Source organism: Eleutherodactylus coqui, chromosome 5, assembly GCF_035609145.1.
Source record: "Eleutherodactylus coqui strain aEleCoq1 chromosome 5, aEleCoq1.hap1, whole genome shotgun sequence".
Lineage (NCBI taxonomy): Eukaryota > Metazoa > Chordata > Amphibia > Anura > Eleutherodactylidae > Eleutherodactylus > Eleutherodactylus coqui.
Genome location: NC_089841.1, coordinates 261,331,963 through 261,476,141, shown reverse-complemented (window position 1 = coordinate 261,476,141; position 144,179 = coordinate 261,331,963).

The window sequence follows — 144,179 nt, the reverse complement described above, 5'->3', positions numbered from 1 at the left end:
CATAATGGAATTTTGCATTATGACATCATAATGAAATTTTGCATTATGACATCATAATGAAATTTTGCATTATGACATCATAATAGAATTTTACATTATGACATCATAATAGAATTTTACATTATGACATAATAATGGAATTTTGCATTAAGACATCATAATGGAATTTTGCATTATGACATCATAATGGAATTTTGCATTATGACATCATAATGGAATTTTACATTATGACATCATAATGGAATTTTGCATTATGACATCATAATGGAATTTTACATTATGACATCATAATGGAATTTTGCATTATGACATCATAATGGAGTTTTACATTATGACATCATAATGGCATTTTGCATTATGACATCATAATGGAATTTTACATTATGACATCATAATGGAATTTTGCATTATGTCATCATAATGGAATTTTGCATTATGACATCATAATGGAATTTTGCATTATGACATCATAATGGAATTTTGCATTATGACATCATAATGGAATTTTGCATTTTGACATCATAATGGAATGTTACGTTATGACATCATAATGGAATTTTGCATTATGACATCATAATGGAATGTTACGTTATGACATCATAATGGAATTTTACATTATGACATCTTAATATAATTTTGCATTATGACATCATAATGGAATGTTACATTATGATATCATAATAGAATTTTGCATTATGACATCATAATGGAGTTTTACATTATGACATCATAATGTAATTTTACATTATGACATCATAATGGAATTTTACATTATGACATCATAATGTAATTTTACATTATGACATCATAATGTAATTTTACATTATGACATCATAATGGAATTTTACATTATGACATCATAATGGAATTTTACATTATGACATCATAATGGAATTTTGCATTATGACATCATAATGGAATTTTCCATTATGACATCATAATGCAGTTTTACATTATGACATCATAATGGAATTTTACATTATGACATCATAATGGAATTTTGCATTATGACATCATAATGGAATTTTGCATTATGACATCATAATGGAATTTTGCATTATGACATCATAATGGAATTTTACATTATGACATCATAATGGAATGTTACATTATGACATCATAATGGAATTTTACATTATAACATCATAATGGAATGTTACATTATGACATCTAATGGAATGTTACATTTTTCATCATAATGGAATTTTGCATTATGACATCATAAAGGAATCTTACATTATGACATCATAATGGAATTTTGCATTATGACATCATAATGGAATGTTACATTATGACATCATAATGGAATTTGCAATATGACATCATAATGGAATGTTACACTATGACATCATAATGGAATTTTGCATTAAGACATCAAAATGGAATGTTACATTATGACATCATAATGGAATTTTGCATTATGACATCATAATGGAATGCTACAGTATGACATCATAATGGAATTTTGCATTATGACATCATAATGGGATTTTACATTATGACATCATAATGGAATGTTACATTATGACATCATAATGGAATTTTACATTTTGACATCATAATGGAATTTTGCATTATGACATCATAATGAAATTTTGCATTATAACATCATAATGGAATTTTGCATTATGACATCATAATGGAATTTTACATTATGACATCCTAATGGAATTTTGCATTATGACATCAAAATGGAATTTTGCATTATGACATCATAATGGAATTTTACATTATGACATCATAATGGAATTTTGCATTATGACATCATAATGGAATTTTACATTATGACATCATAATGGAATTTTACATTATGACATCATAATGGAATTTTGCATTATGACATCATAATAGAATTTTACATTATGACATGATAATGGAATTTTGCATTATGACATCATAATGGAATTTTACATTATGACATGATAATGGAATTTTGCATTATGACATCATAATGGAATTTTACATTATGACATAATAATGGAATTTTGCATTAAGACATCATAATGGAATTTTGCAATATGACATCATAATGCAATTTTACATTATGACATCATAATGGAATGTTACATTATGACATCATAATGGAATTTTGCATTATGACATCATAATGGAATGTTGCATTATGACATCATAATGGAATTTTTACATTATGACATCATAATGGAATGTTGCATTATGACATCATAATGGAATTTTTACATTATGACATCATAATGGAATTTTGCATTATGACATCATAATGGAATTTTGCATTATGACATCATAATGGAATGTTGCATTATGACATCATAATGGAATTTTGCATTATGACATCATAATGGAATTTTACATTATGACATCATAATGCAGTTTTACATTATGACATCATAATGGAATTTTGCATTATGACATCATAATGGAATTTTGCATTATGACATCATAATGGAATTTTTACATTATGACATCATAATTGAATTTTGCATTATGACATCATAATGGAATGTTACATTATGACATCATAATGGAATTTTACATTATAACATCATAATGGAATGTTACATTATGACATCATAATGGAATTTTACATTATGACATCATAATGGAATGTTACATTATGGCATCATAATGGAATTTTACATAATGACATCATAATGGAATGTTACATTATGACATCTAATGGAATGTTACATTTTGACATCATAATGGAATTTTGCATTATGACATCATAAAGGAATGTTACATTATGACATCATAATGGAATTTTGCATTATGACATTATAATGGAATGTTACATTATGACATCATAATAGAATTTTACATTATGACATCATAATGGAATTTTCCATTATGACGTCATAATATAATTTTGCATTATGACATCATAATGAAATTTTGCATTATGACATCATAATAGAATTTTACATTATGACATCATAATAGAATTTTGCATTATGACATCATAATGGAATTTTACATTATGACATCATAATGGAATTTTGCATTATGACATCATAATGAAATTTTGCATTATGACATCATAATAGAATTCTACATTATGACATCATAATGGAATTTTGCATTATGACATCAAAATGGAATGTTACATTATGACATCATAATGGAATTTTGCATTATGACATCATAATGGAATGTTACAGTATGACATCATAATGGAATTTTGCATTATGACATCATAATGGGATTTTACATTATGACATCATAATGGAATGTTACATTATGACATCATAATGGAATTTTACATTTTGACATCATAATGGAATTTTGCATTATGACATCATAATGAAATTTTGCATTATAACATCATAATGGAATTTTACATTATGACATCATAATGGAATTTTGCATTATGACATCATAATGGAATGTTACATTATGACATCATAATGGAATTTTACATTATGACATCCTAATGGAATTTTGCATTATGACATCATAATGGAATTTTGCATTATGACATCATAATGGAATTTTACATTATGACATCATAATGGAATTTTGCATTATGACATCATAATGGAATGTTACATTATGACATCATAATGGAGTTTTACATTATGAAATCATAATGGAATTTTACATTATGACATCATAATGGAATCTTACATTATGACATCATAATGGAATTTTACATTATGACATCATAATGTAATGTTACATTTGACATCATAATGGAATTTTGCATTATGACATCATAAAGGAATCTTACATTATGACATCATAATGGAATTTTGCATTATGACATCATAATGGAATTTGCATTATGACATCATAATGGAATGTTACACTATGACATCATAATGGAATTTTACATTTTGACATCATAATGGAATTTTGCATTATAACATCATAATGGAATTTTACATTATGACATCATAATGGAATTTTACATTATGACATCCTAATGGAATTTTGCATTATGACATCATAATGGAATTTTGCATTATGACATCATTATGGAATTTTACATTATGACATCATAATGGAATTTTGCATTATGACATCATAATGGAATTTTACATTATGACATCATAATGGAATTTTGCATTAAGACATCATAATGGAATTTTGCATTATGACATCATAATGGAATTTTGCATTATGACATCATAATGGAATTTTACATTATGACATCATAATGGAATTTTGCATTATGACATCATAATGGAATGTTACATTATGACATCATAACGGAATTTTGAATTATGACATCATAATGGAATTTTGCATTATGACATCATAATGGAATTTTGCATTATGACATCATAATGCAATTTTACATTATGACATCATAATGGAATTTTGCATTATGACATCATAATGGAATTTTACATTATGACATCATAATGGAATTTTACATTATGACATCATAATGGAATTTTACATTATGACATCATAATGGAATTTTGCATTATGACATCATAATGGAATTTTACATTATGACATCATAATGGAATTTTGCATTATGTCATCATAATGGAATTTTGCATTATGACATCATAATGGAATTTTGCATTATGACATCATAATGGAATTTTGCATTATGACATCATAATGGAATTTTGCATTTTGACATCATAATGGAATGTTACATTATGACATCATAATGGAATTTTGCATTATGACATCATAATGGAATGTTACGTTATGACATCATAATGGAATTTTGCATTATGACATCCTAATGGAATGTTACGTTATGACATCATAATGGAATTTTACATTATGACATCTTAATATAATTTTGCATTATGACATCATAATGGAATGTTACATTATGATATCATAATAGAATTTTGCATTATGACATCATAATGGAGTTTTACATTATGACATCATAATGGAGTTTTACATTATGACATCATAATAGAATTTTACATTATGACATCATAATGGAATTTTCCATTATGACATCATAATATAAATTTGCATTATGACATCATAATGGAATGTTACATTATATCATCATAATAGAATTTTGCATTATGACATCATAATGGAATTTTACATTATGACATCATAATGGAATTTTACATTATGACATCATAATGGAATTTTGCATTATGACATCATAACGGAATTTTACATTATGACATCATAATGCAGTTTTACATTATGACATCATAATGGAATTTTACATTATGACATCATAATGGAATTTTGCATTATGACATCATAATGGATTTTTGCATTATGACATCATAAGGGAATTTTGCATTATGACATCATAATGGAATTTTTCATTATGACATCATAATGGAATGTTACATTATGACATCATAATGGAATGTTACATTATGACATCTAATGGAATGTTACATTTTGACATCATAATGGAATTTTGCATTATGACATCATAAAGGAATGTTACATTATGACATCATAATGGAATTTTGCATTATGACATCATAATAGAATTTTACATTATGACATCATAATGGAATTTTCCATTATGACATCATAATATAAATTTGCATTATGACATCATAATGAAATGTTACATTATGACATCATAATAGAATTTTGCATTATGACATCATAATGGAATTTTACATTATGACATCATAATGGAATTTTGCATTATGACATCATAATGAAATTTTGCATTATGACATCATAATAGAATTTTACATCATGACATGATAATGGAATTTTACATTATGACATAATAATGGAATTTTGCATTAAGACATCATAATGGAATTTTGCATTATGACATCATAATGGAATTTTACATTATGACATCATAATGGAATGTTACATTATGACATCATAATGGAATTTTGCATTATGACATCATAATGGAATTTTACATTATAACATCATAATGGAATGTTACATTATGACATCTAATGGAATGTTACATTTGACATCATAATGGAATTTTGCATTATGACATCATAAAGGAATCTTACATTATGACATCATAATGGAATTTTGCATTATGACATCATATTGGAATGTTACATTATGACATCATAATGGAATTTGCATTATGACATCATAATGGAATGTTACAATATGACATCATAATGGAATTTTGCATTATGACATCAAAATGGAATGTTACATTATGACATCATAATGGAATTTTGCATTATGACATCATAATGGAATGTTACAGTATGACATCATAATGGAATTTTGCATTATGACATCATAATGGGATTTTACATTATGACATCATAATGGAATGTTACATTATGACATCATAATGAAATTTTGCATTATAACATCATAATGGAATTTTACATTATGACATCATAATGGAATTTTACATTATGACATCCTAAAAGAATTTTGCATTATGACATCATAATGGAATTTTGCATTATGACATCATAATGGAATTTTACATTATGACATCATAATGGAATTTTGCATTATGACATCATAATGGAATTTTACATTATGACATCATAATGGAATTTTGCATTAAGACATCATAATGGAATTTTGCATTATGACATCATAATGGAATTTTGCATTATGACATCATAATGGAATTTTAAATTATGACATCATAATGAAATTTTGCATTATGACATCATAATGGAATGTTACATTATGACATCATAACAGAATTTTGCATTATGACATCATAATGGAATGTTACATTATGACATCATAATGGAATTTTGCATTATGACATCATAATGGGATGTAACATTATGACATCATAATGGAATTTTGCATTATGACATCATAATGGGATGTTACATTATGACATCATAATGGAATTTTGCATTATGACATCATAATGGAGTTTTACATTATGACATCATAATAGAATTTTCCATTATGACATCATAATATAAATTTGCATTATGACATCATAATGGAATGTTACATTATATCATCATAATAGAATTTTGCATTATGACATCATAATGGAATGTTACATTATATCATCATAATAGAATTTTGCATTATGACATCATAATGGAATTTTACATTATGACATCATAATGGAATTTTACATTATGACATCATAATGGAATTTTGCATTATGACATCATAATGGAATTTTACATTATGACATCATAATGGAATTTAACATTATGACATCATAATGGAATTTTACATTATGACATCATAATGGAATTTTACATTATGACATCATAATGGAATGTTACATTATGGCATCATAATGGAATTTTACATAATGACATCATAATGGAATGTTACATTATGACATCTAATGGAATGTTACATTATGACATCTAATGGAATGTTACATTATGACATCATAATGGAATTTTGCATTATGACATCATAATGGAATGTTACATTATGACATCATAATAGAATTTTACATTATGACATCATAATGGAATTTTCCATTATGACGTCATAATATAATTTTGCATTATGACATCATAATGGAATGTTACATTATGACATCATAATAGAATTTCGCATTATGACATCATAATGGAAATTTTTATTATGACATCATAATGGAATTTTGCATTATGACATCATAATGAAATTTTGCATTATGACATCATAATAGAATTTTACATTATGACATCATAATAGAATTTTACATTATGACATAATAATGGAATTTTGCATTAAGACATCATAATGGAATTTTGCATTATGACATCATAATGGAATTTTGCATTATGACATCATAATGGAATTTTACATTATGACATCATAATGGAATTTTGCATTATGACATCATAATGGAATTTTACATTATGACATCATAATGGAATTTTGCATTATGACATCATAATGGAGTTTTACATTATGACATCATAATGGCATTTTGCATTATGACATCATAATGGAATTTTACATTATGACATCATAATGGAATTTTACATTATGACATCATAATGGAATGTTGCATTATGACATCATAACGGAATTTTACATTATGACATCATAATGCAGTTTTACATTATGACATCATAATGGAATTTTACATTATGACATCATAATGGAATTTTGCATTATGACATCATAATGGATTTTTGCATTATGACATCATAAGGGAATTTTGCATTATGACATCATAATGCAGTTTTACATTATGACATCATAATGGAATTTTACATTATGACATCATAATGGAATTTTGCATTATGACATCATAATGGATTTTTGCATTATGACATCATAATGGAATTTTACATTATGACATCATAATGGAATTTAACATTATGACATCATAATGGAATTTTGCATTATGACATCATAATGGAATTTTACATTATGACATCATAATGGAATTTAACATTATGACATCATAATGGAATTTTACATTATGACATCATAATGGAATTTTACATTATGACATCATAATGGAATGTTACATTATGGCATCATAATGGAATTTTACATAATGACATCATAATGGAATGTTACATTATGACATCTAATGGAATGTTACATTATGACATCTAATGGAATGTTACATTATGACATCATAATGGAATTTTGCATTATGACATCATAATGGAATGTTACATTATGACATCATAATAGAATTTTACATTATGACATCATAATGGAATTTTCCATTATGACGTCATAATATAATTTTGCATTATGACATCATAATGGAATGTTACATTATGACATCATAATAGAATTTCGCATTATGACATCATAATGGAAATTTTTATTATGACATCATAATGGAATTTTGCATTATGACATCATAATGAAATTTTGCATTATGACATCATAATAGAATTTTACATTATGACATCATAATAGAATTTTACATTATGACATAATAATGGAATTTTGCATTAAGACATCATAATGGAATTTTGCATTATGACATCATAATGGAATTTTGCATTATGACATCATAATGGAATTTTACATTATGACATCATAATGGAATTTTGCATTATGACATCATAATGGAATTTTACATTATGACATCATAATGGAATTTTGCATTATGACATCATAATGGAGTTTTACATTATGACATCATAATGGCATTTTGCATTATGACATCATAATGGAATTTTACATTATGACATCATAATGGAATTTTACATTATGACATCATAATGGAATGTTGCATTATGACATCATAACGGAATTTTACATTATGACATCATAATGCAGTTTTACATTATGACATCATAATGGAATTTTACATTATGACATCATAATGGAATTTTGCATTATGACATCATAATGGATTTTTGCATTATGACATCATAAGGGAATTTTGCATTATGACATCATAATGCAGTTTTACATTATGACATCATAATGGAATTTTACATTATGACATCATAATGGAATTTTGCATTATGACATCATAATGGATTTTTGCATTATGACATCATAAGGGAATTTTGCATTATGACATCATAATGGAATTTTTCATTATGACATCATAAAGGAATCTTACATTATGACATCATAATGGAATTTTGCATTATGACATCATATTGGAATGTTACATTATGACATCATAATGGAATTTGCATTATGACATCATAATGGAATGTTACACTATGACATCATAATGGAATTTTGCATTATGACATCAAAATGGAATGTTACATTATGACATCATAATGGAATTTTGCATTATGACATCATAATGGAATGTTACAGTATGACATCATAATGGAATTTTGCATTATGACATCATAATGGGATTTTACATTATGACATCATAATGGAATGTTACATTATGACATCATAATGGAATTTTACATTTTGACATCATAATGGAATTTTGCATTATGACATCATAATGAAATTTTGCATTATAACATCATAATGGAATTTTACATTATGACATCATAATGGAATTTTACATTATGACATCCTAAAAGAATTTTGCATTATGACATCATAATGGAATTTTGCATTATGACATCATAATGGAATTTTACATTATGACATCATAATGGAATTTTGCATTATGACATCATAATGGAATTTTACATTATGACATCATAATGGAATTTTGCATTAAGACATCATAATGGAATTTTGCATTATGACATCATAATGGAATTTTGCATTATGACATCATAATGGAATTTTAAATTATGACATCATAATGAAATTTTGCATTATGACATCATAATGGAATGTTACATTATGACATCATAACAGAATTTTGCATTATGACATCATAATGGAATGTTACATTATGACATCATAATGGAATTTTGCATTATGACATCATAATGGGATGTAACATTATGACATCATAATGGAATTTTGCATTATGACATCATAATGGGATGTTACATTATGACATCATAATGGAATTTTGCATTATGACATCATAATGGAGTTTTACATTATGACATCATAATAGAATTTTCCATTATGACATCATAATATAAATTTGCATTATGACATCATAATGGAATGTTACATTATATCATCATAATAGAATTTTGCATTATGACATCATAATGGAATGTTACATTATATCATCATAATAGAATTTTGCATTATGACATCATAATGGAATTTTACATTATGACATCATAATGGAATTTTACATTATGACATCATAATGGAATTTTGCATTATGACATCATAATGGAATTTTACATTATGACATCATAATGGAATTTAACATTATGACATCATAATGGAATTTTACATTATGACATCATAATGGAATTTTACATTATGACATCATAATGGAATGTTACATTATGGCATCATAATGGAATTTTACATAATGACATCATAATGGAATGTTACATTATGACATCTAATGGAATGTTACATTATGACATCTAATGGAATGTTACATTATGACATCATAATAGAATTTTGCATTATGACATCATAATGGAATGTTACATTATGACATCATAATAGAATTTTACATTATGACATCATAATGGAATTTTCCATTATGACGTCATAATATAATTTTGCATTATGACATCATAATGGAATGTTACATTATGACATCATAATAGAATTTCGCATTATGACATCATAATGGAAATTTTTATTATGACATCATAATGGAATTTTGCATTATGACATCATAATGAAATTTTGCATTATGACATCATAATAGAATTTTACATTATGACATCATAATAGAATTTTACATTATGACATAATAATGGAATTTTGCATTAAGACATCATAATGGAATTTTGCATTATGACATCATAATGGAATTTTGCATTATGACATCATAATGGAATTTTACATTATGACATCATAATGGAATTTTGCATTATGACATCATAATGGAATTTTACATTATGACATCATAATGGAATTTTGCATTATGACATCATAATGGAGTTTTACATTATGACATCATAATGGCATTTTGCATTATGACATCATAATGGAATTTTACATTATGACATCATAATGGAATTTTACATTATGACATCATAATGGAATGTTGCATTATGACATCATAACGGAATTTTACATTATGACATCATAATGCAGTTTTACATTATGACATCATAATGGAATTTTACATTATGACATCATAATGGAATTTTGCATTATGACATCATAATGGATTTTTGCATTATGACATCATAAGGGAATTTTGCATTATGACATCATAATGCAGTTTTACATTATGACATCATAATGGAATTTTACATTATGACATCATAATGGAATTTTGCATTATGACATCATAATGGATTTTTGCATTATGACATCATAAGGGAATTTTGCATTATGACATCATAATGGAATTTTTCATTATGACATCATAATGGAATGTTACATTATGACATCATAATGGAATGTTACATTATGACATCTAATGGAATGTTACATTTTGACATCATAATGGAATTTTGCATTATGACATCATAAAGGAATGTTACATTATGACATCATAATGGAATTTTGCATTATGACATCATAATAGAATTTTACATTATGACATCATAATGGAATTTTCCATTATGACATCATAATATAAATTTGCATTATGACATCATAATGGAATTTTGCATTATGACATCATAATGGAATTTTGCATTATGACATCATAATGGAATTTTAAATTATGACATCATAATGAAATTTTGCATTATGACATCATAATGGAATGTTACATTATGACATCATAACAGAATTTTGCATTATGACATCATAATGGAATGTTACATTATGACATCATAATGGAATTTTGCATTATGACATCATAATGGGATGTAACATTATGACATCATAATGGAATTTTGCATTATGACATCATAATGGGATGTTACATTATGACATCATAATGGAATTTTGCATTATGACATCATAATGGAGTTTTACATTATGACATCATAATAGAATTTTCCATTATGACATCATAATATAAATTTGCATTATGACATCATAATGGAATGTTACATTATATCATCATAATAGAATTTTGCATTATGACATCATAATGGAATGTTACATTATATCATCATAATAGAATTTTGCATTATGACATCATAATGGAATTTTACATTATGACATCATAATGGAATTTTACATTATGACATCATAATGGAATTTTGCATTATGACATCATAATGGAATTTTACATTATGACATCATAATGGAATTTAACATTATGACATCATAATGGAATTTTACATTATGACATCATAATGGAATTTTACATTATGACATCATAATGGAATGTTACATTATGGCATCATAATGGAATTTTACATAATGACATCATAATGGAATGTTACATTATGACATCTAATGGAATGTTACATTATGACATCTAATGGAATGTTACATTATGACATCATAATAGAATTTTGCATTATGACATCATAATGGAATGTTACATTATGACATCATAATAGAATTTTACATTATGACATCATAATGGAATTTTCCATTATGACGTCATAATATAATTTTGCATTATGACATCATAATGGAATGTTACATTATGACATCATAATAGAATTTCGCATTATGACATCATAATGGAAATTTTTATTATGACATCATAATGGAATTTTGCATTATGACATCATAATGAAATTTTGCATTATGACATCATAATAGAATTTTACATTATGACATCATAATAGAATTTTACATTATGACATAATAATGGAATTTTGCATTAAGACATCATAATGGAATTTTGCATTATGACATCATAATGGAATTTTGCATTATGACATCATAATGGAATTTTACATTATGACATCATAATGGAATTTTGCATTATGACATCATAATGGAATTTTACATTATGACATCATAATGGAATTTTGCATTATGACATCATAATGGAGTTTTACATTATGACATCATAATGGCATTTTGCATTATGACATCATAATGGAATTTTACATTATGACATCATAATGGAATTTTACATTATGACATCATAATGGAATGTTGCATTATGACATCATAACGGAATTTTACATTATGACATCATAATGCAGTTTTACATTATGACATCATAATGGAATTTTACATTATGACATCATAATGGAATTTTGCATTATGACATCATAATGGATTTTTGCATTATGACATCATAAGGGAATTTTGCATTATGACATCATAATGCAGTTTTACATTATGACATCATAATGGAATTTTACATTATGACATCATAATGGAATTTTGCATTATGACATCATAATGGATTTTTGCATTATGACATCATAAGGGAATTTTGCATTATGACATCATAATGGAATTTTTCATTATGACATCATAATGGAATGTTACATTATGACATCATAATGGAATGTTACATTATGACATCTAATGGAATGTTACATTTTGACATCATAATGGAATTTTGCATTATGACATCATAAAGGAATGTTACATTATGACATCATAATGGAATTTTGCATTATGACATCATAATAGAATTTTACATTATGACATCATAATGGAATTTTCCATTATGACATCATAATATAAATTTGCATTATGACATCATAATGGAATGTTACATTATGACATCATAATAGAATTTTGCATTATGACATCATAATGGAATTTTACATTATGACATCATAATGGAATTTTGCATTATGACATCATAATGAAATTTTGCATTATGACATCATAATAGAATTTTACATCATGACATGATAATGGAATTTTGCATTATGACATCATAATGGAATTTTACATTATGACATAATAATGGAATTTTGCATTAAGACATCATAATGGAATTTTGCATTATGACATCATAATGGAATTTTACATTATGACATCATAATGGAATTTTGCATTATGACATCATAATGGAATTTTACATTATGACATCATAATGCAGTTTTACATTATGACATCATAATGGAATTTTGCATTATGACATCATAATTGAATTTTGCATTATGACATCATAATGGAATTTTTACATTATGACATCATAATTGAATTTTGCATTATGACATCATAATGGAATGTTACATTATGACATCATAATGGAATTTTACATTATAACATCATAATGGAATGTTACATTATGACATCATAATGGAATTTGCATTATGACATAATAATGGAATGTTACACTATGACATCATAATGGAATTTTGCATTATGACATCAAAATGGAATGTTACATTATGACATCATAATGGAATTTTGCATTATGACATAATAATGGAATGTTACAGTATGACATCATAATGGAATTTTGCATTATGACATCATAATGGGATTTTACATTATGACATCATAATGGAATGTTACATTATGACATCATAATGGAATTTTACATTTTTACATCATAATGGAATTTTGCATTATGACATCATAATGAAATTTTGCATTATAACATCATAATGGAATTTTACATTATGACATCATAATGGAATTTTACATTATGACATCCTAATGGAATTTTGCATTATGACATCATAATGGAATTTTGCATTATGACATCATAATGGAATTTTACATTATGACATCATAATGGAATTTTGCATTATGACATCATAATGGAATTTTACATTATGACATCATAATGGAATTTTGCATTAAGACATCATAATGGAATTTTGCATTATGACATCATAATGGAATTTTGCATTATGACATCATAATGGAATTTTAAATTATGACATCATAATGGAATTTTGCATTATGACATCATAATGGAATGTTACATTATGACATCATAACGGAATTTTGCATTATGACATCATAATGGAATGTTACATTATGACATCATAATGGAATTTTGCATTATGACATCATAATGGGATGTAACATTATGACATCATAATGGAATTTTGCATTATGACATCATAATGGGATGTTACATTATGACATCATAATGGAATTTTGCATTATGACATCATAATGGAGTTTTACATTATGACATCATAATAGAATTTTACATTATGACATCATAATGGAATTTTCCATTATGACATCATAATATAAATTTGCATTATGACATCATAATGGAATGTTACATTATATCATCATAATAGAATTTTGCATTATGACATCATAATGGAATGTTACATTATATCATCATAATAGAATTTTGCATTATGACATCATAATGGAATTTTTACATTATGACATCATAATGGAATTTTACATTATGACATCATAATGGAATTTAACATTATGACATCATAATGGAATTTTACATTATGACATCATAATGGAATTTTACATTATGACATCATAATGGAATGTTACATTATGGCATCATAATGGAATTTTACATAATGACATCATAATGGAATGTTACATTATGACATCTAATGGAATGTTACATTTTGACATCATAATGGAATTTTGCATCATGACATCATAAAGGAATGTTACATTATGACATCATAATGGAATTTTGCATTATGACATCATAATGGAATGTTACATTATGACATCATAATAGAATTTTACATTATGACATCATAATGGAATTTTCCATTATGACGTCATAATATAATTTTGCATTATGACATCATAATGGAATGTTACATTATGACATCATAATAGAATTTCGCATTATGACATCATAATGGAAATTTTTATTATGACATCATAATGGAATTTTGCATTATGACATCATAATGAAATTTTGCATTATGACATCATAATAGAATTTTACATTATGACATCATAATAGAATTTTACATTATGACATAATAATGGAATTTTGCATTAAGACATCATAATGGAATTTTGCATTATGACATCATAATAGAATTTTACATTATGACATCATAATGGAATTTTCCATTATGACATCATAATATAAATTTGCATTATGACATCATAATGGAATGTTACATTATGACATCATAATAGAATTTTGCATTATGACATCATAATGGAATTTTACATTTTTACATCATAATGGAATTTTGCATTATGACATCATAATGAAATTTTGCATTATAACATCATAATGGAATTTTACATTATGACATCATAATGGAATTTTACATTATGACATCCTAATGGAATTTTGCATTATGACATCATAATGGAATTTTGCATTATGACATCATAATGGAATTTTACATTATGACATCATAATGGAATTTTGCATTATGACATCATAATGGAATTTTACATTATGACATCATAATGGAATTTTGCATTAAGACATCATAATGGAATTTTGCATTATGACATCATAATGGAATTTTGCATTATGACATCATAATGGAATTTTAAATTATGACATCATAATGGAATTTTGCATTATGACATCATAATGGAATGTTACATTATGACATCATAACGGAATTTTGCATTATGACATCATAATGGAATGTTACATTATGACATCATAATGGAATTTTGCATTATGACATCATAATGGGATGTAACATTATGACATCATAATGGAATTTTGCATTATGACATCATAATGGGATGTTACATTATGACATCATAATGGAATTTTGCATTATGACATCATAATGGAGTTTTACATTATGACATCATAATAGAATTTTACATTATGACATCATAATGGAATTTTACATTATGACATCATAATATAAATTTGCATTATGACATCATAATGGAATGTTACATTATATCATCATAATAGAATTTTGCATTATGACATCATAATGGAATGTTACATTATATCATCATAATAGAATTTTGCATTATGACATCATAATGGAATTTTTACATTATGACATCATAATGGAATTTTACATTATGACATCATAATGGAATTTAACATTATGACATCATAATGGAATTTTACATTATGACATCATAATGGAATTTTACATTATGACATCATAATGGAATGTTACATTATGGCATCATAATGGAATTTTACATAATGACATCATAATGGAATGTTACATTATGACATCTAATGGAATGTTACATTTTGACATCATAATGGAATTTTGCATCATGACATCATAAAGGAATGTTACATTATGACATCATAATGGAATTTTGCATTATGACATCATAATGGAATGTTACATTATGACATCATAATAGAATTTTACATTATGACATCATAATGGAATTTTCCATTATGACGTCATAATATAATTTTGCATTATGACATCATAATGGAATGTTACATTATGACATCATAATAGAATTTCGCATTATGACATCATAATGGAAATTTTTATTATGACATCATAATGGAATTTTGCATTATGACATCATAATGAAATTTTGCATTATGACATCATAATAGAATTTTACATTATGACATCATAATAGAATTTTACATTATGACATAATAATGGAATTTTGCATTAAGACATCATAATGGAATTTTGCATTATGACATCATAATAGAATTTTACATTATGACATCATAATGGAATTTTCCATTATGACATCATAATATAAATTTGCATTATGACATCATAATGGAATGTTACATTATGACATCATAATAGAATTTTGCATTATGACATCATAATGGAATTTTACATTATGACATCATAATGGAATTTTGCATTATGACATCATAATGAAATTTTGCATTATGACATCATAATAGAATTTTACATCATGACATGATAATGGAATTTTGCATTATGACATCATAATGGAATTTTACATTATGACATAATAATGGAATTTTGCATTAAGACATCATAATGGAATTTTGCATTATGACATCATAATGGAATTTTACATTATGACATCATAATGGAATGTTACATTATGACATCATAATGGAATTTTGCATTATGACATCATAATGGAATCTTACATTATGACATTATAATGGAATTTTGCATTATGACATCATAATGGGATGTTACATTATGACATCATAATGTAATTTTACAGTATGACATCATAATGGAATTTTACATTTTGACATCATAATGGAATTTTACATTATGACATCATAATGGAATTTTGCATTATGACATCATAATGGAATTTTACATTATGACATCATAATGCAGTTTTACATTATGACATCATAATGGAATTTTGCATTATGACATCATAATGGAATTTTGCATTATGACATCATAATGGAATTTTTACATTATGACATCATAATTGAATTTTGCATTATAACATCATAATGGAATGTTACATTATGACATCATAATGGAATTTTACATTATAACATCATAATGGAATGTTACATTATGACATCTAATGGAATGTTACATTTGACATCATAATGGAATTTTGCATTATGACATCATAAAGGAATCTTACATTATGACATCATAATGGAATTTTGCATTATGACATCATAATGGAATGTTACATTATGACATCATAATGGAATTTGCATTATGACATAATAATGGAATGTTACACTATGACATCATAATGGAATTTTGCATTATGACATCAAAATGGAATGTTACATTATGACATCATAATGGAATTTTGCATTATGACATCATAATGGAATGTTACAGTATGACATCATAATGGAATTTTGCATTATGACATCATAATGGGATTTTACATTATGACATCATAATGGAATGTTACATTATGACATCATAATGGAATTTTACATTTTGACATCATAATGGAATTTTGCATTATGACATCATAATGAAATTTTGCATTATAACATCATAATGGAATTTTACATTATGACATCATAATGGAATTTTACATTATGACATCCTAATGGAATTTTGCATTATGACATCATAATGGAATTTTGCATTATGACATCATAATGGAATTTTACATTATGACATCATAATGGAATTTTGCATTATGACATCATAATGGAATTTTACATTATGACATCATAATTGAATTTTGCATTAAGACATTATAATGGAATTTTGCATTATGACATCATAATGGAATTTTGCATTATGACATCATAATGGAATTTTGCATTATGACATCATAATGGAATTTTACATTATGACATCATAATGGAATTTTGCATTATGACATCATAATGAAATTTTGCATTATGACATCATAATAGAATTTTACATTATGACATGATAATGGAATTTTGCATTATGACATCATAATGGAATTTTACATTATGACATAATAATGGAATTTTGCATTAAGACATCATAATGGAATTTTGCAATATGACATCATAATGGAATTTTACATTATGACATCATAATGGAATGTTACATTATGACATCATAATGGAATTTTGCATTATGACATCATAATGGAATGTTACATTATGACATTATAATGGAATTTTGCATTATGACATCATAATGGGATGTTACATTATGACATCATAATGTAATTTTACATTATGACATCATAATGGAATTTTACATTATGACATCATAATGGAATTTTGCATTATGACATCATAATGAAATTTTGCATTATGACATCATAATAGAATTTTACATTATGACATGATAATGGAATTTTGCATTATGACATCATAATGGAATTTTACATTATGACATAATAATGGAATTTTACATTACCCCATCATAATGGAATTTTGAATTAAGACATCATAATGGAATTTTGCATTATGACATCATAATGGAATTTTGCATTATGACATCATAATGGAATTTTACATTATGACATCATAATGGAATTTTGCATTATGACATCATAATGAAATTTTGCATTATGACATCATAATAGAATTTTACATTATGACATGATAATGGAATTTTGCATTATGACATCATAATGGAATTTTACATTATGACATAATAATGGAATTTTGCATTAAGACATCATAATGGAATTTTGCAATATGACATCATAATGGAATTTTACATTATGACATCATAATGGAATGTTACATTATGACATCATAATGGAATTTTGCATTATGACATCATAATGGAATGTTACATTATGACATTATAATGGAATTTTGCATTATGACATCATAATGGGATGTTACATTATGACATCATAATGGAATTTTACATTATGACATCATAATGGAATTTTACATTATGACATCATAATGGAATTTTACATTATGACATCATAATGGAATTTTGCATTATGACATCATAATGGAATTTTACATTATGACATCATAATGCAGTTTTACATTATGACATCATAATGGAATTTTGCATTATGACATCATAATGGAATTTTGCATTATGACATCATAATGGAATTTTTACATTATGACATCATAATGGAATTTTGCATTATGACATCATAATGGAATGTTGCATTATGACATCATAATGGAATTTGGCATTATGACATCATAATGGAATTTTACATTATAACATCATAATGGAATGTTACATTATGACATCTAATGGAATGTTACATTTGACATCGTAATGGAATTTTGCATTATGACATCATAAAGGAATCTTACATTATGACATCATAATGGAATTTTGCATTATGACATCATAATGGAATGTTACATTATGACATCATAATGGAATTTGCATTATGACATCATAATGGAATATTACACTATGACATCATAATGGAATTTTGCATTATGACATCAAAATGGAATGTTACATTATGACATCATAATGGAATTTTGCATTATGACATCATAATGGAATGTTACAGTATGACATCATAATGGAATTTTGCATTATGACATCATAATGGGATTTTACATTATGACATCATAATGGAATGTTACATTATGACATCATAATGGAACTTTACATTTTGACATCATAATGGAATTTTGCATTATGACATCATAATGAAATTTTGCATTATAACATCATAATGGAATTTTACATTATGACATCATAATGGAATTTTACATTATGACATCCTAATGGAATTTTGCATTATGACATCATAATGGAATTTTGCATTATGACATCATAATGGAATTTTACATTATGACATCATAATGGAATTTTGCATTATGACATCATAATGGAATTTTACATTATGACATCATAATTGAATTTTGCATTAAGACATCATAATGGAATTTTGCATTATGACATCATAATGGAATTTTGCATTATGACATCATAATGGAATTTTACATTATGACATCATAATGGAATTTTGCATTATGACATCATAATGGAATGTTACATTATGACATCATAACGGAATTTTGCATTATGACATCATAATGGAATGTTACATTATGACATCATAATGGAATTTTGCATTATGACATCATAATGGGATGTAACATTATGACATCATAATGGAATTTTGCATTATGACATCATAATGGGATGTTACATTATGACATCATAATGGAATTTTGCATTATGACATCATAAAGGAGTTTTACATTATGACATCATAATAGAATTTTGCATTATGACATCATAATGGAATTTTCCATTATGACATCATAATATAAATTTGCATTATGACATCATAATGGAATGTTACATTATATCATCATAATAGAATTTTGCATTATGACATCATAATGGAATGTTACATTATATCATCATAATAGAATTTTGCATTATGACATCATAATGGAATTTTACATTATGACATCATAATGGAATTTTACATTATGACATCATAATGGAATGTTACATTATGGCATCATAATGGAATTTTACATAATGACATCATAATGGAATGTTACATTATGACATCTAATGGAATGTTACATTTTGACATCATAATGGAATTTTGCATTATGACATCATAAAGGAATGTTACATTATGACATCATAATGGAATTTTGCATTATGACATCATAATGGAATGTTACATTATGACATCATAATAGAATTTTACATTATGACATCATAATGGAATTTTCCATTATGACGTCATAATATAATTTTGCATTATGACATCATAATGGAATGTTACATTATGACATCATAATAGAATTTTGCATTATGACATCATAATGGAATTTTACATTATGACATCATAATGGAATTTTGCATTATGACATCATAATGAAATTTTGCATTATGACATCATAATAGAATTTTACATTATGACATCATAATAGAATTTTACATTATGACATAATAATGGAATTTTGCATTAAGACATCATAATGGAATTTTGCATTATGACATCATAATGGAATTTGGCATTATGACACCATAATGGAATTTTTACATTATGACATCATAATGGAATTTTACATTATGGCATCATAATGGAATGTTACATTATGACATCATAATGGAATGTTACATTATGACATCATAATGGAATTTTGCATTATGACATCATAATGGAATGTTGCATTATGACATCATAATGGAATTTTGCTTTATGACATCATAATGGAATGTTGCATTATGACATCATAATGGAATGTTGCATTATGACATCATAATGGAATTTTGCATTATGACATCATAATGGAATTTTGCATTATGACATCATAATGGAATTTTGCATTATGACATCATAATGGAATTTTTACATTATGACATCATAATGGAATTTTGCATTATGACATCATAATGGAATTTTGCATTATGACATCATAATGGAATTTTGCATTATGACATCATAATGGAATGTTACATTATGACATCATAATGGAATGTTGCATTATGACATCATAATGGAATTTTTACATTATGACATCATAATGGAATTTTACATTATGGCATCATAATGGAATGTTACATTATGACATCATAATGGAATGTTACATTATGACATCATAATGGAATTTTGCATTATGACATCATAATGGAATGTTGCATTATGACATCATAATGGAATTTTGCTTTATGACATCATAATGGAATGTTGCATTATGACATCATAATGGAATGTTGCATTATGACATCATAATGGAATTTTGCATTATGACATCATAATGGAATTTTGCATTATGACATCATAATGGAATTTTGCATTATGACATCATAATGGATTTTTTACTTTATGACATCATAATGGAATTTTGCATTATGACATCATAATGGAATTTTGCATTATGACATCATAATGGAATGTTACATTATGACATCATAATGGAATGTTGCATTATGACATCATAATGGAATTTTTACATTATGACATCATAATGGAATTTTGCATTATGACATCATAATGGAATTTTGCATTATGACATCATAATGGAATGTTACATTATGACATCATAATGGAATGTTGCATTATGACATCATAATGGAATTTTGCATTATGACATCATAATGGAATTTTGTATTATGACATCATAATGGAATTTTGCATTATGACATCATAATGGAATGTTACGTTATGACATCATAATAGAATTTTGCATTATGACATCATAATGGAATGTTACGTTATGACATCATAATGGAATTTTACATTATGACATCTTAATATAATTTTGCATTATGACATCATAATGGAATGTTACATTATGATATCATAATATAATTTTGCATTATGACATCATAATGGAGTTTTACATTATGACGTCATAATGTAATTTTACATTATGACATCATAATGTAATTTTACATTATGACATCATAATGTAATTTTACATTATGACATCATAATGTAATTTTACATTATGACATCATAATGGAATTTTACATTATGACATCATAATGGAATTTTGCATTATGACATCATAATGGAATTTTGCATTATGACATCATAATGGAATTTTACATTAAGACATCATAATGGAATGTTACATTATGACATCATAATGGAATTTTACATTATGACATCATAATGGAATTTTGCATTATGACATCATAATGAAATTTTGCATTATGACATCATAATAGAATTTTACATTATGACATGATAATGGAATTTTGCATTATGACATCATAATGGAATTTTGCATTATGACATCATAATGAAATTTTGCATTATGACATCATAATAGAATTTTACATTATGACATGATAATGGAATTTTGCATTATGACATCATAATGGAATTTTACATTATGACATCATAATGGAATTTTACATTATGACATCATAATGGAATGTTACATTATGACATTATAATGGAATTTTGCATTATGACATCATAATGGGATGTTACATTATGACATCATAATGTAATTTTACATTATGACACCATAATGTAATTTTACATTATGACATCATAATGGAATTTTGCATTATGACATCATAATGGAATTTTGCATTATGACATCATAATGGAATTTTGCATTATGACATCAAAATGGAATGTTACATTATGACATCATAATGGAATTTTGCATTATGACATCATAATGGAATGTTACAGTATGACATCATAATGGAATTTTGCATTATGACATCATAATGGGATTTTACATTATGACATCATAATGGAATGTTACATTATGACATCATAATGGAATTTTACATTTTGACATCATAATGGAATTTTGCATTATGACATCATAATGAAATTTTGCATTATAACATCATAATGGAATTTTACATTATGACATCATAATGGAATTTTACATTATGACATCCTAATGGAATTTTGCATTATGACATCATAATGGAATTTTGCATTATGACATCATAATGGAATTTTACATTATGACATCATAATGGAATTTTGCATTATGACATCATAATGGAATTTTACATTATGACATCATAATTGAATTTTGCATTAAGACATCATAATGGAATTTTGCATTATGACATCATAATGGAATTTTGCATTATGACATCATAATGGAATTTTACATTATGACATCATAATGGAATTTTGCATTATGACATCATAATGGAATGTTACATTATGACATCATAACGGAATTTTGCATTATGACATCATAATGGAATGTTACATTATGACATCATAATGGAATTTTGCATTATGACATCATAATGGGATGTAACATTATGACATCATAATGGAATTTTGCATTATGACATCATAATGGGATGTTACATTATGACATCATAATGGAATTTTGCATTATGACATCATAAAGGAGTTTTACATTATGACATCATAATAGAATTTTACATTATGACATCATAATGGAATTTTCCATTATGACATCATAATATAAATTTGCATTATGACATCATAATGGAATGTTACATTATATCATCATAATAGAATTTTGCATTATGACATCATAATGGAATGTTACATTATATCATCATAATAGAATTTTGCATTATGACATCATAATGGAATTTTACATTATGACATCATAATGGAATTTTACATTATGACATCATAATGGAATGTTACATTATGGCATCATAATGGAATTTTACATAATGACATCATAATGGAATGTTACATTATGACATCTAATGGAATGTTACATTTTGACATCATAATGGAATTTTGCATTATGACATCATAAAGGAATGTTACATTATGACATCATAATGGAATTTTGCATTATGACATCATAATGGAATGTTACATTATGACATCATAATATAAATTTGCATTATGACATCATAATGGAATGTTACATTATATCATCATAATAGAATTTTGCATTATGACATCATAATGGAATGTTACATTATCATCATCATAATAGAATTTTGCATTATGACATCATAATGGAATTTTACATTATGACATCATAATGGAATTTTACATTATGACATCATAATGGAATGTTACATTATGGCATCATAATGGAATTTTACATAATGACATCATAATGGAATGTTACATTATGACATCTAATGGAATGTTACATTTTGACATCATAATGGAATTTTGCATTATGACATCATAAAGGAATGTTACATTATGACATCATAATGGAATTTTGCATTATGACATCATAATGGAATGTTACATTATGACATCATAATAGAATTTTACATTATGACATCATAATGGAATTTTCCATTATGACGTCATAATATAATTTTGCATTATGACATCATAATGGAATGTTACATTATGACATCATAATATAATTTTGCATTATGACATCATAATGGAATTTTACATTATGACATCATAATGGAATTTTGCATTATGACATCATAATGAAATTTTGCATTATGACATCATAATAGAATTTTACATTATGACATCATAATAGAATTTTACATTATGACATAATAATGGAATTTTGCATTAAGACATCATAATGGAATTTTGCATTATGACATCATAATGGAATTTGGCATTATGACACCATAATGGAATTTTTACATTATGACATCATAATGGAATTTTACATTATGGCATCATAATGGAATGTTACATTATGACATCATAATGGAATGTTACATTATGACATCATAATGGAATTTTGCATTATGACATCATAATGGAATGTTGCATTGTGACATCATAATGGAATTTTGCTTTATGACATCATAATGGAATGTTGCATTATGACATCATAATGGAATGTTGCATTATGACATCATAATGGAATTTTGCATTATGACATCATAATTGAATTTTGCATTAAGACATCATAATGGAATTTTGCATTATGACATCATAATGGAATTTTGCATTATGACATCATAATGGAATTTTACATTATGACATCATAATGGAATTTTGCATTATGACATCATAATGGAATGTTACATTATGACATCATAACGGAATTTTGCATTATGACATCATAATGGAATGTTACATTATGACATTATAATGGAATTTTGCATTGTGACATCATAATGGGATGTAACATTATGACATCATAATGGAATTTTGCATTATGACATCATAATGGGATGTTACATTATGACATCATAATGGAATTTTGCATTATGACATCATAAAGGAGTTTTACATTATGACATCATAATAGAATTTTACATTATGACATCATAATGGAATTTTCCATTATGACATCATAATATAAATTTGCATTATGACATCATAATGGAATGTTACATTATATCATCATAATAGAATTTTGCATTATGACATCATAATGGAATGTTACATTATATCATCATAATAGAATTTTGCATTATGACATCATAATGGAATTTTACATTATGACATCATAATGGAATTTTACATTATGACATCATAATGGAATGTTACATTATGGCATCATAATGGAATTTTACATAATGACATCATAATGGAATGTTACATTATGACATCTAATGGAATGTTACATTTTGACATCATAATGGAATTTTGCATTATGACATCATAAAGGAATGTTACATTATGACATCATAATGGAATTTTGCATTATGACATCATAATGGAATGTTACATTATGACATCATAATATAAATTTGCATTATGACATCATAATGGAATGTTACATTATATCATCATAATAGAATTTTGCATTATGACATCATAATGGAATGTTACATTATCATCATCATAATAGAATTTTGCATTATGACATCATAATGGAATTTTACATTATGACATCATAATGGAATTTTACATTATGACATCATAATGGAATGTTACATTATGGCATCATAATGGAATTTTACATAATGACATCATAATGGAATGTTACATTATGACATCTAATGGAATGTTACATTTTGACATCATAATGGAATTTTGCATTATGACATCATAAAGGAATGTTACATTATGACATCATAATGGAATTTTGCATTATGACATCATAATGGAATGTTACATTATGACATCATAATAGAATTTTACATTATGACATCATAATGGAATTTTCCATTATGACGTCATAATATAATTTTGCATTATGACATCATAATGGAATGTTACATTATGACATCATAATATAATTTTGCATTATGACATCATAATGGAATTTTACATTATGACATCATAATGGAATTTTGCATTATGACATCATAATGAAATTTTGCATTATGACATCATAATAGAATTTTACATTATGACATCATAATAGAATTTTACATTATGACATAATAATGGAATTTTGCATTAAGACATCATAATGGAATTTTGCATTATGACATCATAATGGAATTTGGCATTATGACACCATAATGGAATTTTTACATTATGACATCATAATGGAATTTTACATTATGGCATCATAATGGAATGTTACATTATGACATCATAATGGAATGTTACATTATGACATCATAATGGAATTTTGCATTATGACATCATAATGGAATGTTGCATTGTGACATCATAATGGAATTTTGCTTTATGACATCATAATGGAATGTTGCATTATGACATCATAATGGAATGTTGCATTATGACATCATAATGGAATTTTGCATTATGACATCATAATGGAATTTTGCATTATGACATCATAATGGAATTTTGCATTATGACATCATAATGGATTTTTTACTTTATGACATCATAATGGAATTTTGCATTATGACATCATAATGGAATTTTGCATTATGACATCATAATGGAATGTTACATTATGACATCATAATGGAATGTTGCATTATGACATCATAATGGAATTTTTACATTATGACATCATAATGGAATTTTGCATTATGACATCATAATGGAATTTTGCATTAAGACATCATAATGGAATTTTGCATTATGACATCATAATGGAATTTTACATTATGACATCATAATGGAATTTTGCATTATGACATCATAATGGAATGTTACATTATGACATCATAACGGAATTTTGCATTATGACATCATAATGGAATGTTACATTATGACATTATAATGGAATTTTGCATTGTGACATCATAATGGGATGTAACATTATGACATCATAATGGAATTTTGCATTATGACATCATAATGGGATGTTACATTATGACATCATAATGGAATTTTGCATTATGACATCATAAAGGAGTTTTACATTATGACATCATAATAGAATTTTACATTATGACATCATAATGGAATTTTCCATTATGACATCATAATATAAATTTGCATTATGACATCATAATGGAATGTTACATTATATCATCATAATAGAATTTTGCATTATGACATCATAATGGAATGTTACATTATATCATCATAATAGAATTTTGCATTATGACATCATAATGGAATTTTACATTATGACATCATAATGGAATTTTACATTATGACATCATAATGGAATGTTACATTATGGCATCATAATGGAATTTTACATAATGACATCATAATGGAATGTTACATTATGACATCTAATGGAATGTTACATTTTGACATCATAATGGAATTTTGCATTATGACATCATAAAGGAATGTTACATTATGACATCATAATGGAATTTTGCATTATGACATCATAATGGAATGTTACATTATGACATCATAATATAAATTTGCATTATGACATCATAATGGAATGTTACATTATATCATCATAATAGAATTTTGCATTATGACATCATAATGGAATGTTACATTATCATCATCATAATAGAATTTTGCATTATGACATCATAATGGAATTTTACATTATGACATCATAATGGAATTTTACATTATGACATCATAATGGAATGTTACATTATGGCATCATAATGGAATTTTACATAATGACATCATAATGGAATGTTACATTATGACATCTAATGGAATGTTACATTTTGACATCATAATGGAATTTTGCATTATGACATCATAAAGGAATGTTACATTATGACATCATAATGGAATTTTGCATTATGACATCATAATGGAATGTTACATTATGACATCATAATAGAATTTTACATTATGACATCATAATGGAATTTTCCATTATGACGTCATAATATAATTTTGCATTATGACATCATAATGGAATGTTACATTATGACATCATAATATAATTTTGCATTATGACATCATAATGGAATTTTACATTATGACATCATAATGGAATTTTGCATTATGACATCATAATGAAATTTTGCATTATGACATCATAATAGAATTTTACATTATGACATCATAATAGAATTTTACATTATGACATAATAATGGAATTTTGCATTAAGACATCATAATGGAATTTTGCATTATGACATCATAATGGAATTTGGCATTATGACACCATAATGGAATTTTTACATTATGACATCATAATGGAATTTTACATTATGGCATCATAATGGAATGTTACATTATGACATCATAATGGAATGTTACATTATGACATCATAATGGAATTTTGCATTATGACATCATAATGGAATGTTGCATTGTGACATCATAATGGAATTTTGCTTTATGACATCATAATGGAATGTTGCATTATGACATCATAATGGAATGTTGCATTATGACATCATAATGGAATTTTGCATTATGACATCATAATGGAATTTTGCATTATGACATCATAATGGAATTTTGCATTATGACATCATAATGGATTTTTTACTTTATGACATCATAATGGAATTTTGCATTATGACATCATAATGGAATTTTGCATTATGACATCATAATGGAATGTTACATTATGACATCATAATGGAATGTTGCATTATGACATCATAATGGAATTTTTACATTATGACATCATAATGGAATTTTGCATTATGACATCATAATGGAATTTTGCATTAAGACATCATAATGGAATTTTGCATTATGACATCATAATGGAATTTTACATTATGACATCATAATGGAATTTTGCATTATGACATCATAATGGAATGTTACATTATGACATCATAACGGAATTTTGCATTATGACATCATAATGGAATGTTACATTATGACATTATAATGGAATTTTGCATTGTGACATCATAATGGGATGTAACATTATGACATCATAATGGAATTTTGCATTATGACATCATAATGGGATGTTACATTATGACATCATAATGGAATTTTGCATTATGACATCATAAAGGAGTTTTACATTATGACATCATAATAGAATTTTACATTATGACATCATAATGGAATTTTCCATTATGACATCATAATATAAATTTGCATTATGACATCATAATGGAATGTTACATTATATCATCATAATAGAATTTTGCATTATGACATCATAATGGAATGTTACATTATATCATCATAATAGAATTTTGCATTATGACATCATAATGGAATTTTACATTATGACATCATAATGGAATTTTACATTATGACATCATAATGGAATGTTACATTATGGCATCATAATGGAATTTTACATAATGACATCATAATGGAATGTTACATTATGACATCTAATGGAATGTTACATTTTGACATCATAATGGAATTTTGCATTATGACATCATAAAGGAATGTTACATTATGACATCATAATGGAATTTTGCATTATGACATCATAATGGAATGTTACATTATGACATCATAATATAAATTTGCATTATGACATCATAATGGAATGTTACATTATATCATCATAATAGAATTTTGCATTATGACATCATAATGGAATGTTACATTATCATCATCATAATAGAATTTTGCATTATGACATCATAATGGAATTTTACATTATGACATCATAATGGAATTTTACATTATGACATCATAATGGAATGTTACATTATGGCATCATAATGGAATTTTACATAATGAAATCATAATGGAATGTTACATTATGACATCTAATGGAATGTTACATTTTGACATCATAATGGAATTTTGCATTATGACATCATAAAGGAATGTTACATTATGACATCATAATGGAATTTTGCATTATGACATCATAATGGAATGTTACATTATGACATCATAATAGAATTTTACATTATGACATCATAATGGAATTTTCCATTATGACGTCATAATATAATTTTGCATTATGACATCATAATGGAATGTTACATTATGACATCATAATATAATTTTGCATTATGACATCATAATGGAATTTTACATTATGACATCATAATGGAATTTTGCATTATGACATCATAATGAAATTTTGCATTATGACATCATAATAGAATTTTACATTATGACATCATAATAGAATTTTACATTATGACATAATAATGGAATTTTGCATTAAGACATCATAATGGAATTTTGCATTATGACATCATAATGGAATTTGGCATTATGACACCATAATGGAATTTTTACATTATGACATCATAATGGAATTTTACATTATGGCATCATAATGGAATGTTACATTATGACATCATAATGGAATGTTACATTATGACATCATAATGGAATTTTGCATTATGACATCATAATGGAATGTTGCATTGTGACATCATAATGGAATTTTGCTTTATGACATCATAATGGAATGTTGCATTATGACATCATAATGGAATGTTGCATTATGACATCATAATGGAATTTTGCATTATGACATCATAATGGAATTTTGCATTATGACATCATAATGGAATTTTGCATTATGACATCATAATGGATTTTTTACTTTATGACATCATAATGGAATTTTGCATTATGACATCATAATGGAATTTTGCATTATGACATCATAATGGAATGTTACATTATGACATCATAATGGAATGTTGCATTATGACATCATAATGGAATTTTTACATTATGACATCATAATGGAATTTTGCATTATGACATCATAATGGAATTTTGCATTATGACATCATAATGGAATGTTACATTATGACATCATAATGGAATGTTGCATTATGACATCATAATGGAATTTTGCATTATGACATCATAATGGAATTTTGTATTATGACATCATAATGGAATTTTGCATTATGACATCATAATGGAATGTTACGTTATGACATCATAATAGAATTTTGCATTATGACATCATAATAGAATTTTACATTATGACATAATAATGGAATTTTGCATTAAGACATCATAATGGAATTTTGCATTATGACATCATAATGGATTTGGCATTATGACATCATAATGGAATTTTTACATTATGACATCATAATGGAATTTTACATTATGGCATCATAATGGAATGTTACATTATGACATCATAATGGAATGTTACATTATGACATCATAATGGAATTTTGCATTATGACATCATAATGGAATGTTGCATTATGACATCATAATGGAATTTTACATTATGACATCATAATGGAATTTTGCATTATGTCATCATAATGGAATTTTGCATTATGACATCATAATGGAATTTTGCATTATGACATCATAATGGAATTTTGCATTATGACATCATAATGGAATTTTGCATTTTGACATCATAATGGAATGTTGCATTATGACATCATAATGGAATTTTGCATTATGACATCATAATGGAATTTTGCATTATGACATCATAATGGAATTTTGCATTATGACATCATAATGGATTTTTTACTTTATGACATCATAATGGAATTTTGCATTATGACGTCATAATGGAATTTTGCATTATGACATCATAATGGAATGTTACATTATGACATCATAATGGAATGTTGCATTATGACATCATAATGGAATTTTTACATTATGACATCATAATGGAATTTTGCATTATGACATCATAATGGAATTTTGCATTATGACATCATAATGGAATTTTGCATTATGACATCATAATGGAATTTTGCATTTTGACATCATAATGGAATGTTGCATTATGACATCATAATGGAATTTTGCATTATGACATCATAATGGAATTTTGCATTATGACATCATAATGGAATTTTGCATTATGACATCATAATGGAATTTTGCATTATGACATCATAATGGAATTTTGCATTATGACATCATAATGGAATGTTACATTATATCATCATAATAGAATTTTGCATTATGACATCATAATGGAATTTTACATTATGACATCATAATGGAATTTTACATTATGACATCATAATGGAATGTTACATTATGGCATCATAATGGAATTTTACATAATGACATCATAATGGAATGTTACATTATGACATCTAATGGAATGTTACATTTTGACATCATAATGGAATTTTGCATTATGACATCATAAAGGAATGTTACATTATGACATCATAATGGAATTTTGCATTATGACATCATAATGGAATGTTACATTATGACATCATAATAGAATTTTACATTATGACATCATAATGGAATTTTCCATTATGACGTCATAATATAATTTTGCATTATGACATCATAATGGAATGTTACATTATGACATCATAATAGAATTTTGCATTATGACATCATAATGGAATTTTACATTATGACATCATAATGGAATTTTGCATTATGACATCATAATGAAATTTTGCATTATGACATCATAATAGAATTTTACATTATGACATCATAATAGAATTTTACATTATGACATAATAATGGAATTTTGCATTAAGACATCATAATGGAATTTTGCATTATGACATCATAATGGAATTTGGCATTATGACACCATAATGGAATTTTTACATTATGACATCATAATGGAATTTTACATTATGGCATCATAATGGAATGTTACATTATGACATCATAATGGAATGTTACATTATGACATCATAATGGAATTTTGCATTATGACATCATAATGGAATGTTGCATTATGACATCATAATGGAATTTTGCTTTATGACATCATAATGGAATGTTGCATTATGACATCATAATGGAATGTTGCATTATGACATCATAATGGAATTTTGCATTATGACATCATAATGGAATTTTGCATTATGACATCATAATGGAATTTTGCATTATGACATCATAATGGAATTTTTACATTATGACATCATAATGGAATTTTGCATTATGACATCATAATGGAATTTTGCATTATGACATCATAATGGAATTTTGCATTATGACATCATAATGGAATGTTACATTATGACATCATAATGGAATGTTGCATTATGACATCATAATGGAATTTTTACATTATGACATCATAATGGAATTTTACATTATGGCATCATAATGGAATGTTACATTATGACATCATAATGGAATGTTACATTATGACATCATAATGGAATTTTGCATTATGACATCATAATGGAATGTTGCATTATGACATCATAATGGAATTTTGCTTTATGACATCATAATGGAATGTTGCATTATGACATCATAATGGAATGTTGCATTATGACATCATAATGGAATTTTGCATTATGACATCATAATGGAATTTTGCATTATGACATCATAATGGAATTTTGCATTATGACATCATAATGGATTTTTTACTTTATGACATCATAATGGAATTTTGCATTATGACATCATAATGGAATTTTGCATTATGACATCATAATGGAATGTTACATTATGACATCATAATGGAATGTTGCATTATGACATCATAATGGAATTTTTACATTATGACATCATAATGGAATTTTGCATTATGACATCATAATGGAATTTTGCATTATGACATCATAATGGAATGTTACATTATGACATCATAATGGAATGTTGCATTATGACATCATAATGGAATTTTGCATTATGACATCATAATGGAATTTTGTATTATGACATCATAATGGAATTTTGCATTATGACATCATAATGGAATGTTACGTTATGACATCATAATAGAATTTTGCATTATGACATCATAATGGAATGTTACGTTATGACATCATAATGGAATTTTACATTATGACATCTTAATATAATTTTGCATTATGACATCATAATGGAATGTTACATTATGATATCATAATATAATTTTGCATTATGACATCATAATGGAGTTTTACATTATGACGTCATAATGTAATTTTACATTATGACATCATAATGTAATTTTACATTATGACATCATAATGTAATTTTACATTATGACATCATAATGTAATTTTACATTATGACATCATAATGGAATTTTACATTATGACATCATAATGGAATTTTGCATTATGACATCATAATGGAATTTTGCATTATGACATCATAATGGAATTTTACATTAAGACATCATAATGGAATGTTACATTATGACATCATAATGGAATTTTACATTATGACATCATAATGGAATTTTGCATTATGACATCATAATGAAATTTTGCATTATGACATCATAATAGAATTTTACATTATGACATGATAATGGAATTTTGCATTATGACATCATAATGGAATTTTGCATTATGACATCATAATGAAATTTTGCATTATGACATCATAATAGAATTTTACATTATGACATGATAATGGAATTTTGCATTATGACATCATAATGGAATTTTACATTATGACATCATAATGGAATTTTACATTATGACATCATAATGGAATGTTACATTATGACATTATAATGGAATTTTGCATTATGACATCATAATGGGATGTTACATTATGACATCATAATGTAATTTTACATTATGACACCATAATGTAATTTTACATTATGACATCATAATGGAATTTTGCATTATGACATCATAATGGAATTTTGCATTATGACATCATAATGGAATTTTGCATTATGACATCAAAATGGAATGTTACATTATGACATCATAATGGAATTTTGCATTATGACATCATAATGGAATGTTACAGTATGACATCATAATGGAATTTTGCATTATGACATCATAATGGGATTTTACATTATGACATCATAATGGAATGTTACATTATGACATCATAATGGAATTTTACATTTTGACATCATAATGGAATTTTGCATTATGACATCATAATGAAATTTTGCATTATAACATCATAATGGAATTTTACATTATGACATCATAATGGAATTTTACATTATGACATCCTAATGGAATTTTGCATTATGACATCATAATGGAATTTTGCATTATGACATCATAATGGAATTTTACATTATGACATCATAATGGAATTTTGCATTATGACATCATAATGGAATTTTACATTATGACATCATAATTGAATTTTGCATTAAGACATCATAATGGAATTTTGCATTATGACATCATAATGGAATTTTGCATTATGACATCATAATGGAATTTTACATTATGACATCATAATGGAATTTTGCATTATGACATCATAATGGAATGTTACATTATGACATCATAACGGAATTTTGCATTATGACATCATAATGGAATGTTACATTATGACATCATAATGGAATTTTGCATTATGACATCATAATGGGATGTAACATTATGACATCATAATGGAATTTTGCATTATGACATCATAATGGGATGTTACATTATGACATCATAATGGAATTTTGCATTATGACATCATAAAGGCGTTTTACATTATGACATCATAATAGAATTTTACATTATGACATCATAATGGAATTTTCCATTATGACATCATAATATAAATTTGCATTATGACATCATAATGGAATGTTACATTATATCATCATAATAGAATTTTGCATTATGACATCATAATGGAATGTTACATTATATCATCATAATAGAATTTTGCATTATGACATCATAATGGAATTTTACATTATGACATCATAATGGAATTTTACATTATGACATCATAATGGAATGTTACATTATGGCATCATAATGGAATTTTACATAATGACATCATAATGGAATGTTACATTATGACATCTAATGGAATGTTACATTTTGACATCATAATGGAATTTTGCATTATGACATCATAAAGGAATGTTACATTATGACATCATAATGGAATTTTGCATTATGACATCATAATGGAATGTTACATTATGACATCATAATATAAATTTGCATTATGACATCATAATGGAATGTTACATTATATCATCATAATAGAATTTTGCATTATGACATCATAATGGAATGTTACATTATCATCATCATAATAGAATTTTGCATTATGACATCATAATGGAATTTTACATTATGACATCATAATGGAATTTTACATTATGACATCATAATGGAATGTTACATTATGGCATCATAATGGAATTTTACATAATGACATCATAATGGAATGTTACATTATGACATCTAATGGAATGTTACATTTTGACATCATAATGGAATTTTGCATTATGACATCATAAAGGAATGTTACATTATGACATCATAATGGAATTTTGCATTATGACATCATAATGGAATGTTACATTATGACATCATAATAGAATTTTACATTATGACATCATAATGGAATTTTCCATTATGACGTCATAATATAATTTTGCATTATGACATCATAATGGAATGTTACATTATGACATCATAATATAATTTTGCATTATGACATCATAATGGAATTTTACATTATGACATCATAATGGAATTTTGCATTATGACATCATAATGAAATTTTGCATTATGACATCATAATAGAATTTTACATTATGACATCATAATAGAATTTTACATTATGACATAATAATGGAATTTTGCATTAAGACATCATAATGGAATTTTGCATTATGACATCATAATGGAATTTGGCATTATGACACCATAATGGAATTTTTACATTATGACATCATAATGGAATTTTACATTATGGCATCATAATGGAATGTTACATTATGACATCATAATGGAATGTTACATTATGACATCATAATGGAATTTTGCATTATGACATCATAATGGAATGTTGCATTGTGACATCATAATGGAATTTTGCTTTATGACATCATAATGGAATGTTGCATTATGACATCATAATGGAATGTTGCATTATGACATCATAATGGAATTTTGCATTATGACATCATAATTGAATTTTGCATTAAGACATCATAATGGAATTTTGCATTATGACATCATAATGGAATTTTGCATTATGACATCATAATGGAATTTTACATTATGACATCATAATGGAATTTTGCATTATGACATCATAATGGAATGTTACATTATGACATCATAACGGAATTTTGCATTATGACATCATAATGGAATGTTACATTATGACATTATAATGGAATTTTGCATTGTGACATCATAATGGGATGTAACATTATGACATCATAATGGAATTTTGCATTATGACATCATAATGGGATGTTACATTATGACATCATAATGGAATTTTGCATTATGACATCATAAAGGAGTTTTACATTATGACATCATAATAGAATTTTACATTATGACATCATAATGGAATTTTCCATTATGACATCATAATATAAATTTGCATTATGACATCATAATGGAATGTTACATTATATCATCATAATAGAATTTTGCATTATGACATCATAATGGAATGTTACATTATATCATCATAATAGAATTTTGCATTATGACATCATAATGGAATTTTACATTATGACATCATAATGGAATTTTACATTATGACATCATAATGGAATGTTACATTATGGCATCATAATGGAATTTTACATAATGACATCATAATGGAATGTTACATTATGACATCTAATGGAATGTTACATTTTGACATCATAATGGAATTTTGCATTATGACATCATAAAGGAATGTTACATTATGACATCATAATGGAATTTTGCATTATGACATCATAATGGAATGTTACATTATGACATCATAATATAAATTTGCATTATGACATCATAATGGAATGTTACATTATATCATCATAATAGAATTTTGCATTATGACATCATAATGGAATGTTACATTATCATCATCATAATAGAATTTTGCATTATGACATCATAATGGAATTTTACATTATGACATCATAATGGAATTTTACATTATGACATCATAATGGAATGTTACATTATGGCATCATAATGGAATTTTACATAATGACATCATAATGGAATGTTACATTATGACATCTAATGGAATGTTACATTTTGACATCATAATGGAATTTTGCATTATGACATCATAAAGGAATGTTACATTATGACATCATAATGGAATTTTGCATTATGACATCATAATGGAATGTTACATTATGACATCATAATAGAATTTTACATTATGACATCATAATGGAATTTTCCATTATGACGTCATAATATAATTTTGCATTATGACATCATAATGGAATGTTACATTATGACATCATAATATAATTTTGCATTATGACATCATAATGGAATTTTACATTATGACATCATAATGGAATTTTGCATTATGACATCATAATGAAATTTTGCATTATGACATCATAATAGAATTTTACATTATGACATCATAATAGAATTTTACATTATGACATAATAATGGAATTTTGCATTAAGACATCATAATGGAATTTTGCATTATGACATCATAATGGAATTTGGCATTATGACACCATAATGGAATTTTTACATTATGACATCATAATGGAATTTTACATTATGGCATCATAATGGAATGTTACATTATGACATCATAATGGAATGTTACATTATGACATCATAATGGAATTTTGCATTATGACATCATAATGGAATGTTGCATTGTGACATCATAATGGAATTTTGCTTTATGACATCATAATGGAATGTTGCATTATGACATCATAATGGAATGTTGCATTATGACATCATAATGGAATTTTGCATTATGACATCATAATGGAATTTTGCATTATGACATCATAATGGAATTTTGCATTATGACATCATAATGGATTTTTTACTTTATGACATCATAATGGAATTTTGCATTATGACATCATAATGGAATTTTGCATTATGACATCATAATGGAATGTTACATTATGACATCATAATGGAATGTTGCATTATGACATCATAATGGAATTTTTACATTATGACATCATAATGGAATTTTGCATTATGACATCATAATGGAATTTTGCATTAAGACATCATAATGGAATTTTGCATTATGACATCATAATGGAATTTTACATTATGACATCATAATGGAATTTTGCATTATGACATCATAATGGAATGTTACATTATGACATCATAACGGAATTTTGCATTATGACATCATAATGGAATGTTACATTATGACATTATAATGGAATTTTGCATTGTGACATCATAATGGGATGTAACATTATGACATCATAATGGAATTTTGCATTATGACATCATAATGGGATGTTACATTATGACATCATAATGGAATTTTGCATTATGACATCATAAAGGAGTTTTACATTATGACATCATAATAGAATTTTACATTATGACATCATAATGGAATTTTCCATTATGACATCATAATATAAATTTGCATTATGACATCATAATGGAATGTTACATTATATCATCATAATAGAATTTTGCATTATGACATCATAATGGAATGTTACATTATATCATCATAATAGAATTTTGCATTATGACATCATAATGGAATTTTACATTATGACATCATAATGGAATTTTACATTATGACATCATAATGGAATGTTACATTATGGCATCATAATGGAATTTTACATAATGACATCATAATGGAATGTTACATTATGACATCTAATGGAATGTTACATTTTGACATCATAATGGAATTTTGCATTATGACATCATAAAGGAATGTTACATTATGACATCATAATGGAATTTTGCATTATGACATCATAATGGAATGTTACATTATGACATCATAATATAAATTTGCATTATGACATCATAATGGAATGTTACATTATATCATCATAATAGAATTTTGCATTATGACATCATAATGGAATGTTACATTATCATCATCATAATAGAATTTTGCATTATGACATCATAATGGAATTTTACATTATGACATCATAATGGAATTTTACATTATGACATCATAATGGAATGTTACATTATGGCATCATAATGGAATTTTACATAATGACATCATAATGGAATGTTACATTATGACATCTAATGGAATGTTACATTTTGACATCATAATGGAATTTTGCATTATGACATCATAATGGAATGTTACATTATGACATCATAATAGAATTTTACATTATGACATCATAATGGAATTTTCCATTATGACGTCATAATATAATTTTGCATTATGACATCATAATGGAATGTTACATTATGACATCATAATATAATTTTGCATTATGACATCATAATGGAATTTTACATTATGACATCATAATGGAATTTTGCATTATGACATCATAATGAAATTTTGCATTATGACATCATAATAGAATTTTACATTATGACATCATAATAGAATTTTACATTATGACATAATAATGGAATTTTGCATTAAGACATCATAATGGAATTTTGCATTATGACATCATAATGGAATTTGGCATTATGACACCATAATGGAATTTTTACATTATGACATCATAATGGAATTTTACATTATGGCATCATAATGGAATGTTACATTATGACATCATAATGGAATGTTACATTATGACATCATAATGGAATTTTGCATTATGACATCATAATGGAATGTTGCATTGTGACATCATAATGGAATTTTGCTTTATGACATCATAATGGAATGTTGCATTATGACATCATAATGGAATGTTGCATTATGACATCATAATGGAATTTTGCATTATGACATCATAATGGAATTTTGCATTATGACATCATAATGGAATTTTGCATTATGACATCATAATGGATTTTTTACTTTATGACATCATAATGGAATTTTGCATTATGACATCATAATGGAATTTTGCATTATGACATCATAATGGAATGTTACATTATGACATCATAATGGAATGTTGCATTATGACATCATAATGGAATTTTTACATTATGACATCATAATGGAATTTTGCATTATGACATCATAATGGAATTTTGCATTATGACATCATAATGGAATGTTACATTATGACATCATAATGGAATGTTGCATTATGACATCATAATGGAATTTTGCATTATGACATCATAATGGAATTTTGTATTATGACATCATAATGGAATTTTGCATTATGACATCATAATGGAATGTTACGTTATGACATCATAATAGAATTTTGCATTATGACATCATAATAGAATTTTACATTATGACATAATAATGGAATTTTGCATTAAGACATCATAATGGAATTTTGCATTATGACATCATAATGGATTTGGCATTATGACATCATAATGGAATTTTTACATTATGACATCATAATGGAATTTTACATTATGGCATCATAATGGAATGTTACATTATGACATCATAATGGAATGTTACATTATGACATCATAATGGAATTTTGCATTATGACATCATAATGGAATGTTGCATTATGACATCATAATGGAATTTTACATTATGACATCATAATGGAATTTTGCATTATGTCATCATAATGGAATTTTGCATTATGACATCATAATGGAATTTTGCATTATGACATCATAATGGAATTTTGCATTATGACATCATAATGGAATTTTGCATTTTGACATCATAATGGAATGTTGCATTATGACATCATAATGGAATTTTGCATTATGACATCATAATGGAATTTTGCATTATGACATCATAATGGAATTTTGCATTATGACATCATAATGGATTTTTTACTTTATGACATCATAATGGAATTTTGCATTATGACGTCATAATGGAATTTTGCATTATGACATCATAATGGAATGTTACATTATGACATCATAATGGAATGTTGCATTATGACATCATAATGGAATTTTTACATTATGACATCATAATGGAATTTTGCATTATGACATCATAATGGAATTTTGCATTATGACATCATAATGGAATTTTGCATTATGACATCATAATGGAATTTTGCATTTTGACATCATAATGGAATGTTGCATTATGACATCATAATGGAATTTTGCATTATGACATCATAATGGAATTTTGCATTATGACATCATAATGGAATTTTGCATTATGACATCATAATGGAATTTTGCATTATGACGTCATAATGGAATTTTGCATTATGACATCATAATGGAATGTTACATTATGACATCATAATGGAATGTTGCATTATGACATCATAATGGAATTTTTACATTATGACATCATAATGGAATTTTGCATTATGACATCATAATGGAATTTTGCATTATGACATAATGGAATGTTACATTATGACATCATAATGGAATGTTGCATTATGACATCATAATGGAATTTTGCATTATGACATCATAATGGAATTTTGTATTATGACATCATAATGGAATTTTGCATTATGACATCATAATGGAATGTTACGTTATGACATCATAATAGAATTTTGCATTATGACATCATAATGGAATGTTACGTTATGACATCATAATGGAATTTTACATTATGACATCTTAATATAATTTTGCATTATGACATCATAATGGAATGTTACATTATGATATCATAATAGAATTTTGCATTATGACATCATAATGGAGTTTTACATTATGACATCATAATGTAATTTTACATTATGACATCATAATGTAATTTTACATTATGACATCATAATGTAATTTTACATTATGACATCATAATGGAATTTTACATTATGACATCATAATGGAATTTTACATTATGACATCATAATGGAATTTTCCATTATGACATCATAATGGAATTTTGCATTATGACATCATAATGGAATTTTCCACTATGACATCATAATGCAGTTTTACATTATGACATCATAATGGAATTTTACATTATGACATCATAATGGAATTTTGCATTATGACATCATAATGGAATTTTGCATTATGACATCATAATGGAATTTTACATTATGACATCATAATGGAATGTTACATTATGACATCATAATGGAATTTTACATTATGACATCATAATGGAATTTTACATTATGACATCTAATGGAATGTTACATTTTGACATCATAATGGAATTTTGCATTATGACATCATAAAGGAATGTTACATTATGACATCATAATGGAATTTTGCATTATGACATCATAATGGAATGTTACATTATGACATCATAATGGAATTTGCATTATGACATCATAATGGAATGTTACATTATGACATCATAATGGAATTTTGCATTATGACATCAAAATGGAATGTTACATTATGACATCATAATGGAATTTTGCATTATGACATCATAATGGAATGTTACAGTATGATATCATAATGGAATTTTGCATTATGACATCATAATGGGATTTTACATTATGACATCATAATGGAATGTTACATTATGACATCATAATGGAATTTTACATTTTGACATCATAATGGAATTTTGCATTATGACATAATAATGAAATTTTGCATTATAACATCATAATGGAATTTTACATTATGACATCATAATGGAATTTTGCATTATGACATCATAATGGAATGTTACATTATGACATCATAATGGAATTTTACATTATGACATCCTAATGGAATTTTGCATTATGACATCATAATGGAATTTTGCATTATGACATCATAATGGAATTTTACATTATGACATCATAATGGAATTTTACATTATGACATCATAATGGAATTTTGCATTATGACATCATAATGGAGTTTTACATTATGAAATCATAATGGAATTTTACATTATGACATCATAATGGAATCTTACATTATGACATCATAATGGAATTTTGCATTATGACATCATAATGGAATTTTACATTATGACATCATAATGTAATGTTACATTTGACATCATAATGGAATTTTGCATTATGACATCATAAAGGAATCTTACATTATGACATCATAATGGAATTTTGCATTATGACATCATAATGGAATTTGCATTATGACATCATAATGGAATGTTACACTATGACATCATAATGGAATTTTACATTTTGACATCATAATGGAATTTTGCATTATGACATCATAATGAAATTCTGCATTATAACATCATAATGGAATTTTACATTATGACATCATAATGGAATTTTACATTATGACATCCTAATGGAATTTTGCATTATGACATCATAATGGAATTTTGCATTATGACATCATTATGGAATTTTACATTATGACATCATAATGGAATTTTGCATTATGACATCATAATGGAATTTTACATTATGACATCATAATGGAATTTTGCATTAAGACATCATAATGGAATTTTGCATTATGACATCATAATGGAATTTTGCATTATGACATCATAATGGAATTTTACATTATGACATCACAATGGAATTTTGCATTATGACATCATAATGGAATGTTACATTATGACATCATAACGGAATTTTGCATTATGACATCATAATGGAATTTTGCATTATGACATCATAATGGAATTTTGCATTATGACATCATAATGCAATTTTACATTATGACATCATAATGGAATTTTGCATTATGACATCATAATGGAATTTTACATTATGACATCATAATGGAATTTTACATTATGACATCATAATGGAATTTTACATTATGACATCATAATGGAATTTTGCATTATGACATCATAATGGAATTTTACATTATGACATCATAATGGAATTTTGCATTATGTCATCATAATGGAATTTTGCATTATGACATCATAATGGAATTTTGCATTATGACATCATAATGGAATTTTGCATTATGACATCATAATGGAATTTTGCATTTTGACATCATAATGGAATGTTACATTATGACATCATAATGGAATTTTGCATTATGACATCATAATGGAATGTTACGTTATGACATCATAATGGAATTTTGCATTATGACATCATAATGGAATGTTACGTTATGACATCATAATGGAATTTTACATTATGACATCTTAATATAATTTTGCATTATGACATCATAATGGAATGTTACATTATGATATCATAATAGAATTTTGCATTATGACATCATAATGGAGTTTTACATTATGACATCATAATGTAATTTTACATTATGACATCATAATGGAGTTTTACATTATGACATCATAATGTAATTTTACATTATGGCATCATAATGTAATTTTACATTATGACATCATAATGTAATTTTACATTATGACATCATAATGTAATTTTACATTATGACATCATAATGGAATTTTACATTATGACATCATAATGGAATTTTCCATTATGACATCATAATGGAATTTTGCATTATGACATCATAATGGAATTTTCCATTATGACATCATAATGCAGTTTTACATTATGACATCATAATGGAATTTTACATTATGACATCATAATGGAATTTTGCATTATGACATCATAAAGGAATGTTACATTATGACATCATAATGGAATTTTGCATTATGACATCATAATGGAATGTTACATTATGACATCATAATGGAATTTGCATTATGACATCATAATGGAATGTTACATTATGACATCATAATGGAATTTTACATTATGACATCCTAATGGAATTTTGCATTATGACATCATAATGGAATTTTGCATTATGACATCATAATGGAATTTTACATTATGACATCATAATGGAATTTTGCATTATGACATCATAATGGAATGTTACATTATGACATCATAATGGAGTTTTACATTATGAAATCATAATGGAATTTTACATTATGACATCATAATGGAATCTTACATTATGACATCATAATGGAATTTTGCATTATGACATCATAATGGAATTTTACATTATGACATCATAATGTAATGTTACATTTGACATCATAATGGAATTTTGCATTATGACATCATAAAGGAATCTTACATTATGACATCATAATGGAATTTTGCATTATGACATCATAATGGAATTTGCATTATGACATCATAATGGAATGTTACACTATGACATCATAATGGAATTTTACATTTTGACATCATAATGGAATTTTGCATTATGACATCATAATGAAATTCTGCATTATAACATCATAATGGAATTTTACATTATGACATCATAATGGAATTTTACATTATGACATCCTAATGGAATTTTGCATTATGACATCATAATGGAATTTTGCATTATGACATCATTATGGAATTTTACATTATGACATCATAATGGAATTTTGCATTATGACATCATAATGGAATTTTACATTATGACATCATAATGGAATTTTGCATTAAGACATCATAATGGAATTTTGCATTATGACATCATAATGGAATTTTGCATTATGACATCATAATGGAATTTTACATTATGACATCATAATGGAATTTTGCATTATGACATCATAATGGAATGTTACATTATGACATCATAACGGAATTTTGCATTATGACATCATAATGGAATTTTGCATTATGACATCATAATGGAATTTTGCATTATGACATCATAATGCAATTTTACATTATGACATCATAATGGAATTTTGCATTATGACATCATAATGGAATTTTACATTATGACATCATAATGGAATTTTACATTATGACATCATAATGGAATTTTACATTATGACATCATAATGGAATTTTGCATTATGACATCATAATGGAATTTTACATTATGACATCATAATGGAATTTTGCATTATGTCATCATAATGGAATTTTGCATTATGACATCATAATGGAATTTTGCATTATGACATCATAATGGAATTTTGCATTATGACATCATAATGGAATTTTGCATTTTGACATCATAATGGAATGTTACATTATGACATCATAATGGAATTTTGCATTATGACATCATAATGGAATGTTACGTTATGACATCATAATGGAATTTTACATTATGACATCTTAATATAATTTTGCATTATGACATCATAATGGAATGTTACATTATGATATCATAATAGAATTTTGCATTATGACATCATAATGGAGTTTTACATTATGACATCATAATGTAATTTTACATTATGACATCATAATGGAGTTTTACATTATGACATCATAATGTAATTTTACATTATGGCATCATAATGTAATTTTACATTATGACATCATAATGTAATTTTACATTATGACATCATAATGTAATTTTACATTATGACATCATAATGGAATTTTACATTATGACATCATAATGGAATTTTCCATTATGACATCATAATGGAATTTTGCATTATGACATCATAATGGAATTTTCCATTATGACATCATAATGCAGTTTTACATTATGACATCATAATGGAATTTTACATTATGACATCATAATGGAATTTTGCATTATGACATCATAAAGGAATGTTACATTATGACATCATAATGGAATTTTGCATTATGACATCATAATGGAATGTTACATTATGACATCATAATGGAATTTGCATTATGACATCATAATGGAATGTTACATTATGACATCATAATGGAATTTTACATTATGACATCCTAATGGAATTTTGCATTATGACATCATAATGGAATTTTGCATTATGACATCATAATGGAATTTTACATTATGACATCATAATGGAATTTTGCATTATGACATCATAATGGAATGTTACATTATGACATCATAATGGAGTTTTACATTATGAAATCATAATGGAATTTTACATTATGACATCATAATGGAATCTTACATTATGACATCATAATGGAATTTTGCATTATGACATCATAATGGAATTTTACATTATGACATCATAATGTAATGTTACATTTGACATCATAATGGAATTTTGCATTATGACATCATAAAGGAATCTTACATTATGACATCATAATGAAATTCTGCATTATAACATCATAATGGAATTTTACATTATGACATCATAATGGAATTTTACATTATGACATCCTAATGGAATTTTGCATTATGACATCATAATGGAATTTTGCATTATGACATCATTATGGAATTTTACATTATGACATCATAATGGAATTTTGCATTATGACATCATAATGGAATTTTACATTATGACATCATAATGGAATTTTGCATTAAGACATCATAATGGAATTTTGCATTATGACATCATAATGGAATTTTGCATTATGACATCATAATGGAATTTTACATTATGACATCATAATGGAATTTTGCATTATGACATCATAATGGAATGTTACATTATGACATCATAACGGAATTTTGCATTATGACATCATAATGGAATTTTGCATTATGACATCATAATGGAATTTTGCATTATGACATCATAATGCAATTTTACATTATGACATCATAATGGAATTTTGCATTATGACATCATAATGGAATTTTACATTATGACATCATAATGGAATTTTACATTATGACATCATAATGGAATTTTACATTATGACATCATAATGGAATTTTGCATTATGACATCATAATGGAATTTTACATTATGACATCATAATGGAATTTTGCATTATGTCATCATAATGGAATTTTGCATTATGACATCATAATGGAATTTTGCATTATGACATCATAATGGAATTTTGCATTATGACATCATAATGGAATTTTGCATTTTGACATCATAATGGAATGTTACATTATGACATCATAATGGAATTTTGCATTATGACATCATAATGGAATGTTACGTTATGACATCATAATGGAATTTTGCATTATGACATCATAATGGAATGTTACGTTATGACATCATAATGGAATTTTACATTATGACATCTTAACATAATTTTGCATTATGACATCATAATGGAATGTTACATTATGATATCATAATAGAATTTTGCATTATGACATCATAATGGAGTTTTACATTATGACATCATAATGTAATTTTACATTATGACATCATAATGGAGTTTTACATTATGACATCATAATGTAATTTTACATTATGGCATCATAATGTAATTTTACATTATGACATCATAATGTAATTTTACATTATGACATCATAATGTAATTTTACATTATGACATCATAATGGAATTTTACATTATGACATCATAATGGAATTTTCCATTATGACATCATAATGGAATTTTGCATTATGACATCATAATGGAATTTTCCATTATGACATCATAATGCAGTTTTACATTATGACATCATAATGGAATTTTACATTATGACATCATAATGGAATTTTGCATTATGACATCATAAAGGAATGTTACATTATGACATCATAATGGAATTTTGCATTATGACATCATAATGGAATGTTACATTATGACATCATAATGGAATTTGCATTATGACATCATAATGGAATGTTACATTATGACATCATAATGGAATTTTGCATTATGACATCAAAATGGAATGTTACATTATGACATCATAATGGAATTTTGCATTATGACATCATAATGGAATGTTACAGTATGACATCATAATGGAATTTTGCATTATGACATCATAATGGGATTTTACATTATGACATCATAATGGAATGTTACATTATGACATCATAATGGAATTTTACATTTTGACATCATAATGGAATTTTGCATTATGACATCATAATGAAATTTTGCATTATAACATCATAATGGAATTTTGCATTATGACATCATAATGGGATTTTACATTATGACATCATAATGGAATGTTACATTATGACATCATAATGGAATTTTACATTTTGACATCATAATGGAATTTTGCATTATGACATCATAATGAAATTTTGCATTATAACATCATAATGGAATTTTACATTATGACATCATAATGGGATTTTACATTATGACATCATAATGGAATGTTACATTATGACATCATAATGGAATTTTACATTTTGACATCATAATGGAATTTTGCATTAAGACATCATAATGGAATTTTGCATTATGACATCATAATGGAATTTTGCATTATGACATCATAATGGAATTTTACATTATGACATCATAATGGAATTTTGCATTATGACATCATAATGGAATGTTACATTATGACATCATAACGGAATTTTGCATTATGACATCATAATGGAATTTTGCATTATGACATCATAATGGAATTTTGCATTATGACATCATAATGCAATTTTACATTATGACATCATAATGGAATTTTGCATTATGACATCATAATGGAATTTTACATTATGACATCATAATGGAATTTTACATTATGACATCATAATGGAATTTTACATTATGACATCATAATGGAATTTTGCATTATGACATCATAATGGAATTTTACATTATGACATCATAATGGAATTTTGCATTATGTCATCATAATGGAATTTTGCATTATGACATCATAATGGAATTTTGCATTATGACATCATAATGGAATTTTGCATTATGACATCATAATGGAATTTTGCATTTTGACATCATAATGGAATGTTACATTATGACATCATAATGGAATTTTGCATTATGACATCATAATGGAATGTTACGTTATGACATCATAATGGAATTTTACATTATGACATCTTAATATAATTTTGCATTATGACATCATAATGGAATGTTACATTATGATATCATAATAGAATTTTGCATTATGACATCATAATGGAGTTTTACATTATGACATCATAATGTAATTTTACATTATGACATCATAATGGAGTTTTACATTATGACATCATAATGTAATTTTACATTATGGCATCATAATGTAATTTTACATTATGACATCATAATGTAATTTTACATTATGACATCATAATGTAATTTTACATTATGACATCATAATGGAATTTTACATTATGACATCATAATGGAATTTTCCATTATGACATCATAATGGAATTTTGCATTATGACATCATAATGGAATTTTCCATTATGACATCATAATGCAGTTTTACATTATGACATCATAATGGAATTTTACATTATGACATCATAATGGAATTTTGCATTATGACATCATAAAGGAATGTTACATTATGACATCATAATGGAATTTTGCATTATGACATCATAATGGAATGTTACATTATGACATCATAATGGAATTTGCATTATGACATCATAATGGAATGTTACATTATGACATCATAATGGAATTTTACATTATGACATCCTAATGGAATTTTGCATTATGACATCATAATGGAATTTTGCATTATGACATCATAATGGAATTTTACATTATGACATCATAATGGAATTTTGCATTATGACATCATAATGGAATGTTACATTATGACATCATAATGGAGTTTTACATTATGAAATCATAATGGAATTTTACATTATGACATCATAATGGAATCTTACATTATGACATCATAATGGAATTTTGCATTATGACATCATAATGGAATTTTACATTATGACATCATAATGTAATGTTACATTTGACATCATAATGGAATTTTGCATTATGACATCATAAAGGAATCTTACATTATGACATCATAATGAAATTCTGCATTATAACATCATAATGGAATTTTACATTATGACATCATAATGGAATTTTACATTATGACATCCTAATGGAATTTTGCATTATGACATCATAATGGAATTTTGCATTATGACATCATTATGGAATTTTACATTATGACATCATAATGGAATTTTGCATTATGACATCATAATGGAATTTTACATTATGACATCATAATGGAATTTTGCATTAAGACATCATAATGGAATTTTGCATTATGACATCATAATGGAATTTTGCATTATGACATCATAATGGAATTTTACATTATGACATCATAATGGAATTTTGCATTATGACATCATAATGGAATGTTACATTATGACATCATAACGGAATTTTGCATTATGACATCATAATGGAATTTTGCATTATGACATCATAATGGAATTTTGCATTATGACATCATAATGCAATTTTACATTATGACATCATAATGGAATTTTGCATTATGACATCATAATGGAATTTTACATTATGACATCATAATGGAATTTTACATTATGACATCATAATGGAATTTTACATTATGACATCATAATGGAATTTTACATTATGACATCATAATGGAATTTTGCATTATGACATCATAATGGAATTTTACATTATGACATCATAATGGAATTTTGCATTATGTCATCATAATGGAATTTTGCATTATGACATCATAATGGAATTTTGCATTATGACATCATAATGGAATTTTGCATTATGACATCATAATGGAATTTTGCATTTTGACATCATAATGGAATGTTACATTATGACATCATAATGGAATTTTGCATTATGACATCATAATGGAATGTTACGTTATGACATCATAATGGAATTTTGCATTATGACATCATAATGGAATGTTACGTTATGACATCATAATGGAATTTTACATTATGACATCTTAACATAATTTTGCATTATGACATCATAATGGAATGTTACATTATGATATCATAATAGAATTTTGCATTATGACATCATAATGGAGTTTTACATTATGACATCATAATGTAATTTTACATTATGACATCATAATGGAGTTTTACATTATGACATCATAATGTAATTTTACATTATGGCATCATAATGTAATTTTACATTATGACATCATAATGTAATTTTACATTATGACATCATAATGTAATTTTACATTATGACATCATAATGGAATTTTACATTATGACATCATAATGGAATTTTCCATTATGACATCATAATGGAATTTTGCATTATGACATCATAATGGAATTTTCCATTATGACATCATAATGCAGTTTTACATTATGACATCATAATGGAATTTTACATTATGACATCATAATGGAATTTTGCATTATGACATCATAAAGGAATGTTACATTATGACATCATAATGGAATTTTGCATTATGACATCATAATGGAATGTTACATTATGACATCATAATGGAATTTGCATTATGACATCATAATGGAATGTTACATTATGACATCATAATGGAATTTTGCATTATGACATCAAAATGGAATGTTACATTATGACATCATAATGGAATTTTGCATTATGACATCATAATGGAATTTTGCATTATGACATCATAATGGAATTTTGCATTTTGACATCATAATGGAATGTTACATTATGACATCATAATGGAATTTTGCATTATGACATCATAATGGAATGTTACGTTATGACATCATAATGGAATTTTGCATTATGACATCATAATGGAATGTTACGTTATGACATCATAATGGAATTTTACATTATGACATCTTAATATAATTTTGCATTATGACATCATAATGGAATGTTACATTATGATATCATAATAGAATTTTGCATTATGACATCATAATGGAGTTTTACATTATGACATCATAATGTAATTTTACATTATGACATCATAATGGAGTTTTACATTATGACATCATAATGTAATTTTACATTATGGCATCATAATGTAATTTTACATTATGACATCATAATGTAATTTTACATTATGACATCATAATGTAATTTTACATTATGACATCATAATGGAATTTTACATTATGACATCATAATGGAATTTTCCATTATGACATCATAATGGAATTTTGCATTATGACATCATAATGGAATTTTCCATTATGACATCATAATGCAGTTTTACATTATGACATCATAATGGAATTTTACATTATGACATCATAATGGAATTTTGCATTATGACATCATAAAGGAATGTTACATTATGACATCATAATGGAATTTTGCATTATGACATCATAATGGAATGTTACATTATGACATCATAATGGAATTTGCATTATGACATCATAATGGAATGTTACATTATGACATCATAATGGAATTTTACATTATGACATCCTAATGGAATTTTGCATTATGACATCATAATGGAATTTTGCATTATGACATCATAATGGAATTTTACATTATGACATCATAATGGAATTTTGCATTATGACATCATAATGGAATGTTACATTATGACATCATAATGGAGTTTTACATTATGAAATCATAATGGAATTTTACATTATGACATCATAATGGAATCTTACATTATGACATCATAATGGAATTTTGCATTATGACATCATAATGGAATTTTACATTATGACATCATAATGTAATGTTACATTTGACATCATAATGGAATTTTGCATTATGACATCATAAAGGAATCTTACATTATGACATCATAATGGAATTTTGCATTATGACATCATAATGGAATTTGCATTATGACATCATAATGGAATGTTACACTATGACATCATAATGGAATTTTACATTTTGACATCATAATGGAATTTTGCATTATGACATCATAATGAAATTCTGCATTATAACATCATAATGGAATTTTACATTATGACATCATAATGGAATTTTACATTATGACATCCTAATGGAATTTTGCATTATGACATCATAATGGAATTTTGCATTATGACATCATTATGGAATTTTACATTATGACATCATAATGGAATTTTGCATTATGACATCATAATGGAATTTTACATTATGACATCATAATGGAATTTTGCATTAAGACATCATAATGGAATTTTGCATTATGACATCATAATGGAATTTTGCATTATGACATCATAATGGAATTTTACATTATGACATCATAATGGAATTTTGCATTATGACATCATAATGGAATGTTACATTATGACATCATAACGGAATTTTGCATTATGACATCATAATGGAATTTTGCATTATGACATCATAATGGAATTTTGCATTATGACATCATAATGCAATTTTACATTATGACATCATAATGGAATTTTGCATTATGACATCATAATGGAATTTTACATTATGACATCATAATGGAATTTTACATTATGACATCATAATGGAATTTTACATTATGACATCATAATGGAATTTTGCATTATGACATCATAATGGAATTTTACATTATGACATCATAATGGAATTTTGCATTATGTCATCATAATGGAATTTTGCATTATGACATCATAATGGAATTTTGCATTATGACATCATAATGGAATTTTGCATTATGACATCATAATGGAATTTTGCATTTTGACATCATAATGGAATGTTACATTATGACATCATAATGGAATTTTGCATTATGACATCATAATGGAATGTTACGTTATGACATCATAATGGAATTTTACATTATGACATCTTAATATAATTTTGCATTATGACATCATAATGGAATGTTACATTATGATATCATAATAGAATTTTGCATTATGACATCATAATGGAGTTTTACATTATGACATCATAATGTAATTTTACATTATGACATCATAATGGAGTTTTACATTATGACATCATAATGTAATTTTACATTATGGCATCATAATGTAATTTTACATTATGACATCATAATGTAATTTTACATTATGACATCATAATGTAATTTTACATTATGACATCATAATGGAATTTTACATTATGACATCATAATGGAATTTTCCATTATGACATCATAATGGAATTTTGCATTATGACATCATAATGGAATTTTCCATTATGACATCATAATGCAGTTTTACATTATGACATCATAATGGAATTTTACATTATGACATCATAATGGAATTTTGCATTATGACATCATAAAGGAATGTTACATTATGACATCATAATGGAATTTTGCATTATGACATCATAATGGAATGTTACATTATGACATCATAATGGAATTTGCATTATGACATCATAATGGAATGTTACATTATGACATCATAATGGAATTTTACATTATGACATCCTAATGGAATTTTGCATTATGACATCATAATGGAATTTTGCATTATGACATCATAATGGAATTTTACATTATGACATCATAATGGAATTTTGCATTATGACATCATAATGGAATGTTACATTATGACATCATAATGGAGTTTTACATTATGAAATCATAATGGAATTTTACATTATGACATCATAATGGAATCTTACATTATGACATCATAATGGAATTTTGCATTATGACATCATAATGGAATTTTACATTATGACATCATAATGTAATGTTACATTTGACATCATAATGGAATTTTGCATTATGACATCATAAAGGAATCTTACATTATGACATCATAATGAAATTCTGCATTATAACATCATAATGGAATTTTACATTATGACATCATAATGGAATTTTACATTATGACATCCTAATGGAATTTTGCATTATGACATCATAATGGAATTTTGCATTATGACATCATTATGGAATTTTACATTATGACATCATAATGGAATTTTGCATTATGACATCATAATGGAATTTTACATTATGACATCATAATGGAATTTTGCATTAAGACATCATAATGGAATTTTGCATTATGACATCATAATGGAATTTTGCATTATGACATCATAATGGAATTTTACATTATGACATCATAATGGAATTTTGCATTATGACATCATAATGGAATGTTACATTATGACATCATAACGGAATTTTGCATTATGACATCATAATGGAATTTTGCATTATGACATCATAATGGAATTTTGCATTATGACATCATAATGCAATTTTACATTATGACATCATAATGGAATTTTGCATTATGACATCATAATGGAATTTTACATTATGACATCATAATGGAATTTTACATTATGACATCATAATGGAATTTTACATTATGACATCATAATGGAATTTTGCATTATGACATCATAATGGAATTTTACATTATGACATCATAATGGAATTTTGCATTATGTCATCATAATGGAATTTTGCATTATGACATCATAATGGAATTTTGCATTATGACATCATAATGGAATTTTGCATTATGACATCATAATGGAATTTTGCATTTTGACATCATAATGGAATGTTACATTATGACATCATAATGGAATTTTGCATTATGACATCATAATGGAATGTTACGTTATGACATCATAATGGAATTTTGCATTATGACATCATAATGGAATGTTACGTTATGACATCATAATGGAATTTTACATTATGACATCTTAACATAATTTTGCATTATGACATCATAATGGAATGTTACATTATGATATCATAATAGAATTTTGCATTATGACATCATAATGGAGTTTTACATTATGACATCATAATGTAATTTTACATTATGACATCATAATGGAGTTTTACATTATGACATCATAATGTAATTTTACATTATGGCATCATAATGTAATTTTACATTATGACATCATAATGTAATTTTACATTATGACATCATAATGTAATTTTACATTATGACATCATAATGGAATTTTACATTATGACATCATAATGGAATTTTCCATTATGACATCATAATGGAATTTTGCATTATGACATCATAATGGAATTTTCCATTATGACATCATAATGCAGTTTTACATTATGACATCATAATGGAATTTTACATTATGACATCATAATGGAATTTTGCATTATGACATCATAAAGGAATGTTACATTATGACATCATAATGGAATTTTGCATTATGACATCATAATGGAATGTTACATTATGACATCATAATGGAATTTGCATTATGACATCATAATGGAATGTTACATTATGACATCATAATGGAATTTTGCATTATGACATCAAAATGGAATGTTACATTATGACATCATAATGGAATTTTGCATTATGACATCATAATGGAATGTTACAGTATGACATCATAATGGAATTTTGCATTATGACATCATAATGGGATTTTACATTATGACATCATAATGGAATGTTACATTATGACATCATAATGGAATTTTACATTTTGACATCATAATGGAATTTTGCATTATGACATCATAATGAAATTTTGCATTATAACATCATAATGGAATTTTGCATTATGACATCATAATGGGATTTTACATTATGACATCATAATGGAATGTTACATTATGACATCATAATGGAATTTTACATTTTGACATCATAATGGAATTTTGCATTATGACATCATAATGAAATTTTGCATTATAACATCATAATGGAATTTTACATTATGACATCATAATGGGATTTTACATTATGACATCATAATGGAATGTTACATTATGACATCATAATGGAATTTTACATTTTGACATCATAATGGAATTTTGCATTAAGACATCATAATGGAATTTTGCATTATGACATCATAATGGAATTTTGCATTATGACATCATAATGGAATTTTACATTATGACATCATAATGGAATTTTGCATTATGACATCATAATGGAATGTTACATTATGACATCATAACGGAATTTTGCATTATGACATCATAATGGAATTTTGCATTATGACATCATAATGGAATTTTGCATTATGACATCATAATGCAATTTTACATTATGACATCATAATGGAATTTTGCATTATGACATCATAATGGAATTTTACATTATGACATCATAATGGAATTTTACATTATGACATCATAATGGAATTTTACATTATGACATCATAATGGAATTTTGCATTATGACATCATAATGGAATTTTACATTATGACATCATAATGGAATTTTGCATTATGTCATCATAATGGAATTTTGCATTATGACATCATAATGGAATTTTGCATTATGACATCATAATGGAATTTTGCATTATGACATCATAATGGAATTTTGCATTTTGACATCATAATGGAATGTTACATTATGACATCATAATGGAATTTTGCATTATGACATCATAATGGAATGTTACGTTATGACATCATAATGGAATTTTACATTATGACATCTTAATATAATTTTGCATTATGACATCATAATGGAATGTTACATTATGATATCATAATAGAATTTTGCATTATGACATCATAATGGAGTTTTACATTATGACATCATAATGTAATTTTACATTATGACATCATAATGGAGTTTTACATTATGACATCATAATGTAATTTTACATTATGGCATCATAATGTAATTTTACATTATGACATCATAATGTAATTTTACATTATGACATCATAATGTAATTTTACATTATGACATCATAATGGAATTTTACATTATGACATCATAATGGAATTTTCCATTATGACATCATAATGGAATTTTGCATTATGACATCATAATGGAATTTTCCATTATGACATCATAATGCAGTTTTACATTATGACATCATAATGGAATTTTACATTATGACATCATAATGGAATTTTGCATTATGACATCATAAAGGAATGTTACATTATGACATCATAATGGAATTTTGCATTATGACATCATAATGGAATGTTACATTATGACATCATAATGGAATTTGCATTATGACATCATAATGGAATGTTACATTATGACATCATAATGGAATTTTACATTATGACATCCTAATGGAATTTTGCATTATGACATCATAATGGAATTTTGCATTATGACATCATAATGGAATTTTACATTATGACATCATAATGGAATTTTGCATTATGACATCATAATGGAATGTTACATTATGACATCATAATGGAGTTTTACATTATGAAATCATAATGGAATTTTACATTATGACATCATAATGGAATCTTACATTATGACATCATAATGGAATTTTGCATTATGACATCATAATGGAATTTTACATTATGACATCATAATGTAATGTTACATTTGACATCATAATGGAATTTTGCATTATGACATCATAAAGGAATCTTACATTATGACATCATAATGAAATTCTGCATTATAACATCATAATGGAATTTTACATTATGACATCATAATGGAATTTTACATTATGACATCCTAATGGAATTTTGCATTATGACATCATAATGGAATTTTGCATTATGACATCATTATGGAATTTTACATTATGACATCATAATGGAATTTTGCATTATGACATCATAATGGAATTTTACATTATGACATCATAATGGAATTTTGCATTAAGACATCATAATGGAATTTTGCATTATGACATCATAATGGAATTTTGCATTATGACATCATAATGGAATTTTACATTATGACATCATAATGGAATTTTGCATTATGACATCATAATGGAATGTTACATTATGACATCATAACGGAATTTTGCATTATGACATCATAATGGAATTTTGCATTATGACATCATAATGGAATTTTGCATTATGACATCATAATGCAATTTTACATTATGACATCATAATGGAATTTTGCATTATGACATCATAATGGAATTTTACATTATGACATCATAATGGAATTTTACATTATGACATCATAATGGAATTTTACATTATGACATCATAATGGAATTTTGCATTATGACATCATAATGGAATTTTACATTATGACATCATAATGGAATTTTGCATTATGTCATCATAATGGAATTTTGCATTATGACATCATAATGGAATTTTGCATTATGACATCATAATGGAATTTTGCATTATGACATCATAATGGAATTTTGCATTTTGACATCATAATGGAATGTTACATTATGACATCATAATGGAATTTTGCATTATGACATCATAATGGAATGTTACGTTATGACATCATAATGGAATTTTGCATTATGACATCATAATGGAATGTTACGTTATGACATCATAATGGAATTTTACATTATGACATCTTAACATAATTTTGCATTATGACATCATAATGGAATGTTACATTATGATATCATAATAGAATTTTGCATTATGACATCATAATGGAGTTTTACATTATGACATCATAATGTAATTTTACATTATGACATCATAATGGAGTTTTACATTATGACATCATAATGTAATTTTACATTATGGCATCATAATGTAATTTTACATTATGACATCATAATGTAATTTTACATTATGACATCATAATGTAATTTTACATTATGACATCATAATGTAATTTTACATTATGACATCATAATGGAATTTTCCATTATGACATCATAATGGAATTTTGCATTATGACATCATAATGGAATTTTCCATTATGACATCATAATGCAGTTTTACATTATGACATCATAATGGAATTTTACATTATGACATCATAATGGAATTTTGCATTATGACATCATAAAGGAATGTTACATTATGACATCATAATGGAATTTTGCATTATGACATCATAATGGAATGTTACATTATGACATCATAATGGAATTTGCATTATGACATCATAATGGAATGTTACATTATGACATCATAATGGAATTTTGCATTATGACATCAAAATGGAATGTTACATTATGACATCATAATGGAATTTTGCATTATGACATCATAATGGAATGTTACAGTATGACATCATAATGGAATTTTGCATTATGACATCATAATGGGATTTTACATTATGACATCATAATGGAATGTTACATTATGACATCATAATGGAATTTTACATTTTGACATCATAATGGAATTTTGCATTATGACATCATAATGAAATTTTGCATTATAACATCATAATGGAATTTTACATTATGACATCATAATGGAATTTTGCATTATGACATCATAATGGAATGTTACATTATGACATCATAATGGAGTTTTACATTATGAAATCATAATAGAATTTTACATTATGACATCATAATGGAATCTTACATTATGACATCATAATGGAATTTTGCATTATGACATCATAATGGAATTTTACATTATGACATCATAATGTAATTAGAGATGAGCGAACGTGTCCGTTACGGACACATCCGCACCCGGACACCGGCTTTAGCGAACACTGCAGTGTTCGCGCGTAAGTGTCCGGGTGCCGCCGGGGGGCGGGGAGATGCGCGGCGGCGCGGGCGGCAGTAGCGGGGAACAGGGGGGAGCCCTCTCTCTCTCCCTCTCCCCCCCACTCCCCGACGCACCCCCCCGCGCTGCCACGGCGGCCCCCGAACTTTTTCGCCCGAACACCGAGGTGTTCGCAAAGTTCGGTGTTCGGGCGAAAAAGGGGCGGGGCCGAACGTGTTCGCTCATCTCTAAATGTAATGTTACATTTGACATCATAATGGAATTTTGCATTATGACATCATAAAGGAATCTTACATTATGACATCATAATGGAATTTTGCATTATGACATCATAATGGAATTTTTACATTATGACATCATAATGGAATGTTACACTATGACATCATAATGGAATTTTGCATTATGACATCAAAATGGAATGTTACATTATGACATCATAATGGAATTTTGCATTATGACATCATAATGGAATGTTACAGTATGACATCATAATGGAATTTTGCATTATGACATCATAATGGGATTTTACATTATGACATCATAATGGAATGTTACATTATGACATCATAATGGAATTTTACATTTTGACATCATAATGGAATTTTGCATTATGACATCATAATGAAATTTTGCATTATAACATCATAATGGAATTTTACATTATGACATCATAATGGAATTTTACATTATGACATCCTAATGGAATTTTGCATTATGACATCATAATGGAATTTTGCATTATGACATCATAATGGAATTTTACATTATGACATCATAATGGAATTTTGCATTATGACATCATAATGGAATTTTACATTATGACATCATAATGGAATTTTGCATTAAGACATCATAATGGAATTTTGCATTATGACATCATAATGGAATTTTGCATTATGACATCATAATGGAATTTTACATTATGACATCATAATGGAATTTTGCATTATGACATCATAATGGAATGTTACATTATGACATCATAACGGAATTTTGCATTATGACATCATAATGGAATTTTGCATTACGACATCATAATGGAATTTTGCATTATGACATCATAATGGAATTTTACATTATGACATCATAATGGAATTTTGCATTATGACATCATAATGGAAGTTTACATTATGACATCATAATGGAATTTTACATTATGACATCATAATGGAATTTTACATTATGACATCATAATGGAATTTTGCATTATGACATCATAATGGAATTTTACATTATGACATCATAATGGAATTTTGCATTATGTCATCATAATGGAATTTTGCATTATGACATCATAATGGAATTTTGCATTATGACATCATAATGGAATTTTGCATTATGACATCATAATGGAATTTTGCATTATGACATCATTATGGAATTTTGCATTTTGACATCATAATGGAATTTTGCATTATGACATCATAATGGAATTTTGCATTTTGACATCATAATGGAATGTTACATTATGACATCATAATGGAATTTTGCATTATGACATCATAATGGAATGTTACGTTATGACATCATAATGGAATTTTGCATTATGACATCATAATGAAATGTTACGTTATGACATCATAATGGAATTTTACATTATGACATCTTAATATAATTTTGCATTATGACATCATAATGGAATGTTACATTATGATATCATAATAGAATTTTGCATTATGACATCATAATGGAGTTTTACATTATGACATCATAATGTAATTTTACATTATGACATCATAATGTAATTTTACATTATGACATCATAATGTAATTTTACATTATGACATCATAATGTAATTTTACATTATGACATCATAATGTAATTTTACATTATGACATCATAATGGAATTTTACATTATGACATCATAATGGAATTTTACATTATGACATCATAATGGAATTTTACATTATGACATCATAATGGAATTTTACATTATGACATCATAATGGAATTTTGCATTATGACATCATAATGGAATTTTCCATTATGACATCGTAATGCAGTTTTACATTATGACATCATAATGGAATTTTACATTATGACATCATAATGGAATTTTGCATTATGACATCATAAAGGAATGTTACATTATGACATCATAATGGAATTTTGCATTATGACATCATAATGGAATGTTACATTATGACATCATAATGGAATTTGCATTATGACATCATAATGGAATGTTACATTATGACATCATAATGGAATTTTGCATTATGACATCAAAATGGAATGTTACATTATGACATCATAATGGAATTTTGCATTATGACATCATAATGGAATTTTACATTATGACATCATAATGGAATTTTACATTATGACATCATAATGGAATTTTACATTATGACATCATAATGGAATTTTACATTATGACATCATAATGGAATTTTGCATTATGACATCATAATGGAATTTTACATTATGACATCATAATGGAATTTTGCATTATGTCATCATAATGGAATTTTGCATTATGACATCATAATGGAATTTTGCATTATGACATCATAATGGAATTTTGCATTATGACATCATAATGGAATTTTGCATTTTGACATCATAATGGAATGTTACATTATGACATCATAATGGAATTTTGCATTATGACATTATAATGGAATGTTACGTTATGACATCATAATAGAATTTTGCATTATGACATCATAATGGAATGTTACGTTATGACATCGTAATGGAATTTTACATTATGGCATCTTAATATAATTTTGCATTATGACATCATAATGGAATGTTACATTATGATATCATAATAGAATTTTGCATTATGACATCATAATGGAGTTTTACATTATGACATCATACTGTAATTTTACATTATGACATCATAATGGAGTTTTACATTATGACATCATAATGTAATTTTACATTATGGCATCATAATGTAATTTTACATTATGACATCATAATGTAATTTTACATTATGACATCATAATGTAATTTTACATTATGACATCATAATGGAATTTTACATTATGACATCATAATGGAATTTTCCATTATGACATCATAATGGAATTTTGCATTATGACATCATAATGGAATTTTCCATTATGACATCATAATGCAGTTTAACATTATGACATCATAATGGAATTTTACATTATGACATCATAATGGAATTTTGCATTATGACATCATAAAGGAATGTTACATTATGACATCATAATGGAATTTTGCATTATGACATCATAATGGAATGTTACATTATGACATCATAATGGAATTTTACATTATGACATCATAATGTAATTTTACATTATGACATCATAATGGAATTTTACATTATGACATCATAATGGAATTTTCCATTATGACATCATAATGGAATTTTGCATTATGACATCATAATGGAATTTTCCATTATGACATCATAATGCAGTTTTACATTATGACATCATAATGGAATGTTACATTATGACATCATAATGGAGTTTTACATTATGAAATCATAATAGAATTTTACATTATGACATCATAATGGAATCTTACATTATGACATCATAATGGAATTTTGCATTATGACATCATAATGGAATTTTACATTATGACATCATAATGTAATGTTACATTTGACATCATAATGGAATTTTGCATTATGACATCATAAAGGAATCTTACATTATGACATCATAATGGAATTTTGCATTATGACATCATAATGGAATTTTGCATTATGACATCATAATGGAATTTTACATTATGACATCATAATGGAATTTTGCATTATGACATCATAATGGAATGTTACATTATGACATCATAACGGAATTTTGCATTATGACATCATAATGGAATTTTGCATTATGTCATCATAATGGAATTTTGCATTATGACATCATAATGGAATTTTGCATTATGACATCATAATGGAATTTTGCATTATGACATCATAATGGAATTTTGCATTATGACATCATAATGGAATTTTGCATTATGACATCATAATGGAATTTTGCATTTTGACATCATAATGGAATGTTACGTTATGACATCATAATGGAATTTTGCATTATGACATCATAATGGAATGTTACGTTATGACATCATAATGGAATTTTGCATTATGACATCATAATGAAATGTTACGTTATGACATCATAATGGAATTTTGCATTATGACATCATAAAGGAATGTTACATTATGACATCATAATGGAATTTTGCATTATGACATCATAATGGAATGTTACATTATGACATCATAATGGAATTTGCATTATGACATCATAATGGAATGTTACATTATGACATCATAATGGAATTTTGCATTAAGACATCATAATGGAATTTTGCATTATGACATCATAATGGAATTTTGCATTATGACATCATAATGGAATTTTACATTATGACATCATAATGGAATTTTGCATTAAGACATCATAATGGAATTTTGCATTATGACATCATAATGGAATTTTGCATTATGACATCATAATGGAATGTTACATTATGACATCATAATGGAATTTTGCATTATGACATCATAATGGAATTTTGCATTATGACATCATTATGGAATTTTGCATTATGACATCATAATGGAATTTTGCATTATGACATCATAATGGAATTTTTGCATTATGACATCATAATGGAATTTTACATTATGACATCATAATGGAATTTTACATTATGACATCATAATGGAATTTTACATTATGACATCATAATGGAATTTTGCATTATGACATCATAATGGAATTTTACATTATGACATCATAATGGAATTTTGCATTATGTCATCATAATGGAATTTTGCATTATGACATCATAATGGAATTTTGCATTATGACATCATAATGGAATTTTGCATTATGACATCATAATGGAATTTTGCATTATGTCATCATAATGGAATTTTGCATTATGACATCATAATGGAATTTTGCATTATGACATCATAATGGAATTTTGCATTATGACATCATAATGGAATGTTGCATTATGACATCATAATGGAATTTGGCATTATGACATCATAATGGAATTTTGCATTATGACATCATAATGGAATGTTGCATTATGACATCATAATGGAATTTTTACATTATGACATCATAATGGAATGTTGCATTATGACATCATAATGGAATTTTTACATTATGACATCATAATGGAATGTTGCATTATGACATCATAATGGAATTTTTACATTATGACATCATAATGGAATGTTGCATTATGACATCATAATGGAATTTTGCATTATGACATCATAATAGAATTTTTACATTATGACATCATAATGGAATTTTTACTTTATGACATCATAATGGAATTTTGCATTATGACATCATAATGGAATTTTTACATTATGACATCATAATGGAATTTTGCATTATGACATCATAATGGAATTTTGCATTATGACATCATAATGGAATTTTTACATTATGACATCATAATGGAATGTTGCATTATGACATCATAATGGAATTTTGCATTATGACATCATAATAGAATTTTTACATTATGACATCATAATGGAATTTTTTCTTTATGACATCATAATGGAATTTTGCATTATGACATCATAATGGAATTTTACATTATGACATCATAATGGAATTTTCCATTATGACATCATAATGGAATTTTGCATTATGACATCATAATGGAATTTTCCATTATGACATCATAATGCAGTTTTACATTATGACATCATAATGGAATTTTACATTATGACATCATAATGGAATTTTGCATTATGACATCATAAAGGAATGTTACATTATGACATCATAATGGAATTTTGCATTATGACATCATAATGGAATGTTACATTATGACATCATAATGGAATTTGCATTATGACATCATAATGGAATGTTACATTATGACATCATAATGGAATTTTGCATTATGACATCAAAATGGAATGTTACATTATGACATCATAATGGAATTTTGCATTATGACATCATAATGGAATGTTACAGTATGACATCATAATGGAATTTTGCATTATGACATCATAATGGGATTTAACATTATGACATCATAATGGAATTTTGCATTATGACATCATAAAGGAATGTTGCATTATGACATCATAATGGAATTTTGCATTATGACATCATAATGGAATGTTACATTATGACATCATAATGGAATTTGCATTATGACATCATAATGGAATGTTACATTATGACATCATAATGGAATTTTGCATTAAGACATCATAATGGAATTTTGCATTATGACATCATAATGGAATTTTACATTATGACATCATAATGGAATTTGGCATTAAGACATCATAATGGAATTTTGCATTATGACATCATAATGGAATTTTGCATTATGACATCATAATGGAATTTTACATTATGACATCATAATGGAATTTTGCATTATGACATCATAATGGAATGTTACATTATGACATCATAACGGAATTTTGCATTATGACATCATAATGGAATTTTGCATTATGACATCATAATGGAATTTTGCATTATGACATCATAATGGAATTTTACATTATGACATCATAATGGAATTTTTGCATTATGACATCATAATGGAATTTTACATTATGACATCATAATGGAATTTTACATTATGACATCATAATGGAATTTTGCATTATGACATCATAATGGAATTTTACATTATGACATCATAATGGAATTTTGCATTATGTCATCATAATGGAATTTTGCATTATGACATCATAATGGAATTTTGCATTATGACATCATAATGGAATTTTGCATTATGACATCATAATGGAATTTTGCATTATGACATCATAATGGAATTTTGCATTATGACATCATAATGGAATTTTGCATTTTGACATCATAATGGAATGTTACATTATGACATCATAATGGAATTTTGCATTATGACATCATAATGGAATGTTACGTTATGACATCATAATGGAATTTTGCATTATGACATCATAATGAAATGTTACGTTATGACATCATAATGGAATTTTACATTATGACATCTTAATATAATTTTGCATTATGACATCATAATGGAATGTTACATTATGATATCATAATAGAATTTTGCATTATGACATCATAATGGAGTTTTACATTATGACATCATAATGTAATTTTACATTATGACATCATAATGTAATTTTACATTATGACATCATAATGTAATTTTACATTATGACATCATAATGTAATTTTACATTATGACATCATAATGGAATTTTACATTATGACATCATAATGGAATTTTCCATTATGACATCATAATGGAATTTTGCATTATGACATCATAATGGAATTTTCCATTATGACATCATAATGCAGTTTTACATTATGACATCATAATGGAATTTTACATTATGACATCATAATGGAATTTTGCATTATGACATCATAAAGGAATGTTACATTATGACATCATAATGGAATTTTGCATTATGACATCATAATGGAATGTTACATTATTACATCATAATGGAATTTGCATTATGACATCATAATGGAATGTTACATTATGACATCATAATGGAATTTTGCATTATGACATCAAAATGGAATGTTACATTATGACATCATAATGGAATTTTGCATTATGACATCATAATGGAATGTTACAGTATGACATCATAATGGAATTTTGCATTATGACATCATAATGGGATTTTACATTATGACATCATAATGGAATTTTGCATTATGACATCATAAAGGAATGTTACATTATGACATCATAATGGAATTTTGCATTATGACATCATAATGGAATGTTACATTATGACATCATAATGGAATTTGCATTATGACATCATAATGGAATGTTACATTATGACATCATAATGGAATTTTGCATTATGACATCAAAATGGAATGTTACATTATGACATCATAATGGAATTTTGCATTATGACATCATAATGGAATGTTACAGTATGACATCATAATGGAATTTTGCATTATGACATCATAATGGGATTTTACATTATGACATCATAATGGAATGTTACATTATGACATCATAATGGAATTTTACATTTTGACATCATAATGGAATTTTGCATTATGACATCAGAATGAAATTTTGCATTATAACATCATAATGGAATTTTGCATTATGACATCATAATGGAATTTTGCATTATGACATCATAATGGAATGTTACATTATGACATCATAATGGAATTTTACATTATGACATCCTAATGGAATTTTGCATTATGACATCATAATGGAATTTTACATTATGACATCATAATGGAATTTTACATTTTGACATCATAATGGAATTTTGCATTATGACATCATAATGAAATTTTGCATTATAACATCATAATGGAATTTTACATTATGACATCATAATGGAATTTTACATTATGACATCCTAATGGAATTTTGCATTATGACATCATAATGGAATTTTGCATTATGACATCATAATGGAATTTTACATTATGACATCATAATGGAATTTTGCATTATGACATCATAATGGAATTTTACATTATGACATCATAATGGAATTTTGCATTAAGACATCATAATGGAATTTTGCATTATGACATCATAATGGAATTTTGCATTATGACATCATAATGGAATTTTACATTATGACATCATAATGGAATTTTGCATTATGACATCATAATGGAATGTTACATTATGACATCATAATGGAATTTTGCATTATGACATCATAATGGGATGTAACATTATGACATCATAATGGAATTTTGCATTATGACATCATAATGGGATGTTACATTATGACATCATAATGGAATTTTGCATTATGACATCATAATGGAGTTTTACATTATGACATCATAATAGAATTTTACATTATGACATCATAATGGAATTTTCCATTATGACATCATAATATAAATTTGCATTATGACATCATAATGGAATGTTACATTATATCATCATAATAGAATTTTGCATTATGACATCATAATGGAATTTTACATTATGACATCATAATGGAATTTTACATTATGACATCATAATAGAATTTTGCATTATGACATCATAATGGAATTTTACATTATGACATCATAATGGAATTTTACATTATGACATCATAATGGAATTTTACATTATGACATCATAATGGAATTTTACATTATGACATCATAATGGAATGTTACATTATGGCATCATAATGGAATTTTACATTATGACATCATAATGGAATGTTACATTATGACATCTAATGGAATGTTACATTTTGACATCATAATGGAATTTTGCATTATGACATCATAAAGGAATGTTACATTATGACATCATAATGGAATTTTGCATTATGACATCATAATGGAATGTTATATTATGACATCATAATAGAATTTTACATTATGACATCATAATGGAATTTTCCATTATGACGTCATAATATAATTTTGCATTATGACATCATAATGGAATGTTACATTATGACATCATAATAGAATTTTGCATTATGACATCATAATGGAATTTTACATTATGACATCATAATGGAATTTTGCATTATGACATCATAATGAAATTTTGCATTATGACATCATAATAGAATTTTACATTATGACATCATAATAGAATTTTACATTATGACATAATAATGGAATTTTGCATTAAGGCATCATAATGGAATTTTGCATTATGACATCATAATGGAATTTTGCATTATGACATCATAATGGAATTTTACATTATGACATCATAATGGAATTTTGCATTATGACATCATAATGGAATGTTACATTATGACATCATAACGGAATTTTGCATTATGACATCATAATGGAATGTTACATTATGATGTCATAATGTAAAAATTCCATTATGTCATAATGGAATGTTGCATTATGACATCATAATGGAATTTTTACATTATGACATCATAATGGAATTTTGCATTATGACATCATAATCGAATGTTGCATTATGACATCATAATGGAATTTGGCATTATGACATCATAATGGAATTTTGCATTATGACATCATAATGGAATGTTGCATTATGACATCATAATGGAATTTTTACATTATGACATCATAATGGAATTTTGCATTATGACATCATAATGGAATTTTACATTATGACATCATAATGGAATTTTACATTTTGACATCATAATGGAATTTTGCATTATGACATCATAATGAAATTTTGCATTATAACATCATAATGGAATTTTACATTATGACATCATAATGGAATTTTACATTATGACATCCTAATGGAATTTTGCATTATGACATCATAATGGAATTTTGCATTATGACATCATAATGGAATTTTACATTATGACATCATAATGGAATTTTGCATTATGACATCATAATGGAATTTTACATTATGACATCATAATGGAATTTTGCATTAAGACATCATAATGGAATTTTGCATTATGACATCATAATGGAATTTTGCATTATGACATCATAATGGAATTTTACATTATGACATCATAATGGAATTTTGCATTATGACATCATAATGGAATGTTACATTATGACATCATAACGGAATTTTGCATTATGACATCATAATGGAATGTTACATTATGACATCATAATGGAATTTTGCATTATGACATCATAATGGGATGTAACATTATGACATCATAATGGAATTTTGCATTATGACATCATAATGGGATGTTACATTATGACATCATAATGGAATTTTGCATTATGACATCATAATGGAGTTTTACATTATGACATCATAATAGAATTTTACATTATGACATCATAATGGAATTTTCCATTATGACATCATAATATAAATTTGCATTATGACATCATAATGGAATGTTACATTATATCATCATAATAGAATTTTGCATTATGACATCATAATGGAATTTTACATTATGACATCATAATGGAATTTTACATTATGACATCATAATGGAATTTTGCATTATGACATCATAATGGAATTTTACATTATGACATCATAATGGAATTTTACATTATGACATCATAATGGAATTTTACATTATGACATCATAATGGAATTTTACATTATGACATCATAATGGAATGTTACATTATGGCATCATAATGGAATTTTACATTATGACATCATAATGGAATGTTACATTATGACATCTAATGGAATGTTACATTTTGACATCATAATGGAATTTTGCATTATGACATCATAAAGGAATGTTACATTATGACATCATAATGGAATTTTGCATTATGACATCATAATGGAATGTTATATTATGACATCATAATAGAATTTTACATTATGACATCATAATGGAATTTTCCATTATGACGTCATAATATAATTTTGCATTATGACATCATAATGGAATGTTACATTATGACATCATAATAGAATTTTGCATTATGACATCATAATGGAATTTTACATTATGACATCATAATGGAATTTTGCATTATGACATCATAATGAAATTTTGCATTATGACATCATAATAGAATTTTACATTATGACATCATAATAGAATTTTACATTATGACATAATAATGGAATTTTGCATTAAGACATCATAATGGAATTTTGCATTATGACATCATAATGGAATTTTGCATTATGACATCATAATGGAATTTTACATTATGACATCATAATGGAATTTTGCATTATGACATCATAATGGAATGTTACATTATGACATCATAACGGAATTTTGCATTATGACATCATAATGGAATGTTACATTATGATGTCATAATGTAAAAATTCCATTATGTCATAATGGAATGTTGCATTATGACATCATAATGGAATTTTTACATTATGACATCATAATGGAATTTTGCATTATGACATCATAATCGAATGTTGCATTATGACATCATAATGGAATTTGGCATTATGACATCATAATGGAATGTTGCATTATGACATCATAATGGAATTTTTACATTATGACATCATAATGGAATGTTGCATTATGACATCATAATGGAATTTTTACATTATGACATCATAATGGAATGTTGCATTATGACATCATAATGGAATTTTGCATTATGACATCATAATAGAATTTTTACATTATGACATCATAATGGAATTTTTACTTTATGACATCATAATGGAATTTTGCATTATGACATCATAATGGAATTTTTACATTATGACATCATAATGGAATTTTGCATTATGACATCATAATGGAATTTTGCATTATGACATCATAATGGAATTTTTACATTATGACATCATAATGGAATGTTGCATTATGACATCATAATGGAATTTTTACATTATGACATCATAATGGAATGTTGCATTATGACATCATAATGGAATTTTGCATTATGACATCATAATAGAATTTTTACATTATGACATCATAATGGAATTTTTTCTTTATGACATCATAATGGAATTTTGCATTATGACATCATAATGGAATTTTCCATTATGACATCATAATGGAATTTTCCATTATGACATCATAATGGAATTTTGCATTATGACATCATAATGGAATTTTCCATTATGACATCATAATGCAGTTTTACATTATGACATCATAATGGAATTTTACATTATGACATCATAATGGAATTTTGCATTATGACATCATAAAGGAATGTTACATTATGACATCATAATGGAATTTTGCATTATGACATCATATTGGAATGTTACATTATGACATCATAATGGAATTTGCATTATGACATCATAATGGAATGTTACATTATGACATCATAATGGAATTTTGCATTATGACATCAAAATGGAATGTTACATTATGACATCATAATGGAATTTTGCATTATGACATCATAATGGAATGTTACAGTATGACATCATAATGGAATTTTGCATTATGACATCATAATGGGATTTTACATTATGACATCATAATGGAATTTTGCATTATGACATCATAAAGGAATGTTACATTATGACATCATAATGGAATTTTGCATTATGACATCATAATGGAATGTTACATTATGACATCATAATGGAATTTTGCATTATGACATCATAATGGAATTTTGCATTATGACATCATAATGGAATTTTACATTATGACATCATAATGGAATTTTGCATTAAGACATCATAATGGAATTTTGCATTATGACATCATAATGGAATTTTGCATTATGACATCATAATGGAATTTTACATTATGACATCATAATGGAATTTTGCATTATGACATCATAATGGAATGTTACATTATGACATCATAACGGAATTTTGCATTATGACATCATAATGGAATTTTGCATTATGACATCATAATGGAATTTTGCATTATGACATCATAATGGAATTTTACATTATGACATCATAATGGAATTTTTGCATTATGACATCATAATGGAATTTTACATTATGACATCATAATGGAATTTTACATTATGACATCATAATGGAATTTTACATTATGACATCATAATGGAATTTTGCATTATGACATCATAATGGAATTTTACATTATGACATCATAATGGAATTTTGCATTATGTCATCATAATGGAATTTTGCATTATGACATCATAATGGAATTTTGCATTATGACATCATAATGGAATTTTGCATTATGACATCATAATGGAATTTTGCATTATGACATCATAATGGAATTTTGCATTATGACATCATAATGGAATTTTGCATTTTGACATCATAATGGAATGTTACATTATGACATCATAATGGAATTTTGCATTATGACATCATAATGGAATGTTACGTTATGACATCATAATGGAATTTTGCATTATGACATCATAATGAAATGTTACGTTATGACATCATAATGGAATTTTACATTATGACATCTTAATATAATTTTGCATTATGACATCATAATGGAATGTTACATTATGATATCATAATAGAATTTTGCATTATGACATCATAATGGAGTTTTACATTATGACATCATAATGTAATTTTACATTATGACATCATAATGTAATTTTACATTATGACATCATAATGTAATTTTACATTATGACATCATAATGTAATTTTACATTATGACATCATAATGGAATTTTACATTATGACATCATAATGGAATTTTGCATTATGACATCATAATGGAATTTTCCATTATGACATCATAATGCAGTTTTACATTATGACATCATAATGGAATTTTACATTATGACATCATAATGGAATTTTGCATTATGACATCATAAAGGAATGTTACATTATGACATCATAATGGAATTTTGCATTATGACATCATAATGGAATGTTACATTATGACATCATAATGGAATTTGCATTATGACATCATAATGGAATGTTACATTATGACATCATAATGGAATTTTGCATTATGACATCAAAATGGAATGTTACATTATGACATCATAATGGAATTTTGCATTATGACATCATAATGGAATGTTACAGTATGACATCATAATGGAATTTTGCATTATGACATCATAATGGGATTTTACATTATGACATCATAATGGAATTTTGCATTATGACATCATAAAGGAATGTTACATTATGACATCATAATGGAATTTTGCATTATGACATCATAATGGAATGTTACATTATGACATCATAATGGAATTTGCATTATGACATCATAATGGAATGTTACATTATGACATCATAATGGAATTTTGCATTATGACATCAAAATGGAATGTTACATTATGACATCATAATGGAATTTTGCATTATGACATCATAATGGAATGTTACAGTATGACATCATAATGGAATTTTGCATTATGACATCATAATGGGATTTTACATTATGACATCATAATGGAATTTTCCATTATGACATCATAATGGAATTTTGCATTATGACATCATAATGGAATTTTCCATTATGACATCATAATGCAGTTTTACATTATGACATCATAATGGAATTTTACATTATGACATCATAATGGAATTTTGCATTATGACATCATAAAGGAATGTTACATTATGACATCATAATGGAATTTTGCATTATGACATCATAATGGAATGTTACATTATGACATCATAATGGAATTTGCATTATGACATCATAATGGAATGTTACATTATGACATCATAATGGAATTTTGCATTATGACATCATAATGGAATGTTACAGTATGACATCATAATGGAATTTTGCATTATGACATCATAATGGGATTTTACATTATGACATCATAATGGAATTTTGCATTATGACATCATGAAGGAATGTTACATTATGACATCATAATGGAATTTTGCATTATGACATCATAATGGAATGTTACATTATGACATCATAATGGAATTTGCATTATGACATCATAATGGAATGTTACATTATGACATCATAATGGAATTTTGCATTATGACATCATAATGGAATGTTACAGTATGACATCATAATGGAATTTTGCATTATGACATCATAATGGGATTTTACATTATGACATCATAATGGAATTTTGCATTATGACATCATAAAGGAATGTTACATTATGACATCATAATGGAATTTTGCATTATGACATCATAATGGAATGTTACATTATGACATCATAATGGAATTTGCATTATGACATCATAATGGAATGTTACATTATGACATCATAATGGAATTTTGCATTATGACATCAAAATGGAATGTTACATTATGACATCATAATGGAATTTTGCATTATGACATCATAATGGAATGTTACAGTATGACATCATAATGGAATTTTGCATTATGACATCATAATGGGATTTTACATTATGACATCATAATGGAATTTTCCATTATGACATCATAATGGAATTTTGCATTATGACATCATAATGGAATTTTCCATTATGACATCATAATGCAGTTTTACATTATGACATCATAATGGAATTTTACATTATGACATCATAATGGAATTTTGCATTATGACATCATAAAGGAATGTTACATTATGACATCATAATGGAATTTTGCATTATGACATCATAATGGAATGTTACATTATGACATCATAATGGAATTTGCATTATGACATCATAATGGAATGTTACATTATGACATCATAATGGAATTTTGCATTATGACATCAAAATGGAATGTTACATTATGACATCATAATGGAATTTTGCATTATGACATCATAATGGAATGTTACAGTATGACATCATAATGGAATTTTGCATTATGACATCATAATGGGATTTTACATTATGACATCATAATGGAATTTTGCATTATGACATCATAAAGGAATGTTACATTATGACATCATAATGGAATTTTGCATTATGACATCATAATGGAATGTTACATTATGACATCATAATGGAATTTGCATTATGACATCATAATGGAATGTTACATTATGACATCATAATGGAATTTTGCATTATGACATCAAAATGGAATGTTACATTATGACATCATAATGGAATTTTGCATTATGACATCATAATGGAATGTTACAGTATGACATCATAATGGAATTTTGCATTATGACATCATAATGGGATTTTACATTATGACATCATAATGGAATGTTACATTATGACATCATAATGGAATTTTACATTTTGACATCATAATGGAATTTTGCATTATGACATCAGAATGAAATTTTGCATTATAACATCATAATGGAATTTTGCATTATGACATCATAATGGAATTTTGCATTATGACATCATAATGGAATGTTACATTATGACATCATAATGGAATTTTACATTATGACATCCTAATGGAATTTTGCATTATGACATCATAATGGAATTTTGCATTATGACATCATAATAGAATTTTACATTATGACATCATAATGGAATTTTACATTTTGACATCATAATGGAATTTTGCATTATGACATCATAATGAAATTTTGCATTATAACATCATAATGGAATTTTACATTATGACATCATAATGGAATTTTACATTATGACATCCTAATGGAATTTTGCATTATGACATCATAATGGAATTTTGCATTATGACATCATAATGGAATTTTACATTATGACATCATAATGGAATTTTGCATTATGACATCATAATGGAATTTTACATTATGACATCATAATGGAATTTTGCATTAAGACATCATAATGGAATTTTGCATTATGACATCATAATGGAATTTTGCATTATGACATCATAATGGAATTTTACATTATGACATCATAATGGAATTTTGCATTATGACATCATAATGGAATGTTACATTATGACATCATAACGGAATTTTGCATTATGACATCATAATGGAATGTTACATTATGACATCATAATGGAATTTTGCATTATGACATCATAAAGGGATGTAACATTATGACATCATAATGGAATTTTGCATTATGACATCATAATGGGATGTTACATTATGACATCATAATGGAATTTTGCATTATGACATCATAATGGAGTTTTACATTATGACATCATAATAGAATTTTACATTATGACATCATAATGGAATTTTCCATTATGACATCATAATATAAATTTGCATTATGACATCATAATGGAATGTTACATTATATCATCATAATAGAATTTTGCATTATGACATCATAATGGAATTTTACATTATGACATCATAATGGAATTTTACATTATGACATCATAATGGAATTTTGCATTATGACATCATAATGGAATTTTACATTATGACATCATAATGGAATTTTACATTATGACATCATAATGGAATTTTACATTATGACATCATAATGGAATTTTACATTATGACATCATAATGGAATGTTACATTATGGCATCATAATGGAATTTTACATTATGACATCATAATGGAATGTTACATTATGACATCTAATGGAATGTTACATTTTGACATCATAATGGAATTTTGCATTATGACATCATAAAGGAATGTTACATTATGACATCATAATGGAATTTTGCATTATGGCATCATAATGGAATGTTATATTATGACATCATAATAGAATTTTACATTATGACATCATAATGGAATTTTCCATTATGACGTCATAATATAATTTTGCATTATGACATCATAATGGAATGTTACATTATGACATCATAATAGAATTTTGCATTATGACATCATAATGGAATTTTACATTATGACATCATAATGGAATTTTGCATTATGACATCATAATGAAATTTTGCATTATGACATCATAATAGAATTTTACATTATGACATCATAATAGAATTTTACATTATGACATAATAATGGAATTTTGCATTAAGACATCATAATGGAATTTTGCATTATGACATCATAATGGAATTTTGCATTATGACATCATAATGGAATTTTACATTATGACATCATAATGGAATTTTGCATTATGACATCATAATGGAATGTTACATTATGACATCATAACGGAATTTTGCATTATGACATCATAATGGAATGTTACATTATGATGTCATAATGTAAAAATTCCATTATGTCATAATGGAATGTTGCATTATGACATCATAATGGAATTTTTACATTATGACATCATAATGGAATTTTGCATTATGACATCATAATCGAATGTTGCATTATGACATCATAATGGAATTTGGCATTATGACATCATAATGGAATTTTGCATTATGACATCATAATGGAATGTTGCATTATGACATCATAATGGAATTTTTACATTATGACATCATAATGGAATGTTGCATTATGACATCATAATGGAATTTTTACATTATGACATCATAATGGAATTTTACATTATGACATCATAATGGAATTTTGCATTATGACATCATAATGGAATTTTACATTATGACATCATAATGGAATTTTACATTATGACATCATAATGGAATTTTACATTATGACATCATAATGGAATTTTACATTATGACATCATAATGGAATGTTACATTATGGCATCATAATGGAATTTTACATTATGACATCATAATGGAATGTTACATTATGACATCTAATGGAATGTTACATTTTGACATCATAATGGAATTTTGCATTATGACATCATAAAGGAATGTTACATTATGACATCATAATGGAATTTTGCATTATGACATCATAATGGAATGTTATATTATGACATCATAATAGAATTTTACATTATGACATCATAATGGAATTTTCCATTATGACGTCATAATATAATTTTGCATTATGACATCATAATGGAATGTTACATTATGACATCATAATAGAATTTTGCATTATGACATCATAATGGAATTTTACATTATGACATCATAATGGAATTTTGCATTATGACATCATAATGAAATTTTGCATTATGACATCATAATAGAATTTTACATTATGACATCATAATAGAATTTTACATTATGACATAATAATGGAATTTTGCATTAAGACATCATAATGGAATTTTGCATTATGACATCATAATGGAATTTTGCATTATGACATCATAATGGAATTTTACATTATGACATCATAATGGAATTTTGCATTATGACATCATAATGGAATGTTACATTATGACATCATAACGGAATTTTGCATTATGACATCATAATGGAATGTTACATTATGATGTCATAATGTAAAAATTCCATTATGTCATAATGGAATGTTGCATTATGACATCATAATGGAATTTTTACATTATGACATCATAATGGAATTTTGCATTATGACATCATAATCGAATGTTGCATTATGACATCATAATGGAATTTGGCATTATGACATCATAATGGAATTTTGCATTATGACATCATAATGGAATGTTGCATTATGACATCATAATGGAATTTTTACATTATGACATCATAATGGAATGTTGCATTATGACATCATAATGGAATTTTTACATTATGACATCATAATGGAATGTTGCATTATGACATCATAATGGAATTTTGCATTATGACATCATAATAGAATTTTTACATTATGACATCATAATGGAATTTTTACTTTATGACATCATAATGGAATTTTGCATTATGACATCATAATGGAATTTTTACATTATGACATCATAATGGAATTTTGCATTATGACATCATAATGGAATTTTGCATTATGACATCATAATGGAATTTTTACATTATGACATCATAATGGAATGTTGCATTATGACATCATAATGGAATTTTTACATTATGACATCATAATGGAATGTTGCATTATGACATCATAATGGAATTTTGCATTATGACATCATAATAGAATTTTTACATTATGACATCATAATGGAATTTTTTCTTTATGACATCATAATGGAATTTTGCATTATGACATCATAATGGAATTTTCCATTATGACATCATAATGGAATTTTCCATTATGACATCATAATGGAATTTTGCATTATGACATCATAATGGAATTTTCCATTATGACATCATAATGCAGTTTTACATTATGACATCATAATGGAATTTTACATTATGACATCATAATGGAATTTTGCATTATGACATCATAAAGGAATGTTACATTATGACATCATAATGGAATTTTGCATTATGACATCATAATGGAATGTTACATTATGACATCATAATGGAATTTGCATTATGACATCATAATGGAATGTTACATTATGACATCATAATGGAATTTTGCATTATGACATCAAAATGGAATGTTACATTATGACATCATAATGGAATTTTGCATTATGACATCATAATGGAATGTTACAGTATGACATCATAATGGAATTTTGCATTATGACATCATAATGGGATTTTACATTATGACATCATAATGGAATTTTGCATTATGACATCATAAAGGAATGTTACATTATGACATCATAATGGAATTTTGCATTATGACATCATAATGGAATGTTACATTATGACATCATAATGGAATTTGCATTATGACATCATAATGGAATGTTACATTATGACATCATAATGGAATTTTACATTATGACATCCTAATGGAATTTTGCATTATGACATCATAATGGAATTTTGCATTATGACATCATAATGGAATTTTACATTTTGACATCATAATGGAATTTTGCATTATGACATCATAATGAAATTTTGCATTATAACATCATAATGGAATTTTACATTATGACATCATAATGGAATTTTACATTATGACATCCTAATGGAATTTTGCATTATGACATCATAATGGAATTTTGCATTATGACATCATAATGGAATTTTACATTATGACATCATAATGGAATTTTGCATTATGACATCATAATGGAATTTTACATTATGACATCATAATGGAATTTTGCATTAAGACATCATAATGGAATTTTGCATTATGACATCATAATGGAATTTTGCATTATGACATCATAATGGAATTTTACATTATGACATCATAATGGAATTTTGCATTATGACATCATAATGGAATGTTACATTATGACATCATAACGGAATTTTGCATTATGACATCATAATGGAATGTTACATTATGACATCATAATGGAATTTTGCATTATGACATCATAATGGGATGTAACATTATGACATCATAATGGAATTTTGCATTATGACATCATAATGGGATGTTACATTATGACATCATAATGGAATTTTGCATTATGACATCATAATGGAGTTTTACATTATGACATCATAATAGAATTTTACATTATGACATCATAATGGAATTTTCCATTATGACATCATAATATAAATTTGCATTATGACATCATAATGGAATGTTACATTATATCATCATAATAGAATTTTGCATTATGACATCATAATGGAATTTTACATTATGACATCATAATGGAATTTTACATTATGACATCATAATGGAATTTTGCATTATGACATCATAATGGAATTTTACATTATGACATCATAATGGAATTTTACATTATGACATCATAATGGAATTTTACATTATGACATCATAATGGAATTTTACATTATGACATCATAATGGAATGTTACATTATGGCATCATAATGGAATTTTACATTATGACATCATAATGGAATGTTACATTATGACATCTAATGGAATGTTACATTTTGACATCATAATGGAATTTTGCATTATGACATCATAAAGGAATGTTACATTATGACATCATAATGGAATTTTGCATTATGACATCATAATGGAATGTTATATTATGACATCATAATAGAATTTTACATTATGACATCATAATGGAATTTTCCATTATGACGTCATAATATAATTTTGCATTATGACATCATAATGGAATGTTACATTATGACATCATAATAGAATTTTGCATTATGACATCATAATGGAATTTTACATTATGACATCATAATGGAATTTTGCATTATGACATCATAATGAAATTTTGCATTATGACATCATAATAGAATTTTACATTATGACATCATAATAGAATTTTACATTATGACATAATAATGGAATTTTGCATTAAGACATCATAATGGAATTTTGCATTATGACATCATAATGGAATTTTGCATTATGACATCATAATGGAATTTTACATTATGACATCATAATGGAATTTTGCATTATGACATCATAATGGAATGTTACATTATGACATCATAACGGAATTTTGCATTATGACATCATAATGGAATTTTGCATTATGACATCATAATGGAATTTTGCATTATGACATCATAATGCAATTTTACATTATGACATCATAATGGAATTTTGCATTATGACATCATAATGGAATTTTACATTATGACATCATAATGGAATTTTACATTATGACATCATAATGGAATTTTACATTATGACATCATAATGGAATTTTGCATTATGACATCATAATGGAATTTTACATTATGACATCATAATGGAATTTTGCATTATGTCATCATAATGGAATTTTGCATTATGACATCATAATGGAATTTTGCATTATGACATCATAATGGAATTTTGCATTTTGACATCATAATGGAATGTTACATTATGACATCATAATGGAATTTTGCATTATGACATCATAATGGAATGTTACGTTATGACATCATAATGGAATTTTGCATTATGACATCATAATGGAATGTTACGTTATGACATCATAATGGAATTTTACATTATGACATCTTAATATAATTTTGCATTATGACATCATAATGGAATGTTACATTATGATATCATAATAGAATTTTGCATTATGACATCATAATGGAGTTTTACATTATGACATCATAATGTAATTTTACATTATGACATCATAATGGAGTTTTACATTATGACATCATAATGTAATTTTACATTATGGCATCATAATGTAATTTTACATTATGACATCATAATGTAATTTTACATTATGACATCATAATGTAATTTTACATTATGACATCATAATGGAATTTTACATTATGACATCATAATGGAATTTTCCATTATGACATCATAATGGAATTTTGCATTATGACATCATAATGGAATTTTCCATTATGACATCATAATGCAGTTTTACATTATGACATCATAATGGAATTTTACATTATGACATCATAATGGAATTTTGCATTATGACATCATAAAGGAATGTTACATTATGACATCATAATGGAATTTTGCATTATGACATCATAATGGAATGTTACATTATGACATCATAATGGAATTTGCATTATGACATCATAATGGAATGTTACATTATGACATCATAATGGAATTTTACATTATGACATCCTAATGGAATTTTGCATTATGACATCATAATGGAATTGTGCATTATGACATCATAATGGAATTTTACATTATGACATCATAATGGAATTTTGCATTATGACATCATAATGGAATGTTACATTATGACATCATAATGGAGTTTTACATTATGAAATCATAATGGAATTTTACATTATGACATCATAATGGAATCTTACATTATGACATCATAATGGAATTTTGCATTATGACATCATAATGGAATTTTACATTATGACATCATAATGTAATGTTACATTTGACATCATAATGGAATTTTGCATTATGACATCATAAAGGAATCTTACATTATGACATCATAATGGAATTTTGCATTATGACATCATAATGGAATTTGCATTATGACATCATAATGGAATGTTACACTATGACATCATAATGGAATTTTACATTTTGACATCATAATGGAATTTTGCATTATGACATCATAATGAAATTCTGCATTATAACATCATAATGGAATTTTACATTATGACATCATAATGGAATTTTACATTATGACATCCTAATGGAATTTTGCATTATGACATCATAATGGAATTTTGCATTATGACATCATTATGGAATTTTACATTATGACATCATAATGGAATTTTGCATTATGACATCATAATGGAATTTTACATTATGACATCATAATGGAATTTTGCATTAAGACATCATAATGGAATTTTGCATTATGACATCATAATGGAATTTTGCATTATGACATCATAATGGAATTTTACATTATGACATCATAATGGAATTTTGCATTATGACATCATAATGGAATGTTACATTATGACATCATAACGGAATTTTGCATTATGACATCATAATGGAATTTTGCATTATGACATCATAATGGAATTTTGCATTATGACATCATAATGCAATTTTACATTATGACATCATAATGGAATTTTGCATTATGACATCATAATGGAATTTTACATTATGACATCATAATGGAATTTTACATTATGACATCATAATGGAATTTTACATTATGACATCATAATGGAATTTTGCATTATGACATCATAATGGAATTTTACATTATGACATCATAATGGAATTTTGCATTATGTCATCATAATGGAATTTTGCATTATGACATCATAATGGAATTTTGCATTATGACATCATAATGGAATTTTGCATTATGACATCATAATGGAATTTTGCATTTTGACATCATAATGGAATGTTACATTATGACATCATAATGGAATTTTGCATTATGACATCATAATGGAATGTTACGTTATGACATCATAATGGAATTTTGCATTATGACATCATAATGGAATGTTACGTTATGACATCATAATGGAATTTTACATTATGACATCTTAATATAATTTTGCATTATGACATCATAATGGAATGTTACATTATGATATCATAATAGAATTTTGCATTATGACATCATAATGGAGTTTTACATTATGACATCATAATGTAATTTTACATTATGACATCATAATGGAGTTTTACATTATGACATCATAATGTAATTTTACATTATGGCATCATAATGTAATTTTACATTATGACATCATAATGTAATTTTACATTATGACATCATAATGTAATTTTACATTATGACATCATAATGGAATTTTACATTATGACATCATAATGGAATTTTCCATTATGACATCATAATGGAATTTTGCATTATGACATCATAATGGAATTTTCCATTATGACATCATAATGCAGTTTTACATTATGACATCATAATGGAATTTTACATTATGACATCATAATGGAATTTTGCATTATGACATCATAAAGGAATGTTACATTATGACATCATAATGGAATTTTGCATTATGACATCATAATGGAATGTTACATTATGACATCATAATGGAATTTGCATTATGACATCATAATGGAATGTTACATTATGACATCATAATGGAATTTGCATTATGACATCAAAATGGAATGTTACATTATGACATCATAATGGAATTTTGCATTATGACATCATAATGGAATGTTACAGTATGACATCATAATGGAATTTTGCATTATGACATCATAATGGGATTTTACATTATGACATCATAATGGAATGTTACATTATGACATCATAATGGAATTTTACATTTTGACATCATAATGGAATTTTGCATTATGACATCATAATGAAATTTTGCATTATAACATCATAATGGAATTTTACATTATGACATCATAATGGAATTTTGCATTATGACATCATAATGGAATGTTACATTATGACATCATAATGGAGTTTTACATTATGAAATCATAATAGAATTTTACATTATGACATCATAATGGAATCTTACATTATGACATCATAATGGAATTTTGCATTATGACATCATAATGGAATTTTACATTATGACATCATAATGTAATTAGAGATGAGCGAACGTGTCCGTTACGGACACATCCGCACCCGGACACCGGCTTTAGCGAACACTGCAGTGTTCGCGCGTAAGTGTCCGGGTGCCGCCGGGGGGCGGGGAGATGCGCGGCGGCGCGGGCGGCAGTAGCGGGGAACAGGGGGGAGCCCTCTCTCTCTCCTTCTCCCCCCCACTCCCCGACGCACCCCCCCGCGCTGCCACGGCGGCCCCCGAACTTTTTCGCCCGAACACCGAGGTGTTCGCAAAGTTCGGTGTTCGGGCGAAAAAGGGGCGGGGCCGAACGTGTTCGCTCATCTCTAAATGTAATGTTACATTTGACATCATAATGGAATTTTGCATTATGACATCATAAAGGAATCTTACATTATGACATCATAATGGAATTTTGCATTATGACATCATAATGGAATTTTTACATTATGACATCATAATGGAATGTTACACTATGACATCATAATGGAATTTTGCATTATGACATCAAAATGGAATGTTACATTATGACATCATAATGGAATTTTGCATTATGACATCATAATGGAATGTTACAGTATGACATCATAATGGAATTTTGCATTATGACATCATAATGGGATTTTACATTATGACATCATAATGGAATGTTACATTATGACATCATAATGGAATTTTACATTTTGACATCATAATGGAATTTTGCATTATGACATCATAATGAAATTTTGCATTATAACATCATAATGGAATTTTACATTATGACATCATAATGGAATTTTACATTATGACATCCTAATGGAATTTTGCATTATGACATCATAATGGAATTTTGCATTATGACATCATAATGGAATTTTACATTATGACATCATAATGGAATTTTGCATTATGACATCATAATGGAATTTTACATTATGACATCATAATGGAATTTTGCATTAAGACATCATAATGGAATTTTGCATTATGACATCATAATGGAATTTTGCATTATGACATCATAATGGAATTTTACATTATGACATCATAATGGAATTTTGCATTATGACATCATAATGGAATGTTACATTATGACATCATAACGGAATTTTGCATTATGACATCATAATGGAATTTTGCATTACGACATCATAATGGAATTTTGCATTATGACATCATAATGGAATTTTACATTATGACATCATAATGGAATTTTGCATTATGACATCATAATGGAATTTTACATTATGACATCATAATGGAATTTTACATTATGACATCATAATGGAATTTTACATTATGACATCATAATGGAATTTTGCATTATGACATCATAATGGAATTTTACATTATGACATCATAATGGAATTTTGCATTATGTCATCATAATGGAATTTTGCATTATGACATCATAATGGAATTTTGCATTATGACATCATAATGGAATTTTGCATTATGACATCATAATGGAATTTTGCATTATGACATCATTATGGAATTTTGCATTATGACATCATAATGGAATTTTGCATTATGACATCATAATGGAATTTTGCATTTTGACATCATAATGGAATGTTACATTATGACATCATAATGGAATTTTGCATTATGACATCATAATGGAATGTTACGTTATGACATCATAATGGAATTTTGCATTATGACATCATAATGAAATGTTACGTTATGACATCATAATGGAATTTTACATTATGACATCTTAATATAATTTTGCATTATGACATCATAATGGAATGTTACATTATGATATCATAATAGAATTTTGCATTATGACATCATAATGGAGTTTTACATTATGACATCATAATGTAATTTTACATTATGACATCATAATGTAATTTTACATTATGACATCATAATGGAATTTTACATTATGACATCATAATGGAATTTTACATTATGACATCATAATGGAATTTTACATTATGACATCATAATGGAATTTTGCATTATGACATCATAATGGAATTTTCCATTATGACATCGTAATGCAGTTTTACATTATGACATCATAATGGAATTTTACATTATGACATCATAATGGAATTTTGCATTATGACATCATAAAGGAATGTTACATTATGACATCATAATGGAATTTTGCATTATGACATCATAATGGAATGTTACATTATGACATCATAATGGAATTTGCATTATGACATCATAATGGAATGTTACATTATGACAACATAATGGAATTTTGCATTATGACATCAAAATGGAATGTTACATTATGACATCATAATGGAATTTTGCATTATGACATCATAATGGAATTTTACATTATGACATCATAATGGAATTTTACATTATGACATCATAATGGAATTTTACATTATGACATCATAATGGAATTTTGCATTATGACATCATAATGGAATTTTACATTATGACATCATAATGGAATTTTGCATTATGTCATCATAATGGAATTTTGCATTATGACATCATAATGGAATTTTGCATTATGACATCATAATGGAATTTTGCATTATGACATCATAATGGAATTTTGCATTTTGACATCATAATGGAATGTTACATTATGACATCATAATGGAATTTTGCATTATGACATTATAATGGAATGTTACGTTATGACATCATAATAGAATTTTGCATTATGACATCATAATGGAATGTTACGTTATGACATCATAATGGAATTTTACATTATGGCATCTTAATATAATTTTGCATTATGACATCATAATGGAATGTTACATTATGATATCATAATAGAATTTTGCATTATGACATCATAATGGAGTTTTACATTATGACATCATACTGTAATTTTACATTATGACATCATAATGGAGTTTTACATTATGACATCATAATGTAATTTTACATTATGGCATCATAATGTAATTTTACATTATGACATCATAATGTAATTTTACATTATGACATCATAATGTAATTTTACATTATGACATCATAATGGAATTTTACATTATGACATCATAATGGAATTTTCCATTATGACATCATAATGGAATTTTGCATTATGACATCATAATGGAATTTTCCATTATGACATCATAATGCAGTTTTACATTATGACATCATAATGGAATTTTACATTATGACATCATAATGGAATTTTGCATTATGACATCATAAAGGAATGTTACATTATGACATCATAATGGAATTTTGCATTATGACATCAAAATGGAATGTTACATTATGACATCATAATGGAATTTGCATTATGACATCATAATGGAATGTTACATTATGACATCATAATGGAATTTTGCATTATGACATCAAAATGGAATGTTACATTATGACATCATAATGGAATTTTGCATTATGACATCATAATGTAATTTTACATTATGACATCATAATGTAATTTTACATTATGACATCATAATGTAATTTTACATTATGACATCATAATGGAATTTTACATTATGACATCATAATGGAATTTTCCATTATGACATCATAATGGAATTTTGCATTATGACATCATAATGGAATTTTCCATTATGACATCATAATGCAGTTTTACATTATGACATCATAATGGAATGTTACATTATGACATCATAATGGAGTTTTACATTATGAAATCATAATAGAATTTTACATTATGACATCATAATGGAATCTTACATTATGACATCATAATGGAATTTTGCATTATGACATCATAATGGAATTTTACATTATGACATCATAATGTAATGTTACATTTGACATCATAATGGAATTTTGCATTATGACATCATAAAGGAATCTTACATTATGACATCATAATGGAATTTTGCATTATGACATCATAATGGAATGTTACATTATGACATCATAATGGAATTTGCATTATGACATCATAATGGAATGTTACACTATGACATCATAATGGAATTTTGCATTATGACATCAAAATGGAATGTTACATTATGACATCATAATGGAATTTTGCATTATGACATCATAATGGAATGTTACAGTATGACATCATAATGGAATTTTGCATTATGACATCATAATGGGATTTTACATTATGACATCATAATGGAATGTTACATTATGACATCATAATGGAATTTTACATTTTGACATCATAATGGAATTTTGCATTATGACATCATAATGAAATTTTGCATTATAACATCATAATGGAATTTTACATTATGACATCATAATGGAATTTTACATTATGACATCCTAATGGAATTTTGCATTATGACATCATAATGGAATTTTGCATTATGACATCATAATGGAATTTTACATTATGACATCATAATGGAATTTTGCATTATGACATCATAATGGAATTTTACATTATGACATCATAATGGAATTTTGCATTAAGACATCATAATGGAATTTTGCATTATGACATCATAATGGAATTTTGCATTATGACATCATAATGGAATTTTACATTATGACATCATAATGGAATTTTGCATTATGACATCATAATGGAATGTTACATTATGACATCATAACGGAATTTTGCATTATGACATCATAATGGAATTTTGCATTATGACATCATAATGGAATTTTGCATTATGACATCATAATGGAATTTTACATTATGACATCATAATGGAATTTTTGCATTATGACATCATAATGGAATTTTACATTATGACATCATAATGGAATTTTACATTATGACATCATAATGGAATTTTACATTATGACATCATAATGGAATTTTGCATTATGACATCATAATGGAATTTTACATTATGACATCATAATGGAATTTTGCATTATGTCATCATAATGGAATTTTGCATTATGACATCATAATGGAATTTTGCATTATGACATCATAATGGAATTTTGCATTATGACATCATAATGGAATTTTGCATTATGACATCATAATGGAATTTTGCATTATGACATCATAATGGAATTTTGCATTTTGACATCATAATGGAATGTTACATTATGACATCATAATGGAATTTTGCATTATGACATCATAATGGAATGTTACGTTATGACATCATAATGGAATTTTGCATTATGACATCATAATGAAATGTTACGTTATGACATCATAATGGAATTTTACATTATGACATCTTAATATAATTTTGCATTATGACATCATAATGGAATGTTACATTATGATATCATAATAGAATTTTGCATTATGACATCATAATGGAGTTTTACATTATGACATCATAATGTAATTTTACATTATGACATCATAATGTAATTTTACATTATGACATCATAATGTAATTTTACATTATGACATCATAATGTAATTTTACATTATGACATCATAATGGAATTTTACATTATGACATCATAATGGAATTTTCCATTATGACATCATAATGGAATTTTGCATTATGACATCATAATGGAATTTTCCATTATGACATCATAATGCAGTTTTACATTATGACATCATAATGGAATTTTCCATTATGACATCATAATGGAATGTTACGTTATGACATCATAATGGAATTTTGCATTATGACATCATAATGAAATGTTACGTTATGACATCATAATGGAATTTTACATTATGACATCTTAATATAATTTTGCATTATGACATCATAATGGAATGTTACATTATGATATCATAATAGAATTTTGCATTATGACATCATAATGGAGTTTTACATTATGACATCATAATGTAATTTTACATTATGACATCATAATGTAATTTTACATTATGACATCATAATGTAATTTTACATTATGACATCATAATGTAATTTTACATTATGACATCATAATGGAATTTTACATTATGACATCATAATGGAATTTTACATTATGACATCATAATGGAATTTTACATTATGACATCATAATGGAATTTTGCATTATGACATCATAATGGAATTTTCCATTATGACATCGTAATGCAGTTTTACATTATGACATCATAATGGAATTTTACATTATGACATCATAATGGAATTTTGCATTATGACATCATAAAGGAATGTTACATTATGACATCATAATGGAATTTTGCATTATGACATCATAATGGAATGTTACATTATGACATCATAATGGAATTTGCATTATGACATCATAATGGAATGTTACATTATGACAACATAATGGAATTTTGCATTATGACATCAAAATGGAATGTTACATTATGACATCATAATGGAATTTTGCATTATGACATCATAATGGAATTTTACATTATGACATCATAATGGAATTTTACATTATGACATCATAATGGAATTTTACATTATGACATCATAATGGAATTTTGCATTATGACATCATAATGGAATTTTACATTATGACATCATAATGGAATTTTGCATTATGTCATCATAATGGAATTTTGCATTATGACATCATAATGGAATTTTGCATTATGACATCATAATGGAATTTTGCATTATGACATCATAATGGAATTTTGCATTTTGACATCATAATGGAATGTTACATTATGACATCATAATGGAATTTTGCATTATGACATTATAATGGAATGTTACGTTATGACATCATAATAGAATTTTGCATTATGACATCATAATGGAATGTTACGTTATGACATCATAATGGAATTTTACATTATGGCATCTTAATATAATTTTGCATTATGACATCATAATGGAATGTTACATTATGATATCATAATAGAATTTTGCATTATGACATCATAATGGAGTTTTACATTATGACATCATACTGTAATTTTACATTATGACATCATAATGGAGTTTTACATTATGACATCATAATGTAATTTTACATTATGGCATCATAATGTAATTTTACATTATGACATCATAATGTAATTTTACATTATGACATCATAATGTAATTTTACATTATGACATCATAATGGAATTTTACATTATGACATCATAATGGAATTTTCCATTATGACATCATAATGGAATTTTGCATTATGACATCATAATGGAATTTTCCATTATGACATCATAATGCAGTTTTACATTATGACATCATAATGGAATTTTACATTATGACATCATAATGGAATTTTGCATTATGACATCATAAAGGAATGTTACATTATGACATCATAATGGAATTTTGCATTATGACATCATAATGGATTGTTACATTATGACATCATAATGGAATTTGCATTATGACATCATAATGGAATGTTACATTATGACATCATAATGGAATTTTGCATTATGACATCAAAATGGAATGTTACATTATGACATCATAATGGAATTTTGCATTATGACATCATAATGTAATTTTACATTATGACATCATAATGTAATTTTACATTATGACATCATAATGTAATTTTACATTATGACATCATAATGGAATTTTACATTATGACATCATAATGGAATTTTCCATTATGACATCATAATGGAATTTTGCATTATGACATCATAATGGAATTTTCCATTATGACATCATAATGCAGTTTTACATTATGACATCATAATGGAATGTTACATTATGACATCATAATGGAGTTTTACATTATGAAATCATAATAGAATTTTACATTATGACATCATAATGGAATCTTACATTATGACATCATAATGGAATTTTGCATTATGACATCATAATGGAATTTTACATTATGACATCATAATGTAATGTTACATTTGACATCATAATGGAATTTTGCATTATGACATCATAAAGGAATCTTACATTATGACATCATAATGGAATTTTGCATTATGACATCATAATGGAATGTTACATTATGACATCATAATGGAATTTGCATTATGACATCATAATGGAATGTTACACTATGACATCATAATGGAATTTTGCATTATGACATCAAAATGGAATGTTACATTATGACATCATAATGGAATTTTGCATTATGACATCATAATGGAATGTTACAGTATGACATCATAATGGAATTTTGCATTATGACATCATAATGGGATTTTACATTATGACATCATAATGGAATGTTTCATTATGACATCATAATGGAATTTTACATTTTGACATCATAATGGAATTTTGCATTATGACATCATAATGAAATTTTGCATTATAACATCATAATGGAATTTTACATTATGACATCATAATGGAATTTTACATTATGACATCCTAATGGAATTTTGCATTATGACATCATAATGGAATTTTGCATTATGACATCATAATGGAATTTTACATTATGACATCATAATGGAATTTTGCATTATGACATCATAATGGAATTTTACATTATGACATCATAATGGAATTTTGCATTAAGACATCATAATGGAATTTTGCATTATGACATCATAATGGAATTTTGCATTATGACATCATAATGGAATTTTACATTATGACATCATAATGGAATTTTGCATTATGACATCATAATGGAATGTTACATTATGACATCATAACGGAATTTTGCATTATGACATCATAATGGAATTTTGCATTATGACATCATAATGGAATTTTGCATTATGACATCATAATGGAATTTTACATTATGACATCATAATGGAATTTTTGCATTATGACATCATAATGGAATTTTACATTATGACATCATAATGGAATTTTACATTATGACATCATAATGGAATTTTACATTATGACATCATAATGGAATTTTGCATTATGACATCATAATGGAATTTTACATTATGACATCATAATGGAATTTTGCATTATGTCATCATAATGGAATTTTGCATTATGACATCATAATGGAATTTTGCATTATGACATCATAATGGAATTTTGCATTATGACATCATAATGGAATTTTGCATTATGACATCATAATGGAATTTTGCATTATGACATCATAATGGAATTTTGCATTTTGACATCATAATGGAATGTTACATTATGACATCATAATGGAATTTTGCATTATGACATCATAATGGAATGTTACGTTATGACATCATAATGGAATTTTGCATTATGACATCATAATGAAATGTTACGTTATGACATCATAATGGAATTTTACATTATGACATCTTAATATAATTTTGCATTATGACATCATAATGGAATGTTACATTATGATATCATAATAGAATTTTGCATTATGACATCATAATGGAGTTTTACATTATGACATCATAATGTAATTTTACATTATGACATCATAATGTAATTTTACATTATGACATCATAATGTAATTTTACATTATGACATCATAATGTAATTTTACATTATGACATCATAATGGAATTTTACATTATGACATCATAATGGAATTTTGCATTATGACATCATAATGGAATTTTCCATTATGACATCATAATGCAGTTTTACATTATGACATCATAATGGAATTTTACATTATGACATCATAATGGAATTTTGCATTATGACATCATAAAGGAATGTTACATTATGACATCATAATGGAATTTTGCATTATGACATCATAATGGAATGTTACATTATGACATCATAATGGAATTTGCATTATGACATCATAATGGAATGTTACATTATGACATCATAATGGAATTTTGCATTATGACATCAAAATGGAATGTTACATTATGACATCATAATGGAATTTTGCATTATGACATCATAATGGAATGTTACAGTATGACATCATAATGGAATTTTGCATTATGACATCATAATGGGATTTTACATTATGACATCATAATGGAATTTTGCATTATGACATCATAAAGGAATGTTACATTATGACATCATAATGGAATTTGCATTATGACATCATAATGGAATGTTACATTATGACATCATAATGGAATTTTGCATTATGACATCAAAATGGAATGTTACATTATGACATCATAATGGAATTTTGCATTATGACATCATAATGGAATGTTACAGTATGACATCATAATGGAATTTTGCATTATGACATCATAATGGGATTTTACATTATGACATCATAATGGAATGTTACATTATGACATCATAATGGAATTTTACATTTTGACATCATAATGGAATTTTGCATTATGACATCATAATGAAATTTTGCATTATAACATCATAATGGAATTTTACATTATGACATCATAATGGAATTTTGCATTATGACATCATAATGGAATGTTACATTATGACATCATAATGGAATTTTACATTATGACATCCTAATGGAATTTTGCATTATGACATCATAATGGAATTTTGCATTATGACATCATAATGGAATTTTACATTATGACATCATAATGGAATTTTACATTTTGACATCATAATGGAATTTTGCATTATGACATCATAATGAAATTTTGCATTATAACATCATAATGGAATTTTACATTATGACATCATAATGGAATTTTACATTATGACATCCTAATGGAATTTTGCATTATGACATCATAATGGAATTTTGCATTATGACATCATAATGGAATTTTACATTATGACATCATAATGGAATTTTGCATTATGACATCATAATGGAATTTTACATTATGACATCATAATGGAATTTTGCATTAAGACATCATAATGGAATTTTGCATTATGACATCATAATGGAATTTTGCATTATGACATCATAATGGAATTTTACATTATGACATCATAATGGAATTTTGCATTATGACATCATAATGGAATGTTACATTATGACATCATAACGGAATTTTGCATTATGACATCATAATGGAATGTTACATTATGACATCATAATGGAATTTTGCATTATGACATCATAATGGGATGTAACATTATGACATCATAATGGAATTTTGCATTATGACATCATAATGGGATGTTACATTATGACATCATAATGGAATTTTGCATTATGACATCATAATGGAGTTTTACATTATGACATCATAATAGAATTTTACATTATGACATCATAATGGAATTTTCCATTATGACATCATAATATAAATTTGCATTATGACATCATAATGGAATGTTACATTATATCATCATAATAGAATTTTGCATTATGACATCATAATGGAATTTTACATTATGACATCATAATGGAATTTTACATTATGACATCATAATGGAATTTTGCATTATGACATCATAATGGGATTTTACATTATGACATCATAATGGAATTTTACATTATGACATCATAATGGAATTTTACATTATGACATCATAATGGAATTTTACATTATGACATCATAATGGAATGTTACATTATGGCATCATAATGGAATTTTACATTATGACATCATAATGGAATGTTACATTATGACATCTAATGGAATGTTACATTTTGACATCATAATGGAATTTTGCATTATGACATCATAAAGGAATGTTACATTATGACATCATAATGGAATTTTGCATTATGACATCATAATGGAATGTTATATTATGACATCATAATAGAATTTTACATTATGACATCATAATGGAATTTTCCATTATGACGTCATAATATAATTTTGCATTATGACATCATAATGGAATGTTACATTATGACATCATAATAGAATTTTGCATTATGACATCATAATGGAATTTTACATTATGACATCATAATGGAATTTTGCATTATGACATCATAATGAAATTTTGCATTATGACATCATAATGGAATTTTGCATTATGACATCATAATGGAATTTTACATTATGACATCATAATGGAATTTTGCATTATGACATCATAATGGAATTTTACATTATGACATCATAATGGAATTTTACATTATGACATAATGGAATGTTACATTATGACATCATAATGGAGTTTTACATTATGAAATCATAATAGAATTTTACATTATGACATCATAATGGAATCTTACATTATGACATCATAATGGAATTTTGCATTATGACATCATAATGGAATTTTACATTATGACATCATAATGTAATGTTACATTTGACATCATAATGGAATTTTGCATTATGACATCATAAAGGAAACTTACATTATGACATCATAATGGAATTTTGAATTATGACATCATAATGGAATTTTACATTATGACATCATAATGGAATTTTACATTATGACATCATAATGGAATTTTACATTATGACATCATAATGGAATTTTACATTATGACATCATAATGGAATGTTACATTATGGCATCATAATGGAATTTTACATTATGACATCATAATGGAATGTTACATTATGACATCTAATGGAATGTTACATTTTGACATCATAATGGAATTTTGCATTATGACATCATAAAGGAATGTTATATTATGACATCATACTGGAATTTTGCATTATGACATCATAATGGAATGTTACAGTATGACATCATAATGGAATTTTGCATTATGACATCATAATGGGATTTTACATTATGACATCATAATGGAATGTTACATTATGACATCATAATGGAATTTTACATTTTGACATCATAATGGAATTTTGCATTATGACATCATAATGAAATTTTGCATTATAACATCATAATGGAATTTTACATTATGACATCATAATGGAATTTTACATTATGACATCCTAATGGAATTTTGCATTATGACATCATACTGGAATTTTGCATTATGACATCATAATGGAATTTTACATTATGACATCATAATGGAATTTTGCATTATGACATCATATTGGAATTTTACATTATGACATCATAATGGAATTTTGCATTAAGACATCATAATGGAATTTTGCATTATGACATCATAATGGAATTTTGCATTATGACATCATAATGGAATTTTACATTATGACATCATAATGGAATTTTGCATTATGACATCATAATGGAATGTTACATTATGACATCATAACAGAATTTTGCATTATGACATCATAATGGAATGTTACATTATGACATCATAATGGAATTTTGCATTATGACATCATAATGGGATGTAACATTATGACATCATAATGGAATTTTGCATTATGACATCATAATGGGATGTTACATTATGACATCATAATGGAATTTTGCATTATGACATCATAATGGAGTTTTACATTATGACATCATAATAGAATTTTACATTATGACATCATAATGGAATTTTCCATTATGACATCATAATGGAATTTTACATTATGACATCATAATGGAATTTTACATTATGACATCATAATGGAATTTTACATTATGACATCATAATGGAATTTTACATTATGACATCATAATGGAATTTTGCATTATGACATCATAATGGAATTTTCCATTATGACATCGTAATGCAGTTTTACATTATGACATCATAATGGAATTTTACATTATGACATCATAATGGAATTTTGCATTATGACATCATAAAGGAATGTTACATTATGACATCATAATGGAATTTTGCATTATGACATCATAATGGAATGTTACATTATGACATCATAATGGAATTTGCATTATGACATCATAATGGAATGTTACATTATGACATCATAATGGAATTTTGCATTATGACATCAAAATGGAATGTTACATTATGACATCATAATGGAATTTTGCATTATGACATCATAATGGAATTTTACATTATGACATCATAATGGAATTTTACATTATGACATCATAATGGAATTTTACATTATGACATCATAATGGAATTTTGCATTATGACATCATAATGGAATTTTACATTATGACATCATAATGGAATTTTGCATTATGTCATCATAATTGAATTTTGAATTATGACATCATAATGGAATTTTGCATTATGACATCATAATGGAATTTTGCATTATGACATCATAATGGAATTTTGCATTTTGACATCATAATGGAATGTTACATTATGACATCATAATGGAATTTTGCATTATGACATTATAATGGAATGTTACGTTATGACATCATAATAGAATTTTGCATTATGACATCATAATGGAATGTTACGTTATGACATCATAATGGAATTTTACATTATGGCATCTTAATATAATTTTGCATTATGACATCATAATGGAATGTTACATTATGATATCATAATAGAATTTTGCATTATGACATCATAATGGAGTTTTACATTATGACATCATACTGTAATTTTACATTATGACATCATAATGGAGTTTTACATTATGACATCATAATGTAATTTTACATTATGGCATCATAATGGAATTTGCATTATGACATCATAATGGAATTTTCCATTATGACATCATAATGCAGTTTTACATTATGACATCATAATGGAATTTTACATTATGACATCATAATGGAATTTTGCATTATGACATCATAATGGAATTTTACATTATGACATCATAATGGAATTTTGCATTATGACATCATAAAGGAATGTTACATTATGACATCATAATGGAATTTTGCATTATGACATCATAATGGAATGTTACATTATGACATCATAATGGAATTTGCATTATGACATCATAATGGAATGTTACATTATGACATCATAATGGAATTTTGCATTATGACATCAAAATGGAATGTTACATTATGACATCATAATGGAATTTTGCATTATGACATCATAATGTAATTTTACATTATGACATCATAATGTAATTTTACATTATGACATCATAATGTAATTTTACATTATGACATCATAATGGAATTTTACATTATGACATCATAATGGAATTTTCCATTATGACATCATAATGGAATTTTGCATTATGACATCATAATGGAATTTTCCATTATGACATCATAATGCAGTTTTACATTATGACATCATAATGGAATGTTACATTATGACATCATAATGGAGTTTTACATTATGAAATCATAATAGAATTTTACATTATGACATCATAATGGAATCTTACATTATGACATCATAATGGAATTTTGCATTATGACATCATAATGGAATTTTACATTATGACATCATAATGTAATGTTACATTTGACATCATAATGGAATTTTGCATTATGACATCATAAAGGAATCTTACATTATGACATCATAATGGAATTTTGCATTATGACATCATAAAGGAATCTTACATTATGACATCATAATGGAATTTGCATTATGACATCATAATGGAATGTTACACTATGACATCATAATGGAATTTTGCATTATGACATCAAAATGGAATGTTACATTATGACATCATAATGGAATTTTGCATTATGACATCATAATGGAATGTTACAGTATGACATCATAATGGAATTTTGCATTATGACATCATAATGGGATTTTACATTATGACATCATAATGGAATGTTACATTATGACATCATAATGGAATTTTACATTTTGACATCATAATGGAATTTTGCATTATGACATCATAATGAAATTTTGCATTATAACATCATAATGGAATTTTACATTATGACATCATAATGGAATTTTACATTATGACATCCTAATGGAATTTTGCATTATGACATCATAATGGAATTTTGCATTATGACATCATAATGGAATTTTACATTATGACATCATAATGGAATTTTGCATTATGACATCATAATGGAATTTTACATTATGACATCATAATGGAATTTTGCATTAAGACATCATAATGGAATTTTGCATTATGACATCATAATGGAATTTTGCATTATGACATCATAATGGAATTTTACATTATGACATCATAATGGAATTTTGCATTATGACATCATAATGGAATGTTACATTATGACATCATAACGGAATTTTGCATTATGACATCATAATGGAATTTTGCATTATGACATCATAATGGAATTTTGCATTATGACATCATAATGGAATTTTACATTATGACATCATAATGGAATTTTTGCATTATGACATCATAATGGAATTTTATATTATGACATCATAATGGAATTTTACATTATGACATCATAATGGAATTTTACATTATGACATCATAATGGAATTTTGCATTATGACATCATAATGGAATTTTACATTATGACATCATAATGGAATTTTGCATTATGTCATCATAATGGAATTTTGCATTATGACATCATAATGGAATTTTGCATTATGACATCATAATGGAATTTTGCATTATGACATCATAATGGAATTTTGCATTATGACATCATAATGGAATTTTGCATTTTGACATCATAATGGAATGTTACATTATGACATCATAATGGAATTTTGCATTATGACATCATAATGGAATGTTACGTTATGACATCATAATGGAATTTTGCATTATGACATCATAATGAAATGTTACGTTATGACATCATAATGGAATTTTACATTATGACATCTTAATATAATTTTGCATTATGACATCATAATGGAATGTTACATTATGATATCATAATAGAATTTTGCATTATGACATCATAATGGAGTTTTACATTATGACATCATAATGTAATTTTACATTATGACATCATAATGTAATTTTACATTATGACATCATAATGTAATTTTACATTATGACATCATAATGTAATTTTACATTATGACATCATAATGGAATTTTACATTATGACATCATAATGGAATTTTCCATTATGACATCATAATGGAATTTTGCATTATGACATCATAATGGAATTTTCCATTATGACATCATAATGCAGTTTTACATTATGACATCATAATGGAATTTTACATTATGACATCATAATGGAATTTTGCATTATGACATCATAAAGGAATGTTACATTATGACATCATAATGGAATTTTGCATTATGACATCATAATGGAATGTTACATTATGACATCATAATGGAATTTGCATTATGACATCATAATGGAATGTTACATTATGACATCATAATGGAATTTTGCATTATGACATCAAAATGGAATGTTACATTATGACATCATAATGGAATTTTGCATTATGACATCATAATGGAATGTTACAGTATGACATCATAATGGAATTTTGCATTATGACATCATAATGGGATTTTACATTATGACATCATAATGGAATTTTGCATTATGACATCATAAAGGAATGTTACATTATGACATCATAATGGAATTTTGCATTATGACATCATAATGGAATGTTACATTATGACATCATAATGGAATTTGCATTATGACATCATAATGGAATGTTACATTATGACATCATAATGGAATTTTGCATTATGACATCAAAATGGAATGTTACATTATGACATCATAATGGAATTTTGCATTATGACATCATAATGGAATGTTACAGTATGACATCATAATGGAATTTTGCATTATGACATCATAATGGGATTTTACATTATGACATCATAATGGAATGTTACATTATGACATCATAATGGAATTTTACATTTTGACATCATAATGGAATTTTGCATTATGACATCATAATGAAATTTTGCATTATAACATCATAATGGAATTTTACATTATGACATCATAATGGAATTTTGCATTATGACATCATAATGGAATGTTACATTATGACATCATAATGGAATTTTACATTATGACATCCTAATGGAATTTTGCATTATGACATCATAATGGAATTTTGCATTATGACATCATAATGGAATTTTACATTATGACATCATAATGGAATTTTACATTTTGACATCATAATGGAATTTTGCATTATGACATCATAATGAAATTTTGCATTATAACATCATAATGGAATTTTACATTATGACATCATAATGGAATTTTACATTATGACATCCTAATGGAATTTTGCATTATGACATCATAATGGAATTTTGCATTATGACATCATAATGGAATTTTACATTATGACATCATAATGGAATTTTGCATTATGACATCATAATGGAATTTTACATTATGACATCATAATGGAATTTTGCATTAAGACATCATAATGGAATTTTGCATTATGACATCATAATGGAATTTTGCGTAATGACATCATAATGGAATTTTACATTATGACATCATAATGGAATTTTGCATTATGACATCATAATGGAATGTTACATTATGACATCATAACGGAATTTTGCATTATGACATCATAATGGAATGTTACATTATGACATCATAATGGAATTTTGCATTATGACATCATAATGGGATGTAACATTATGACATCATAATGGAATTTTGCATTATGACATCATAATGGGATGTTACATTATGACATCATAATGGTATTTTGCATTATGACATCATAATGGAGTTTTACATTATGACATCATAATAGAATTTTACATTATGACATCATAATGGAATTTTCCTTTATGACATCATAATATAAATTTGCATTATGACATCATAATGGAATGTTACATTATATCATCATAATAGAATTTTGCATTATGACATCATAATGGAATGTTACATTATATCATCATAATAGAATTTTGCATTATGACATCATAATGGAATTTTACATTATGACATCATAATGGAATTTTACATTATGACATCTAATGGAATGTTACATTTTGACATCATAATGGAATTTTGCATTATGACATCATAAAGGAATGTTACATTATGACATCATAATGGAATTTTGCATTATGACATCATAATGGAATGTTACATTATGACATCATAATAGAATTTTACATTATGACATCATAATGGAATTTTCCATTATGACGTCATAATATAATTTTGCATTATGACATCATAATGGAATGTTACATTATGACATCATAATAGAATTTCGCATTATGACATCATAATGGAAATTTTTATTATGACATCATAATTGAATTTTGCATTATGACATCATAATGAAATTTTGCATTATGACACCATAATGAAATTTTGCATTATGACATCATAATAGAATTTTACATTATGACATCATAATAGAATTTTACATTATGACATAATAATGGAATTTTGCATTAAGACATCATAATGGAATTTTGCATTATGACATCATAATGGAATTTTGCATTATGACATCATAATGGAATTTTACATTATGACATCATAATGGAATTTTGCATTATGACATCATAATGGAATTTTACATTATGACATCATAATGATATTTTGCATTATGACATCATAATGGAGTTTTACATTATGACATCATAATGGCATTTTGCATTATGACATCATAATGGAATTTTACATTATGACATCATAATGGAATTTTGCATTATGTCATCATAATGGAATTTTGCATTATGACATCATAATGGAATTTTGCATTATGACATCATAATGGAATTTTGCATTATGACATCATAATGGAATTTTGCATTTTGACATCATAATGGAATGTTACGTTATGACATCATAATGGAATTTTGCATTATGACATCATAATGGAATGCTACAGTATGACATCATAATGGAATTTTGCATTATGACATCATAATGGAGTTTTACATTATGACATCATAATGTAATTTTACATTATGACATCATAATGGAATTTTACATTATGACATCATAATGTAATTTTACATTATGACATCATAATGTAATTTTACATTATGACATCATAATGTAATTTTACATTATGACATCATAATGGAATTTTACATTATGACATCATAATGGAATTTTGCATTATGACATCATAATGGAATTTTCCATTATGACATCATAATGCAGTTTTACATTATGACATCATAATGGAATTTTACATTATGACATCATAATGGAATTTTGCATTATGACATCATAATGTAATTTTGCATTATGACATCATAATGGAATTTTGCATTATGACATCATAATGGAATTTTACATTATGACATCATAATGGAATGTTACATTATGACATCATAATGGAATTTTACATTATAACATCATAATGGAATGTTACATTATGACATCTAATGGAATGTTACATTTTTCATAATAATGGAATTTTGCATTATGACATCATAAAGGAATCTTACATTATGACATCATAATGGAATTTTGCATTATGACATCATAATGGAATGTTACATTATGACATCATAATGGAATTTGCAATATGACATCATAATGGAATGTTACACTATGACATCATAATGGAATTTTGCATTAAGACATCAAAATGGAATGTTACATTATGACATCATAATGGAATTTTGCATTATGACATCATAATGGAATGCTACAGTATGACATCATAATGGAATTTTGCATTATGACATCATAATGGGATTTTACATTATGACATCATAATGGAATGTTACATTATGACATCATAATGGAATTTTACATTTTGACATCATAATGGAATTTTGCATTATGACATCATAATGAAATTTTGCATTATAACATCATAATGGAATTTTGCATTATGACATCATAATGGAATTTTACATTATGACATCCTAATGGAATTTTGCATTATGACATCATAATGGAATTTTGCATTATGACATCATAATGGAATTTTACATTATGACATCATAATGGAATTTTGCATTATGACATCATAATGGAATTTTACATTATGACATCATAATGGAATTTTACATTATGACATCATAATGGAATTTTGCATTATGACATCATAATAGAATTTTACATTATGACATGATAATGGAATTTTGCATTATGACATCATAATGGAATTTTACATTATGACATAATAATGGAATTTTGCATTAAGACATCATAATGGAATTTTGCAATATGACATCATAATGCAATTTTACATTATGACATCATAATGGAATGTTACATTATGACATCATAATGGAATTTTGCATTATAACATCATAATGGAATGTTGCATTATGACATCATAATGGAATTTTTACATTATGACATCATAATGGAATGTTGCATTATGACATCATAATGGAATTTTTACATTATGACATCATAATGGAATTTTGCATTATGACATCATAATGGAATTTTGCATTATGACATCATAATGGAATGTTGCATTATGACATCATAATGGAATTTTGCATTATGACATCATAATGGAATTTTACATTATGACATCATAATGCAGTTTTACATTATGACATCATAATGGAATTTTGCATTATGACATCATAATGGAATTTTGCATTATGACATCATAATGGAATTTTTACATTATGACATCATAATTGAATTTTGCATTATGACATCATAATGGAATGTTACATTATGACATCATAATGGAATTTTACATTATAACATCATAATGGAATGTTACATTATGACATCTAATGGAATGTTACATTTGACATCATAATGGAATTTTGCATTATGACATCATAAAGGAATCTTACATTATGACATCATAATGGAATTTTACTTTATAACATCATAATGGAATTTTGCATTATGACATCATAATGGAATTTTACATTATGACATAATAATGGAATTTTACATTATGACATCATAATGGAATTTTGCATTATGACATCATAAAGGAATCTTACATTATGACATCATAATGGAATTTTACTTTATGACATCATAATGGAATTTTGCATTATGACATCATAATGGATTTTTACATTATGACATAATAATGGAATTTTACATTATGACATCATAATGGAATTTTGCATTAAGACATCATAATGGAATTTTGCATTATGACATCATAATGGAATTTTGCATTATGACATCATAATGGAATTTTACATTATGACATCATAATGGAATTTTGCATTATGACATCATAATGAAATTTTGCATTATGACATCATAATAGAATTTTACATTATGACATGATAATGGAATTTTGCATTATGACATCATAATGGAATTTTACATTATGACATAATAATGGAATTTTGCATTAAGACATCATAATGGAATTTTGCAATATGACATCATAATGGAATTTTACATTATGACATCATAATGGAATGTTACATTATGACATCATAATGGAATTTTGCATTATGACATCATAATGGAATGTTACATTATGACATTATAATGGAATTTTGCATTATGACATCATAATGGGATGTTACATTATGACATCATAATGTAATTTTACATTATGACATCATAATGGAATTTTACATTATGACATCATAATGGAATTTTGCATTATGACATCATAATGAAATTTTGCATTATGACATCATAATAGAATTTTACATTATGACATGATAATGGAATTTTGCATTATGACATCATAATGGAATTTTACATTATGACATAATAATGGAATTTTACATTATGACATCATAATGGAATTTTGAATTAAGACATCATAATGGAATTTTGCATTATGACATCATAATGGAATTTTGCATTATGACATCATAATGGAATTTTACATTATGACATCATAATGGAATTTTGCATTATGACATCATAATGAAATTTTGCATTATGACATCATAATAGAATTTTACATTATGACATGATAATGGAATTTTGCATTATGACATCATAATGGAATTTTACATTATGACATAATAATGGAATTTTGCATTAAGACATCATAATGGAATTTTGCAATATGACATCATAATGGAATTTTACATTATGACATCATAATGGAATGTTACATTATGACATCATAATGGAATTTTGCATTATGACATCATAATGGAATGTTACATTATGACATTATAATGGAATTTTGCATTATGACATCATAATGGGATGTTACATTATGACATCATAATGTAATTTTACATTATGACATCATAATGGAATTTTACATTATGACATCATAATGGAATTTTGCATTATGACATCATAATGGAATTTTACATTATGACATCATAATGCAGTTTTACATTATGACATCATAATGGAATTTTGCATTATGACATCATAATGGAATTTTGCATTATGACATCATAATGGAATTTTTACATTATGACATCATAATTGAATTTTGCATTATGACATCATAATGGAATGTTACATTATGACATCATAATGGAATTTTACATTATAACATCATAATGGAATGTTACATTATGACATCTAATGGAATGTTACATTTGACATCGTAATGGAATTTTGCATTATGACATCATAAAGGAATCTTACATTATGACATCATAATGGAATTTTGCATTATGACATCATAATGGAATGTTACATTATGACATCATAATGGAATTTGCATTATGACATCATAATGGAATATTACACTATGACATCATAATGGAATTTTGCATTATGACATCAAAATGGAATGTTACATTATGACATCATAATGGAATTTTGCATTATGACATCATAATGGAATGTTACAGTATGACATCATAATGGAATTTTGCATTATGACATCATAATGGGATTTTACATTATGACATCATAATGGAATGTTACATTATGACATCATAATGGAATTTTACATTTTGACATCATAATGGAATTTTGCATTATGACATCATAATGAAATTTTGCATTATAACATCATAATGGAATTTTACATTATGACATCATAATGGAATTTTACATTATGACATCCTAATTGAATTTTGCATTATGACATCATAATGGAATTTTGCATTATGACATCATAATGGAATTTTACATTATGACATCATAATGGAATTTTGCATTATGACATCATAATGGAATTTTACATTATGACATCATAATTGAATTTTGCATTAAGACATCATAATGGAATTTTGCATTATGACATCATAATGGAATTTTGCATTATGACATCATAATGGAATTTTACATTATGACATCATAATGGAATTTTGCATTATGACATCATAATGGAATGTTACATTATGACATCATAACGGAATTTTGCATTATGACATCATAATGGAATGTTACATTATGACATCATAATGGAATTTTACATTATGACATCATAATGGGATGTAACATTATGACATCATAATGGAATTTTGCATTATGACATCATAATGGGATGTTACATTATGACATCATAATGGAATTTTGCATTATGACATCATAAAGGAGTTTTACATTATGACATCATAATAGAATTTTACATTATGACATCATAATGGAATTTTACATTATGACATCATAATATAAATTTGCATTATGACATCATAATGGAATGTTACATTATATCATCATAATAGAATTTTGCATTATGACATCATAATGGAATGTTACATTATATCATCATAATAGAATTTTGCATTATGACATCATAATGGAATTTTACATTATGACATCATAATGGAATTTTACATTATGACATCATAATGGAATGTTACATTATGGCATCATAATGGAATTTTACATAATGACATCATAATGGAATGTTACATTATGACATCTAATGGAATGTTACATTTTGACATCATAATGGAATTTTGCATTATGACATCATAAAGGAATGTTACATTATGACATCATAATGGAATTTTGCATTATGACATCATAATGGAATGTTACATTATGACATCATAATAGAATTTTACATTATGACATCATAATGGAATTTTCCATTATGACGTCATAATATAATTTTGCATTATGACATCATAATGGAATGTTACATTATGACATCATAATAGAATTTTGCATTATGACATCATAATGGAATTTTACATTATGACATCATAATGGAATTTTGCATTATGACATCATAATGAAATTTTGCATTATGACATCATAATAGAATTTTACATTATGACATCATAATAGAATTTTACATTATGACATAATAATGGAATTTTGCATTAAGACATCATAATGGAATTTTGCATTATGACATCATAATGGAATTTGGCATTATGACACCATAATGGAATTTTTACATTATGACATCATAATGGAATTTTACATTATGGCATCATAATGGAATGTTACATTATGACATCATAATGGAATGTTACATTATGACATCATAATGGAATTTTGCATTATGACATCATAATGGAATGTTGCATTATGACATCATAATGGAATTTTGCTTTATGACATTATAATGGAATGTTGCATTATGACATCATAATGGAATGTTGCATTATGACATCATAATGGAATTTTGCATTATGACATCATAATGGAATTTTGCATTATGACATCATAATGGAATTTTGCATTATGACATCATAATGGAATTTTTACATTATGACATCATAATGGAATTTTGCATTATGACATCATAATGGAATTTTGCATTATGACATCATAATGGAATGTTACATTATGACATCATAATGGAATGTTGCATTATGACATCATAATGGAATTTTTACATTATGACATCATAATGGAATTTTACATTATGGCATCATAATGGAATGTTACATTATGACATCATAATGGAATGTTACATTATGACATCATAATGGAATTTTGCATTATGACATCATAATGGAATGTTGCATTATGACATCATAATGGAATTTTGCTTTATGACATCATAATGGAATGTTGCATTATGACATCATAATGGAATGTTGCATTATGACATCATAATGGAATTTTGCATTATGACATCATAATGGAATTTTGCATTATGACATCATAATGGAATTTTGCATTATGACATCATAATGGATTTTTTACTTTATGACATCATAATGGAATTTTGCATTATGACATCATAATGGAATTTTGCATTATGACATCATAATGGAATGTTACATTATGACATCATAATGGAATGTTGCATTATGACATCATAATGGAATTTTTACATTATGACATCATAATGGAATTTTGCATTATGACATCATAATGGAATTTTGCATTATGACATCATAATGGAATGTTACATTATGACATCATAATGGAATGTTGCATTATGACATCATAATGGAATTTTGCATTATGACATCATAATGGAATTTTGTATTATGACATCATAATGGAATGTTACGTTATGACATCATAATAGAATTTTGCATTATGACATCATAATGGAATGTTACGTTATGACATCATAATGGAATTTTACATTATGACATCTTAATATAATTTTGCATTATGACATCATAATGGAATGTTACATTATGATATCATAATAGAATTTTGCATTATGACATCATAATGGAGTTTTACATTATGACATCATAATGTAATTTTACATTATGACATCATAATGTAATTTTACATTATGACATCATAATGGAATTTTACATTATGACATCATAATGTAATTTTCCATTATGACATCATAATGGAATTTTGCATTATGACATCATAATGGAATTTTCCATTATGACATCATAATGCAGTTTTACATTATGACATCATAATGGAATTTTACATTATTACATCATAATGGAATTTTGCATTATGACATCATAATGGAATTTTGCATTATGACATCATAATGGAATTTTACATTAAGACATCATAATGGAATGTTACATTATGACATCATAATGGAATTTTACATTATGACATCATAATGGAATTTTGCATTATGACATCATAATGAAATTTTGCATTATGACATCATAATAGAATTTTACATTATGACATGATAATGGAATTTTGCATTATGACATCATAATGGAATTTTACATTATGACATAATAATGGAATTTTGCATTAAGACATCATAATGGAATTTTGCAATATGACATCATAATGGAATTTTACATTATGACATCATAATGGAATGTTACATTATGACATCATAATGGAATTTTACATTATGACATCATAATGGAATGTTACATTATGACATTATAATGGAATTTTGCATTATGACATCATAATGGGATGTTACATTATGACATCATAATGTAATTTTACATTATGACATCATAATGTAATTTTACATTATGACATCATAATGGAATTTTACATTATGACATCATAATGGAATTTTGCATTATGACATCATAATGGAATTTTACATTATGACATCATAATGCAGTTTTACATTATGACATCATAATGGAATTTTGCATTATGACATCATAATGGAATTTTGCATTATGACATCATAATGGAATTTTTACATTATGACATCATAATTGAATTTTGCATTATGACATCATAATGGAATGTTACATTATGACATCATAATGGAATTTTACATTATAACATCATAATGGAATGTTACATTATGACATCTAATGGAATGTTACATTTGACATCATAATGGAATTTTGCATTATGACATCATAAAGGAATCTTACATTATGACATCATAATGGAATTTTGCATTATGACATCATAATGGAATGTTACATTATGACATCATAATGGAATTTGCATTATGACATCATAATGGAATATTACACTATGACATCATAATGGAATTTTGCATTATGACATCAAAATGGAATGTTACATTATGACATCATAATGGAATTTTGCATTATGACATCATAATGGAATGTTACAGTATGACATCATAATGGAATTTTGCATTATGACATCATAATGGGATTTTACATTATGACATCATAATGGAATGTTACATTATGACATCATAATGGAATTTTACATTTTGACATCATAATGGAATTTTGCATTATGACATCATAATGAAATTTTGCATTATAACATCATAATGGAATTTTACATTATGACATCATAATGGAATTTTACATTATGACATCCTAATGGAATTTTGCATTATGACATCATAATGGAATTTTGCATTATGACATCATAATTTTACATTATGACATCATAATGGAATTTTGCATTATGACATCATAATGGAATTTTACATTATGACATCATAATTGAATTTTGCATTAAGACATTATAATGGAATTTTGCATTATGACATCATAATGGAATTTTGCATTATGACATCATAATGGAATTTTGCATTATGACATCATAATGGAATTTTACATTATGACATCATAATGGAATTTTGCATTATGACATCATAATGAAATTTTGCATTATGACATCATAATAGAATTTTACATTATGACATGATAATGGAATTTTGCATTATGACATCATAATGGAATTTTACATTATGACATAATAATGGAATTTTGCATTAAGACATCATAATGGAATTTTGCAATATGACATCATAATGGAATTTTACATTATGACATCATAATGGAATGTTACATTATGACATCATAATGGAATTTTGCATTATGACATCATAATGGAATGTTACATTATGACATTATAATGGAATTTTGCATTATGACATCATAATGGGATGTTACATTATGACATCATAATGTAATTTTACATTATGACATCATAATGGAATTTTACATTATGACATCATAATGGAATTTTGCATTATGACATCATAATGAAATTTTGCATTATGACATCATAATAGAATTTTACATTATGACATGATAATGGAATTTTGCATTATGACATCATAATGGAATTTTACATTATGACATAATAATGGAATTTTACATTATGACATCATAATGGAATTTTGAATTAAGACATCATAATGGAATTTTGCATTATGACATCATAATGGAATTTTGCATTATGACATCATAATGGAATTTTACATTATGACATCATAATGGAATTTTGCATTATGACATCATAATGAAATTTTGCATTATGACATCATAATAGAATTTTACATTATGACATGATAATGGAATTTTGCATTATGACATCATAATGGAATTTTACATTATGACATAATAATGGAATTTTGCATTAAGACATCATAATGGAATTTTGCAATATGACATCATAATGGAATTTTTACATTATGACATCATAATTGAATTTTGCATTATGACATCATAATGGAATGTTACATTATGACATCATAATGGAATTTTACATTATAACATCATAATGGAATGTTACATTATGACATCTAATGGAATGTTACATTTGACATCGTAATGGAATTTTGCATTATGACATCATAAAGGAATCTTACATTATGACATCATAATGGAATTTTGCATTATGACATCATAATGGAATGTTACATTATGACATCATAATGGAATTTGCATTATGACATCATAATGGAATATTACACTATGACATCATAATGGAATTTTGCATTATGACATCAAAATGGAATGTTACATTATGACATCATAATGGAATTTTGCATTATGACATCATAATGGAATGTTACAGTATGACATCATAATGGAATTTTGCATTATGACATCATAATGGGATTTTACATTATGACATCATAATGGAATGTTACATTATGACATCATAATGGAACTTTACATTTTGACATCATAATGGAATTTTGCATTATGACATCATAATGAAATTTTGCATTATAACATCATAATGGAATTTTACATTATGACATCATAATGGAATTTTACATTATGACATCCTAATTGAATTTTGCATTATGACATCATAATGGAATTTTGCATTATGACATCATAATGGAATTTTACATTATGACATCATAATGGAATTTTGCATTATGACATCATAATGGAATTTTACATTATGACATCATAATTGAATTTTGCATTAAGACATCATAATGGAATTTTGCATTATGACATCATAATGGAATTTTGCATTATGACATCATAATGGAATGTTACATTATGACATCATAATGGAATTTTGCATTATGACATCATAATGGGATGTAACATTATGACATCATAATGGAATTTTGCATTATGACATCATAATGGGATGTTACATTATGACATCATAATGGAATTTTGCATTATGACATCATAAAGGAGTTTTACATTATGACATCATAATAGAATTTTACATTATGACATCATAATGGAATTTTCCATTATGACATCATAATATAAATTTGCATTATGACATCATAATGGAATGTTACATTATATCATCATAATAGAATTTTGCATTATGACATCATAATGGAATGTTACATTATATCATCATAATAGAATTTTGCATTATGACATCATAATGGAATTTTACATTATGACATCATAATGGAATTTTACATTATGACATCATAATGGAATGTTACATTATGGCATCATAATGGAATTTTACATAATGACATCATAATGGAATGTTACATTATGACATCTAATGGAATGTTACATTTTGACATCATAATGGAATTTTGCATTATGACATCATAAAGGAATGTTACATTATGACATCATAATGGAATTTTGCATTATGACATCATAATGGAATGTTACATTATGACATCATAATAGAATTTTACATTATGACATCATAATGGAATTTTCCATTATGACGTCATAATATAATTTTGCATTATGACATCATAATGGAATGTTACATTATGACATCATAATAGAATTTTGCATTATGACATCATAATGGAATTTTACATTATGACATCATAATGGAATTTTGCATTATGACATCATAATGAAATTTTGCATTATGACATCATAATAGAATTTTACATTATGACATCATAATAGAATTTTACATTATGACATAATAATGGAATTTTGCATTAAGACATCATAATGGAATTTTGCATTATGACATCATAATGGAATTTGGCATTATGACACCATAATGGAATTTTTACATTATGACATCATAATGGAATTTTACATTATGGCATCATAATGGAATGTTACATTATGACATCATAATGGAATGTTACATTATGACATCATAATGGAATTTTGCATTATGACATCATAATGGAATGTTGCATTATGACATCATAATGGAATTTTGCTTTATGACATCATAATGGAATGTTGCATTATGACATCATAATGGAATGTTGCATTATGACATCATAATGGAATTTTGCATTATGACATCATAATGGAATTTTGCATTATGACATCATAATGGAATTTTGCATTATGACATCATAATGGAATTTTTACATTATGACATCATAATGGAATTTTGCATTATGACATCATAATGGAATTTTGCATTATGACATCATAATGGAATGTTACATTATGACATCATAATGGAATGTTGCATTATGACATCATAATGGAATTTTTACATTATGACATCATAATGGAATTTTACATTATGGCATCATAATGGAATGTTACATTATGACATCATAATGGAATGTTACATTATGACATCATAATGGAATTTTGCATTATGACATCATAATGGAATGTTGCATTATGACATCATAATGGAATTTTGCTTTATGACATCATAATGGAATGTTGCATTATGACATCATAATGGAATGTTGCATTATGACATCATAATGGAATTTTGCATTATGACATCATAATGGAATTTTGCATTATGACATCATAATGGAATTTTGCATTATGACATCATAATGGATTTTTTACTTTATGACATCATAATGGAATTTTGCATTATGACATCATAATGGAATTTTGCATTATGACATCATAATGGAATGTTACATTATGACATCATAATGGAATGTTGCATTATGACATCATAATGGAATTTTTACATTATGACATCATAATGGAATTTTGCATTATGACATCATAATGGAATTTTGCATTATGACATCATAATGGAATGTTACATTATGACATCATAATGGAATGTTGCATTATGACATCATAATGGAATTTTGCATTATGACATCATAATGGAATTTTGTATTATGACATCATAATGGAATGTTGCATTATGACATCATAATGGAATGTTACATTATGACATCATAATGGAATTTTACATTATGACATCATAATGGAATGTTACATTATGACATTATAATGGAATTTTGCATTATGACATCATAATGGGATGTTACATTATGACATCATAATGTAATTTTACATTATGACATCATAATGTAATTTTACATTATGACATCATAATGGAATTTTACATTATGACATCATAATGGAATTTTACATTATGACATCATAATGGAATTTTGCATTATGACATCATAATGGAATTTTACATTATGACATCATAATGCAGTTTTACATTATGACATCATAATGGAATTTTGCATTATGACATCATAATGGAATTTTGCATTATGACATCATAATGGAATTTTTACATTATGACATCATAATTGAATTTTGCATTATGACATCATAATGGAATGTTACATTATGACATCATAATGGAATTTTACATTATAACATCATAATGGAATGTTACATTATGACATCTAATGGAATGTTACATTTGACATCATAATGGAATTTTGCATTATGACATCATAAAGGAATCTTACATTATGACATCATAATGGAATTTTGCATTATGACATCATAATGGAATGTTACATTATGACATCATAATGGAATTTGCATTATGACATCATAATGGAATATTACACTATGACATCATAATGGAATTTTGCATTATGACATCAAAATGGAATGTTACATTATGACATCATAATGGAATTTTGCATTATGACATCATAATGGAATGTTACAGTATGACATCATAATGGAATTTTGCATTATGACATCATAATGGGATTTTACATTATGACATCATAATGGAATGTTACATTATGACATCATAATGGAATTTTACATTTTGACATCATAATGGAATTTTGCATTATGACATCATAATGAAATTTTGCATTATAACATCATAATGGAATTTTACATTATGACATCATAATGGAATTTTACATTATGACATCCTAATGGAATTTTGCATTATGACATCATAATGGAATTTTGCATTATGACATCATAATTTTACATTATGACATCATAATGGAATTTTGCATTATGACATCATAATGGAATTTTACATTATGACATCATAATTGAATTTTGCATTAAGACATTATAATGGAATTTTGCATTATGACATCATAATGGAATTTTGCATTATGACATCATAATGGAATTTTGCATTATGACATCATAATGGAATTTTACATTATGACATCATAATGGAATTTTGCATTATGACATCATAATGAAATTTTGCATTATGACATCATAATAGAATTTTACATTATGACATGATAATGGAATTTTGCATTATGACATCATAATGGAATTTTACATTATGACATAATAATGGAATTTTGCATTAAGACATCATAATGGAATTTTGCAATATGACATCATAATGGAATTTTACATTATGACATCATAATGGAATGTTACATTATGACATCATAATGGAATTTTGCATTATGACATCATAATGGAATGTTACATTATGACATTATAATGGAATTTTGCATTATGACATCATAATGGGATGTTACATTATGACATCATAATGTAATTTTACATTATGACATCATAATGGAATTTTACATTATGACATCATAATGGAATTTTGCATTATGACATCATAATGAAATTTTGCATTATGACATCATAATAGAATTTTACATTATGACATGATAATGGAATTTTGCATTATGACATCATAATGGAATTTTACATTATGACATAATAATGGAATTTTACATTATGACATCATAATGGAATGTTACATTATGACATCATAATGGAATTTGCATTATGACATCATAATGGAATATTACACTATGACATCATAATGGAATTTTGCATTATGACATCAAAATGGAATGTTACATTATGACATCATAATGGAATTTTGCATTATGACATCATAATGGAATGTTACAGTATGACATCATAATGGAATTTTGCATTATGACATCATAATGGGATTTTACATTATGACATCATAATGGAATGTTACATTATGACATCATAATGGAACTTTACATTTTGACATCATAATGGAATTTTGCATTATGACATCATAATGAAATTTTGCATTATAACATCATAATGGAATTTTACATTATGACATCATAATGGAATTTTACATTATGACATCCTAATTGAATTTTGCATTATGACATCATAATGGAATTTTGCATTATGACATCATAATGGAATTTTACATTATGACATCATAATGGAATTTTGCATTATGACATCATAATGGAATTTTACATTATGACATCATAATTGAATTTTGCATTAAGACATCATAATGGAATTTTGCATTATGACATCATAATGGAATTTTGCATTATGACATCATAATGGAATGTTACATTATGACATCATAATGGAATTTTGCATTATGACATCATAATGGGATGTAACATTATGACATCATAATGGAATTTTGCATTATGACATCATAATGGGATGTTACATTATGACATCATAATGGAATTTTGCATTATGACATCATAAAGGAGTTTTACATTATGACATCATAATAGAATTTTACATTATGACATCATAATGGAATTTTCCATTATGACATCATAATATAAATTTGCATTATGACATCATAATGGAATGTTACATTATATCATCATAATAGAATTTTGCATTATGACATCATAATGGAATGTTACATTATATCATCATAATAGAATTTTGCATTATGACATCATAATGGAATTTTACATTATGACATCATAATGGAATTTTACATTATGACATCATAATGGAATGTTACATTATGGCATCATAATGGAATTTTACATAATGACATCATAATGGAATGTTACATTATGACATCTAATGGAATGTTACATTTTGACATCATAATGGAATTTTGCATTATGACATCATAAAGGAATGTTACATTATGACATCATAATGGAATTTTGCATTATGACATCATAATGGAATGTTACATTATGACATCATAATAGAATTTTACATTATGACATCATAATGGAATTTTCCATTATGACGTCATAATATAATTTTGCATTATGACATCATAATGGAATGTTACATTATGACATCATAATAGAATTTTGCATTATGACATCATAATGGAATTTTACATTATGACATCATAATGGAATTTTGCATTATGACATCATAATGAAATTTTGCATTATGACATCATAATAGAATTTTACATTATGACATCATAATAGAATTTTACATTATGACATAATAATGGAATTTTGCATTAAGACATCATAATGGAATTTTGCATTATGACATCATAATGGAATTTGGCATTATGACACCATAATGGAATTTTTACATTATGACATCATAATGGAATTTTACATTATGGCATCATAATGGAATGTTACATTATGACATCATAATGGAATGTTACATTATGACATCATAATGGAATTTTGCATTATGACATCATAATGGAATGTTGCATTATGACATCATAATGGAATTTTGCTTTATGACATCATAATGGAATGTTGCATTATGACATCATAATGGAATGTTGCATTATGACATCATAATGGAATTTTGCATTATGACATCATAATGGAATTTTGCATTATGACATCATAATGGAATTTTGCATTATGACATCATAATGGAATTTTTACATTATGACATCATAATGGAATTTTGCATTATGACATCATAATGGAATTTTGCATTATGACATCATAATGGAATGTTACATTATGACATCATAATGGAATGTTGCATTATGACATCATAATGGAATTTTTACATTATGACATCATAATGGAATTTTACATTATGGCATCATAATGGAATGTTACATTATGACATCATAATGGAATGTTACATTATGACATCATAATGGAATTTTGCATTATGACATCATAATGGAATGTTGCATTATGACATCATAATGGAATTTTGCTTTATGACATCATAATGGAATGTTGCATTATGACATCATAATGGAATGTTGCATTATGACATCATAATGGAATTTTGCATTATGACATCATAATGGAATTTTGCATTATGACATCATAATGGAATTTTGCATTATGACATCATAATGGATTTTTTACTTTATGACATCATAATGGAATTTTGCATTATGACATCATAATGGAATTTTGCATTATGACATCATAATGGAATGTTACATTATGACATCATAATGGAATGTTGCATTATGACATCATAATGGAATTTTTACATTATGACATCATAATGGAATTTTGCATTATGACATCATAATGGAATTTTGCATTATGACATCATAATGGAATGTTACATTATGACATCATAATGGAATGTTGCATTATGACATCATAATGGAATTTTGCATTATGACATCATAATGGAATTTTGTATTATGACATCATAATGGAATTTTGCATTATGACATCATAATGGAATGTTACGTTATGACATCATAATAGAATTTTGCATTATGACATCATAATGGAATGTTACGTTATGACATCATAATGGAATTTTACATTATGACATCTTAATATAATTTTGCATTATGACATCATAATGGAATGTTACATTATGATATCATAATATAATTTTGCATTATGACATCATAATGGAGTTTTACATTATGACATCATAATGTAATTTTACATTATGACATCATAATGTAATTTTACATTATGACATCATAATGTAATTTTACATTATGACATCATAATGTAATTTTACATTATGACATCATAATGGAATTTTACATTATGACATCATAATGTAATTTTCCATTATGACATCATAATGGAATTTTGCATTATGACATCATAATGGAATTTTCCATTATGACATCATAATGCAGTTTTACATTATGACATCATAATGGAATTTTACATTATGACATCATAATGGAATTTTGCATTATGACATCATAATGGAATTTTGCATTATGACATCATAATGGAATTTTACATTAAGACATCATAATGGAATGTTACATTATGACATCATAATGGCATTTTACATTATGACATCATAATGGAATTTTGCATTATGACATCATAATGAAATTTTGCATTATGACATCATAATAGAATTTTACATTATGACATGATAATGGAATTTTGCATTATGACATCATAATGGAATTTTACATTATGACATAATAATGGAATTTTGCATTAAGACATCATAATGGAATTTTGCAATATGACATCATAATGGAATTTTACATTATGACATCATAATGGAATGTTACATTATGACATCATAATGGAATTTTACATTATGACATCATAATGGAATGTTACATTATGACATTATAATGGAATTTTGCATTATGACATCATAATGGGATGTTACATTATGACATCATAATGTAATTTTACATTATGACATCATAATGTAATTTTACATTATGACATCATAATGTAATTTTACATTATGACATCATAATGGAATTTTGCATTATGACATCATAATGGAATTTTACATTATGACATCATAATGCAGTTTTACATTATGACATCATAATGGAATTTTGCATTATGACATCATAATGGAATTTTGCATTATGACATCATAATGGAATTTTTACATTATGACATCATAATTGAATTTTGCATTATGACATCATAATGGAATGTTACATTATGACATCATAATGGAATTTTACATTATAACATCATAATGGAATGTTACATTATGACATCTAATGGAATGTTACATTTGACATCATAATGGAATTTTGCATTATGACATCATAAAGGAATCTTACATTATGACATCATAATGGAATTTTGCATTATGACATCATAATGGAATGTTACATTATGACATCATAATGGAATTTGCATTATGACATCATAATGGAATATTACACTATGACATCATAATGGAATTTTGCATTATGACATCAAAATGGAATGTTACATTATGACATCATAATGGAATTTTGCATTATGACATCATAATGGAATGTTACAGTATGACATCATAATGGAATTTTGCATTATGACATCATAATGGGATTTTACATTATGACATCATAATGGAATGTTACATTATGACATCATAATGGAATTTTACATTTTGACATCATAATGGAATTTTGCATTATGACATCATAATGAAATTTTGCATTATAACATCATAATGGAATTTTACATTATGACATCATAATGGAATTTTACATTATGACATCCTAATGGAATTTTGCATTATGACATCATAATGGAATTTTGCATTATGACATCATAATGGAATTTTACATTATGACATCATAATGGAATTTTGCATTATGACATCATAATGGAATTTTACATTATGACATCATAATTGAATTTTGCATTAAGACATCATAATGGAATTTTGCATTATGACATCATAATGGAATTTTGCATTATGACATCATAATGGAATTTTACATTATGACATCATAATGGAATTTTGCATTATGACATCATAATGGAATGTTACATTATGACATCATAACGGAATTTTGCATTATGACATCATAATGGAATGTTACATTATGACATCATAATGGAATTTTGCATTATGACATCATAATGGGATGTAACATTATGACATCATAATGGAATTTTGCATTATGACATCATAATGGGATGTTACATTATGACATCATAATGGAATTTTGCATTATGACATCATAAAGGAGTTTTACATTATGACATCATAATAGAATTTTACATTATGACATCATAATGGAATTTTCCATTATGACATCATAATATAAATTTGCATTATGACATCATAATGGAATGTTACATTATATCATCATAATAGAATTTTGCATTATGACATCATAATGGAATGTTACATTATATCATCATAATAGAATTTTGCATTATGACATCATAATGGAATTTTACATTATGACATCATAATGGAATTTTACATTATGACATCATAATGGAATGTTACATTATGGCATCATAATGGAATTTTACATAATGACATCATAATGGAATGTTACATTATGACATCTAATGGAATGTTACATTTTGACATCATAATGGAATTTTGCATTATGACATCATAAAGGAATGTTACATTATGACATCATAATGGAATTTTGCATTATGACATCATAATGGAATGTTACATTATGACATCATAATATAAATTTGCATTATGACATCATAATGGAATGTTACATTATATCATCATAATAGAATTTTGCATTATGACATCATAATGGAATGTTACATTATCATCATCATAATAGAATTTTGCATTATGACATCATAATGGAATTTTACATTATGACATCATAATGGAATTTTACATTATGACATCATAATGGAATGTTACATTATGGCATCATAATGGAATTTTACATAATGACATCATAATGGAATGTTACATTATGACATCTAATGGAATGTTACATTTTGACATCATAATGGAATTTTGCATTATGACATCATAAAGGAATGTTACATTATGACATCATAATGGAATTTTGCATTATGACATCATAATGAAATGTTACATTATGACATCATAATAGAATTTTACATTATGACATCATAATGGAATTTTCCATTATGACGTCATAATATAATTTTGCATTATGACATCATAATGGAATGTTACATTATGACATCATAATATAATTTTGCATTATGACATCATAATGGAATTTTACATTATGACATCATAATGGAATTTTGCATTATGACATCATAATGAAATTTTGCATTATGACATCATAATAGAATTTTACATTATGACATCATAATAGAATTTTACATTATGACATAATAATGGAATTTTGCATTAAGACATCATAATGGAATTTTGCATTATGACATCATAATGGAATTTGGCATTATGACACCATAATGGAATTTTTACATTATGACATCATAATGGAATTTTACATTATGGCATCATAATGGAATGTTACATTATGACATCATAATGGAATGTTACATTATGACATCATAATGGAATTTTGCATTATGACATCATAATGGAATGTTGCATTGTGACATCATAATGGAATTTTGCTTTATGACATCATAATGGAATGTTGCATTATGACATCATAATGGAATGTTGCATTATGACATCATAATGGAATTTTGCATTATGACATCATAATTGAATTTTGCATTAAGACATCATAATGGAATTTTGCATTATGACATCATAATGGAATTTTGCATTATGACATCATAATGGAATTTTACATTATGACATCATAATGGAATTTTGCATTATGACATCATAATGGAATGTTACATTATGACATCATAACGGAATTTTGCATTATGACATCATAATGGAATGTTACATTATGACATCATAATGGAATTTTACATAATGACATCATAATGGAATGTTACATTATGACATCTAATGGAATGTTACATTTTGACATCATAATGGAATTTTGCATTATGACATCATAAAGGAATGTTACATTATGACATCATAATGGAATTTTGCATTATGACATCATAATGGAATGTTACATTATGACATCATAATATAAATTTGCATTATGACATCATAATGGAATGTTACATTATATCATCATAATAGAATTTTGCATTATGACATCATAATGGAATGTTACATTATCATCATCATAATAGAATTTTGCATTATGACATCATAATGGAATTTTACATTATGACATCATAATGGAATTTTACATTATGACATCATAATGGAATGTTACATTATGGCATCATAATGGAATTTTACATAATGACATCATAATGGAATGTTACATTATGACATCTAATGGAATGTTACATTTTGACATCATAATGGAATTTTGCATTATGACATCATAAAGGAATGTTACATTATGACATCATAATGGAATTTTGCATTATGACATCATAATGGAATGTTACATTATGACATCATAATAGAATTTTACATTATGACATCATAATGGAATTTTCCATTATGACGTCATAATATAATTTTGCATTATGACATCATAATGGAATGTTACATTATGACATCATAATATAATTTTGCATTATGACATCATAATGGAATTTTACATTATGACATCATAATGGAATTTTGCATTATGACATCATAATGAAATTTTGCATTATGACATCATAATAGAATTTTACATTATGACATCATAATAGAATTTTACATTATGACATAATAATGGAATTTTGCATTAAGACATCATAATGGAATTTTGCATTATGACATCATAATGGAATTTGGCATTATGACACCATAATGGAATTTTTACATTATGACATCATAATGGAATTTTACATTATGGCATCATAATGGAATGTTACATTATGACATCATAATGGAATGTTACATTATGACATCATAATGGAATTTTGCATTATGACATCATAATGGAATGTTGCATTGTGACATCATAATGGAATTTTGCTTTATGACATCATAATGGAATGTTGCATTATGACATCATAATGGAATGTTGCATTATGACATCATAATGGAATTTTGCATTATGACATCATAATTGAATTTTGCATTAAGACATCATAATGGAATTTTGCATTATGACATCATAATGGAATTTTGCATTATGACATCATAATGGAATTTTACATTATGACATCATAATGGAATTTTGCATTATGACATCATAATGGAATGTTACATTATGACATCATAACGGAATTTTGCATTATGACATCATAATGGAATGTTACATTATGACATCATAATGGAATTTTGCATTATGACATCATAATGGGATGTAACATTATGACATCATAATGGAATTTTGCATTATGACATCATAATGGGATGTTACATTATGACATCATAATGGAATTTTGCATTATGACATCATAAAGGAGTTTTACATTATGACATCATAATAGAATTTTACATTATGACATCATAATGGAATTTTCCATTATGACATCATAATATAAATTTGCATTATGACATCATAATGGAATGTTACATTATATCATCATAATAGAATTTTGCATTATGACATCATAATGGAATGTTACATTATATCATCATAATAGAATGTTGCATTATGACATCATAATGGAATTTTACATTATGACATCATAATGGAATTTTACATTATGACATCATAATGGAATGTTACATTATGGCATCATAATGGAATTTTACATAATGACATCATAATGGAATGTTACATTATGACATCTAATGGAATGTTACATTTTGACATCATAATGGAATTTTGCATTATGACATCATAAAGGAATGTTACATTATGACATCATAATGGAATTTTGCATTATGACATCATAATGGAATGTTACATTATGACATCATAATATAAATTTGCATTATGACATCATAATGGAATGTTACATTATATCATCATAATAGAATTTTGCATTATGACATCATAATGGAATGTTACATTATCATCATCATAATAGAATTTTGCATTATGACATCATAATGGAATTTTACATTATGACATCATAATGGAATTTTACATTATGACATCATAATGGAATGTTACATTATGGCATCATAATGGAATTTTACATAATGACATCATAATGGAATGTTACATTATGACATCTAATGGAATGTTACATTTTGACATCATAATGGAATTTTGCATTATGACATCATAAAGGAATGTTACATTATGACATCATAATGGAATTTTGCATTATGACATCATAATTGAATTTTGCATTAAGACATCATAATGGAATTTTGCATTATGACATCATAATGGAATTTTCCATTATGACGTCATAATATAATTTTGCATTATGACATCATAATGGAATGTTACATTATGACATCTAATGGAATGTTACATTTTGACATCATAATGGAATTTTGCATTATGACATCATAATGGAATGTTGCATTATGACATCATAATGGAATTTTGCATTATGACATCATAATTGAATTTTGCATTAAGACATCATAATGGAATTTTGCATTATGACATCATAATGGAATTTTGCATTATGACATCATAATGGAATTTTACATTATGACATCATAATGGAATTTTGCATTATGACATCATAATGGAATGTTACATTATGACATCATAACGGAATTTTGCATTATGACATCATAATGGAATGTTACATTATGACATCATAATGGAATTTTACATAATGACATCATAATGGAATGTTACATTATGACATCTAATGGAATGTTACATTTTGACATCATAATGGAATTTTGCATTATGACATCATAAAGGAATGTTACATTATGACATCATAATGGAATTTTGCATTATGACATCATAATGGAATGTTACATTATGACATCATAATATAAATTTGCATTATGACATCATAATGGAATGTTACATTATATCATCATAATAGAATTTTGCATTATGACATCATAATGGAATGTTACATTATCATCATCATAATAGAATTTTGCATTATGACATCATAATGGAATTTTACATTATGACATCATAATGGAATTTTACATTATGACATCATAATGGAATGTTACATTATGGCATCATAATGGAATTTTACATAATGACATCATAATGGAATGTTACATTATGACATCTAATGGAATGTTACATTTTGACATCATAATGGAATTTTGCATTATGACATCATAAAGGAATGTTACATTATGACATCATAATGGAATTTTGCATTATGACATCATAATGGAATGTTACATTATGACATCATAATAGAATTTTACATTATGACATCATAATGGAATTTTCCATTATGACGTCATAATATAATTTTGCATTATGACATCATAATGGAATGTTACATTATGACATCATAATATAATTTTGCATTATGACATCATAATGGAATTTTACATTATGACATCATAATGGAATTTTGCATTATGACATCATAATGAAATTTTGCATTATGACATCATAATAGAATTTTACATTATGACATCATAATAGAATTTTACATTATGACATAATAATGGAATTTTGCATTAAGACATCATAATGGAATTTTGCATTATGACATCATAATGGAATTTGGCATTATGACACCATAATGGAATTTTTACATTATGACATCATAATGGAATTTTACATTATGGCATCATAATGGAATGTTACATTATGACATCATAATGGAATGTTACATTATGACATCATAATGGAATTTTGCATTATGACATCATAATGGAATGTTGCATTGTGACATCATAATGGAATTTTGCTTTATGACATCATAATGGAATGTTGCATTATGACATCATAATGGAATGTTGCATTATGACATCATAATGGAATTTTGCATTATGACATCATAATTGAATTTTGCATTAAGACATCATAATGGAATTTTGCATTATGACATCATAATGGAATTTTGCATTATGACATCATAATGGAATTTTACATTATGACATCATAATGGAATTTTGCATTATGACATCATAATGGAATGTTACATTATGACATCATAACGGAATTTTGCATTATGACATCATAATGGAATGTTACATTATGACATCATAATGGAATTTTGCATTATGACATCATAATGGGATGTAACATTATGACATCATAATGGAATTTTGCATTATGACATCATAATGGGATGTTACATTATGACATCATAATGGAATTTTGCATTATGACATCATAAAGGAGTTTTACATTATGACATCATAATAGAATTTTACATTATGACATCATAATGGAATTTTCCATTATGACATCATAATATAAATTTGCATTATGACATCATAATGGAATGTTACATTATATCATCATAATAGAATTTTGCATTATGACATCATAATGGAATGTTACATTATATCATCATAATAGAATGTTGCATTATGACATCATAATGGAATTTTACATTATGACATCATAATGGAATTTTACATTATGACATCATAATGGAATGTTACATTATGGCATCATAATGGAATTTTACATAATGACATCATAATGGAATGTTACATTATGACATCTAATGGAATGTTACATTTTGACATCATAATGGAATTTTGCATTATGACATCATAAAGGAATGTTACATTATGACATCATAATGGAATTTTGCATTATGACATCATAATGGAATGTTACATTATGACATCATAATATAAATTTGCATTATGACATCATAATGGAATGTTACATTATATCATCATAATAGAATTTTGCATTATGACATCATAATGGAATGTTACATTATCATCATCATAATAGAATTTTGCATTATGACATCATAATGGAATTTTACATTATGACATCATAATGGAATTTTACATTATGACATCATAATGGAATGTTACATTATGGCATCATAATGGAATTTTACATAATGACATCATAATGGAATGTTACATTATGACATCTAATGGAATGTTACATTTTGACATCATAATGGAATTTTGCATTATGACATCATAAAGGAATGTTACATTATGACATCATAATGGAATTTTGCATTATGACATCATAATGGAATGTTACATTATGACATCATAATAGAATTTTACATTATGACATCATAATGGAATTTTCCATTATGACGTCATAATATAATTTTGCATTATGACATCATAATGGAATGTTACATTATGACATCATAATATAATTTTGCATTATGACATCATAATGGAATTTTACATTATGACATCATAATGGAATTTTGCATTATGACATCATAATGAAATTTTGCATTATGACATCATAATAGAATTTTACATTATGACATCATAATAGAATTTTACATTATGACATAATAATGGAATTTTGCATTAAGACATCATAATGGAATTTTGCATTATGACATCATAATGGAATTTGGCATTATGACACCATAATGGAATTTTTACATTATGACATCATAATGGAATTTTACATTATGGCATCATAATGGAATGTTACATTATGACATCATAATGGAATGTTACATTATGACATCATAATGGAATTTTGCATTATGACATCATAATGGAATGTTGCATTGTGACATCATAATGGAATTTTGCTTTATGACATCATAATGGAATGTTGCATTATGACATCATAATGGAATGTTGCATTATGACATCATAATGGAATTTTGCATTATGACATCATAATGGAATTTTGCATTATGACATCATAATGGAATTTTGCATTATGACATCATAATGGATTTTTTACTTTATGACATCATAATGGAATTTTGCATTATGACATCATAATGGAATTTTGCATTATGACATCATAATGGAATGTTACATTATGACATCATAATGGAATGTTGCATTATGACATCATAATGGAATTTTTACATTATGACATCATAATGGAATTTTGCATTATGACATCATAATGGAATTTTGCATTATGACATCATAATGGAATGTTACATTATGACATCATAATGGAATGTTGCATTATGACATCATAATGGAATTTTGCATTATGACATCATAATGGAATTTTGTATTATGACATCATAATGGAATTTTGCATTATGACATCATAATGGAATGTTACGTTATGACATCATAATAGAATTTTGCATTATGACATCATAATAGAATTTTACATTATGACATAATAATGGAATTTTGCATTAAGACATCATAATGGAATTTTGCATTATGACATCATAATGGATTTGGCATTATGACATCATAATGGAATTTTTACATTATGACATCATAATGGAATTTTACATTATGGCATCATAATGGAATGTTACATTATGACATCATAATGGAATGTTACATTATGACATCATAATGGAATTTTGCATTATGACATCATAATGGAATTTTACATTATGACATCATAATGGAATTTTGCATTATGTCATCATAATGGAATTTTGCATTATGACATCATAATGGAATTTTGCATTATGACATCATAATGGAATTTTGCATTATGACATCATAATGGAATTTTGCATTTTGACATCATAATGGAATGTTGCATTATGACATCATAATGGAATTTTGCATTATGACATCATAATGGAATTTTGCATTATGACATCATAATGGAATTTTGCATTATGACATCATAATGGATTTTTTACTTTATGACATCATAATGGAATTTTGCATTATGACGTCATAATGGAATTTTGCATTATGACATCATAATGGAATGTTACATTATGACATCATAATGGAATGTTGCATTATGACATCATAATGGAATTTTTACATTATGACATCATAATGGAATTTTGCATTATGACATCATAATGGAATTTTGCATTATGAGATCATAATGGAATTTTGCATTATGACATCATAATGGAATTTTGCATTTTGACATCATAATGGAATGTTGCATTATGACATCATAATGGAATTTTGCATTATGACATCATAATGGAATTTTGCATTATGACATCATAATGGAATTTTGCATTATGACATCATAATGGATTTTTTACTTTATGACATCATAATGGAATTTTGCATTATGACGTCATAATGGAATTTTGCATTATGACATCATAATGGAATGTTACATTATGACATCATAATGGAATGTTGCATTATGACATCATAATGGAATTTTTACATTATGACATCATAATGGAATTTTGCATTATGACATCATAATGGAATTTTGCATTATGACATCATAATGGAATGTTACATTATGACATCATAATGGAATGTTGCATTATGACATCATAATGGAATTTTGCATTATGACATCATAATGGAATTTTGTATTATGACATCATAATGGAATTTTGCATTATGACATCATAATGGAATGTTACGTTATGACATCATAATAGAATTTTGCATTATGACATCATAATGGAATGTTACGTTATGACATCATAATGGAATTTTACATTATGACATCTTAATATAATTTTGCATTATGACATCATAATGGAATGTTACATTATGATATCATAATAGAATTTTGCATTATGACATCATAATGGAGTTTTACATTATGACATCATAATGTAATTTTACATTATGACATCATAATGTAATTTTACATTATGACATCATAATGTAATTTTACATTATGACATCATAATGTAATTTTACATTATGACATCATAATGGAATTTTACATTATGACATCATAATGGAATTTTACATTATGACATCATAATGGAATTTTCCATTATGACATCATAATGGAATTTTGCATTATGACATCATAATGGAATTTTCCATTATGACATCATAATGCAGTTTTACATTATGACATCATAATGGAATTTTACATTATGACATCATAATGGAATTTTGCATTATGACATCATAATGGAATTTTGCATTATGACATCATAATGGAATTTTACATTATGACATCATAATGGAATGTTACATTATGACATCATAATGGAATTTTACATTATGACATCATAATGGAATTTTACATTATGACATCTAATGGAATGTTACATTTTGACATCATAATGGAATTTTGCATTATGACATCATAAAGGAATGTTACATTATGACATCATAATGGAATTTTGCATTATGACATCATAATGGAATGTTACATTATGACATCATAATGGAATTTGCATTATGACATCATAATGGAATGTTACATTATGACATCATAATGGAATTTTGCATTATGACATCAAAATGGAATGTTACATTATGACATCATAATGGAATTTTGCATTATGACATCATAATGGAATGTTACAGTATGATATCATAATGGAATTTTGCATTATGACATCATAATGGGATTTTACATTATGACATCATAATGGAATTTTACATTTTGACATCATAATGGAATTTTGCATTATGACATAATAATGAAATTTTGCATTATAACATCATAATGGAATTTTACATTATGACATCATAATGGAATTTTGCATTATGACATCATAATGGAATGTTACATTATGACATCATAATGGAATTTTACATTATGACATCCTAATGGAATTTTGCATTATGACATCATAATGGAATTTTGCATTATGACATCATAATGGAATTTTACATTATGACATCATAATGGAATTTTGCATTATGACATCATAATGGAATGTTACATTATGACATCATAATGGAGTTTTACATTATGAAATCATAATGGAATTTTACATTATGACATCATAATGGAATCTTACATTATGACATCATAATGGAATTTTGCATTATGACATCATAATGGAATTTTACATTATGACATCATAATGTAATGTTACATTTGACATCATAATGGAATTTTGCATTATGACATCATAAAGGAATCTTACATTATGACATCATAATGGAATTTTGCATTATGACATCATAATGGAATTTGCATTATGACATCATAATGGAATGTTACACTATGACATCATAATGGAATTTTACATTTTGACATCATAATGGAATTTTGCATTATGACATCATAATGAAATTCTGCATTATAACATCATAATGGAATTTTACATTATGACATCATAATAGAATTTTACATTATGACATCCTAATGGAATTTTGCATTATGACATCATAATGGAATTTTGCATTATGACATCATTATGGAATTTTACATTATGACATCATAATGGAATTTTGCATTATGACATCATAATGGAATTTTACATTATGACATCATAATGGAATTTTGCATTAAGACATCATAATGGAATTTTGCATTATGACATCATAATGGAATTTTGCATTATGACATCATAATGGAATTTTACATTATGACATCATAATGGAATTTTGCATTATGACATCATAATGGAATGTTACATTATGACATCATAACGGAATTTTGCATTATGACATCATAATGGAATTTTGCATTATGACATCATAATGGAATTTTGCATTATGACATCATAATGCAATTTTACATTATGACATCATAATGGAATTTTGCATTATGACATCATAATGGAATTTTACATTATGACATCATAATGGAATTTTACATTATGACATCATAATGGAATTTTACATTATGACATCATAATGGAATTTTGCATTATGACATCATAATGGAATTTTACATTATGACATCATAATGGAATTTTGCATTATGTCATCATAATGGAATTTTGCATTATGACATCATAATGGAATTTTGCATTATGACATCATAATGGAATTTTGCATTATGACATCATAATGGAATTTTGCATTTTGACATCATAATGGAATGTTACATTATGACATCATAATGGAATTTTGCATTATGACATCATAATGGAATGTTACGTTATGACATCATAATGGAATTTTGCATTATGACATCATAATGGAATGTTACGTTTTGACATCATAATGGAATTTTACATTATGACATCTTAATATAATTTTGCATTATGACATCATAATGGAATGTTACATTATGATATCATAATAGAATTTTGCATTATGACATCATAATGCAGTTTTACATTATGACATCATAATGGAATTTTACATTATGACATCATAATGGAATTTTGCATTATGACATCATAATGGAATTTTGCATTATGACATCATAATGGAATTTTACATTATGACATCATAATGGAATGTTACATTATGACATCATAATGGAATTTTACATTATGACATCATAATGGAATTTTACATTATGACATCTAATGGAATGTTACATTTTGACATCATAATGGAATTTTGCATTATGACATCATAAAGGAATGTTACATTATGACATCATAATGGAATTTTGCATTATGACATCATAATGGAATGTTACATTATGACATCATAATGGAATTTGCATTATGACATCATAATGGAATGTTACATTATGACATCATAATGGAATTTTGCATTATGACATCAAAATGGAATGTTACATTATGACATCATAATGGAATTTTGCATTATGACATCATAATGGAATGTTACAGTATGATATCATAATGGAATTTTGCATTATGACATCATAATGGGATTTTACATTATGACATCATAATGGAATGTTACATTATGACATCATAATGGAATTTTACATTTTGACATCATAATGGAATTTTGCATTATGACATAATAATGAAATTTTGCATTATAACATCATAATGGAATTTTACATTATGACATCATAATGGAATTTTGCATTATGACATCATAATGGAATGTTACATTATGACATCATAATGGAATTTTACATTATGACATCCTAATGGAATTTTGCATTATGACATCATAATGGAATTTTGCATTATGACATCATAATGGAATTTTACATTATGACATCATAATGGAATTTTGCATTATGACATCATAATGGAATGTTACATTATGACATCATAATGGAGTTTTACATTATGAAATCATAATGGAATTTTACATTATGACATCATAATGGAATCTTACATTATGACATCATAATGGAATTTTGCATTATGACATCATAATGGAATTTTACATTATGACATCATAATGTAATGTTACATTTGACATCATAATGGAATTTTGCATTATGACATCATAAAGGAATCTTACATTATGACATCATAATGGAATTTTGCATTATGACATCATAATGGAATTTGCATTATGACATCATAATGGAATGTTACACTATGACATCATAATGGAATTTTACATTTTGACATCATAATGGAATTTTGCATTATGACATCATAATGAAATTCTGCATTATAACATCATAATGGAATTTTACATTATGACATCATAATGGAATTTTACATTATGACATCCTAATGGAATTTTGCATTATGACATCATAATGGAATTTTGCATTATGACATCATTATGGAATTTTACATTATGACATCATAATGGAATTTTGCATTATGACATCATAATGGAATTTTACATTATGACATCATAATGGAATTTTGCATTAAGACATCATAATGGAATTTTGCATTATGACATCATAATGGAATTTTGCATTATGACATCATAATGGAATTTTACATTATGACATCATAATGGAATTTTGCATTATGACATCATAATGGAATGTTACATTATGACATCATAACGGAATTTTGCATTATGACATCATAATGGAATTTTGCATTATGACATCATAATGGAATTTTGCATTATGACATCATAATGCAATTTTACATTATGACATCATAATGGAATTTTGCATTATGACATCATAATGGAATTTTACATTATGACATCATAATGGAATTTTACATTATGACATCATAATGGAATTTTACATTATGACATCATAATGGAATTTTGCATTATGACATCATAATGGAATTTTACATTATGACATCATAATGGAATTTTGCATTATGTCATCATAATGGAATTTTGCATTATGACATCATAATGGAATTTTGCATTATGACATCATAATGGAATTTTGCATTATGACATCATAATGGAATTTTGCATTTTGACATCATAATGGAATGTTACATTATGACATCATAATGGAATTTTGCATTATGACATCATAATGGAATGTTACGTTATGACATCATAATGGAATTTTGCATTATGACATCATAATGGAATGTTACGTTATGACATCATAATGGAATTTTACATTATGACATCTTAATATAATTTTGCATTATGACATCATAATGGAATGTTACATTATGATATCATAATAGAATTTTGCATTATGACATCATAATGGAGTTTTACATTATGACATCATAATGTAATTTTACATTATGACATCATAATGGAGTTTTACATTATGACATCATAATGTAATTTTACATTATGGCATCATAATGTAATTTTACATTATGACATCATAATGTAATTTTACATTATGACATCATAATGTAATTTTACATTATGACATCATAATGGAATTTTACATTATGACATCATAATGGAATTTTCCATTATGACATCATAATGGAATTTTGCATTATGACATCATAATGGAATTTTCCATTATGACATCATAATGCAGTTTTACATTATGACATCATAATGGAATTTTACATTATGACATCATAATGGAATTTTGCATTATGACATCATAAAGGAATGTTACATTATGACATCATAATGGAATTTTGCATTATGACATCATAATGGAATGTTACATTATGACATCATAATGGAATTTGCATTATGACATCATAATGGAATGTTACATTATGACATCATAATGGAATTTTACATTATGACATCCTAATGGAATTTTGCATTATGACATCATAATGGAATTTTGCATTATGACATCATAATGGAATTTTGCATTATGACATCATAATGGAATTTTACATTATGACATCATAATGGAATTTTGCATTATGACATCATAATGGAATGTTACATTATGACATCATAACGGAATTTTGCATTATGACATCATAATGGAATTTTGCATTATGACATCATAATGGAATTTTGCATTATGACATCATAATGCAATTTTACATTATGACATCATAATGGAATTTTGCATTATGACATCATAATGGAATTTTACATTATGACATCATAATGGAATTTTGCATTATGTCATCATAATGGAATTTTGCATTATGACATCATAATGGAATTTTACATTATGACATCATAATGGAATTTTGCATTATGACATCATAATGGAATTTTGCATTATGACATCATAATGGAATTTTGCATTATGACATCATAATGGAATTTTACATTATGACATCATAATGGAATTTTACATTATGACATCATAATGGAATTTTGCATTATGACATCATAATGGAATTTTACATTATGACATCATAATGGAATTTTGCATTATGTCATCATAATGGAATTTTGCATTATGACATCATAATGGAATTTTGCATTATGACATCATAATGGAATTTTGCATTATGACATCATAATGGAATTTTGCATTTTGACATCATAATGGAATGTTACATTATGACATCATAATGGAATTTTGCATTATGACATCATAATGGAATGTTACGTTATGACATCATAATGGAATTTTGCATTATGACATCATAATGGAATGTTACGTTATGACATCATAATGGAATTTTACATTATGACATCTTAATATAATTTTGCATTATGACATCATAATGGAATGTTACATTATGATATCATAATAGAATTTTGCATTATGACATCATAATGGAGTTTTACATTATGACATCATAATGTAATTTTACATTATGACATCATAATGGAGTTTTACATTATGACATCATAATGTAATTTTACATTATGGCATCATAATGTAATTTTACATTATGACATCATAATGTAATTTTACATTATGACATCATAATGTAATTTTACATTATGACATCATAATGGAATTTTACATTATGACATCATAATGGAATTTTCCATTATGACATCATAATGGAATTTTGCATTATGACATCATAATGGAATTTTCCATTATGACATCATAATGCAGTTTTACATTATGACATCATAATGGAATTTTACATTATGACATCATAATGGAATTTTGCATTATGACATCATAAAGGAATGTTACATTATGACATCATAATGGAATTTTGCATTATGACATCATAATGGAATGTTACATTATGACATCATAATGGAATTTGCATTATGACATCATAATGGAATGTTACATTATGACATCATAATGGAATTTTACATTATGACATCCTAATGGAATTTTGCATTATGACATCATAATGGAATTTTGCATTATGACATCATAATGGAATTTTACATTATGACATCATAATGGAATTTTGCATTATGACATCATAATGGAATGTTACATTATGACATCATAATGGAGTTTTACATTATGAAATCATAATGGAATTTTACATTATGACATCATAATGGAATCTTACATTATGACATCATAATGGAATTTTGCATTATGACATCATAATGGAATTTTACATTATGACATCATAATGTAATGTTACATTTGACATCATAATGGAATTTTGCATTATGACATCATAAAGGAATCTTACATTATGACATCATAATGGAATTTTGCATTATGACATCATAATGGAATTTGCATTATGACATCATAATGGAATGTTACACTATGACATCATAATGGAATTTTACATTTTGACATCATAATGGAATTTTGCATTATGACATCATAATGAAATTCTGCATTATAACATCATAATGGAATTTTACATTATGACATCATAATGGAATTTTACATTATGACATCCTAATGGAATTTTGCATTATGACATCATAATGGAATTTTGCATTATGACATCATTATGGAATTTTACATTATGACATCATAATGGAATTTTGCATTATGACATCATAATGGAATTTTACATTATGACATCATAATGGAATTTTGCATTAAGACATCATAATGGAATTTTGCATTATGACCTCATAATGGAATTTTGCATTATGACATCATAATGGAATTTTACATTATGACATCATAATGGAATTTTGCATTATGACATCATAATGGAATGTTACATTATGACATCATAACGGAATTTTGCATTATGACATCATAATGGAATTTTGCATTATGACATCATAATGGAATTTTGCATTATGACATCATAATGCAATTTTACATTATGACATCATAATGGAATTTTGCATTATGACATCATAATGGAATTTTACATTATGACATCATAATGGAATTTTACATTATGACATCATAATGGAATTT